General features: G+C 42.3%; 1 protein-coding gene across 1 annotated transcript; it reads left to right on the forward strand.

The window, feature by feature from the left end:
• The first annotated feature begins 15,123 nt into the window (after positions 1–15,123).
• Positions 15,124–96,535, forward strand: LOC147608525 (uncharacterized). The gene is made up of 4 exons (XM_086789239.1): positions 15,124–15,824; positions 15,967–16,055; positions 70,489–70,624; positions 96,275–96,535. The coding sequence occupies exons 1-4, from the start codon at positions 15,629–15,631 to the stop codon at positions 96,361–96,363; spliced, it is 510 nt and encodes a 169-aa protein (XP_086645365.1). The 5' UTR covers positions 15,124–15,628; the 3' UTR covers positions 96,364–96,535.
• Positions 96,536–144,179: the final 47,644 nt, after the last annotated feature.

The following is a 144,179-nucleotide window of genomic DNA, read 5'->3' on the forward strand; positions in this document are numbered from 1 at the left end:
TCAAGAATTCTGCACCATCTCCAGGGTTAGGAAGACTACGCAACCAAAGAGTCCAAAGAATTCTGCACCATCTCTAGGGTTAGGAAGACTACGCAACCAAAGAGTCCAAAGACGTAAGAATTCTTGCTTATAACTCAAGTAGTCCTCTAGATCCTTTTCCTTATGTGAGCAACTATTTCTTGCCATAGCTTTTGTGTGTTCAAAGGAGTGAAGTAATTGTCTCTAAAAAGTTGCATGACCCCCTTGTAATCTACTCGTGCAGGTGCAGGTAGAGATTGAAACCAAGTGGAAGCATCTCTTCATAGGACCAACTCAAACATGTCTAAGCATTCTTGGTCTCCTACCACTCTCTTTATGTGGAGTGCCATTCTAAAGTTTAATAAGAACAACTCGGCATCCTCACCGGGCTCTCCAAAGAATAAGGGGTAGCCACTCATTTGCCTAGTTATATCCATGCTTAAGAAGAAGAAGCACAAATATTATTGCACAAAGGTCTTCCTTCACTGTCTTTCTCTCTCACTCCTTTTTTTCTTTTTTCCTTTTTTCTTTTTTTTTTTCTTTTTCAAAGTAGAATGAAAATGTAGACGTCAAAGCTTATGTCATAACGAATCAAAGGCAAAATAAATGGATTAACTGAGGCATTAATGGCTGCTACTTGCCTAGTTCCAAACATACGACGAATGACACGCTGAAATTGTAACTTACTACCAACAACTATGTGTATTTCTTGCCTAGCATAAGAGATTGGCCTACGGTATAAGTCTTCTTGATTCATAAAACTAAGCTAAAACAAGATGAAAATATGCACATCAAAGGACATGGTGTAATCTACAATGGGAAGTATGACAGGATTAGGTGATGCTAAAATCTCACTTAGTCTTTCTGGACCAAAAAGAAGAACCATGCGTTGTTGGTAGAAAATTTTTCTATCAATGCAAACATTCACTCTAATGGAGTGCACCCAATGAAACTGGTTGAATTGAATCCCAAGAGGATTAGGAGGAGGTGGATTGTTCATGAAAGATCATACAAATGTACCACTTTCCTTCTTAAAATATGATACCCAACAAGCAAACAAGGGAATTTATGTGTTAGAGAGATCGATGTACCTTAAATACCCATTCAAAAACTGCTCGTTCCTCAGTGGGGGGACCAAAATTGATGCAGTCCGGGGTGGGCAACAAGAAGAGCGGCCTCTAAGCACTCCTCAAGGATCCCGTGTTGCTCAATGGGCTTGGGGCACAACGCAACACAAACATAAGAACCCCAAAACTACACACCCAACAAGAAAAGGGGCACCACCTAGTTATGTGTGTGAACTAGGACACCAAACATCTTTCCTTGTAGCAAATCAATACAAGCTAACCATAACATCAATCAAAAGGCACACACCCCCTCAACAAACACTCATAACATATGATATTGTGTGTGGAGGAGACTAGCATAACACAAATAGATGCACACCAAACTTGGAGAAGATCTTAGAGAGACAATATAAACTTGATTTTGTTGTCGATATACACATGGTCTTAAGATTACGGGAGCCCTCTCACCATACAACCCTCTTACCATGGAATGAAAGGCAACAAATCAAAAATAGGCCCTCAAGCCGCCAAGCATAAGATCACACCACAAAATACAAGGATCGAATTTACCTTAAATCAAATATCGGACCGCTTTGCTAAATCAACTTTAGAGATGTAGGAGTCCAAGATTTTGTACACAATTGCACCCAAACTACTAATCTTATTTATGCACAAAGGCAAGATACAATTATGATAGGGAGTATGGCATCACTCAAGCCCTCACAATGACATAACTAGCTTCAAGCTTCAAGCTTCTCTATGCAATCAAAGGTATTGATGTATAGAGAGAGCTCACAAGTTCACTATCTCCTTACACACTAGAGTTAGGAGTGGTGTACAATGTGTGTAATCTCCTCCTTTTCAAGGAATGGAGGGGGCTCTATTTATAGGTTTGAGAAGCCCCAATTAGGATTAAGCCTAATTAATCTTATTATGGAAAATCATAAATTATGGATTTTTTATTTTGAAATGAGAGTGGGCCTCTTCTTATCCCTTGAGTCACATGGATGTGGGCTCAAGGTGAGAGAATTATTGAAGATGAGAGGAGAGTGTGATGTAGAGGTTTGAGCAAATAACTTGTAGTAATGCCTACTCCAAAAGTAGTAGAGTGGGTGCTTATTTACAAATGTTAGTGGTTAGTAGTTAGTAATCACTATAAAAGGTTAGTAATACAATGTACAAAATGGGTGAGAAGGGCTGAGAGATTGAGTGAGAGGAGTAAAGACTTGGAAAGATCCTTTGTGTGGTTGAAAGCTCGAAGAAGCTTGGATTCTCCCATGTGTAGATATTTAAGTTAACCGCCGATCTCCTTCTTGATGCCACAAAAGTTGATTGAGATGAAGAACATGGGGGTTTTTGTAGATGAAAATCCCATATTTGTAGAGGTTAATATGATACATTCATGCTGAATTTTTATGTATTTTTTGAGATTGGGAATATAATTTAGTAATATGGGAGTAGTAGGGAGAGAAATGAAGATGAGGTATGGGTGTAGAGTAGATATGAGAGCAAATGGAGATGGAAGGAGAGGGAAAAGGTGGAGATGGTGAGAGAGGACATGAAGTTTGCAGGTTTGATGGAGTGAGAAAGGAATGAGTAAGTGTGTAGGTGATGAATGTGTAAGGGAGGTGAGAAGAGACTAGGTGTGCCTTGCCAAAAAGTGGGCAAACAGGGGTCCAATAAAAAATTCATATCTCACCGCCATTAGCTCCAAAAATTCTCAAAAAAATTGAGCATATTTTTGAGCTCCCAAGATAACTTTTGTCTTTTGATAACCAGTCCAAATTCAGAGTGGAGGCGGGCGCAAAAAATTCAGCAGAATCATGTATTTTCTGAATTTTTAAAATCTTTGTGTGGGACCCCATTGGTGGAATTTCTTGATAGCTCCAAGAGTGAGCCCCCCAATACATCATACCTTGACCTTAGAGACTCAAGTGTATGTGGACACTTGCATGGAGGAGATTTTTTCCATTTTATAAAGGATTTACATAATAAGAAAAAACAAGCTAGTATTTAACTAGTCAACATATCATGATAATATGGTTATTATGATAGGAAAATAAAAATAAACAAAGAGATCTAATTGTGAATAAAATATATAAAAATAATTGATATATAAAAATATATAAAATATTTAATAGTAAAAATATATACAAAAATACTAAACTATGGAAGTCAAAAGGGAGGGAGACCCTCATTATTTTAGGGTAGATGAGAGAATAAAAGATGAAATAGTCTAAGGGAAAAAGTGATTTGGGTAGTAGGCTTTCTACCTGGTGTGGGTAGAAATGTGAGGGCATAGGATTTACTTATGCATGGTGAAGTTGAAGCATATGTACAATGATGGTCCAAAAGTATTATGAAGAAATAATAATAATAATAATAATAAATAAATAAAATATACTTAGGTTTTGTAATACACACGCCTAACAAAGTATTTACATATTTGAGAAAATAGAGACCCCCCATATTTAGGCCCTTATATAAAATGAAATATTTACACAAAATGGGCCGTAATAATTTTATTTATTTTTGATGAGTAGCTAGCAAAAACTTTTTTTTAATTAAAAAAATATATATAGAAGATATGGATAAAGTCCCTAACGCACACACGCCTATTTACAGTGAAAAGGTATTTATGACAAAGAGTTTATGTGATTTTCCTTGGCCGAGGTAGCTCCTTGTGGTAATGTGAAAATGGCTATCAGTATGTTTCATTACTTTCGTTTACAAGCACTTACTCATACCTTTACAATGTGGTTGAAGAAGTAGACATCACTGATAGCCGAAAAAAATGGCTATCAGTATGTTTCATTAATTTCGTTTACAAGCACTTACTTATACCTTTACAATGTGGTTGAAGAAGTAGACATCACTTTATTATGTCACCACAATGAGAATTTATAGTCTTTCCTCTTTTTCAAGGACTTAGACTTTTAGTTATAGATAGATCGGCTGCTTTTACCAGGCATTAACTATCTTTACTGTCTTGAATCAACATTGGTAACATGTTTTGTTCATGACCCAAAGTGGTACTTTTTGATGAGTTATACTTTTAAACTACATTTGAGGCACGGTGACCATCCATTAAGGTTAAACTTTGTAAATGAAGTTAACTAGTAATAGATGTGAATTGTACTTCATTATGATCCAACTAGTAATAGATGTGAATTGCACTTCATTATGATCCAACTCACATAAATCGAGATCAAACGCTACAGTTACTACTAATCTTTAAGTGCTTGTACAGAACATAAACACTAAAAGAATTCAACCGTAAAGCACTTGTATGTGCAATACATAAATATCAACATTTATCTTTACATAACCTTTTGAACTCAATGAAAAAAATCAATGATCAAAGGAATATCCCCTTAAGTAACAAACTTCTTCGGAAAGGTAAGACTTCATTGGAATATGTTCATACTGAACACATGACACATAACTTTTGATATTGAAGTCTTTTACTAACTTTTAATAACAACAAAGACAAATGTATTCGCTTAATAGATTAGCTACATAACATTGTGAAAGACCCTAGACCATAAATTTCCAAAGGATTATGATCAACATAATAGGATCTTATGATACAAATTCACAAACCAACGTATTTGATGTGAACTCAACATAACACAAACATACACATGATATGCATAAAAATAGTTAAACTTTAGGGCCAACAACTCTATCACCCTTTGCATCTACATGGAGCTAAAACTTACGAGAAAAACCCAATTACTTTGGTTTCTCAACCATGCAAAAGCTTGTATACTGTGCAAGCAAGGGTATTTCACTAAGACATGTAGACTATGACTCAAATGAGTTTCTTGGACATAAACCAAAGACTTGAAAAACAAGTCCTCAACTAAACTCTCAACAAATAGTTTGAAATTTGTCGACATAATACATAACGAGAGTAGGGGGAACTTTCTTATCCATAACTTTCCAGTCATGCATCAGTACTTAACTCCATAAAAAACATTAACTATTGATTATCACTAGCACTTCACTAGTAATCAACAAACTTAATTGGTGTTCTTGCACCCACTAGTCAACTATATTGAAACATGTGACCAATCATCCATACACTTGATGCAAGCATTCAAAAATTAAACATATCTATACTTCTAATCGCATGCTAAAAGCACATGATATTAAACTTCAATCTCATGCATGACCCATACATGGATGCTTATGTAGATTACTTGCAAAACTCAAATGTCCACACGAGGCCAATACCAAAATAACTAAAGCAAGAAGCTCAAATAATCAAGCGTGAAGCACACTAGACCCATACATCCCAAGCCCATCATACTCAAACACATATCACAAGTGTGAAATATGTACAAGATCTTTTGCATGTAATGGTTCTTGGTGCTGTACCAAACTTATAAATATTAAGATGACACAAGTTATATGAACAAACTCGTTTTATGGCCCCATACACAAGAATTTGCAAAAAAAAAAGAGCACCAACCTTTACTCCACGCTCTCGATGAAGCCTTTGATGTGAAAAGATTCTCCCTGTGCCCATCAAGCATATAGCATAAAATGCATTGCATGTGACTATGCACACAAATCATCCCGACTCTCTCAACTTGGTCATCGTCGTCGCTCGTGAGCTATGCCACAACCACCTTAAAATAGGCAATTGGAACTATGCTTTGCAAGAAACCAATGCCTGGGTGTACATCTTCGACCCTGTGAATCAAAAATATATTCCTTCATTGTTCCTTCCAAACCCAAACAATTAAGTTGTTGTATTGTGTCGCCTATCCCGAGTTGGAATCATAATATCTCGGCTTTTACTCTCTATAGCTTCCTCTTAGGTCTTATCTTTTCCCGGCTTTGGCCTTTCTATCCTTATGTTAGGTATGCATCCAATGAGATTTTGTTCAACATTCATCTGGTTGAGGAGATACTTCACCCGTTTTTCTATTCTAGACACGTCATTCTGATATGGCTCGTCTGCTCTGCTCTTCTGCTTGCGCTACCGTTTTTTGGTCTCTCTTGTTGGCTTTACCCTCTTGGGTTGCAAATTATTGGAGAGCTTCAACTGTGTCTGCTGGGATCGCCAACAACCTTGCCACATGATTCACTAAGCTTCCTTTGTAGGCCTTTGAAGAGACTACCCATTTGTCCTTACCATGCCTTCCAGAATTGGGCTTAGGGCTCTTCTTTGAAAACTTTGAGAGCTCTTGCAAAGGTCCAAGTTGAGAGGTCCTTGTCACCACCTTTTTGGAGAATTTCCTAGGTGTCTATGGAACCGCATATGTTGAAGGGAAGCTTTCAGCTGACCGTAAATTTGATTTTGTAGTTGTGTCCTCCTTTCTTGAGTGATGTCTTGTAAGAATAGAGGCAATTACTTGAGCCTAAGAATGATCCATAGCCTTCCATCCCTTAGCATTCTCAACCCTCATATAGGTGTACCTTTGGAAGTCTGATTTGATGTTGACCTCTTTGCAGCTTCGCCAGCAGAGCAATTTGATGCATTCTGGGATTTCTGAATCTTCTTTGGCTCTGCTGAGAACTTTGAGCCTTGAGCTTTCCACATTGCTTTGAAAATTACTGGTTATAAAGTTTCATGGCAAGTGAACAAATCATGCACATGCACCTCCTTCCATTCCATACCTTATCTCTTAATGATTTTTTCCTTTAAATGTCTTCTTCTCCTTGGCTCTTGTGTGTATATCAAAACACGCCCTATATTCTCAATTTGGAATGACTAAAAAGAGAGTCTACATAGACTCCTTTTATTAAAAAAATCTCTTGCTCTTGAAAAGCAAAATTTCTTCCATCTTTTGCCCAAGAGACTACACACGGATTGCAAAGTTTGATAAGTAAAACTTCAAACTTTCCTTTGTTTTTCCAAAGAGAAACCATACCATAATTGCCAAAAATATGGCTATGGCTATTCAAGCTTTCAATCAAAATAATATAGCAAAGATGAAACGAAAGCACCTTATCCTCTTACTAAAAAGAGAAAAAGATAACTAATCCATTCATTGTGTTCATCGCCGAGAAGCATGAAGAGTCCCCCGAGATTGAACACTAGCTTTGATACCAATGTAATGTTGCTTGTATTATAAGCTTGAGAACTTGTAAGACTATAAATTTGATTCTCCACCCAACCATATCCCAAATGGACCCTAAACTCTTGGTTATATAGGCCTAAGTGGTGCATGACCTTCGAACTTCATCCCCTTGACCTTCCATTGGTTAGACATTGCCTTTTCCTTGTCCAATGACTCTTCAACTACCCCTAGAAGGGGGTGCCTACTTCTGTGTCCCTTGGGCTTCCATTGTGCACCATCTACTTCCCTTTTTACTTTAACTTTAATGCCTATTAACCATTGCCTAGGTATTTCCTATTTGAAATCCCTTGAACCTTATTTATATGCAAACTTTTATATATAAATAATCTTTCCTAGTCTTACCTTTTAGTGTTACCTGTCACTCTTATAACAGGAAGTCTCAAGTGTTGATTGTGCCATGCCTTGTGCCAAAGTTGCTCCACCTCTGTGGCCCTCCAAGTGAGCAAGGCACCATGACCCACTAGGAAGTGGCACTTGAAGAGACCCGATACCTTGCACTTCATGAGCACTAGAGTGAGTTGAGGCACCATGACCCACTAGGAAGTGGCACTTGAAGAGACCCGATACCTTGCACTTCATGAGCACTAGAGTGAGTTGAGGCACGTGTTCCTCTATAACCACCACCCTTGGCATGCCCTTTTTCCCACTGAAGTTAGAGGTCATCCAAAAAGATGCACGAGAAATCATTCAAATACTCCTGGAAAATCTTGGTGGCGGTCCTCTAGAAGGAGGCTGGGGAATTGCAAAGACCAAAGGGCATCATCATGTAGGCATATGTTTCCCACTGTGTGACAAATGCTGTCTTGAGTTGATCCTTCTCATCGATCACTAACTAGTTGTAGTCACTGAACCCATCCATGAAGAAATAGAGCACATGGCCGACCATATCTTCCAAAACCCGCTCTATTAATGGCAAGGGAAACCCATCTTTGATTGTGCACTGATTGAGGGGTCTCAAGTCTACACATCAAGATGCCACTAAGATGGGGCATGGCTCCTCTATTATGCCTAGGCTCAGCTCTCTCACCTCTATTATGCCCAGGTTCAGCTCTCTCACCTCTATTATGCCCAGGTTCAGCTCTCTCACCTCTTCATGGTAAGTGGTGGTTGGAAGACGAGCTGTGCCTAGTGCTACTTGATGGAGAGATAAGGGGTCATGGGCTGGGGTAATGTCCAAAGAAATCACCAATGTGTTCCTCTGTCCAACCAGCGGTGCCTCTGGTGACTCCTCTTGAGAGACCTTCTTGATAGGTGCCTTTGGTGACTCCTCTTGAGAGACCTTCTTTCTAGGTTGTCTAGAAAACTCTGGTTCCCCTAGACCTATGACCTCTATTGTTTCTTGTTGAGACACTAGTGAAGAGGAGGATGCCAGAGTGAGCAAGGATTCTATCCAATCCCGTACTACTGCTTGTTCTGAGAGCTCTTCTTCTTGGGACACCTCTTGAACTGGGTCCAACTCCAGTATGTCCACCATATTGCACTGGAACCCCTCATAGCATTGTAACCAATTCCATAGAGGTTTTGCCACCTCTCCTTCTGAGCCAAATAGATTCCATGCCTCTTCTAATGGTAATCCTTGGCACTCCTCTTGCTCTTCCTCATCACTGGTTCCTCCCTCCCAAATGGGAATCAAGTCAGGCGAATAGATCCCAAGCCTCCTCCAATGGTAGTCATTGCCACTCCTCTTTCTCTTCCTCGTCCCTGGTTCCTCCCTCCCAAATGGGAATCATGTCATGTAGGGTAGTGTCCCTTGCACTCTCCTCAGGGCCTTTTTCCAAGGGCAAGTTCACTGTCCCCTCCGGGTTAGGGATATGCAAGTTGTCCAGGCCGCCCCAATCATGGATTACCCGAGTTGCCCTCAACCAAGGCCTTCTAATGAGCAAGGTATAGGCCCCTCTAACTGGTGGGAGGTCTAACACCACAAAATTCATTTCAAATACTAATCCCTCAAAAGTGATCAAAACTTGCCTGACTAGTCCCAAGGGCATCACTTCCCTCTAGTTTGCCACTTTGATGGGCTCTGTAATTTGAGTTCCTCCTACAAAGACTATGACCCTCGTGCTTTGGTGATCAGCCACTCTGATGGGCTCTGTAACTTGAGTTCCTCCTACAAAGACTATGACCCTCGTGCTTTGGTGATCAGCCACTCCTGGGACGGTGAGGCATACCCTTGCTTGCTACATGGGCCATCACCCACCACTGCTACTAGATGTGGCTTCACCCCCAGTTGCCTTCGAATCCACCCAGTGTTGGACTAAGCCTAGCAGTTGCTCTCCTATTTCTTGGCTCAAACCACATAATTGAGAAAGGGTTATTTCCCCTGCTAACACTGCCTCCCAACTTAAATTACTAACCTTGGGTTAGGTAGACCCCTCACCCACCTTTGAAGGTATGGTGGTTGGGGGAATGACCAAGGTAGAGGCCACTTCCTCTCCATGGGTGGTGTATGAGTGAATTCCTCCATGGCCTCCTTATAAGCTTATTCCACAATGAATGGGTGGACTGCACCATCAGGGGAGGAGTTGGTATCTTTGGGGCTCCTTGGGACCAAGTGATGACTGCCACTATTGGAGTGTGACCTTGGGAGATGGCACCACTGCTTCCACCATGTTAATCGATGGAGTTTTAGGACAATCCCAGCTATAGTGGTATTGGCTCTCCGGACAATGTAGGCATGGGGGAAAGCCCTTTGGTAAAGTGCATTGAGCTTGCATGTGGCCACTCCCCCCATAATGGTAGCATATAAGAGGTCGAGTGGGGTTGTTTGGGAGGGCCGTGATTGGGGAACCTTTGGTTAGGCTGGGCCCCATACGTGTTGTCAGCAGCCAGATGTACTGGAGGAGCTACTACATAGACCGCTGGGGGTGGGTTTTGATAGGCTTGGGGTGTTTGTGGGACTACCACGAGTGGGAGGTATGACTAATAGGTTGGGAGAGTGCATGCTTGATATGGGATTTACATAGGTAGGGGGTTTTATGTTAGTGTTGCTCCGGGATGAGTGGTATTGGTGTATGCTACCGTGGCTACTTAAGCTCCCTTTGCTAAGGCGATGTGGCCTGTGGTGGCGGTTGAGGGATTGGTACATAAGTAGCCATGGGGGAGGGAAGGGTATGTGGGGAAGCTAAGTAGGAGGGGCCAGTGGAGACAAGGTTAATATAAGCTTGGGATTGGGAGGTAGCTGTTCCTGCCAATTGATGGTTCAAGAAGGGTGTTGGTGGTTAGGGACCTGGGCGGAAGTTGAAGCACTACTGGTTGGGGTCACCATGTAGTCTTTGACGAAGGGATTAAGTGGGGTGCCTTCTAACTACTTTGTTGGTGGAGAGGGCACGTGAATCAAGGGCGCAACCAGTGCTCTCTCCACTTCTGCTTAAACTTTGGGGGTGGAATTAGAGGCATGGGGCTTTAGGTCTCCACGCCCACTTGGATTTGATGTTCAAGGGTGTGTTTTAGAGACTCCGAGCATGGTTTTCTTTGACATTGGATCCCCAATGTAGGGGTGCCCTTCGTAGAAACCTTGAGCTAAATTTATTGGGATCCATTGAAGTGTTATGTGCTGGGGTGGCATTGGGTACTGGAGTTGTTGCTTGGATCTTTTTGGCCTATGAGGTTATGGTGCAAATGGTGAGGTTTTTGTGGCCCAAATAGATGAGTTTCCTTTGTAGAGTTTCTAGCTTGAATGGGGATCTAATGGGGCTCGGGTTGTGAGAGTACCACACCTTTGCTTAAGGGTCATCTCACTTGAAAGATTTTTGCTCAAAAGTGGACTACTTCGAACCAAATGGTGGCCGCTTGGTGTTCGTCATTGTGGCATTGTACATGCCTTGGCTAGCTTCATAAATGTAACTATGGTACTTAAATAATATTGTTGTTACCATCACTTGTAAATTAGTTCTAAGCAAGAATAATAAGACCTAGATTAAGAGAACATAATCTTTTTACTCATGCAAAACCCTTGCTTCTCTCATAGTACAAGATAGGGAAACCATAGCTTGTGTTATGCCCAATATACACAAATAATTCATTCTCTCTTAATCCCAATTTACAAACTTTGTCTACTTAAAGATTGACAAAATTATAACCCTAATTTACCATATAAATCCACAAATTTAGCATTACAAAAACAATAACTACAACATAGATTACTCTACTCTTTTTGAGAGATTAGGAGAAGCTGGATTCTCTAACCTTCTTATAAAGCATAAAAGAGATGCTTAAACTAATTGAATATTAAGAAAATATAAAGAAAGGGGATACTCTCTACAAGAGAAATTCTCACAAAAAGCCTAACTTTAGCAGGGAATTGATTAGAGTATAGCTTAATGACACAATTTCACACCTCTGCTTACCCTAATCATTAAGTATAATTACTAATCTTAAATAATTGATTTCTTTTACTTAGTTTAAGAGAAAGAGCTCTCTAATTTCAAAATTGAGAGAGAGAGAGAGAGAGAGAGAGAGAGAGAGAGAGAGAGAGAGAGAGAGAGAGAGAGAGAGAGAGAGAGAAGAGTAGGAAGCCCGAAGAAATTGCCTCCCAAGGTACTATACAACACTTCATAGCACATTAGCAACATAATTGAACTCTAGGAAATTCATAGAAAAGGTAGAAATTTACTTACAATACATATAGCTTGACTTTGGGAGAGTGGGAGCTTTGGACGTGTTTAGGTTGCTATTATTTTGAAGCTTGTTTGCATTAGGTTAGGTCATTTTATTTGAATACATTGGAAGGGAAAAACCCTAATTTCATTAGCCTTTTTGCATTAGGTTAGGTCATTCTATTTGCATAGATTGGAAAGAAAAAACCTTAATTTCAATAGCCTTTTACATAATTTTAAAGCCCACATGGCTTTGATCTTATTTCATTAAGCCAAGGAATAATGTGGTAATCCACTCAAAAACATAAGCTTTGAGCTCCATTAGGTGTGGATTGGAGTGGGAAAGGAGAATTGATAGCCTTGCTCAAAGAATTTATGATGTTTTTGCCTCAAAATACACTGACATGAAGGGAATTCCTTTGGAAGAGGTAAAACACACCATTTCTCTCAATGAAGGCACAAAACCATCTAAACAAGCCTATGACAATGGTCAAAGAAGATCCAAGCAAGCTTATCAATGTGAGGTTTGTGTATAAAATTGAGCGCATTGAGCAGTTATCACCAATAATGATGAAATTGAGCACACTGAGTGATTGATCATTGTTGAAAGTGGTAAAACACACCATCCCTCTCCATGAAAGTGGAAAGTGGAAAACCAATCCAAACAAAGAGCCTATCATATGAATCCCCAGTACAGACAAATGGTCAAAGAAGAGTTACACAAAGCACATTGACACAAGATTTATGTATAAAATTGAACATACTAGGTGGTTATCATTGATAGTGATCATTTCCAAAAAGAACAAAAATCTTAGAGTGTGCGTTAACCTCAAAAAGGTTAATGTTGCCATAATTCGCCATCACTATCCCTTCCCTTACATCAACCACATGTTAGAAAGTATCACCGGAGATAGAAGCTCACAACATTTTAGATGTGGCTACTCAAATGAGGATTGACTCAACCGATCAATATAATATAGCATTTGTTACAAAGTGGGTAATATATGCTTATCGCGTCACACCATTTAACTAGTGACCAATGCCTTTGCCACCTTCCAACACTTGATATGTATAGTCTTCAAGGAGATCCTAAAGAATTAATGACCTATATGCATGTATTCAAAGTGAAAGGAGCATCTCTCACTCATCATAGGCTAGTCTTTTGAGAGATGCAGACTCTACGACATCTTGATGAACCCGTTCAAATGTCAATCGATGTCATCCTTGGAAACAATTGTTGAACTCCCACCTTCCAACACTTGATATGTATAATCTTCAATGATCTCCTTTAGACGATCCTAGAGAATTAATGACCTATATGCATGCACTCAAAGTGAAAGGAGCATCTCTTGCTCATCATAGGCTAGTCTTTTGAGAGATGCAAACTCTACCCGCATCTTGTTGAACCCGATCAAATTTAAATTGGTGTCATCCTTGGAGACATTATCTCCAAGAATAGAACCTCCATAGATGAGAACAAGATTCATGTGATCTTAGAATTGCCAACCACCCCATCAACTAAAAGGGGGTGCCTTCATGGGGTATGCATGGCATTATAGAATATTCAACTATTCATCTATCATATATGCAGGACCCTAGACCCTTGTATAAGATATTGATTATCTTCAAATGGATAGATGAATGCCAATGGGCATGTACAAAAGTGTAGAAGGCACTAGCAAGTGTACCCCCATCTTGAGGGCCCTTAACTGGGATCTAATTTTCCATGTGCATGTTAGTGTATGTTGGCATAACACCCACATCGAAGAATACATGCTAGCAAACATTTAGCAAAGGAGCATAACATGGACTTCCCATGACCTTTGCTAGCCATCAACTCAATGATGCTCAGAATGTGATAACACAACCACCAAGAGAGAGGGGTTATAGCTATAGTATATAATGTAAAGAAGCATAGTCATGTATAGAGGTATAGACATTACCTCTTAGACAAAAAGTTTGTTTTCTTTGTGTTAACCACCATCAAGCATTGCTTTATTTGGTGAACAAACCTTGTATAATGGGGCGCATCACCAAGGTTACTCATTCTTTTAGCACTATCATCATGTGAAAGAGATCCGTGCATGTTGCATGTCTATGCTGATCACCTTTCTAGAAATCCAAATGAAGAACAATGGAAGATGATCTTCCTAATGCTCCATTTTTCCACATTGACCATGTACCAAAATAGAGTAAAGACATTGCCCAATGGATTTCTGATTGTCTATTCCATCAAGAAGGGTAGAGCTAGTGCCTCATTAGGAAGGCGGTTCTTATTAATTGACAGCAATGGGAATGCTCTACAAGGAGGTTCAAGATGGCACCATGAGGAAATGCATACATGAAGATGACTTTGTCACCGTTCTTGAGCAAGCCCATTTTGGCATATATGATGACTTCATGAAGATGATTTTATCGTTATTCTTGAGCAAGCCCATTTTGGTGTATGTGGAGGACACTTTGTCGGGGACCTATGGTGACCTATGTGTAGGCCACCATAGTCTGACCTACGCTCTTTATGCTAAAGGCTTACCATGGTCCAAGAAAATTATCATATGCCCTTTTAACTCGCTATAATTCTAGAATAACAATTTGTTAAATATGGCTTAGACTTCGCGTGTCCCATTAGCTAGGTAGAAGCAAATAGCTTCTTAGGCTAGACAATTGACCCAACCGATCAATATAAGACAACATTTGCTATGGATTGTGTCATGCCATTGTGCTCGACTAATGACCTACCTTTCAATGCTATGTGTGTCTTCAAGGATCTATTTTGGAAGATCCTTTAAGGTATTCATTTTGATGACCTATGCGTGCACTTGGAGTGGAAGGAGCATTCATCTTATGCTAGTCTTTGAGAGATGCAGACTCTATTGTAAAAATAAGATCTGTGTGTTTTTTGAGTTACCACCACCACCCATCAACTACAAGGGGGTGCATAGATTCGTGGATTCCATCCTTCTTCTTTTAGGAAAGTATGACATACTCCCCATGGCGATACACTCGGTTAAACAAAGCCTTGCTCCAAAAGTTACCTCAATTGTTCCTTGAGTTTAAGCGAGTTCTAGTTTTGCCTTCATTGAACACGATCATGAAATTTTTGTATTCCATGCTACTAAATAGTCACAAGAGCTAAAATTGAAAGTGCCTCACTATCTATGTCTATTCTTCATTTTCACTATTCCAATGCCAAGGAGCTTTGGCATAGAAGACAGGGAGGGAACTTTACGTGTAGAGATTGAAAACTTACACGGTCAACAAAATTGACTTTGCCCTAGTTCACACTATTTGCGAAAGCGTCTCGTCACGTCCCGCCCAAAACCGGCCGCCTGTCTTGCAGATTGCCGTCCGAGCTGGCGAGTGGATGCTGATAGGAAATTGTGCCAAACTTCAGCTCACGTGGTTGCGTTCCGCACGCAAGAGCTCAGAAACACAGCAGGGAAGGCCGAGACCAAGGAAAATCGCTAGGGTTTGTGAAGGAGAAGGCTAGGGTTTTCAGACCCATACTTTCGCATAGCTAGGGTTTGCCGCCCTATTTATATGTACAGCTAGGGTTTTCAAGCCCATCCGTATGTACAGAAAGGGTTTTCAAACCCATCCGTATGTACAGAAAGGGTTTGCAGCCATCCCTCGGGTTTACAACGGTTTGCAGGGTAGCTAAGAATGCGAAGAAGAAGTACAGCTGATCTGCAGTGATCCATCTATACACTCTGAAGAGCAAGCTCCTGAAGAATAAGCACATCACTATGTATGCTAGTGATGCCCATCTACACCATCCCCTTCCGTGATAGGGTTTGCAGAGTGTCAGGGTTTGAAGAAGCAATGAGCTTGTAATCTTGATTTTCCTGCAGATATGGTGCCAGACCTTTACATCTGCCCTCCCCGACTACGCTGCTCTTACAGAATCGCCACCATTGTCGTCTGCAGCTTTAACATCGTAGCTGCTCTCTATCTCTTACAATCCTTCATCAGTCCCCTCTTTTTCACTTCCTCTCCATCTGCTTTCACAGCTGGAGTCCTAGTTCAAACTCGCCGATCTCCTGTATTAGGTAGGAAAACTTGCCTTAGCACTTGCAATTTACTGTTCAATATAGAAGGCTCTCAGTTTAGATCCTCCTCAACTTATTTCATTCTTTGTAGTCAAATTAATCTCATTTCATGTCATTTTAATGATTTCTTTATTTCTTGCAGCTGTTAGATACACACAAGAACAACTAAACCGCATGAAGGAAGCGGTTGCTGTATGGAAAGCTGCTGAGCCATTGGAACTCATTAAAAGAGTAGGCTCTCTTTCTGTGTCAAGTGATAGACTTGAATTGATTTGTCAGTCTCTATAAGCTAAGTGTGTCATGAGTTTATCAAGGGGTAGCTTCCAAGAAGGCTATAAATTCTTCCATGCCATTAAGGCTAAGGCGACTGAGGAATTTGGATGAGTTTATGTTATAATGATTTTTTATATATGGTGAATTGCTGGGGTGTTTTTTTTTGTCCTCTTAGCTTGCGCACGTCCTCCTACTGCCTCTGGTCCACAGGTACCCGTTGGATCTTTTTTTCTCTCTCCAAGTAGATCTTGCTAATCAATGAATGATGTTTCTCCTCTTCAAGCTCTGCCCATAGCCTGCCCAAATCTCTTTTAGTTCTGGCTTGGCACAGTCAGCCTGCTCTCAACTCTGCTTCAGAGAGCTGTACCTCTTGTGCAGCAGGAGATGCTCAATGGCAGTGACTGCCTTAGCCTCAACATCGACTCGGCAAACCAAATGATGCAATCCAGCAGCCTTGCCTGCCTTCTGACCCGGTCAATTCATTGTTGCTGCGTGACATTGCCCTTGTGATTTTCAGCATTGGGGAGGATTCCTTTCCCTTTGTTGATGATGCAAAACCGCTTATGTGTGCTTAGGGACTTACGGTTTAAGGCGATGGATGAATGCCATGCACCGCCCTATGTAGGACATAGGGGAATTCTTGCGACTACGCAGGCTTTGGAGAGGTACTTTTTCTGGCCAAACATGCGTAAAGACATAGATGTTTATGTGCGCGAATGTATGGACTGCCAAAAAGTGAAGTTTGACAGGCATAAGGCACTTGGTTTGCTTCAACCGTTGCCTATTCCGGATCAGCCACGGAGTCCATAGCCATGGATTTTATCATGGATTTGCCTAAAACGCACTAGGGGAATGATGTCATATGGACCATCATTGACAGGTTTAGCAAGTAGGCTCATTTCATTGCTGTCCATAAGAATATTAAGCCTGAGCACATGGTGAGAATATTCGTGGCCCATATTTTCAAGCATCATGGTATGTCCAAGACTATTGTGCTGTCCGGAACCAAGGTGCGAACGGGGATTCTCCATAGAAGAAAGCTTGAGCATGTATTGGCAAAGTTATGCTTCCTATAAAGTGACTTAAAGGATTTATGAGTCAACGGACTCACACATCATCTAAGTGTGCCCGGGTTTATTATAATTTTGGGCATGTAAATATGGACAGAAGGAGGTGCCTATAGCAAAAATATGAACAGAAGGAGGTGTAAATATGGACAACGGGCTGCACAACTTCTCCTCTTCCCCTTGCGCTGGCCGTACAGTGGATAGCGGGCTGGGCAACTACTTTTGTGTCTTCACAACTCCCTCCTAGCCATCGGTTCAAGGGATTTTTTTGGAGGAATCTGGGACAGTGATTTGAGAGTTTTTTTGGGGATTATTTTTGGAGACATCAGGGACTGATTTGAGAGCTTCTCTGGGGTAGATTTGAGGCTTTGTTCTGGGGCTTTTTTGGCATAGATTTCGGGACTGGTTTGATACCTTATTGGGCTGTTGCTCGAGGCTGATTTGCACTGGTTTATGGTGCTGATTTGTAAGCCCAACCAGGCGTGCAGTGACAGACTCAACCACATGTCCAAGAGATAAAAATATAAAGAGAGAGGGGGGAGAGAGAAAAGGGAATGGGGATCTTGTATAGTACACCACATTGAGTGGGGAACAAGCCCTGCCCCGCCCCCTTTCAGGAATTTATTCAGGAACAATCCGGCGAGGATCAATACAATCAATGAATACAAAACAAACAAATATGCTGATGTAGGATATCCAAGTCGATGTTGATGTCGACGCACAAGATCTTTGATGTCGAGCACACCACGGGGATGACCCACGAGTATCTCTCACCGGGCTAGTACCAGCTCCAATATCCAAATCCAATGGATCCCAAGTCCAATGAATCCAAATCCAAGTCCAAGTCCAAATCCCAGTCCAAAAGATGGCTCTTGTTCCGGAACTACCTATTGTTCGAGGTGGAGACAGGCATTCTTTCAAGGAGGCAATGGCTCGGAAGGAGCACAATGAATAGAAGATGCAAGTTCCTCTAGTGGAAGATGGACCAACGGGTTGTTCCAAGCCCGATTGTTTTGGGAGCCAGTGTTCCTACCAAGAAAAGAACGAAGTTTTGGAGGAAACTTAGACACTATTTTGTGTGTTGTGGACTTTGGTTCTCTCCTCAATATTCATGGGATTTTGTCCCAAAAATTTTGATTGTACATATGGCGACAGACTTTTTATTGAGATAAGTATTTATGTTTAATGCTTTTCTTTTGCCGATATTTGGGATTTTGTACATGTTGAACTCCCTTGTTGATGCAAGTGGAGAGTGTTTCCTATATCTATTTTGAGATGTGTTTTAGGAAAATTTCTTTTTCTAAAAGGTGTTTTCGTCGGAAAACATTTTGATTCTGGAAAAGGCTTCTCTATGGTTTTGATGAATAGTTTATGGTTTTGGTCTTGTGTATTGGAGGCTCCTAGCAGTATGGGATGCTAGAATTGTCGCCTATACAAGGATCTCATATGGGGTGTATTCTAGTGGTATGGGACGCTAGAATATGTCGCACATGCAGTTACAAAACAATGAATTATTTATCAGTATCATGCATTGGTTGATTCTCAAGAACAACTTTGCCATGTGCTCTGGCTTGATGGTTTCCTCAGAGGAATAAAGTGTGTTTGTTTGCTAAAGCGATCAATGATAGTCCATATAGCATCATTATCATGTACCGATCTCGATAAATCCATAATGAAATCCATGGCAATGCTTTTCCATGGTTCTTGCGGAATGGGTAAGGGTTGTGAAACAAACCGGGTGTCTTGTGCTTGTCAAATTTGACTTTCTGACACACTAGGCACTCACGAACATAAGTTTCAATACCAGAATTTAGAAGCATCAGGGTGCAGATGAGGTAGTAGCCTCGACTTGGGCATGGATGATGCGCTGTTGGCTGAACCAGGTAGGAACACATGAGCTATCGGTTGCTTACAGAAAGTGGGCGGCTGGACCAAACAGTGGCGGCTCGACCAAATCAGAGGAGCGCTGCGTTTTATGGATTTTATGCCAAGACTGCTGGCCGATTGCTGGTCGGCGAGTTATCCATAAAGTCAAAAGAACTATAAATAGCACAAGAGGCTCCTTGAAAGATTCATTCAATCCTCTTAGGGATTGGGTCTTAGGGGTCCAAGTAGGGACCAGATGAAACCGATCCCGTCAAGTGGGAAAGACTCCGTTGGACACCCACACGCTTAATAGCACAACTTTAAAACCACAAATTTGAAATGGACAACTTAAAACAACTTGAAATTTTAAATGAAATGAAATGGAAAGATGGACACCAGCACTGGGGCCGGAACGGGCCGACCCCCCCCTCAATATATGATATATTTATTGGGAGTATTTAATGAATACAATGCTCCATGGGTTCCAAGAACCAGATAATGTCCATGTACATATGAAAACAGTACCAAACAAGTAGGCTCGAATTTCGATGTAGAAGCTCGAAGCAGAACGACCACTAGTGTGGTCCAATCTCTACGGTCCTGTGCTTTCACTGGACTCCGCGGAGAGCGCCCCACTGGTGTTCCGAGACCACGCACAAACAGGCGCTCTCGTACTAACGCCTGGCTCTCCCGATCTCAGCACCTTTGGACCGAGGTTCTCCAATAAAGCTTGGACAACCCGGCACCGAACGGGTGTGGCCGTAGAAGGATGAATCCCTTCTCAGATTTAAACATAAAATGCTTTACTCAAATCTGAAAATCACTTACTTGTAGTTGGTTGATGGAAGACCAAAACTTGTGGTGTTTGTGTAGACTTTGAAACCACCCAAGAGATGTGAAGACTTCTTGTAGCCGCCAATGGAAAAGAAGTACAACCTTTAACCAAAAAGAAGATGGAGCTGCCGCCTTAGGAGAGGTAAAGTTCTGTTGTAGGAACACAGCTACTAACGTCACACAGCTGGTTGCTGTAATATGCTGCTGAAGATGGCCTACGTTAGCTTGCAAAGGAACAAGGCAACGCAGCCAGTGGATAAACAGCCGCCAGATGAATGGTTTAGCCGCCTGTAAGAGGAAGGGCGCCTGGCTGCTGTACACAGGCGCCTGGCTGCAGCCTATGTAGGTATTCGCAGCCTATGGAGTGGCGACCAAACGCTTGTAGAGGTGCAGCATGGAAGATTCAGCAACCGCCTGGTAAAGTAAGCGCAGCCATACAGTAGAATATGGCAGCCACCTCTGCGTAGGAAGAGCAGTCTGTAGGAGAAGATAGAGCCGCCTGTAACTATACTCAGCCACCTGTAGAGAGGCAGGCGCAGCCAGCAACCAAGGGTACTGATGCAATCGCCTTCATGAAGAGCATGCGCCAGAGGGAGAGATGGCAACCGCCTGCTGCAAATTCAGTCGCCAGCAGAGAGGAGGCGCAGGTTGGTGAAATAAACGCCTGAAGGAAGCGATTGGTTTTTTTCCACGCTTGAAGGAGGGAGCTTTTAATAATATTCATGTGGAGTTAACCTTAGTGATACCCACGCATGCATGTGGGGGGATTAGTGGGAGTAGGTGACCATGCCCACCCCCACATTCACTTAAAAGTGGGGCTCCCCACCTTGGCCCCAAAGTGGGTGCCCAAAGGGGGTGCCCACTTTTAAATAAATGTGAACACCTAACCTTATAAAACAAAGGGGTTAGAATAAAATATTAAAACAACATGTGTAACATACTTACCACCTGTTCATATGCACTAAAACTCGTCAGAATACAGAGCAGACTTCACGACTCACTGGCAGGCGTCCCCGCTCAGTAAGTAACACGTCAAGCAGGCAAACACACAAATACATGTCATGCGAAAACAGTTTCAAACATGCAAAATATGTGTGCATGTGCAAATAGTAACATGGACATATCTCCCGTTCATGGAACATGTACAAAATATCTGTCGGCACAAAACTGGCACGACATAAAAATCTGGTCTTCCTATGGAGTGACAGTCCCATAGGTAAGACAGTTCCAGGCACGAGTTTCCCTATGGTGTGACAGTCCCATAGGCAAAACACGGCACGAATACTGGCTCTTCCATGGCGTGACAGTCCCATGGATCGAACACAGTCCAGGTCATACACGGGTGGCACTGATCTGGCTCCCGTCCATACGACACCATCCTGCTAACACACGGGTGGCACTATTCTGGCTCCCGTCCATGTCAGCAAAATACTGGCCTCTTCACACGAGACACCGGCCTGGCCTCGAGTGAACGAGACGCAAAAACTGGAGATGGACCAAATGGTCGGCCAATTGGTGACATCCCCCCGGGCTTCTAAAGAGTTGACCTCAACTGAAAAGCCTCAAGATATGCCTGCAACAACTGCGGATAATCTGCAAAATAATCCTCATTTACCCATTTGGCATCAATAGGCAAATAATTCTTAAACTTCACAAGGTATCTCCTGGAAAGCTTTCCTGCAGGTAGCTTTCTCTCCTTGTGAAAAACAATCTGTTCTGGCTGGAGGATCTCCTCAAGCTCTTCAATCTCTGGCGGATCTTCTGTGACAGGCTCATCAGGATCTGGCCCCACATATTTCCGAAATAGACTCACATGAAAAGCATTGTGAATCTTCCAATGACTAGGTAAAGCAAGCCTATATGACACTTCATTGATCTTGTGAATCACCTTGAAGGGTCCATAATAGCGAGGAGAAAGCTTAGGATATGATCCTTCTCGTCCTGGCCTCTTCCGAAGCCTAGCCTTCTCAAATTTCAGCAATACCCAATCACCTTCTTTGACTTCCATGTCCCTTCTATGCTTGGCAGCAGCCATTTTATGCTTATCCTGAGATCTTGCTATGGCTGTCCGCACCTGACCAAAGGCAACATCCAAGTCACGAACATATTCATCAGCTGCAAAAATCTCATCCTTAGTACGAAGGATGGGTGGCAAGACCACTCTGCCATAAATAATCTCAAACGGAGCCTTTCCTGTGGAAGCATGGATTGTATTGTTGTAGGCAAACTCAACAAGTGGAAGATACTTCTCCCAAGCATTCTTTTGATCTGCCACATAACACTTCAATAAATCCAACACAGCTGAATTTGCAGCTTCACTTTGGCCATCCGTTTGGGGATGATAAGCTGATGAAAACTCAAGCTTGGTACCCATATTATCAAACAAAGCCCTCCAAAATAGGCTTGTAGTCCTGGGATCTCTATCTCCAACAATGGATTTAGGCATACCATGATGCTTGAAAATATTAGCTTTACCATATGATCAGCTTTAATGGTTTTCTTGACGGGCAAGAAGTGAGCTTGCTTGCTAAACCTGTCCACAATAGTCCAAATAGCATCATTCCCATGCTGGGATCTAGGCAAATCCATAATAAAATCCATCGTGATACTTTCCCAAGGTTGCGAGGGAATAGGCAATGGCTGAAGCAAACCTGGAGGCTTTTGCCTGTCAAATTTCACCTTTTGGCAAGTAATACATGCACGCACATAAGCCTCAATGTCTTTACGCATGCTTGGCCAAAAGAAATACCTCTGAATCATGCGAGTAGTAGGCATAATACCTCTATGACCAGCATAAGGTGGAGCGTGACATTCGTCCATAACCTTTGGACGCAAATCCTTCACCACACATAGGCAATTATCCTTCATGAGATAACCCTCGTTGATAACATAAGAGGCATGTGAATGACCAGCCGTCAAATCAGTCCATATATGGCAAAAATCAGCATCCAAATGATACAAATCCCTCATAGCAGATAGATCTCCATGAGAGGCCACTGAGACTGCAGCAACATAAGGCCTCCTAGATAGTGCATCGGCCACCACATTTTTCTTTCCTGGAGTATGTACAATCTGAAAATGAAACATGGAAAGAAAATTTGCCATTCTCATCTGCTTCTCTGAAAGCTTGGTTTGAGATAGAAAGTATCTCAAGCTTTGATGATCTGTCTTGACTACAAATTCAGCCCCAAGAAGGTAGTGTTTCCAAATCTTTAAGGCGTGAATTACAGCCAAGAGCTCTTTCTCATAGATATCCATATGAAGCTCAGCATCATGCAAACGACGGCTCTCGTATGCAATTGCATGCCCTTCTTGATTTAGGACAGCTCCTATGCAATCACCACAAGCATCACATTCAACCACGAATGACTTGTGCAAGTCAGGAACAATCAATACTGGACCACATATGATCGCATGCTTGAGCTGCAAGAAAGCATCCTGTTCCTTTGAAGTCCATTTGAAAGCAGTTTTCTTCTTCGTGAGATCATGTAGAGGAGTGGCAATCATAGCAAAATGCCTTATGAAACGCCTGTAGTACGAACATAATCCCAGAAAACTACGTACTTGATGTACGTTTTGCAATTCGGGCCAATTCCGAATAGTCTCTATCTTTGCAGGATCCATTGTAACTCCATCCTTGGATACAATATGTCCCAGATAATGAATCTCTGAAAGGAAAAACTCACTTTTCTTGGCATTGACGAAAAGTTTATGCTTTCGCAACTCTTCGAACATTGTGACCAAATGAGTTCTGTGTTCCTGCTCATTCTTGGAGAAAACCAAGATATCATCAAAGAAGACTCCTGTAAACTTGCCATGGGGTCGGAATATCCTATCCATCATACGATTAAAAGTAGCAGGAGCATTGGTGAGACCAAAAGGCATTACCAAGAATTCCTATAATCCGAAGGCTGTCCTGAATGCAGTCTTATGGACATCTTGTGGCACCACGCGTATCTGGTGATAACCACTCTTCAAATCAAGTCTGCTAAAGCAAGCTGAGCCATCAAGCTTATCCAAGATATCATCAATACGTGGAATTGGGAATCTGTTCTTGATGGTAAGCTTGTTCAAAGCTCTATAGTCCACACACATACGGAATGATCCGTCCTTCTTTTGAACAAGAAGCACAGGAGAGCAGTAAGGTGAGGAACTGGGCTGAACCAAACCTTTCTCTAAAAGCTCGTTTACCTGCTTCATAATTTCTTCTTGTTGTGCAGCACTCACTCGGTATGCGGGTTTGTTAGGTGGAGAACTACCTGGCACAAGATCTATACGGTGATCTTCGGGCCTTTGGGGAGGTAATTCACCTGGCAATGAGTCAGCAAAACAGTCGTTGAATGCATTAAGAAAATTCAGCCTATCATTAGACATAGCATCCACATTTTGATGATTTGGCACAAGACTATCACGCACAAAAACCAAGTACGCTGAAAGACTCTTTTTCATTGCTTTATTAATTTGGATGTGTGATACAACTGGGATGGAATCCCCTTCTTTGCCAGCATCAATAAAGTGCATGCGGCCTTTATGCATAAAAGAAATCATATTGGACTTGTAGTCTTTGCGGGGCTCAAGCCTATGGTGCCACGGCGTGCCCAACAATACATCACATCCATTCAGTGGAGCAACTAGGAAATGCTCATTATCAAGATAGCCCTGAATATGGATACGCAATTTCCCAATCAAAGGGGTAACCTGCACCTCTTTACCAATAAATGCAGCTTCGGCTTCAATCTGAGGTCCCATGTTTTCAACCTCAATACCCAATGCAGCTGCCATTTGCATAGAGATGAAATTGTCAGTTGCACAGTCATCAAACATAAATAATGCGGGCTGATCCTTGATTTGCCCCCAAGCCTTGCAAACCATACGCTCTTTTGCATCATGACCTGTATTACCTTGCACATCAGGAACTGCATGAACATTTGCTTTGGTGTGCTTGACCTCGTGCTTTGATTTGCGATCTGGGCATTGCCGAAACATGTGGTCTTTGCTACCACAAGAAAAGCATTTTCCATCCTTGGCATATTGCTCTCTTTGCTCCGGGGTTAATCCAAATTTGTTCTTCCTTGGGCCCTGTTCTTTAGATGTGTTATTTTCAGCTTTACCACCCTTGTAAGGTTCCCGGAAGTTCTTTTTAGGTGGCTGTCCACCCTTTTGCTGATTTGGGACAGCCTTGTCCTTCCCCTTGGAACCTCCTTGATCTTGCTTAATCTTGAGCACCAATTGCTCTGTAGCAAGAGCAGAAGCTGTGAGTTGTTGCAACGTATGTTTCGGGTGCAATTCAATACCCGATCTATATGCTGGTTGCAATCCAGAACGAAACTTCCTCTTTCTTTCATCTTCTGAGATTTGCATGAAGGGAGTCACTTCCAGCAACACTTTCCAAAATTTGTTAACATACTGTTGCACACTCTCATTGTCTTTTTGTTCCAGCCTATCCCACTTTTGAGTGAGAGTTTGCTCTGCATTGGGTGGCAAGAACTGAGCATAAAATCTGTCTTTGAATTCCTTCCAAGTAGAGATGGGATCCTTGGTGATCTTTTCGGTGATCCACCAATGAGCAGCACTCCCTTTCAGAAACATGCTAGCATGGCGCACTTTTGATTTTTCTGTAAAGTCCTCATCGCTAAAAGCAATGTCGAACTGTGCCACAAACGCTAACACCTTAGAAGCATCATGTTCACCATGAAAGACATCAAATTTGACAGATTTATCACCTGCTTTGAACTCCTTGAGCTTCCTGGCATGAGGCTCATGGTCTTCTCTTTTTCTTTTCCCCTTATCCAACGGGGTAGCCCTGTCTGCATGGGCTCCATGGGCCGTCATAGAAGCTTCATGGGGCACGGTGGCATGTGCTCCACGAACTCGAAGCTCAGATGCATGTGACTTACCTGCATATGGCATGGTCTCTCCATGAGACAACTCAGAAGGCAAAATTTTTCTGGAAGTAGACCTGTCACCATGAGATACATATCTTGCATGCATGTGACTTTCGTGCCCTCCATGAGCACTGGCATACATATATCTATCGGGCTTAGTGCCTTGGGGAGAGGATGCATGTCGAGAGGTGACAGTCACCTCTTCCTTTTGCATAAAAGATTTCAGCCTCTGGGATGCGGGATCTCCATGCTTCAAACGAGGTGGATTTCTGAATTTCAGCTCTCCGTCATCCCCCTCTTTGATATCACCTTTGCGAAGGAGATAGGCAAGTGCCAACTCCCTTGGTTTCTTACCCACTTCACGAGCCATTGATTCAAAGGTTACATCAACCATAGCATCAGCCTTCCTGGCTTCAATAGCACTTTGTAGGTGGGGATCTTCATGCAAGAACTTTAACTCTTGCTCTTGAGCCTGCAAAAGTTTTCTCATATGTTCCATTTCAGCCCTCATAGCATCAGGCTCTTGTTCAAGCATAACTGTCTTTCCTGGAGACAGTTGACCCTTGGATTCACTATCAAGAACCCTTTCAAGGGGCTTGTGCCTACCACGCAGGGCATCAGACCCACGAGAAGCACTAGATGGACCCCTCGAATTAGGCACTTCCAAAGGGTTGCCTTGGCTGTCCATTGTGTTTTAAGTTTGCTAAAAGCGGGATGTCCAGTACACAGGTTCGTTTCCCCACTAGGAAGAGGGAAACAACCGTGCTCTGATACCAATGAAACCGATCCCGTCAAGTGGGAAAGACTCCGTTGGACACCCACACGCTTAATAGCACAACTTTAAAACCACAAATTTGAAATGGACAACTTAAAACAACTTGAAATTTTAAATGAAATGAAATGGAAAGATGGACACCAGCACTGGGGCCGGAACGGGCCGACCCCCCCCTCAATATATGATATATTTATTGGGAGTATTTAATGAATACAATGCTCCATGGGTTCCAAGAACCAGATAATGTCCATGTACATATGAAAACAGTACCAAACAAGTAGGCTCGAATTTCGATGTAGAAGCTCGAAGCAGAACGACCACTAGTGTGGTCCAATCTCTACGGTCCTGTGCTTTCACTGGACTCCGCGGAGAGCGCCCCACTGGTGTTCCGAGACCACGCACAAACAGGCGCTCTCGTACTAACGCCTGGCTCTCCCGATCTCAGCACCTTTGGACCGAGGTTCTCCAATAAAGCTTGGACAACCCGGCACCGAACGGGTGTGGCCGTAGAAGGATGAATCCCTTCTCAGATTTAAACATAAAATGCTTTACTCAAATCTGAAAATCACTTACTTGTAGTTGGTTGATGGAAGACCAAAACTTGTGGTGTTTGTGTAGACTTTGAAACCACCCAAGAGATGTGAAGACTTCTTGTAGCCGCCAATGGAAAAGAAGTACAACCTTTAACCAAAAAGAAGATGGAGCTGCCGCCTTAGGAGAGGTAAAGTTCTCTTGTAGGAACACAGCTACTAACGTCACACAGCTGGTTGCTGTAATATGCTGCTGAAGATGGCCTACGTTAGCTTGCAAAGGAACAAGGCAACGCAGCCAGTGGATAAACAGCCGCCAGATGAATGGTTTAGCCGCCTGTAAGAGGAAGGGCGCCTGGCTGCTGTACACAGGCGCCTGGCTGCAGCCTATGTAGGTATTCGCAGCCTATGGAGTGGCGACCAAACGCTTGTAGAGGTGCAGCATGGAAGATTCAGCAACCGCCTGGTAAAGTAAGCGCAGCCATACAGTAGAATATGGCAGCCACCTCTGCGTAGGAAGAGCAGTCTGTAGGAGAAGATAGAGCCGCCTGTAACTATACTCAGCCACCTGTAGAGAGGCAGGCGCAGCCAGCAACCAAGGGTACTGATGCAATCGCCTTCATGAAGAGCATGCGCCAGAGGGAGAGATGGCAACCGCCTGCTGCAAATTCAGTCGCCAGCAGAGAGGAGGCGCAGGTTGGTGAAATAAACGCCTGAAGGAAGCGATTGGTTTTTTTCCACGCTTGAAGGAGGGAGCTTTTAATAATATTCATGTGGAGTTAACCTTAGTGATACCCACGCATGCATGTGGGGGGATTAGTGGGAGTAGGTGACCATGCCCACCCCCACATTCACTTAAAAGTGGGGCTCCCCACCTTGGCCCCAAAGTGGGTGCCCAAAGGGGGTGCCCACTTTTAAATAAATGTGAACACCTAACCTTATAAAACAAAGGGGTTAGAATAAAATATTAAAACAACATGTGTAACATACTTACCACCTGTTCACATGCACTAAAACTCGTCAGAATACAGAGCAGACTTCACGACTCACTGGCAGGCGTCCCCGCTCAGTAAGTAACACGTCAAGCAGGCAAACACACAAATACATGTCATGCGAAAACAGTTTCAAACATGCAAAATATGTGTGCATGTGCAAATAGTAACATGGACATATCTCCCGTTCATGGAACATGTACAAAATATCTGTCGGCACAAAACTGGCACGACATAAAAATCTGGTCTTCCTATGGAGTGACAGTCCCATAGGTAAGACAGTTCCAGGCACGAGTTTCCCTATGGTGTGACAGTCCCATAGGCAAAACACGGCACGAATACTGGCTCTTCCATGGCGTGACAGTCCCATGGATCGAACACAGTCCAGGTCATACACGGGTGGCACTGATCTGGCTCCCGTCCATACGACACCATCCTGCTAACACACGGGTGGCACTATTCTGGCTCCCGTCCATGTCAGCAAAATACTGGCCTCTTCACACGAGACACCGGCCTGGCCTCGAGTGAACGAGACGCAAAAACTGGAGATGGACCAAATGGTCGGCCAATTGGTGACATCCCCCCGGGCTTCTAAAGAGTTGACCTCAACTGAAAAGCCTCAAGATATGCCTGCAACAACTGCGGATAATCTGCAAAATAATCCTCATTTACCCATTTGGCATCAATAGGCAAATAATTCTTAAACTTCACAAGGTATCTCCTGGAAAGCTTTCCTGCAGGTAGCTTTCTCTCCTTGTGAAAAACAATCTGTTCTGGCTGGAGGATCTCCTCAAGCTCTTCAATCTCTGGCGGATCTTCTGTGACAGGCTCATCAGGATCTGGCCCCACATATTTCCGAAATAGACTCACATGAAAAGCATTGTGAATCTTCCAATGACTAGGTAAAGCAAGCCTATATGACACTTCATTGATCTTGTGAATCACCTTGAAGGGTCCATAATAGCGAGGAGAAAGCTTAGGATATGATCCTTCTCGTCCTGGCCTCTTCCGAAGCCTAGCCTTCTCAAATTTCAGCAATATCCAATCACCTTCTTTGACTTCCATGTCCCTTCTATGCTTGGCAGCAGCCATTTTATGCTTATCCTGAGATCTTGCTATGGCTGTCCGCACCTGACCAAAGGCAACATCCAAGTCACGAACATATTCATCAGCTGCAAAAATCTCATCCTTAGTACGAAGGATGGGTGGCAAGACCACTCTGCCATAAATAATCTCAAACGGAGCCTTTCCTGTGGAAGCATGGATTGTATTGTTGTAGGCAAACTCAACAAGTGGAAGATACTTCTCCCAAGCATTCTTTTGATCTGCCACATAACACTTCAATAAATCCAACACAGCTGAATTTGCAGCTTCACTTTGGCCATCCGTTTGGGGATGATAAGCTGATGAAAACTCAAGCTTGGTACCCATATTATCAAACAAAGCCCTCCAAAATAGGCTTGTAGTCCTGGGATCTCTATCTCCAACAATGGATTTAGGCATACCATGATGCTTGAAAATATTAGCAAGAAAAAGCTTTACCATATGATCAGCTTTAATGGTTTTCTTGACGGGCAAGAAGTGAGCTTGCTTGCTAAACCTGTCCACAATAGTCCAAATAGCATCATTCCCATGCTGGGATCTAGGCAAATCCATAATAAAATCCATCGTGATACTTTCCCAAGGTTGCGAGGGAATAGGCAATGGCTGAAGCAAACCTGGAGGCTTTTGCCTGTCAAATTTCACCTTTTGGCAAGTAATACATGCACGCACATAAGCCTCAATGTCTTTACGCATGCTTGGCCAAAAGAAATACCTCTGAATCATGCGAGTAGTAGGCATAATACCTCTATGACCAGCATAAGGTGGAGCGTGACATTCGTCCATAACCTTTGGACGCAAATCCTTCACCACACATAGGCAATTATCCTTCATGAGATAACCCTCGTTGATAACATAAGAGGCATGTGAATGACCAGCCATCAAATCAGTCCATATATGGCAAAAATCAGCATCCAAATGATACAAATCCCTCATAGCAGATAGATCTCCATGAGAGGCCACTGAGACTGCAGCAACATAAGGCCTCCTAGATAGTGCATCGGCCACCACATTTTTCTTTCCTGGAGTATGTACAATCTGAAAATGAAACATGGAAAGAAAATTTGCCATTCTCATCTGCTTCTCTGAAAGCTTGGTTTGAGATAGAAAGTATCTCAAGCTTTGATGATCTGTCTTGACTACAAATTCAGCCCCAAGAAGGTAGTGTTTCCAAATCTTTAAGGCGTGAATTACAGCCAAGAGCTCTTTCTCATAGATATCCATATGAAGCTCAGCATCATGCAAACGACGGCTCTCGTATGCAATTGCATGCCCTTCTTGATTTAGGACAGCTCCTATGCAATCACCACAAGCATCACATTCAACCACGAATGACTTGTGCAAGTCAGGAACAATCAATACTGGACCACATATGATCGCATGCTTGAGCTGCAAGAAAGCATCCTGTTCCTTTGAAGTCCATTTGAAAGCAGTTTTCTTCTTCGTGAGATCATGTAGAGGAGTGGCAATCATAGCAAAATGCCTTATGAAACGCCTGTAGTACGAACATAATCCCAGAAAACTACGTACTTGATGTACGTTTTGCAATTCGGGCCAATTCCGAATAGTCTCTATCTTTGCAGGATCCATTGTAACTCCATCCTTGGATACAATATGTCCCAGATAATGAATCTCTGAAAGGAAAAACTCACTTTTCTTGGCATTGACGAAAAGTTTATGCTTTCGCAACTCTTCGAACATTGTGACCAAATGAGTTCTGTGTTCCTGCTCATTCTTGGAGAAAACCAAGATATCATCAAAGAAGACTCCTGGAAACTTGCCATGGGGTCGGAATATCCTATCCATCATACGATTAAAAGTAGCAGGAGCATTGGTGAGACCAAAAGGCATTACCAAGAATTCATATAATCCGAAGGCTGTCCTGAATGCAGTCTTATGGACATCTTGTGGCACCACGCGTATCTGGTGATAACCACTCTTCAAATCAAGTCTGCTAAAGCAAGCTGAGCCATCAAGCTTATCCAAGATATCATCAATACGTGGAATTGGGAATCTGTTCTTGATGGTAAGCTTGTTCAAAGCTCTATAGTCCACACACATACGGAATGATCCGTCCTTCTTTTGAACAAGAAGCACAGGAGAGCAGTAAGGTGAGGAACTGGGCTGAACCAAACCTTTCTCTAAAAGCTCGTTTACCTGCTTCATAATTTCTTCTTGTTGTGCAGCACTCACTCGGTATGCGGGTTTGTTAGGTGGAGAACTACCTGGCACAAGATCTATACGGTGATCTTCGGGCCTTTGGGGAGGTAATTCACCTGGCAATGAGTCAGCAAAACAGTCGTTGAATGCATTAAGAAAATTCAGCCTATCATTAGACATAGCATCCACATTTTGATGATTTGGCACAAGACTATCACGCACAAAAACCAAGTACGCTGAAAGACTCTTTTTCATTGCTTTATTAATTTGGATGTGTGATACAACTGGGATGGAATCCCCTTCTTTGCCATCATCAATAAAGTGCATGCGGCCTTTATGCATAAAAGAAATCATATTGGACTTGTAGTCTTTGCGGGGCTCAAGCCTATGGTGCCACGGCTTGCCCAACAATACATCACATCCATTCAGTGGAGCAACTAGGAAATGCTCATTATCAAGATAGCCCTGAATATGGATACGCAATTTCCCAATCAAAGGGGTAACCTGCACCTCTTTACCAATAAATGCAGCTTCGGCTTCAATCTGAGGTCCCATGTTTTCAACCTCAATACCCAATGCAGCTGCCATTTGCATAGAGATGAAATTGTCAGTTGCACAGTCATCAAACATAAATAATGCGGGCTGATCCTTGATTTGCCCCCAAGCCTTGCAAACCATACGCTCTTTTGCATCATGACCTGTATTACCTTGCACATCAGGAACTGCATGAACATTTGCTTTGGTGTGCTTGACCTCGTGCTTTGATTTGCGATCTGGGCATTGCCGAAACATGTGGTCTTTGCTACCACAAGAAAAGCATTTTCCATCCTTGGCATATTGCTCTCTTTGCTCCGGGGTTAATCCAAATTTGTTCTTCCTTGGGCCCTGTTCTTTAGATGTGTTATTTTCAGCTTTACCACCCTTGTAAGGTTCCCGGAAGTTCTTTTTAGGTGGCTGTCCACCCTTTTGCTGATTTGGGACAGCCTTGTCCTTCCCCTTGGAACCTCCTTGATCTTGCTTAATCTTGAGCACCAATTGCTCTGTAGCAAGAGCAGAAGCTGTGAGTTGTTGCAACGTATGTTTCGGGTGCAATTCAATACCCGATCTATATGCTGGTTGCAATCCAGAACGAAACTTCCTCTTTCTTTCATCTTCTGAGATTTGCATGAAGGGAGTCACTTCCAGCAACACTTTCCAAAATTTGTTAACATACTGTTGCACACTCTCATTGTCTTTTTGTTCCAGCCTATCCCACTTTTGAGTGAGAGTTTGCTCTGCATTGGGTGGCAAGAACTGAGCATAAAATCTGTCTTTGAATTCCTTCCAAGTAGAGATGGGATCCTTGGTGATCTTTTCGGTGATCCACCAATGAGCAGCACTCCCTTTCAGAAACATGCTAGCATGGCGCACTTTTGATTTTTCTGTAAAGTCCTCATCGCTAAAAGCAATGTCGAACTGTGCCACAAACGCTAACACCTTAGAAGCATCATGTTCACCATGAAAGACATCAAATTTGACAGATTTATCACCTGCTTTGAACTCCTTGAGCTTCCTGGCATGAGGCTCATGGTCTTCTCTTTTTCTTTTCCCCTTATCCAACGGGGTAGCCCTGTCTGCATGGGCTCCATGGGCCGTCATAGAAGCTTCATGGGGCACGGTGGCATGTGCTCCACGAACTCGAAGCTCAGATGCATGTGACTTACCTGCATATGGCATGGTCTCTCCATGAGACAACTCAGAAGGCAAAATTTTTCTGGAAGTAGACCTGTCACCATGAGATACATATCTTGCATGCATGTGACTTTCGTGCCCTCCATGAGCACTGGCATACATATATCTATCGGGCTTAGTGCCTTGGGGAGAGGATGCATGTCGAGAGGTGACAGTCACCTCTTCCTTTTGCATAAAAGATTTCAGCCTCTGGGATGCGGGATCTCCATGCTTCAAACGAGGTGGATTTCTGAATTTCAGCTCTCCGTCATCCCCCTCTTTGATATCACCTTTGCGAAGGAGATAGGCAAGTGCCAACTCCCTTGGTTTCTTACCCACTTCACGAGCCATTGATTCAAAGGTTACATCAACCATAGCATCAGCCTTCCTGGCTTCAATAGCACTTTGTAGGTGGGGATCTTCATGCAAGAACTTTAACTCTTGCTCTTGAGCCTGCAAAAGTTTTCTCATATGTTCCATTTCAGCCCTCATAGCATCAGGCTCTTGTTCAAGCATAACTGTCTTTCCTGGAGACAGTTGACCCTTGGATTCACTATCAAGAACCCTTTCAAGGGGCTTGTGCCTACCACGCAGGGCATCAGACCCACGAGAAGCACTAGATGGACCCCTCGAATTAGGCACTTCCAAAGGGTTGCCTTGGCTGTCCATTGTGTTTTAAGTTAGCTAAAAGCGGGATGTCCAGTACACAGGTTCGTTTCCCCACTAGGAAGAGGGAAACAACCGTGCTCTGATACCAATGAAACCGATCCCGTCAAGTGGGAAAGACTCCGTTGGACACCCACACGCTTAATAGCACAACTTTAAAACCACAAATTTGAAATGGACAACTTAAAACAACTTGAAATTTTAAATGAAATGAAATGGAAAGATGGACACCAGCACTGGGGCCGGAACGGGCCGACCCCCCCCTCAATATATGATATATTTATTGGGAGTATTTAATGAATACAATGCTCCATGGGTTCCAAGAACCAGATAATGTCCATGTACATATGAAAACAGTACCAAACAAGTAGGCTCGAATTTCGATGTAGAAGCTCGAAGCAGAACGACCACTAGTGTGGTCCAATCTCTACGGTCCTGTGCTTTCACTGGACTCCGCGGAGAGCGCCCCACTGGTGTTCCGAGACCACGCACAAACAGGCGCTCTCGTACTAACGCCTGGCTCTCCCGATCTCAGCACCTTTGGACCGAGGTTCTCCAATAAAGCTTGGACAACCCGGCACCGAACGGGTGTGGCCGTAGAAGGATGAATCCCTTCTCAGATTTAAACATAAAATGCTTTACTCAAATCTGAAAATCACTTACTTGTAGTTGGTTGATGGAAGACCAAAACTTGTGGTGTTTGTGTAGACTTTGAAACCACCCAAGAGATGTGAAGACTTCTTGTAGCCGCCAATGGAAAAGAAGTACAACCTTTAACCAAAAAGAAGATGGAGCTGCCGCCTTAGGAGAGGTAAAGTTCTGTTGTAGGAACACAGCTACTAACGTCACACAGCTGGTTGCTGTAATATGCTGCTGAAGATGGCCTACGTTAGCTTGCAAAGGAACAAGGCAACGCAGCCAGTGGATAAACAGCCGCCAGATGAATGGTTTAGCCGCCTGTAAGAGGAAGGGCGCCTGGCTGCTGTACACAGGCGCCTGGCTGCAGCCTATGTAGGTATTCGCAGCCTATGGAGTGGCGACCAAACGCTTGTAGAGGTGCAGCATGGAAGATTCAGCAACCGCCTGGTAAAGTAAGCGCAGCCATACAGTAGAATATGGCAGCCACCTCTGCGTAGGAAGAGCAGTCTGTAGGAGAAGATAGAGCCGCCTGTAACTATGCTCAGCCACCTGTAGAGAGGCAGGCGCAGCCAGCAACCAAGGGTACTGATGCAATCGCCTTCATGAAGAGCATGCGCCAGAGGGAGAGATGGCAACCGCCTGCTGCAAATTCAGTCGCCAGCAGAGAGGAGGCGCAGGTTGGTGAAATAAACGCCTGAAGGAAGCGATTGGTTTTTTTCCACGCTTGAAGGAGGGAGCTTTTAATAATATTCATGTGGAGTTAACCTTAGTGATACCCACGCATGCATGTGGGGGGATTAGTGGGAGTAGGTGACCATGCCCACCCCCACATTCACTTAAAAGTGGGGCTCCCCACCTTGGCCCCAAAGTGGGTGCCCAAAGGGGGTGCCCACTTTTAAATAAATGTGAACACCTAACCTTATAAAACAAAGGGGTTAGAATAAAATATTAAAACAACATGTGTAACATACTTACCACCTGTTCATATGCACTAAAACTCGTCAGAATACAGAGCAGACTTCACGACTCACTGGCAGGCGTCCCCGCTCAGTAAGTAACACGTCAAGCAGGCAAACACACAAATACATGTCATGCGAAAACAGTTTCAAACATGCAAAATATGTGTGCATGTGCAAATAGTAACATGGACATATCTCCCGTTCATGGAACATGTACAAAATATCTGTCGGCACAAAACTGGCACGACATAAAAATCTGGTCTTCCTATGGAGTGACAGTCCCATAGGTAAGACAGTTCCAGGCACGAGTTTCCCTATGGTGTGACAGTCCCATAGGCAAAACACGGCACGAATACTGGCTCTTCCATGGCGTGACAGTCCCATGGATCGAACACAGTCCAGGTCATACACGGGTGGCACTGATCTGGCTCCCGTCCATACGACACCATCCTGCTAACACACGGGTGGCACTATTCTGGCTCCCGTCCATGTCAGCAAAATACTGGCCTCTTCACACGAGACACCGGCCTGGCCTCGAGTGAACGAGACGCAAAAACTGGAGATGGACCAAATGGTCGGCCAATTGGTGACATCCCCCCGGGCTTCTAAAGAGTTGACCTCAACTGAAAAGCCTCAAGATATGCCTGCAACAACTGCGGATAATCTGCAAAATAATCCTCATTTACCCATTTGGCATCAATAGGCAAATAATTCTTAAACTTCACAAGGTATCTCCTGGAAAGCTTTCCTGCAGGTAGCTTTCTCTCCTTGTGAAAAACAATCTGTTCTGGCTGGAGGATCTCCTCAAGCTCTTCAATCTCTGGCGGATCTTCTGTGACAGGCTCATCAGGATCTGGCCCCACATATTTCCGAAATAGACTCACATGAAAAGCATTGTGAATCTTCCAATGACTAGGTAAAGCAAGCCTATATGACACTTCATTGATCTTGTGAATCACCTTGAAGGGTCCATAATAGCGAGGAGAAAGCTTAGGATATGATCCTTCTCGTCCTGGCCTCTTCCGAAGCCTAGCCTTCTCAAATTTCAGCAATACCCAATCACCTTCTTTGACTTCCATGTCCCTTCTATGCTTGGCAGCAGCCATTTTATGCTTATCCTGAGATCTTGCTATGGCTGTCCGCACCTGACCAAAGGCAACATCCAAGTCACGAACATATTCATCAGCTGCAAAAATCTCATCCTTAGTACGAAGGATGGGTGGCAAGACCACTCTGCCATAAATAATCTCAAACGGAGCCTTTCCTGTGGAAACATGGATTGTATTGTTGTAGGCAAACTCAACAAGTGGAAGATACTTCTCCCAAGCATTCTTTTGATCTGCCACATAACACTTCAATAAATCCAACACAGCTGAATTTGCAGCTTCACTTTGGCCATCCGTTTGGGGATGATAAGCTGATGAAAACTCAAGCTTGGTACCCATATTATCAAACAAAGCCCTCCAAAATAGGCTTGTAGTCCTGGGATCTCTATCTCCAACAATGGATTTAGGCATACCATGATGCTTGAAAATATTAGCTTTACCATATGATCAGCTTTAATGGTTTTCTTGACGGGCAAGAAGTGAGCTTGCTTGCTAAACCTGTCCACAATAGTCCAAATAGCATCATTCCCATGCTGGGATCTAGGCAAATCCATAATAAAATCCATCGTGATACTTTCCCAAGGTTGCGAGGGAATAGGCATGTCTTTACGCATGCTTGGCCAAAAGAAATACCTCTGAATCATGCGAGTAGTAGGCATAATACCTCTATGACCAGCATAAGGTGGAGCGTGACATTCGTCCATAACCTTTGGACGCAAATCCTTCACCACACATAGGCAATTATCCTTCATGAGATAACCCTCGTTGATAACATAAGAGGCATGTGAATGACCAGCCATCAAATCAGTCCATATATGGCAAAAATCAGCATCCAAATGATACAAATCCCTCATAGCAGATAGATCTCCATGAGAGGCCACTGAGACTGCAGCAACATAAGGCCTCCTAGATAGTGCATCGGCCACCACATTTTTCTTTCCTGGAGTATGTACAATCTGAAAATGAAACATGGAAAGAAAATTTGCCATTCTCATCTGCTTCTCTGAAAGCTTGGTTTGAGATAGAAAGTATCTCAAGCTTTGATGATCTGTCTTGACTACAAATTCAGCCCCAAGAAGGTAGTGTTTCCAAATCTTTAAGGCGTGAATTACAGCCAAGAGCTCTTTCTCATAGATATCCATATGAAGCTCAGCATCATGCAAACGACGGCTCTCGTATGCAATTGCATGCCCTTCTTGATTTAGGACAGCTCCTATGCAATCACCACAAGCATCACATTCAACCACGAATGACTTGTGCAAGTCAGGAACAATCAATACTGGACCACATATGATCGCATGCTTGAGCTGCAAGAAAGCATCCTGTTCCTTTGAAGTCCATTTGAAAGCAGTTTTCTTCTTCGTGAGATCATGTAGAGGAGTGGCAATCATAGCAAAATGCCTTATGAAACGCCTGTAGTACGAACATAATCCCAGAAAACTACGTACTTGATGTACGTTTTGCAATTCGGGCCAATTCCGAATAGTCTCTATCTTTGCAGGATCCATTGTAACTCCATCCTTGGATACAATATGTCCCAGATAATGAATCTCTGAAAGGAAAAACTCACTTTTCTTGGCATTGACGAAAAGTTTATGCTTTCGCAACTCTTCGAACATTGTGACCAAATGAGTTCTGTGTTCCTGCTCATTCTTGGAGAAAACCAAGATATCATCAAAGAAGACTCCTGTAAACTTGCCATGGGGTCGGAATATCCTATCCATCATACGATTAAAAGTAGCAGGAGCATTGGTGAGACCAAAAGGCATTACCAAGAATTCATATAATCCGAAGGCTGTCCTGAATGCAGTCTTATGGACATCTTGTGGCACCACGCGTATCTGGTGATAACCACTCTTCAAATCAAGTCTGCTAAAGCAAGCTGAGCCATCAAGCTTATCCAAGATATCATCAATACGTGGAATTGGGAATCTGTTCTTGATGGTAAGCTTGTTCAAAGCTCTATAGTCCACACACATACGGAATGATCCGTCCTTCTTTTGAACAAGAAGCACAGGAGAGCAGTAAGGTGAGGAACTGGGCTGAACCAAACCTTTCTCTAAAAGCTCGTTTACCTGCTTCATAATTTCTTCTTGTTGTGCAGCACTCACTCGGTATGCGGGTTTGTTAGGTGGAGAACTACCTGGCACAAGATCTATACGGTGATCTTCGGGCCTTTGGGGAGGTAATTCACCTGGCAATGAGTCAGCAAAACAGTCGTTGAATGCATTAAGAAAATTCAGCCTATCATTAGACATAGCATCCACATTTTGATGATTTGGCACAAGACTATCACGCACAAAAACCAAGTACGCTGAAAGACTCTTTTTCATTGCTTTATTAATTTGGATGTGTGATACAACTGGGATGGAATCCCCTTCTTTGCCAGCATCAATAAAGTGCATGCGGCCTTTATGCATAAAAGAAATCATATTGGACTTGTAGTCTTTGCGGGGCTCAAGCCTATGGTGCCACGGCTTGCCCAACAATACATCACATCCATTCAGTGGAGCAACTAGGAAATGCTCATTATCAAGATAGCCCTGAATATGGATACGCAATTTCCCAATCAAAGGGGTAACCTGCACCTCTTTACCAATAAATGCAGCTTCGGCTTCAATCTGAGGTCCCATGTTTTCAACCTCAATACCCAATGCAGCTGCCATTTGCATAGAGATGAAATTGTCAGTTGCACAGTCATCAAACATAAATAATGCGGGCTGATCCTTGATTTGCCCCCAAGCCTTGCAAACCATACGCTCTTTTGCATCATGACCTGTATTACCTTGCACATCAGGAACTGCATGAACATTTGCTTTGGTGTGCTTGACCTCGTGCTTTGATTTGCGATCTGGGCATTGCCGAAACATGTGGTCTTTGCTACCACAAGAAAAGCATTTTCCATCCTTGGCATATTGCTCTCTTTGCTCCGGGGTTAATCCAAATTTGTTCTTCCTTGGGCCCTGTTCTTTAGATGTGTTATTTTCAGCTTTACCACCCTTGTAAGGTTCCCGGAAGTTCTTTTTAGGTGGCTGTCCACCCTTTTGCTGATTTGGGACAGCCTTGTCCTTCCCCTTGGAACCTCCTTGATCTTGCTTAATCTTGAGCACCAATTGCTCTGTAGCAAGAGCAGAAGCTGTGAGTTGTTGCAACGTATGTTTCGGGTGCAATTCAATACCCGATCTATATGCTGGTTGCAATCCAGAACGAAACTTCCTCTTTCTTTCATCTTCTGAGATTTGCATGAAGGGAGTCACTTCCAGCAACACTTTCCAAAATTTGTTAACATACTGTTGCACACTCTCATTGTCTTTTTGTTCCAGCCTATCCCACTTTTGAGTGAGAGTTTGCTCTGCATTGGGTGGCAAGAACTGAGCATAAAATCTGTCTTTGAATTCCTTCCAAGTAGAGATGGGATCCTTGGTGATCTTTTCGGTGATCCACCAATGAGCAGCACTCCCTTTCAGAAACATGCTAGCATGGCGCACTTTTGATTTTTCTGTAAAGTCCTCATCGCTAAAAGCAATGTCGAACTGTGCCACAAACGCTAACACCTTAGAAGCATCATGTTCACCATGAAAGACATCAAATTTGACAGATTTATCACCTGCTTTGAACTCCTTGAGCTTCCTGGCATGAGGCTCATGGTCTTCTCTTTTTCTTTTCCCCTTATCCAACGGGGTAGCCCTGTCTGCATGGGCTCCATGGGCCGTCATAGAAGCTTCATGGGGCACGGTGGCATGTGCTCCACGAACTCGAAGCTCAGATGCATGTGACTTACCTGCATATGGCATGGTCTCTCCATGAGACAACTCAGAAGGCAAAATTTTTCTGGAAGTAGACCTGTCACCATGAGATACATATCTTGCATGCATGTGACTTTCGTGCCCTCCATGAGCACTGGCATACATATATCTATCGGGCTTAGTGCCTTGGGGAGAGGATGCATGTCGAGAGGTGACAGTCACCTCTTCCTTTTGCATAAAAGATTTCAGCCTCTGGGATGCGGGATCTCCATGCTTCAAACGAGGTGGATTTCTGAATTTCAGCTCTCCGTCATCCCCCTCTTTGATATCACCTTTGCGAAGGAGATAGGCAAGTGCCAACTCCCTTGGTTTCTTACCCACTTCACGAGCCATTGATTCAAAGGTTACATCAACCATAGCATCAGCCTTCCTGGCTTCAATAGCACTTTGTAGATGGGGATCTTCATGCAAGAACTTTAACTCTTGCTCTTGAGCCTGCAAAAGTTTTCTCATATGTTCCATTTCAGCCCTCATAGCATCAGGCTCTTGTTCAAGCATAACTGTCTTTCCTGGAGACAGTTGACCCTTGGATTCACTATCAAGAACCCTTTCAAGGGGCTTGTGCCTACCACGCAGGGCATCAGACCCACGAGAAGCACTAGATGGACCCCTCGAATTAGGCACTTCCAAAGGGTTGCCTTGGCTGTCCATTGTGTTTTAAGTTTGCTAAAAGCGGGATGTCCAGTACACAGGTTCGTTTCCCCACTAGGAAGAGGGAAACAACCGTGCTCTGATACCAATGAAACCGATCCCGTCAAGTGGGAAAGACTCCGTTGGACACCCACACGCTTAATAGCACAACTTTAAAACCACAAATTTGAAATGGACAACTTAAAACAACTTGAAATTTTAAATGAAATGAAATGGAAAGATGGACACCAGCACTGGGGCCGGAACGGGCCGACCCCCCCCTCAATATATGATATATTTATTGGGAGTATTTAATGAATACAATGCTCCATGGGTTCCAAGAACCAGATAATGTCCATGTACATATGAAAACAGTACCAAACAAGTAGGCTCGAATTTCGATGTAGAAGCTCGAAGCAGAACGACCACTAGTGTGGTCCAATCTCTACGGTCCTGTGCTTTCACTGGACTCCACGGAGAGCGCCCCACTGGTGTTCCGAGACCACGCACAAACAGGCGCTCTCGTACTAACGCCTGGCTCTCCCGATCTCAGCACCTTTGGACCGAGGTTCTCCAATAAAGCTTGGACAACCCGGCACCGAACGGGTGTGGCCGTAGAAGGATGAATCCCTTCTCAGATTTAAACATAAAATGCTTTACTCAAATCTGAAAATCACTTACTTGTAGTTGGTTGATGGAAGACCAAAACTTGTGGTGTTTGTGTAGACTTTGAAACCACCCAAGAGATGTGAAGACTTCTTGTAGCCGCCAATGGAAAAGAAGTACAACCTTTAACCAAAAAGAAGATGGAGCTGCCGCCTTAGGAGAGGTAAAGTTCTCTTGTAGGAACACAGCTACTAACGTCACACAGCTGGTTGCTGTAATATGCTGCTGAAGATGGCCTACGTTAGCTTGCAAAGGAACAAGGCAACGCAGCCAGTGGATAAACAGCCGCCAGATGAATGGTTTAGCCGCCTGTAAGAGGAAGGGCGCCTGGCTGCTGTACACAGGCGCCTGGCTGCAGCCTATGTAGGTATTCGCAGCCTATGGAGTGGCGACCAAACGCTTGTAGAGGTGCAGCATGGAAGATTCAGCAACCGCCTGGTAAAGTAAGCGCAGCCATACAGTAGAATATGGCAGCCACCTCTGCGTAGGAAGAGCAGTCTGTAGGAGAAGATAGAGCCGCCTGTAACTATACTCAGCCACCTGTAGAGAGGCAGGCGCAGCCAGCAACCAAGGGTACTGATGCAATCGCCTTCATGAAGAGCATGCGCCAGAGGGAGAGATGGCAACCGCCTGCTGCAAATTCAGTCGCCAGCAGAGAGGAGGCGCAGGTTGGTGAAATAAACGCCTGAAGGAAGCGATTGGTTTTTTTCCACGCTTGAAGGAGGGAGCTTTTAATAATATTCATGTGGAGTTAACCTTAGTGATACCCACGCATGCATGTGGGGGGATTAGTGGGAGTAGGTGACCATGCCCACCCCCACATTCACTTAAAAGTGGGGCTCCCCACCTTGGCCCCAAAGTGGGTGCCCAAAGGGGGTGCCCACTTTTAAATAAATGTGAACACCTAACCTTATAAAACAAAGGGGTTAGAATAAAATATTAAAACAACATGTGTAACATACTTACCACCTGTTCACATGCACTAAAACTCGTCAGAATACAGAGCAGACTTCACGACTCACTGGCAGGCGTCCCCGCTCAGTAAGTAACACGTCAAGCAGGCAAACACACAAATACATGTCATGCGAAAACAGTTTCAAACATGCAAAATATGTGTGCATGTGCAAATAGTAACATGGACATATCTCCCGTTCATGGAACATGTACAAAATATCTGTCGGCACAAAACTGGCACGACATAAAAATCTGGTCTTCCTATGGAGTGACAGTCCCATAGGTAAGACAGTTCCAGGCACGAGTTTCCCTATGGTGTGACAGTCCCATAGGCAAAACACGGCACGAATACTGGCTCTTCCATGGCGTGACAGTCCCATGGATCGAACACAGTCCAGGTCATACACGGGTGGCACTGATCTGGCTCCCGTCCATACGACACCATCCTGCTAACACACGGGTGGCACTATTCTGGTTCCCGTCCATGTCAGCAAAATACTGGCCTCTTCACACGAGACACCGGCCTGGCCTCGAGTGAACGAGACGCAAAAACTGGAGATGGACCAAATGGTCGGCCAATTGGTGACATCCCCCCGGGCTTCTAAAGAGTTGACCTCAACTGAAAAGCCTCAAGATATGCCTGCAACAACTGCGGATAATCTGCAAAATAATCCTCATTTACCCATTTGGCATCAATAGGCAAATAATTCTTAAACTTCACAAGGTATCTCCTGGAAAGCTTTCCTGCAGGTAGCTTTCTCTCCTTGTGAAAAACAATCTGTTCTGGCTGGAGGATCTCCTCAAGCTCTTCAATCTCTGGCGGATCTTCTGTGACAGGCTCATCAGGATCTGGCCCCACATATTTCCGAAATAGACTCACATGAAAAGCATTGTGAATCTTCCAATGACTAGGTAAAGCAAGCCTATATGACACTTCATTGATCTTGTGAATCACCTTGAAGGGTCCATAATAGCGAGGAGAAAGCTTAGGATATGATCCTTCTCGTCCTGGCCTCTTCCGAAGCCTAGCCTTCTCAAATTTCAGCAATATCCAATCACCTTCTTTGACTTCCATGTCCCTTCTATGCTTGGCAGCAGCCATTTTATGCTTATCCTGAGATCTTGCTATGGCTGTCCGCACCTGACCAAAGGCAACATCCAAGTCACGAACATATTCATCAGCTGCAAAAATCTCATCCTTAGTACGAAGGATGGGTGGCAAGACCACTCTGCCATAAATAATCTCAAACGGAGCCTTTCCTGTGGAAGCATGGATTGTATTGTTGTAGGCAAACTCAACAAGTGGAAGATACTTCTCCCAAGCATTCTTTTGATCTGCCACATAACACTTCAATAAATCCAACACAGCTGAATTTGCAGCTTCACTTTGGCCATCCGTTTGGGGATGATAAGCTGATGAAAACTCAAGCTTGGTACCCATATTATCAAACAAAGCCCTCCAAAATAGGCTTGTAGTCCTGGGATCTCTATCTCCAACAATGGATTTAGGCATACCATGATGCTTGAAAATATTAGCTTTACCATATGATCAGCTTTAATGGTTTTCTTGACGGGCAAGAAGTGAGCTTGCTTGCTAAACCTGTCCACAATAGTCCAAATAGCATCATTCCCATGCTGGGATCTAGGCAAATCCATAATAAAATCCATCGTGATACTTTCCCAAGGTTGCGAGGGAATAGGCAATGGCTGAAGCAAACCTGGAGGCTTTTGCCTGTCAAATTTCACCTTTTGGCAAGTAATACATGCACGCACATAAGCCTCAATGTCTTTACGCATGCTTGGCCAAAAGAAATACCTCTGAATCATGCGAGTAGTAGGCATAATACCTCTATGACCAGCATAAGGTGGAGCGTGACATTCGTCCATAACCTTTGGACGCAAATCCTTCACCACACATAGGCAATTATCCTTCATGAGATAACCCTCGTTGATAACATAAGAGGCATGTGAATGACCAGCCATCAAATCAGTCCATATATGGCAAAAATCAGCATCCAAATGATACAAATCCCTCATAGCAGATAGATCTCCATGAGAGGCCACTGAGACTGCAGCAACATAAGGCCTCCTAGATAGTGCATCGGCCACCACATTTTTCTTTCCTGGAGTATGTACAATCTGAAAATGAAACATGGAAAGAAAATTTGCCATTCTCATCTGCTTCTCTGAAAGCTTGGTTTGAGATAGAAAGTATCTCAAGCTTTGATGATCTGTCTTGACTACAAATTCAGCCCCAAGAAGGTAGTGTTTCCAAATCTTTAAGGCGTGAATTACAGCCAAGAGCTCTTTCTCATAGATATCCATATGAAGCTCAGCATCATGCAAACGACGGCTCTCGTATGCAATTGCATGCCCTTCTTGATTTAGGACAGCTCCTATGCAATCACCACAAGCATCACATTCAACCACGAATGACTTGTGCAAGTCAGGAACAATCAATACTGGACCACATATGATCGCATGCTTGAGCTGCAAGAAAGCATCCTGTTCCTTTGAAGTCCATTTGAAAGCAGTTTTCTTCTTCGTGAGATCATGTAGAGGAGTGGCAATCATAGCAAAATGCCTTATGAAACGCCTGTAGTACGAACATAATCCCAGAAAACTACGTACTTGATGTACGTTTTGCAATTCGGGCCAATTCCGAATAGTCTCTATCTTTGCAGGATCCATTGTAACTCCATCCTTGGATACAATATGTCCCAGATAATGAATCTCTGAAAGGAAAAACTCACTTTTCTTGGCATTGACGAAAAGTTTATGCTTTCGCAACTCTTCGAACATTGTGACCAAATGAGTTCTGTGTTCCTGCTCATTCTTGGAGAAAACCAAGATATCATCAAAGAAGACTCCTGTAAACTTGCCATGGGGTCGGAATATCCTATCCATCATACGATTAAAAGTAGCAGGAGCATTGGTGAGACCAAAAGGCATTACCAAGAATTCATATAATCCGAAGGCTGTCCTGAATGCAGTCTTATGGACATCTTGTGGCACCACGCGTATCTGGTGATAACCACTCTTCAAATCAAGTCTGCTAAAGCAAGCTGAGCCATCAAGCTTATCCAAGATATCATCAATACGTGGAATTGGGAATCTGTTCTTGATGGTAAGCTTGTTCAAAGCTCTATAGTCCACACACATACGGAATGATCCGTCCTTCTTTTGAACAAGAAGCACAGGAGAGCAGTAAGGTGAGGAACTGGGCTGAACCAAACCTTTCTCTAAAAGCTCGTTTACCTGCTTCATAATTTCTTCTTGTTGTGCAGCACTCACTCGGTATGCGGGTTTGTTAGGTGGAGAACTACCTGGCACAAGATCTATACGGTGATCTTCGGGCCTTTGGGGAGGTAATTCACCTGGCAATGAGTCAGCAAAACAGTCGTTGAATGCATTAAGAAAATTCAGCCTATCATTAGACATAGCATCCACATTTTGATGATTTGGCACAAGACTATCACGCACAAAAACCAAGTACGCTGAAAGACTCTTTTTCATTGCTTTATTAATTTGGATGTGTGATACAACTGGGATGGAATCCCCTTCTTTGCCAGCATCAATAAAGTGCATGCGGCCTTTATGCATAAAAGAAATCATATTGGACTTGTAGTCTTTGCGGGGCTCAAGCCTATGGTGCCACGGCTTGCCCAACAATACATCACATCCATTCAGTGGAGCAACTAGGAAATGCTCATTATCAAGATAGCCCTGAATATGGATACGCAATTTCCCAATCAAAGGGGTAACCTGCACCTCTTTACCAATAAATGCAGCTTCGGCTTCAATCTGAGGTCCCATGTTTTCAACCTCAATACCCAATGCAGCTGCCATTTGCATAGAGATGAAATTGTCAGTTGCACAGTCATCAAACATAAATAATGCGGGCTGATCCTTGATTTGCCCCCAAGCCTTGCAAACCATACGCTCTTTTGCATCATGACCTGTATTACCTTGCACATCAGGAACTGCATGAACATTTGCTTTGGTGTGCTTGACCTCGTGCTTTGATTTGCGATCTGGGCATTGCCGAAACATGTGGTCTTTGCTACCACAAGAAAAGCATTTTCCATCCTTGGCATATTGCTCTCTTTGCTCCGGGGTTAATCCAAATTTGTTCTTCCTTGGGCCCTGTTCTTTAGATGTGTTATTTTCAGCTTTACCACCCTTGTAAGGTTCCCGGAAGTTCTTTTTAGGTGGCTGTCCACCCTTTTGCTGATTTGGGACAGCCTTGTCCTTCCCCTTGGAACCTCCTTGATCTTGCTTAATCTTGAGCACCAATTGCTCTGTAGCAAGAGCAGAAGCTGTGAGTTGTTGCAACGTATGTTTCGGGTGCAATTCAATACCCGATCTATATGCTGGTTGCAATCCAGAACGAAACTTCCTCTTTCTTTCATCTTCTGAGATTTGCATGAAGGGAGTCACTTCCAGCAACACTTTCCAAAATTTGTTAACATACTGTTGCACACTCTCATTGTCTTTTTGTTCCAGCCTATCCCACTTTTGAGTGAGAGTTTGCTCTGCATTGGGTGGCAAGAACTGAGCATAAAATCTGTCTTTGAATTCCTTCCAAGTAGAGATGGGATCCTTGGTGATCTTTTCGGTGATCCACCAATGAGCAGCACTCCCTTTCAGAAACATGCTAGCATGGCGCACTTTTGATTTTTCTGTAAAGTCCTCATCGCTAAAAGCAATGTCGAACTGTGCCACAAACGCTAACACCTTAGAAGCATCATGTTCACCATGAAAGACATCAAATTTGACAGATTTATCACCTGCTTTGAACTCCTTGAGCTTCCTGGCATGAGGCTCATGGTCTTCTCTTTTTCTTTTCCCCTTATCCAACGGGGTAGCCCTGTCTGCATGGGCTCCATGGGCCGTCATAGAAGCTTCATGGGGCACGGTGGCATGTGCTCCACGAACTCGAAGCTCAGATGCATGTGACTTACCTGCATATGGCATGGTCTCTCCATGAGACAACTCAGAAGGCAAAATTTTTCTGGAAGTAGACCTGTCACCATGAGATACATATCTTGCATGCATGTGACTTTCGTGCCCTCCATGAGCACTGGCATACATATATCTATCGGGCTTAGTGCCTTGGGGAGAGGATGCATGTCGAGAGGTGACAGTCACCTCTTCCTTTTGCATAAAAGATTTCAGCCTCTGGGATGCGGGATCTCCATGCTTCAAACGAGGTGGATTTCTGAATTTCAGCTCTCCGTCATCCCCCTCTTTGATATCACCTTTGCGAAGGAGATAGGCAAGTGCCAACTCCCTTGGTTTCTTACCCACTTCACGAGCCATTGATTCAAAGGTTACATCAACCATAGCATCAGCCTTCCTGGCTTCAATAGCACTTTGTAGGTGGGGATCTTCATGCAAGAACTTTAACTCTTGCTCTTGAGCCTGCAAAAGTTTTCTCATATGTTCCATTTCAGCCCTCATAGCATCAGGCTCTTGTTCAAGCATAACTGTCTTTCCTGGAGACAGTTGACCCTTGGATTCACTATCAAGAACCCTTTCAAGGGGCTTGTGCCTACCACGCAGGGCATCAGACCCACGAGAAGCACTAGATGGACCCCTCGAATTAGGCACTTCCAAAGGGTTGCCTTGGCTGTCCATTGTGTTTTAAGTTTGCTAAAAGCGGGATGTCCAGTACACAGGTTCGTTTCCCCACTAGGAAGAGGGAAACAACCGTGCTCTGATACCAATGAAACCGATCCCGTCAAGTGGGAAAGACTCCGTTGGACACCCACACGCTTAATAGCACAACTTTAAAACCACAAATTTGAAATGGACAACTTAAAACAACTTGAAATTTTAAATGAAATGAAATGGAAAGATGGACACCAGCACTGGGGCCGGAACGGGCCGACCCCCCCCTCAATATATGATATATTTATTGGGAGTATTTAATGAATACAATGCTCCATGGGTTCCAAGAACCAGATAATGTCCATGTACATATGAAAACAGTACCAAACAAGTAGGCTCGAATTTCGATGTAGAAGCTCGAAGCAGAACGACCACTAGTGTGGTCCAATCTCTACGGTCCTGTGCTTTCACTGGACTCCGCGGAGAGCGCCCCACTGGTGTTCCGAGACCACGCACAAACAGGCGCTCTCGTACTAACGCCTGGCTCTCCCGATCTCAGCACCTTTGGACCGAGGTTCTCCAATAAAGCTTGGACAACCCGGCACCGAACGGGTGTGGCCGTAGAAGGATGAATCCCTTCTCAGATTTAAACATAAAATGCTTTACTCAAATCTGAAAATCACTTACTTGTAGTTGGTTGATGGAAGACCAAAACTTGTGGTGTTTGTGTAGACTTTGAAACCACCCAAGAGATGTGAAGACTTCTTGTAGCCGCCAATGGAAAAGAAGTACAACCTTTAACCAAAAAGAAGATGGAGCTGCCGCCTTAGGAGAGGTAAAGTTCTCTTGTAGGAACACAGCTACTAACGTCACACAGCTGGTTGCTGTAATATGCTGCTGAAGATGGCCTACGTTAGCTTGCAAAGGAACAAGGCAACGCAGCCAGTGGATAAACAGCCGCCAGATGAATGGTTTAGCCGCCTGTAAGAGGAAGGGCGCCTGGCTGCTGTACACAGGCGCCTGGCTGCAGCCTATGTAGGTATTCGCAGCCTATGGAGTGGCGACCAAACGCTTGTAGAGGTGCAGCATGGAAGATTCAGCAACCGCCTGGTAAAGTAAGCGCAGCCATACAGTAGAATATGGCAGCCACCTCTGCGTAGGAAGAGCAGTCTGTAGGAGAAGATAGAGCCGCCTGTAACTATACTCAGCCACCTGTAGAGAGGCAGGCGCAGCCAGCAACCAAGGGTACTGATGCAATCGCCTTCATGAAGAGCATGCGCCAGAGGGAGAGATGGCAACCGCCTGCTGCAAATTCAGTCGCCAGCAGAGAGGAGGCGCAGGTTGGTGAAATAAACGCCTGAAGGAAGCGATTGGTTTTTTTCCACGCTTGAAGGAGGGAGCTTTTAATAATATTCATGTGGAGTTAACCTTAGTGATACCCACGCATGCATGCGGGGGGATTAGTGGGAGTAGGTGACCATGCCCACCCCCACATTCACTTAAAAGTGGGGCTCCCCACCTTGGCCCCAAAGTGGGTGCCCAAAGGGGGTGCCCACTTTTAAATAAATGTGAACACCTAACCTTATAAAACAAAGGGGTTAGAATAAAATATTAAAACAACATGTGTAACATACTTACCACCTGTTCATATGCACTAAAACTCGTCAGAATACAGATCAGACTTCACGACTCACTGGCAGGCGTCCCCGCTCAGTAAGTAACACGTCAAGCAGGCAAACACACAAATACATGTCATGCGAAAACAGTTTCAAACATGCAAAATATGTGTGCATGTGCAAATAGTAACATGGACATATCTCCCGTTCATGGAACATGTACAAAATATCTGTCGGCACAAAACTGGCACGACATAAAAATCTGGTCTTCCTATGGAGTGACAGTCCCATAGGTAAGACAGTTCCAGGCACGAGTTTCCCTATGGTGTGACAGTCCCATAGGCAAAACACGGCACGAATACTGGCTCTTCCATGGCGTGACAGTCCCATGGATCGAACACAGTCCAGGTCATACACGGGTGGCACTGATCTGGCTCCCGTCCATACGACACCATCCTGCTAACACACGGGTGGCACTATTCTGGCTCCCGTCCATGTCAGCAAAATACTGGCCTCTTCACACGAGACACCGGCCTGGCCTCGAGTGAACGAGACGCAAAAACTGGAGATGGACCAAATGGTCGGCCAATTGGTGACATCCCCCCGGGCTTCTAAAGAGTTGACCTCAACTGAAAAGCCTCAAGATATGCCTGCAACAACTGCGGATAATCTGCAAAATAATCCTCATTTACCCATTTGGCATCAATAGGCAAATAATTCTTAAACTTCACAAGGTATCTCCTGGAAAGCTTTCCTGCAGGTAGCTTTCTCTCCTTGTGAAAAACAATCTGTTCTGGCTGGAGGATCTCCTCAAGCTCTTCAATCTCTGGCGGATCTTCTGTGACAGGCTCATCAGGATCTGGCCCCACATATTTCCGAAATAGACTCACATGAAAAGCATTGTGAATCTTCCAATGACTAGGTAAAGCAAGCCTATATGACACTTCATTGATCTTGTGAATCACCTTGAAGGGTCCATAATAGCGAGGAGAAAGCTTAGGATATGATCCTTCTCGTCCTGGCCTCTTCCGAAGCCTAGCCTTCTCAAATTTCAGCAATACCCAATCACCTTCTTTGACTTCCATGTCCCTTCTATGCTTGGCAGCAGCCATTTTATGCTTATCCTGAGATCTTGCTATGGCTGTCCGCACCTGACCAAAGGCAACATCCAAGTCACGAACATATTCATCAGCTGCAAAAATCTCATCCTTAGTACGAAGGATGGGTGGCAAGACCACTCTGCCATAAATAATCTCAAACGGAGCCTTTCCTGTGGAAGCATGGATTGTATTGTTGTAGGCAAACTCAACAAGTGGAAGATACTTCTCCCAAGCATTCTTTTGATCTGCCACATAACACTTCAATAAATCCAACACAGCTGAATTTGCAGCTTCACTTTGGCCATCCGTTTGGGGATGATAAGCTGATGAAAACTCAAGCTTGGTACCCATATTATCAAACAAAGCCCTCCAAAATAGGCTTGTAGTCCTGGGATCTCTATCTCCAACAATGGATTTAGGCATACCATGATGCTTGAAAATATTAGCTTTACCATATGATCAGCTTTAATGGTTTTCTTGACGGGCAAGAAGTGAGCTTGCTTGCTAAACCTGTCCACAATAGTCCAAATAGCATCATTCCCATGCTGGGATCTAGGCAAATCCATAATAAAATCCATCGTGATACTTTCCCAAGGTTGCGAGGGAATAGGCAATGGCTGAAGCAAACCTGGAGGCTTTTGCCTGTCAAATTTCACCTTTTGGCAAGTAATACATGCACGCACATAAGCCTCAATGTCTTTACGCATGCTTGGCCAAAAGAAATACCTCTGAATCATGCGAGTAGTAGGCATAATACCTCTATGACCAGCATAAGGTGGAGCGTGACATTCGTCCATAACCTTTGGACGCAAATCCTTCACCACACATAGGCAATTATCCTTCATGAGATAACCCTCGTTGATAACATAAGAGGCATGTGAATGACCAGCCATCAAATCAGTCCATATATGGCAAAAATCAGCATCCAAATGATACAAATCCCTCATAGCAGATAGATCTCCATGAGAGGCCACTGAGACTGCAGCAACATAAGGCCTCCTAGATAGTGCATCGGCCACCACATTTTTCTTTCCTGGAGTATGTACAATCTGAAAATGAAACATGGAAAGAAAATTTGCCATTCTCATCTGCTTCTCTGAAAGCTTGGTTTGAGATAGAAAGTATCTCAAGCTTTGATGATCTGTCTTGACTACAAATTCAGCCCCAAGAAGGTAGTGTTTCCAAATCTTTAAGGCGTGAATTACAGCCAAGAGCTCTTTCTCATAGATATCCATATGAAGCTCAGCATCATGCAAACGACGGCTCTCGTATGCAATTGCATGCCCTTCTTGATTTAGGACAGCTCCTATGCAATCACCACAAGCATCACATTCAACCACGAATGACTTGTGCAAGTCAGGAACAATCAATACTGGACCACATATGATCGCATGCTTGAGCTGCAAGAAAGCATCCTGTTCCTTTGAAGTCCATTTGAAAGCAGTTTTCTTCTTCGTGAGATCATGTAGAGGAGTGGCAATCATAGCAAAATGCCTTATGAAACGCCTGTAGTACGAACATAATCCCAGAAAACTACGTACTTGATGTACGTTTTGCAATTCGGGCCAATTCCGAATAGTCTCTATCTTTGCAGGATCCATTGTAACTCCATCCTTGGATACAATATGTCCCAGATAATGAATCTCTGAAAGGAAAAACTCACTTTTCTTGGCATTGACGAAAAGTTTATGCTTTCGCAACTCTTCGAACATTGTGACCAAATGAGTTCTGTGTTCCTGCTCATTCTTGGAGAAAACCAAGATATCATCAAAGAAGACTCCTGTAAACTTGCCATGGGGTCGGAATATCCTATCCATCATACGATTAAAAGTAGCAGGAGCATTGGTGAGACCAAAAGGCATTACCAAGAATTCCTATAATCCGAAGGCTGTCCTGAATGCAGTCTTATGGACATCTTGTGGCACCACGCGTATCTGGTGATAACCACTCTTCAAATCAAGTCTGCTAAAGCAAGCTGAGCCATCAAGCTTATCCAAGATATCATCAATACGTGGAATTGGGAATCTGTTCTTGATGGTAAGCTTGTTCAAAGCTCTATAGTCCACACACATACGGAATGATCCGTCCTTCTTTTGAACAAGAAGCACAGGAGAGCAGTAAGGTGAGGAACTGGGCTGAACCAAACCTTTCTCTAAAAGCTCGTTTACCTGCTTCATAATTTCTTCTTGTTGTGCAGCACTCACTCGGTATGCGGGTTTGTTAGGTGGAGAACTACCTGGCACAAGATCTATACGGTGATCTTCGGGCCTTTGGGGAGGTAATTCACCTGGCAATGAGTCAGCAAAACAGTCGTTGAATGCATTAAGAAAATTCAGCCTATCATTAGACATAGCATCCACATTTTGATGATTTGGCACAAGACTATCACGCACAAAAACCAAGTACGCTGAAAGACTCTTTTTCATTGCTTTATTAATTTGGATGTGTGATACAACTGGGATGGAATCCCCTTCTTTGCCAGCATCAATAAAGTGCATGCGGCCTTTATGCATAAAAGAAATCATATTGGACTTGTAGTCTTTGCGGGGCTCAAGCCTATGGTGCCACGGCTTGCCCAACAATACATCACATCCATTCAGTGGAGCAACTAGGAAATGCTCATTATCAAGATAGCCCTGAATATGGATACGCAATTTCCCAATCAAAGGGGTAACCTGCACCTCTTTACCAATAAATGCAGCTTCGGCTTCAATCTGAGGTCCCATGTTTTCAACCTCAATACCCAATGCAGCTGCCATTTGCATAGAGATGAAATTGTCAGTTGCACAGTCATCAAACATAAATAATGCGGGCTGATCCTTGATTTGCCCCCAAGCCTTGCAAACCATACGCTCTTTTGCATCATGACCTGTATTACCTTGCACATCAGGAACTGCATGAACATTTGCTTTGGTGTGCTTGACCTCGTGCTTTGATTTGCGATCTGGGCATTGCCGAAACATGTGGTCTTTGCTACCACAAGAAAAGCATTTTCCATCCTTGGCATATTGCTCTCTTTGCTCCGGGGTTAATCCAAATTTGTTCTTCCTTGGGCCCTGTTCTTTAGATGTGTTATTTTCAGCTTTACCACCCTTGTAAGGTTCCCGGAAGTTCTTTTTAGGTGGCTGTCCACCCTTTTGCTGATTTGGGACAGCCTTGTCCTTCCCCTTGGAACCTCCTTGATCTTGCTTAATCTTGAGCACCAATTGCTCTGTAGCAAGAGCAGAAGCTGTGAGTTGTTGCAACGTATGTTTCGGGTGCAATTCAATACCCGATCTATATGCTGGTTGCAATCCAGAACGAAACTTCCTCTTTCTTTCATCTTCTGAGATTTGCATGAAGGGAGTCACTTCCAGCAACACTTTCCAAAATTTGTTAACATACTGTTGCACACTCTCATTGTCTTTTTGTTCCAGCCTATCCCACTTTTGAGTGAGAGTTTGCTCTGCATTGGGTGGCAAGAACTGAGCATAAAATCTGTCTTTGAATTCCTTCCAAGTAGAGATGGGATCCTTGGTGATCTTTTCGGTGATCCACCAATGAGCAGCACTCCCTTTCAGAAACATGCTAGCATGGCGCACTTTTGATTTTTCTGTAAAGTCCTCATCGCTAAAAGCAATGTCGAACTGTGCCACAAACGCTAACACCTTAGAAGCATCATGTTCACCATGAAAGACATCAAATTTGACAGATTTATCACCTGCTTTGAACTCCTTGAGCTTCCTGGCATGAGGCTCATGGTCTTCTCTTTTTCTTTTCCCCTTATCCAACGGGGTAGCCCTGTCTGCATGGGCTCCATGGGCCGTCATAGAAGCTTCATGGGGCACGGTGGCATGTGCTCCACGAACTCGAAGCTCAGATGCATGTGACTTACCTGCATATGGCATGGTCTCTCCATGAGACAACTCAGAAGGCAAAATTTTTCTGGAAGTAGACCTGTCACCATGAGATACATATCTTGCATGCATGTGACTTTCGTGCCCTCCATGAGCACTGGCATACATATATCTATCGGGCTTAGTGCCTTGGGGAGAGGATGCATGTCGAGAGGTGACAGTCACCTCTTCCTTTTGCATAAAAGATTTCAGCCTCTGGGATGCGGGATCTCCATGCTTCAAACGAGGTGGATTTCTGAATTTCAGCTCTCCGTCATCCCCCTCTTTGATATCACCTTTGCGAAGGAGATAGGCAAGTGCCAACTCCCTTGGTTTCTTACCCACTTCACGAGCCATTGATTCAAAGGTTACATCAACCATAGCATCAGCCTTCCTGGCTTCAATAGCACTTTGTAGGTGGGGATCTTCATGCAAGAACTTTAACTCTTGCTCTTGAGCCTGCAAAAGTTTTCTCATATGTTCCATTTCAGCCCTCATAGCATCAGGCTCTTGTTCAAGCATAACTGTCTTTCCTGGAGACAGTTGACCCTTGGATTCACTATCAAGAACCCTTTCAAGGGGCTTGTGCCTACCACGCAGGGCATCAGACCCACGAGAAGCACTAGATGGACCCCTCGAATTAGGCACTTCCAAAGGGTTGCCTTGGCTGTCCATTGTGTTTTAAGTTTGCTAAAAGCGGGATGTCCAGTACACAGGTTCGTTTCCCCACTAGGAAGAGGGAAACAACCGTGCTCTGATACCAATGAAACCGATCCCGTCAAGTGGGAAAGACTCCGTTGGACACCCACACGCTTAATAGCACAACTTTAAAACCACAAATTTGAAATGGACAACTTAAAACAACTTGAAATTTTAAATGAAATGAAATGGAAAGATGGACACCAGCACTGGGGCCGGAACGGGCCGACCCCCCCCTCAATATATGATATATTTATTGGGAGTATTTAATGAATACAATGCTCCATGGGTTCCAAGAACCAGATAATGTCCATGTACATATGAAAACAGTACCAAACAAGTAGGCTCGAATTTCGATGTAGAAGCTCGAAGCAGAACGACCACTAGTGTGGTCCAATCTCTACGGTCCTGTGCTTTCACTGGACTCCACGGAGAGCGCCCCACTGGTGTTCCGAGACCACGCACAAACAGGCGCTCTCGTACTAACGCCTGGCTCTCCCGATCTCAGCACCTTTGGACCGAGGTTCTCCAATAAAGCTTGGACAACCCGGCACCGAACGGGTGTGGCCGTAGAAGGATGAATCCCTTCTCAGATTTAAACATAAAATGCTTTACTCAAATCTGAAAATCACTTACTTGTAGTTGGTTGATGGAAGACCAAAACTTGTGGTGTTTGTGTAGACTTTGAAACCACCCAAGAGATGTGAAGACTTCTTGTAGCCGCCAATGGAAAAGAAGTACAACCTTTAACCAAAAAGAAGATGGAGCTGCCGCCTTAGGAGAGGTAAAGTTCTCTTGTAGGAACACAGCTACTAACGTCACACAGCTGGTTGCTGTAATATGCTGCTGAAGATGGCCTACGTTAGCTTGCAAAGGAACAAGGCAACGCAGCCAGTGGATAAACAGCCACCAGATGAATGGTTTAGCCGCCTGTAAGAGGAAGGGCGCCTGGCTGCTGTACACAGGCGCCTGGCTGCAGCCTATGTAGGTATTCGCAGCCTATGGAGTGGCGACCAAACGCTTGTAGAGGTGCAGCATGGAAGATTCAGCAACCGCCTGGTAAAGTAAGCGCAGCCATACAGTAGAATATGGCAGCCACCTCTGCGTAGGAAGAGCAGTCTGTAGGAGAAGATAGAGCCGCCTGTAACTATACTCAGCCACCTGTAGAGAGGCAGGCGCAGCCAGCAACCAAGGGTACTGATGCAATCGCCTTCATGAAGAGCATGCGCCAGAGGGAGAGATGGCAACCGCCTGCTGCAAATTCAGTCGCCAGCAGAGAGGAGGCGCAGGTTGGTGAAATAAACGCCTGAAGGAAGCGATTGGTTTTTTTCCACGCTTGAAGGAGGGAGCTTTTAATAATATTCATGTGGAGTTAACCTTAGTGATACCCACGCATGCATGTGGGGGGATTAGTGGGAGTAGGTGACCATGCCCACCCCCACATTCACTTAAAAGTGGGGCTCCCCACCTTGGCCCCAAAGTGGGTGCCCAAAGGGGGTGCCCACTTTTAAATAAATGTGAACACCTAACCTTATAAAACAAAGGGGTTAGAATAAAATATTAAAACAACATGTGTAACATACTTACCACCTGTTCATATGCACTAAAACTCGTCAGAATACAGAGCAGACTTCACGACTCACTGGCAGGCGTCCCCGCTCAGTAAGTAACACGTCAAGCAGGCAAACACACAAATACATGTCATGCGAAAACAGTTTCAAACATGCAAAATATGTGTGCATGTGCAAATAGTAACATGGACATATCTCCCGTTCATGGAACATGTACAAAATATCTGTCGGCACAAAACTGGCACGACATAAAAATCTGGTCTTCCTATGGAGTGACAGTCCCATAGGTAAGACAGTTCCAGGCACGAGTTTCCCTATGGTGTGACAGTCCCATAGGCAAAACACGGCACGAATACTGGCTCTTCCATGGCGTGACAGTCCCATGGATCGAACACAGTCCAGGTCATACACGGGTGGCACTGATCTGGCCCCCGTCCATACGACACCATCCTGCTAACACACGGGTGGCACTATTCTGGCTCCCGTCCATGTCAGCAAAATACTGGCCTCTTCACACGAGACACCGGCCTGGCCTCGAGTGAACGAGACGCAAAAACTGGAGATGGACCAAATGGTCGGCCAATTGGTGACATCCCCCCGGGCTTCTAAAGAGTTGACCTCAACTGAAAAGCCTCAAGATATGCCTGCAACAACTGCGGATAATCTGCAAAATAATCCTCATTTACCCATTTGGCATCAATAGGCAAATAATTCTTAAACTTCACAAGGTATCTCCTGGAAAGCTTTCCTGCAGGTAGCTTTCTCTCCTTGTGAAAAACAATCTGTTCTGGCTGGAGGATCTCCTCAAGCTCTTCAATCTCTGGCGGATCTTCTGTGACAGGCTCATCAGGATCTGGCCCCACATATTTCCGAAATAGACTCACATGAAAAGCATTGTGAATCTTCCAATGACTAGGTAAAGCAAGCCTATATGACACTTCATTGATCTTGTGAATCACCTTGAAGGGTCCATAATAGCGAGGAGAAAGCTTAGGATATGATCCTTCTCGTCCTGGCCTCTTCCGAAGCCTAGCCTTCTCAAATTTCAGCAATACCCAATCACCTTCTTTGACTTCCATGTCCCTTCTATGCTTGGCAGCAGCCATTTTATGCTTATCCTGAGATCTTGCTATGGCTGTCCGCACCTGACCAAAGGCAACATCCAAGTCACGAACATATTCATCAGCTGCAAAAATCTCATCCTTAGTACGAAGGATGGGTGGCAAGACCACTCTGCCATAAATAATCTCAAACGGAGCCTTTCCTGTGGAAGCATGGATTGTATTGTTGTAGGCAAACTCAACAAGTGGAAGATACTTCTCCCAAGCATTCTTTTGATCTGCCACATAACACTTCAATAAATCCAACACAGCTGAATTTGCAGCTTCACTTTGGCCATCCGTTTGGGGATGATAAGCTGATGAAAACTCAAGCTTGGTACCCATATTATCAAACAAAGCCCTCCAAAATAGGCTTGTAGTCCTGGGATCTCTATCTCCAACAATGGATTTAGGCATACCATGATGCTTGAAAATATTAGCTTTACCATATGATCAGCTTTAATGGTTTTCTTGACGGGCAAGAAGTGAGCTTGCTTGCTAAACCTGTCCACAATAGTCCAAATAGCATCATTCCCATGCTGGGATCTAGGCAAATCCATAATAAAATCCATCGTGATACTTTCCCAAGGTTGCGAGGGAATAGGCAATGGCTGAAGCAAACCTGGAGGCTTTTGCCTGTCAAATTTCACCTTTTGGCAAGTAATACATGCACGCACATAAGCCTCAATGTCTTTACGCATGCTTGGCCAAAAGAAATACCTCTGAATCATGCGAGTAGTAGGCATAATACCTCTATGACCAGCATAAGGTGGAGCGTGACATTCGTCCATAACCTTTGGACGCAAATCCTTCACCACACATAGGCAATTATCCTTCATGAGATAACCCTCGTTGATAACATAAGAGGCATGTGAATGACCAGCCATCAAATCAGTCCATATATGGCAAAAATCAGCATCCAAATGATACAAATCCCTCATAGCAGATAGATCTCCATGAGAGGCCACTGAGACTGCAGCAACATAAGGCCTCCTAGATAGTGCATCGGCCACCACATTTTTCTTTCCTGGAGTATGTACAATCTGAAAATGAAACATGGAAAGAAAATTTGCCATTCTCATCTGCTTCTCTGAAAGCTTGGTTTGAGATAGAAAGTATCTCAAGCTTTGATGATCTGTCTTGACTACAAATTCAGCCCCAAGAAGGTAGTGTTTCCAAATCTTTAAGGCGTGAATTACAGCCAAGAGCTCTTTCTCATAGATATCCATATGAAGCTCAGCATCATGCAAACGACGGCTCTCGTATGCAATTGCATGCCCTTCTTGATTTAGGACAGCTCCTATGCAATCACCACAAGCATCACATTCAACCACGAATGACTTGTGCAAGTCAGGAACAATCAATACTGGACCACATATGATCGCATGCTTGAGCTGCAAGAAAGCATCCTGTTCCTTTGAAGTCCATTTGAAAGCAGTTTTCTTCTTCGTGAGATCATGTAGAGGAGTGGCAATCATAGCAAAATGCCTTATGAAACGCCTGTAGTACGAACATAATCCCAGAAAACTACGTACTTGATGTACGTTTTGCAATTCGGGCCAATTCCGAATAGTCTCTATCTTTGCAGGATCCATTGTAACTCCATCCTTGGATACAATATGTCCCAGATAATGAATCTCTGAAAGGAAAAACTCACTTTTCTTGGCATTGACGAAAAGTTTATGCTTTCGCAACTCTTCGAACATTGTGACCAAATGAGTTCTGTGTTCCTGCTCATTCTTGGAGAAAACCAAGATATCATCAAAGAAGACTCCTGTAAACTTGCCATGGGGTCGGAATATCCTATCCATCATACGATTAAAAGTAGCAGGAGCATTGGTGAGACCAAAAGGCATTACCAAGAATTCATATAATCCGAAGGCTGTCCTGAATGCAGTCTTATGGACATCTTGTGGCACCACGCGTATCTGGTGATAACCACTCTTCAAATCAAGTCTGCTAAAGCAAGCTGAGCCATCAAGCTTATCCAAGATATCATCAATACGTGGAATTGGGAATCTGTTCTTGATGGTAAGCTTGTTCAAAGCTCTATAGTCCACACACATACGGAATGATCCGTCCTTCTTTTGAACAAGAAGCACAGGAGAGCAGTAAGGTGAGGAACTGGGCTGAACCAAACCTTTCTCTAAAAGCTCGTTTACCTGCTTCATAATTTCTTCTTGTTGTGCAGCACTCACTCGGTATGCGGGTTTGTTAGGTGGAGAACTACCTGGCACAAGATCTATACGGTGATCTTCGGGCCTTTGGGGAGGTAATTCACCTGGCAATGAGTCAGCAAAACAGTCGTTGAATGCATTAAGAAAATTCAGCCTATCATTAGACATAGCATCCACATTTTGATGATTTGGCACAAGACTATCACGCACAAAAACCAAGTACGCTGAAAGACTCTTTTTCATTGCTTTATTAATTTGGATGTGTGATACAACTGGGATGGAATCCCCTTCTTTGCCAGCATCAATAAAGTGCATGCGGCCTTTATGCATAAAAGAAATCATATTGGACTTGTAGTCTTTGCGGGGCTCAAGCCTATGGTGCCACGGCTTGCCCAACAATACATCACATCCATTCAGTGGAGCAACTAGGAAATGCTCATTATCAAGATAGCCCTGAATATGGATACGCAATTTCCCAATCAAAGGGGTAACCTGCACCTCTTTACCAATAAATGCAGCTTCGGCTTCAATCTGAGGTCCCATGTTTTCAACCTCAATACCCAATGCAGCTGCCATTTGCATAGAGATGAAATTGTCAGTTGCACAGTCATCAAACATAAATAATGCGGGCTGATCCTTGATTTGCCCCCAAGCCTTGCAAACCATACGCTCTTTTGCATCATGACCTGTATTACCTTGCACATCAGGAACTGCATGAACATTTGCTTTGGTGTGCTTGACCTCGTGCTTTGATTTGCGATCTGGGCATTGCCGAAACATGTGGTCTTTGCTACCACAAGAAAAGCATTTTCCATCCTTGGCATATTGCTCTCTTTGCTCCGGGGTTAATCCAAATTTGTTCTTCCTTGGGCCCTGTTCTTTAGATGTGTTATTTTCAGCTTTACCACCCTTGTAAGGTTCCCGGAAGTTCTTTTTAGGTGGCTGTCCACCCTTTTGCTGATTTGGGACAGCCTTGTCCTTCCCCTTGGAACCTCCTTGATCTTGCTTAATCTTGAGCACCAATTGCTCTGTAGCAAGAGCAGAAGCTGTGAGTTGTTGCAACGTATGTTTCGGGTGCAATTCAATACCCGATCTATATGCTGGTTGCAATCCAGAACGAAACTTCCTCTTTCTTTCATCTTCTGAGATTTGCATGAAGGGAGTCACTTCCAGCAACACTTTCCAAAATTTGTTAACATACTGTTGCACACTCTCATTGTCTTTTTGTTCCAGCCTATCCCACTTTTGAGTGAGAGTTTGCTCTGCATTGGGTGGCAAGAACTGAGCATAAAATCTGTCTTTGAATTCCTTCCAAGTAGAGATGGGATCCTTGGTGATCTTTTCGGTGATCCACCAATGAGCAGCACTCCCTTTCAGAAACATGCTAGCATGGCGCACTTTTGATTTTTCTGTAAAGTCCTCATCGCTAAAAGCAATGTCGAACTGTGCCACAAACGCTAACACCTTAGAAGCATCATGTTCACCATGAAAGACATCAAATTTGACAGATTTATCACCTGCTTTGAACTCCTTGAGCTTCCTGGCATGAGGCTCATGGTCTTCTCTTTTTCTTTTCCCCTTATCCAACGGGGTAGCCCTGTCTGCATGGGCTCCATGGGCCGTCATAGAAGAAGCTTCATGGGGCACGGTGGCATGTGCTCCACGAACTCGAAGCTCAGATGCATGTGACTTACCTGCATATGGCATGGTCTCTCCATGAGACAACTCAGAAGGCAAAATTTTTCTGGAAGTAGACCTGTCACCATGAGATACATATCTTGCATGCATGTGACTTTCGTGCCCTCCATGAGCACTGGCATACATATATCTATCGGGCTTAGTGCCTTGGGGAGAGGATGCATGTCGAGAGGTGACAGTCACCTCTTCCTTTTGCATAAAAGATTTCAGCCTCTGGGATGCGGGATCTCCATGCTTCAAACGAGGTGGATTTCTGAATTTCAGCTCTCCGTCATCCCCCTCTTTGATATCACCTTTGCGAAGGAGATAGGCAAGTGCCAACTCCCTTGGTTTCTTACCCACTTCACGAGCCATTGATTCAAAGGTTACATCAACCATAGCATCAGCCTTCCTGGCTTCAATAGCACTTTGTAGGTGGGGATCTTCATGCAAGAACTTTAACTCTTGCTCTTGAGCCTGCAAAAGTTTTCTCATATGTTCCATTTCAGCCCTCATAGCATCAGGCTCTTGTTCAAGCATAACTGTCTTTCCTGGAGACAGTTGACCCTTGGATTCACTATCAAGAACCCTTTCAAGGGGCTTGTGCCTACCACGCAGGGCATCAGACCCACGAGAAGCACTAGATGGACCCCTCGAATTAGGCACTTCCAAAGGGTTGCCTTGGCTGTCCATTGTGTTTTAAGTTTGCTAAAAGCGGGATGTCCAGTACACAGGTTCGTTTCCCCACTAGGAAGAGGGAAACAACCGTGCTCTGATACCAATGAAACCGATCCCGTCAAGTGGGAAAGACTCCGTTGGACACCCACACGCTTAATAGCACAACTTTAAAACCACAAATTTGAAATGGACAACTTAAAACAACTTGAAATTTTAAATGAAATGAAATGGAAAGATGGACACCAGCACTGGGGCCGGAACGGGCCGACCCCCCCCTCAATATATGATATATTTATTGGGAGTATTTAATGAATACAATGCTCCATGGGTTCCAAGAACCAGATAATGTCCATGTACATATGAAAACAGTACCAAACAAGTAGGCTCGAATTTCGATGTAGAAGCTCGAAGCAGAACGACCACTAGTGTGGTCCAATCTCTACGGTCCTGTGCTTTCACTGGACTCCGCGGAGAGCGCCCCACTGGTGTTCCGAGACCACGCACAAACAGGCGCTCTCGTACTAACGCCTGGCTCTCCCGATCTCAGCACCTTTGGACCGAGGTTCTCCAATAAAGCTTGGACAACCCGGCACCGAACGGGTGTGGCCGTAGAAGGATGAATCCCTTCTCAGATTTAAACATAAAATGCTTTACTCAAATCTGAAAATCACTTACTTGTAGTTGGTTGATGGAAGACCAAAACTTGTGGTGTTTGTGTAGACTTTGAAACCACCCAAGAGATGTGAAGACTTCTTGTAGCCGCCAATGGAAAAGAAGTACAACCTTTAACCAAAAAGAAGATGGAGCTGCCGCCTTAGGAGAGGTAAAGTTCTCTTGTAGGAACACAGCTACTAACGTCACACAGCTGGTTGCTGTAATATGCTGCTGAAGATGGCCTACGTTAGCTTGCAAAGGAACAAGGCAACGCAGCCAGTGGATAAACAGCCGCCAGATGAATGGTTTAGCCGCCTGTAAGAGGAAGGGCGCCTGGCTGCTGTACACAGGCGCCTGGCTGCAGCCTATGTAGGTATTCGCAGCCTATGGAGTGGCGACCAAACGCTTGTAGAGGTGCAGCATGGAAGATTCAGCAACCGCCTGGTAAAGTAAGCGCAGCCATACAGTAGAATATGGCAGCCACCTCTGCGTAGGAAGAGCAGTCTGTAGGAGAAGATAGAGCCGCCTGTAACTATACTCAGCCACCTGTAGAGAGGCAGGCGCAGCCAGCAACCAAGGGTACTGATGCAATCGCCTTCATGAAGAGCATGCGCCAGAGGGAGAGATGGCAACCGCCTGCTGCAAATTCAGTCGCCAGCAGAGAGGAGGCGCAGGTTGGTGAAATAAACGCCTGAAGGAAGCGATTGGTTTTTTTCCACGCTTGAAGGAGGGAGCTTTTAATAATATTCATGTGGAGTTAACCTTAGTGATACCCACGCATGCATGTGGGGGGATTAGTGGGAGTAGGTGACCATGCCCACCCCCACATTCACTTAAAAGTGGGGCTCCCCACCTTGGCCCCAAAGTGGGTGCCCAAAGGGGGTGCCCACTTTTAAATAAATGTGAACACCTAACCTTATAAAACAAAGGGGTTAGAATAAAATATTAAAACAACATGTGTAACATACTTACCACCTGTTCACATGCACTAAAACTCGTCAGAATACAGAGCAGACTTCACGACTCACTGGCAGGCGTCCCCGCTCAGTAAGTAACACGTCAAGCAGGCAAACACACAAATACATGTCATGCGAAAACAGTTTCAAACATGCAAAATATGTGTGCATGTGCAAATAGTAACATGGACATATCTCCCGTTCATGGAACATGTACAAAATATCTGTCGGCACAAAACTGGCACGACATAAAAATCTGGTCTTCCTATGGAGTGACAGTCCCATAGGTAAGACACAGTTCCAGGCACGAGTTTCCCTATGGTGTGACAGTCCCATAGGCAAAACACGGCACGAATACTGGCTCTTCCATGGCGTGACAGTCCCATGGATCGAACACAGTCCAGGTCATACACGGGTGGCACTGATCTGGCTCCCGTCCATACGACACCATCCTGCTAACACACGGGTGGCACTATTCTGGCTCCCGTCCATGTCAGCAAAATACTGGCCTCTTCACACGAGACACCGGCCTGGCCTCAAGTGAACGAGACGCAAAAATTGGAGATGGACCAAATGGTCGCCCAATTGGTGACACCAGATTTAGGGTGTTTACCACCTTTTATGAAGGCAGCCTAGGGCTGTAGCAAAGTACCCTTTTTGTACCATATGAAATATACTGAATTTCCAGCACATCTCTCTCTCTCTCTACTCTCTCTCTATATCTGCGTTTTGCATCAGCATGTTGCAAGTAGTGTTTAGGGCTGAAAGAAGACTCCCAGAGCTTCTGCGCGTTACATGATCCTTGTGAGCCAGTTGATGCCTCTTTGTACCGGAAGCTAGTTAGTTCATTGATCTGGTTGCTGAACACCAGATTGGACTTGAGCTTTCCTGTGGGGCTGTTGAGCTCGTTTATGCAGACGTCGTTGAAGTCTCATTGGGATGCAGGATTGCGGATCTTGCGGTAGGGTACGAAGGATCTTGGACTCTTCTACACCACGTGAGGTGAAACGAAGGAACGAGTTTGACTCCAAGGTTGGAGTGACTCACATTGGGGAGGGGATCCAGACACGAGGAGATCTACATCAGGCTACAGTTTTACCCTCGGCTCAGGAGCTGTTTCATGGAGCAGCAAGTGGCAGCCAACTATTGCCTTGTCGTTGACAGAGGTAGAGTACCGATCTGCTTGTGGTGTTGCTTGCGAGGTTGTGTGGCTGTGGAGGTTGCTTGGCGAGATTGGGTTTGCACAGAAGGAGCTCATGGTCATCCAATGCGATAACCAAAGCTGTATCGCTATTACTCGGAACCCGGTCTTCCATGCTCGGACCAAGCACATAGAGATACAATATCACTTTCTTCGTGCGAAGATCTTGGCTGGTGACATCTTGCTTCTTTATTGTTCGACGGAGGACAATACGGCGGACCTCTTCACGAAGTCTCTACCTCAGGCTATGCTCCGACGGCACTCCAGCTCACTGGGGTTGGTTTCACATCCAGGAGCTGAGAGGGGGTGTTAGCAGTCATCTCCTGTCTGTACACTATGTCAGGGCCTGTGTTGTGGGTGTGCCCGCCCGTATTTAGTGTCTTCCCAGTTTTCCTCACTCTCCGTATTTTTTCCCTATTTTTCTGGAGCTATGTATGGGCTGTCGGCTGCCCCAGATGTTGGCCGACTGTGTCTTCTCTACCTGACTTGTGTCCTGTAGTCTTGGCCGATTGCATGTACCTGGCCGACCAGGTATTTGTTGGTCTAGGTGGCAGTCGTGAGTAGCTAGGCTGCTGTCGGCTTGTTTATGGGCTGGCCGACCAGCAGCCAGGGGCCATATAAAATGGCCCCTTGCCCCCACACTCCATCATGTATATTTTTTGAGATTTATTGGTATATATAGTATAGTTACATAGCTTCTCTCTCTCTCTTTCATCTGTATATTGCTCTCCACAGCAATTGTCTTCATTTCTGCTATGCATTCTGACAGTTCGATCCTTTAACTTGCCCCAAACCTTGCATAAAATGATGCTCTTTGGCTCATGTGCAGTATTAATTACCCTGTACATCGGATATAACATTTTTTGCATCCTACACGTTATTCCTTTTGGCATTCTGGGGGCATTGAGATTTCATGTGATCCTTGCTCCCACTTAAGAAGCACTTCCCCTCTTTCATGCAGTCAAAAATGTGATGTTTGGACAGCTTAGGATCATCCTTTTTACCCCCCGGCTTCTTTTCAGAGCCCCCCTTTTGCATCCTTGGACTCATCGGGCATAAACTTAGGTGGTTGTTCACTCCTTTTCTGCACATTTCCAGCTCTGAATTTTTCCTTGTATGAGCTAAATTCTTGTCTTTTTGATGCTCCCTTGCCATGTAGTTCCTTAGAAATAGTAGCTGAATATATCAACTCGTGTAAAGTGGTGTGGGGATACACTGCAAGGCTCTTCTGGATGATTCGTTGCAGCCCTGACTCAAATTTTCTTTTCTTCTCATCCTCACTAATCGTCATGAAAGGTGTGACCTTGAGAAGATTCTGCCAAAACTTTGAGACATATGAGGAAACGGACTCACCTTCATCCTGTGTTAGCCAATTCCATTCCTTTCGTACATCTTTTTCGAAGTCCTTTCGTACATCTTTTTCGAAGTGAGGAGGAATGAACTGATCATAGAGTTGCTCCTTGAAAGTACTCCACGTACGAGCAACGGTTCTATCCAAGAGCTTTGCCATCCACCAATCACTTGCAGTCTATTTAAGATGCATTTCCACATGCCTGAGCATAGATTTCTCTGTGAAGTCCTTAGTGCAAAAGGCTATTTCAAATTGCCTTATGAATGCAAGTGCCTTGGTGGTATCCAGCTGTCCATTATAGCTCTCGAATTTTATGTCCTTGTCCCTCGACTTGAACTCTTTGGTCTTCTTGCCGAGCCGAGCATCCCGTCTCTCTTGTTCATCATCCCTATCGACATGTCTACGATGGCGGCGATGTCCAGCCCTAGGGCTGTTTTCCCGTGCAAAACCCCTCCACTTGGGATGGAACTCTAGGAGCATGAACATACCTAGATGGTGGAGATATCACTGACAATGCATTAAGATCTTCCGCATCTCTCATATGGGCTGAAAACCCTTCATCATCTGCCCGGGCTGCATGTCGATATACATCATTCCCTCGGGCTGCATGCCCTCTCATAACAATTGCGTGGGCTACATGCCCTCTCATAACATTTGTTCTGGCTGCATGCCCACTCACATCACTTGCTTGGGTTGCATGCCCTCTCACATCACTGTTTTGGGCTGCATGTCCTCTCACATCATCAGAATTCCCTTCACGGGATTGCTTGCGAGGTTGCCGTGTGAAGACCCACTTGCCCTCATCATCGGAAACAACATTGCCACGGCTTTTCAAATAAGCAACAGCCATCTCACAAGGTTTCTCAATCCCCATCTGTGACAATTGCATTAAAAGTGACCACATTTGCCTTAACTTGAGACTTGGACTCAATAACCCTCTATACATCCGGGTCCCTTTGCAAGGCACGGAGCTCTTCAAGCTCATTCATCAAAGCATCAAGATCCTGCTGATCTTCAGCCCTCTAGCAGATAACGGTGGATCATTATCCCCCCTTTTATGGTTAGATTACCAAAAAGGAGTCTCCTTTAGATACAACCTTGTGGGTGCCCAGGGATTCTCCACTGGCTAGCACTTGATTCTTCCAGTACAATATGAAAACAAAAGCAAAACATATGCTGAATTTGATGCTCATCCTTAGAATAAGAGAGCTTTCCCGGCTTGGAGCACATGCAGGACAACCATGGACAGCCCATAGCATTCCCACATCAGCCTGGGACAGCCCTGTAACTCCATCTTCCATGTGCTTGGCTCACATAGCAAATCAACCAGCCTTGAGGGGCTGTTTTCAGCAGTCGACCAGCTCTCAGTAGCCACAGGAAAAGTAGACCAGCAGAAGTTTACATGCCGGAAGGTCAGCAGAGGATGTCTCCCACACAAATCAACCAGCTCTTATCCTCTTCCAGATTTCCTGGCCAGCAGCTTTTCAGGGCTGTAAACAGCCGGCTAGTAGCAGAGAAATCTCCAGAAGAAGTCGACCAGCTTTCTCCTCACACTTGGTTGATATCTGTCGTGGTGGATGGCGGTAGAAGGCTCCAGATCTGGTCAACCAGCTCTCTTGTGCACCAGAAAAGCATGCGCATGTCCAAACTCGAGCTTCTCCGCCAATAATAACTCAAGCGTGTGCTTTTTAGGTCCAGGAGGGGGCGCCTACATGCAGATGACTCAAATCAGGTCCAATGCCCACCTTTTGGCTGCCACATGCAGTAAAAAAGTCCTGCCCAGTGTGAATGACTTATAAGTTGTCTGGTCACTTATAAGTGAGTGTGGACTTGCACTAATAAATATTAGTATGTGAAATCATAAAGCTGTAAATTGGGTTTTTAGGGACACTTACCACTTGCAAAACACATGTAGACCACCTGTCAATTCCAAATAGGTGTGCACATACATGTCCATAGGATGCTTAGACGACCCCGGCCCCATGAACAACACAGGTAGTAATCTCAGGCACTGTATAGGCAAACAAGACAAGTCATCCAAATATAAAATCAAAGTCATGTACACACATGAGTGCAGCTAGACTGGAAGAAACACCCATCTGCTCAGTTGTATCAAGTAAAGTGTTCAGGGCTTCAGGATCCTTCCGGAATCTTCCCAAAACATAAATACAGAAGATCACGAGGATAGCTAGTCCCGGAAAATCACATGATGTCAGGCTCCATGAGCCATACATGTACTGTCATGTCATGTCAGGCTTCTTGAGCCATACAAACACACCATGTTAGGCTCCATATGCCATACAAACACACCATGTCAGGCTCCACAAGCCATACATGTATGTCATGGTAGGCTCCATATGCCACACATGAACAACAGAAATTAGAAGCAATGAGGAATTTTGTGACAGTCTCTTGTAGTGATGCCCTATCAACTACTTATTTGCTGTACTAATTCTGTCTATTTGCTACTTCCCTTAGTGCTAGGCTTCATTATGGTTGAGTCAGCCTTGCATCTCCGGAGGTTTGATAGAAACTTAGTACGAGGGGCTTTGTGTGAATATATGCTCTTTATGTGTGTGTGTGTGTATGTGTGTGGAGTGCGTGTGTGAGAGCATATCTTGATACATTGTTCTACACCCACTATTGGGCACTGATGATGTTAGTGGGCATGTCGTAGTATCTAGTCCATACTATGCATAGTGGAGTTGATAGTTATGTAGTCTTGTGGGTGGATTACCATGAGTATATAACATGACGTTCCTATAAGGTGAATTTGGGCATGTTCCTAGATTCATCGAGGTATATGATAGTGCCTTGGAGACCAACTCCTTTTCAAGAATGACCTCATCAGTGTCAAGCAACTGCTCGCCAAGATCTTGGATCTTCATAAGATGATCAGCCATGCTGTCCCCTTCTTCCATGGACACAGTTTCCAACTCCCGTTTAAGAAAGGTACCTCTGGCCTCGTTCTTAGCCTAGTACATGGTCTCCAATACATCCCAAGCTCGCCGTGAGGTCCTGCAAGAGCAGCTGGTGGGTAGAGTAGGGGTCCGGGTAGGTATAGGTGACAGCAGCTGTCAGGGCTAGCAAGCGCACGACGACGGGATAGTGATGACTGTAGCTGTGGTGGTGACTGGGACGGAGGTACAACAGGTGCATGACGATGGCGATGGGCAGCTTAATCAATGGAATGTCCTATGACGAAGGACGACGGCGCTTGCAGACCATCCTGTCGCATGACAATCCATAATTCATTATGTAGGCTCACCCCACATATATTGTCACTTATCAATTATACATACCTATAAATTTGTGGGATTATTAACTTGATGAGCCTTAGCCACCATAATAGGCTTGCTTACTAGTCTTTTGGCCCCCTACCCCATAGATTAATCAATTCAATCTTGAGATTAGCCTTAGGTACAGAACATTTATGCATAACCCATTCCACAGCTCTCATATTCAACAATTGTTTGCAAAGTTCTGGCAACTTTTAGGTGTCTGTTATTATCAATGGAATTTTCAGCTACTTTTAGTTAGTGCTACTCAACATCTTCATCAAAATATAAACAATTGAAGGGATTTTAGAATTATATGCTGAGCCATATGCTTGTATGATCTTCATATAGTCTGGAACAGTTGTATTAAAGTCTCGGCCACTTATGTTGGGCTTGTGGAGTTGATTTTACTAGTGTTTGAAGGGCGTGTTGAATTTCAGAGAGTTTTGTGTGGCCTTGCATGCATTCATGCATTCATGGTTAAGGTATTAATTTACAGGTAAAGGAGATTCGAGAAGAATCAGCTGGAGTATATGGATCCAAACAGGATGGGGTTGTAAAAGGAGGTGGAGCTTCTGGATTGGCTCAAAGATTGAAGGAGTTACGAGATTCTAGCAGTAAAACTGATCAAGAAGGTTTGTTTTCACTCATTTCCTGTATGTGCATACACTCAATTTTACTCATATATAGTTGATTATCAACCAAGAAATTCACCATGAGTTTTTAAATTCTACTTCACACTACATTCAAATTCTATAAGAGAAAGGACACAAGATGTGATGAAAAACAGGTAGTCCTAGTTGTATCACGAAGCTCCTCATTGGAAACTCATGTCATAAAATCTTCACAAGGATCAATATTAGAAAATATTTATAGATATGGGAGCCTTCTCATGAACAACGTCAGTTAAAATCTTTGCAGGGTCGTGGTCTTATATGTCAAGCAAAAGGAAGACTCAATTCGTTGTACTCTCAAACACCTTGTATTGAAGGGAAGAGACTTGGTCAAGGCATTAAACATTGTCATCACCTTACACTTGCTCTCTCTCTAAACACGTTGAAACCACACATGATAAGTGAGATGGAGGTCGTTTCATTTCTTATATTGAAGGGAAGAGACTTGGTCAAGGCATTAAACATTGTCATCACCTTACACTTGCTCTCTCTCTCTCTCTCTCTCTAAACACATTGAAACCACACATGATAAGTGAGATGGAGGTCATTTCATTTCTTATGTTATCTAGAAAAGGATCCCAACTATAGGATAGGTGTCACGTGCATGCCCGTGCCATGGCTAATCTTCAGCATGAGCATGCTTAATCCTTGCTTAGTCAAGTAGCATCAGAAGTATCTTCATCAGAGTCAGTGTCAATATCTTCATCAGAGTCAGTGTCAGAAGAAGCATCATCCTCAGCATTATAGCATCAGTATTATCCTCGTTATCATTAGTAGCTGCTACATCAACAAATTATCGTCGTCGTCGTCATCATCATCATCATCATCAGGAGCATTAGCAGCATTACATCATAATGAGCATCATCCACCTCATGGGAGGTCGCAAGGGCCTGTCGGCTGGCAGCAAACAGCCTGTCGGCTGACAGCAGACCTTGTGCAGCAGCCGGCCAGGGGCCTACAGGAAGGGCAGTTGGTGTGGGCAGAACCAAAAGGCCAAACAGCTTTTAAATCAGTATTTGTTACAAGGGTTTTGTCCATGCTACAGGCCGACAGCCTTAATGCTGGCCGACTGGCATCCCACACCCATATATAAGCATAAATCAGCATTCAGCCAAGGACATTCAGTCATTCAGTTCATAATCCATCAGTTAGTCATACCCTCAGTAGAGCATATGTAGAAGGGGCCCCAGGTCACCCCTATGGGGCTGACCAAAGCCCTAAATCATGTTTGCAGTCATTCAGTTCATAATCCATCAGTTAGTAGTCATACCCTCAGTAGAGCATATGTTTACATGATTTAGGGCTGACCAAAGCCCTAAATCATGTTTGCAGTCATTCAGTTCATAATCCATCAGTTAGTAGTCATACCCTCAGTAGAGCATATGTTTACATGATTTAGGGCTTTGGTCAGCCCCATAGGGGTGACCTGGGGCCTCTTCTACATATGCTCTACTGAGGGTATGACTAACTGATGGATTATGAACTGAATGACTGAATGTCCTTGGCTGAATGCTGATTTATGCTTATATATGGGAGTGGGATGCCAGTCGGCTAGCACTAATACATGATTTAGGGCTTTGGTCAGCCCCATAGGGGTGACCTGGGCCCCCTTCTACATATGCTCTACTGAGGGTATGACTAACTGATGGATTATGAACTGAATGACTGATTGTCCATGGCTGAATACAGATTTATGCTTATATATGGGAGTGGGATGCCAGTCGGCCAGCACTAAGGCTGTCGGCCTGTAGCATGGACAAAACTCCTGTAACAAATACTGATTTAAATGCTGTTTGGCCTTTTGGTTCTGCCCACACCAACTGCCCTTCCTGTAGCCCCCGGTCGGTTGCTGCACAAGGTCTGCTGCTGTCAGCCGACAGGCCCTTGTGACCTCCCATGAGGTGGATGATGTAAACAGAAGGGCAACTGCACACGGAAAATCTTATCAATCATGAAAACTGAAAATACACATAAGCATGCTAGACAAAAGAACCTGACAAATCTGCACAGTACAGCACATTAGGGGCCAGAAGATGGATTGACCCTCGACCCCCCCCCCCCCCCTTATGGTTAGATTACCAAAAAGGACTCTACTTCCAAATACAACTTCATGGGTCCCCAGGGATTTTCCATTGGCTAGCACCTGTCTCTTCCAGTACATTATGAAAGAAAAACAAATACATATGCAGAATTTTATTGACAATCCTCATCACAAGAAGGCACTTCCGGCATCAAGCACATGCAGGACAACTATGGATATCCCATAGCACTCCCGCATCAGTCGATTGCGTAAAGCAAGTGCACGTCTGCACTAGATCCAAGCTCCAGACCATAGAGCTCTCACAAATCATGCGAGACTCTATATGACTAATGACTAACCTTGGCCACCCTTTTATAGGCTCTTGGCCGGTCATCGGGCGTCCACACTTGGATGCCCGCCCGTCTATACTTGGGTGCCCGCCCGTAAGTCTATCCCTAACTCAGCTCGCTAATCAGCCTGCCTAGCTCCAAGCTTCCCCAAACCTCGAAGCTAGTCTTGTGTGCGTATAGCACACGGTAGATACTCTGTGCACATGACATACTCCCCTTCCTCTAAGAGCTCACTCCTGAGCTCACTAAAAAGCCAAGGTAATCTCTCTGAAGAGTAGTCAATGTCTCCCATGTAGCGTCGTTTTCAACACGATCCTTCTACTTGATCTTGTATTCCGTGATAAGCGTATTACGTAATCTTCTTTCATGAAATCCAAGAATCTTTTCAGGTTCGTGTGTGGAACAAATGTCATGTCCTCGACATCTATGATTTCTTGAGGAGTAACTAATTGGTCTGTTCCACCCAATACTTCCTTAAGTCTACTGACATGAAATACAGGATGAACTTTCACATGAGAAGGCAAATCCAGTTCATATGCAACTAAACCAATCCTTCGCGTAATACGAAATGGTCCACAGTATCTAGGGGATAATTTCGGAGATCGACTTGTCCGTAAAGTCTCGGAATCTTTCGGAACTCGCAAATACACCATCGTTCCTTCAGAGAACTCTCTGGGTGAACGATGTCTATTAGAATAAAATCTGTCTCGGTCTTAAGCACTTCTAATAGATTTCTTCGTAACTTGTAACATTTCTTGCATATCTTGCAAAAAATTACGTGCTGCATCATCCTGAAGTCCTGAGAATCCTACTGTAACAGGTGATCTAGATTGAAAACCATACATAAGCATGAAAGGACAAACTTGTACTCGTATGCTTAGTACTGTTATATGCAAATTCTAACATAGGAAGATAATCCCTCCATGACCTCTGTCTTTTGGATACATATGCTCGAAGCATATCCTCCAAAATTTGATTCACTCTTTTTGTCTGGCCATCAGATTGAGGATGACCTGAGGAACTCAAATTCAAAGTTGTTTCCAACTTCTCAAAAACAAGTTTCCAAAAATCACTCGTAAACTTAGAGTCCCTATCACTGACTATGTCTTGCGGTAATCCGTACAGTCTAAACAATTGCTCGATAAACTGCCGTGCTGATTACGTAGCTGTAATAGTCTTCCGGGTTGGTAAAAATCTAGCCATTTTTGTCAAGCGATCTGCCACAACCCAAATAGAATCACAGCCTTGATGTGTTCTTGGCAATCCGATAATAAAATCCATGGAAATACTTTCCCATTTATTACCTGGGATTTACAAAGGATGCAACAACCCAGCCTGTCTAAAGCGTTCAGCTTTATTTGCCTGACAAATTTGACACTTGAGAACATAATCTTCTACATACCCTTTCATCTTTGGCCAATAAAAAGTGTGTTTCACTAATGATAGCATCCTGTGTATCCCAGGGTGGCCAGTAGAAGGGGCGTCGTGACACTCCTTAAGAATCTTGGACCTAATGTCCGGGATCTGTGGTACACAAATTTTGTCATTACGGAATAGTAAACCATTCCGAATCATCCACTAACCTCCTACAGCCTGAATGGTAGGCTGTTCAGTCATCGAGTCTTGGTCAATCAATGAGCTCCCGTCCTGGATCTTCTGCCAAAATGGACCAAAATAACTATCAGTCTTGCAAAGCCCTCTCAATGACTGAAATAAGTCAGTAGAAGTCTCGGTGAACGACAAAGTATTCACCTCTCTAATTCGACTAAGCGCATCTGCAACACTATTCATGGACCCTTTTCGATAACGAAACTCAAAATCAAAATCTTGCATTAACTCAGCCCAACGAGCTTTCCTTCCTCTCAAATCATCCGCATCCCACACATACTTGATTGACTGATGATCAGTCAATACGACAAACTTGGAGCCATATAAATAATGTCTCCAAACCTTGAGAGCGTGAATAAAGCTCCTTCTCAAGGATTGGCCAACGAGATTGAGTGTCGTCTAGCTTTTTACTTCAAAGGCAACCGGTCTACCATCTTGAAATAGAGCAATTTCGATGGCATAGTCACTGGCATTAGTTTCAAGAACATAAGGCCGACTAGGATCGGGTAATGCTAAGATAGGTGCTTCCTTGACTTTATCTTTCAAAAAACTGAAGGCCATACCCAAATCGTTATTTCAAGTGATAGGCTGATTTGACTTACGTCCACGACCTTTCAACAAGTCGGTCATCGGTAGTGTGAGCTGAGAGTACTTCCGCGCAGATTTTCAAAGAAAAACAACAAAACCGAGAAAAGAACGAAGTTGTTTCACTATTCGCGGTATAGGCCAGTCCAGAATCTTCTGAACTCGGTCATAGTCAATGCTCAATCCATCTCTAGTGATCTTGTGTCCCAAGTAAATGATTTCTGTCATAAAAAACTCACATTTACTTAATTTAGCATATAATCGATTCTGTCGTAAAATAGATAAGACAATCGTGAGGTGTCTAACATGATCCACTATATATCAAAATATCATCCAAGAACACCACCACAAATTTTCTCAAATGTTCACAAAAAAGATCGTTCATCATTTGCTGGAAAGTGGCTGGAGCATTGGTTAACCCAAAAGGTAATACGAGAAACTCGTAATGGCCATACCTAGTCCAAAAGGCGGTTCTTTCGACATGCCTTTCATGAATACGTATCTGGTAATAGCCAGTACGTAAATCTATCTTCGTGAAATATTTTGCTCTTGCTAACTGGTCAATCAGGTTATCTGATCTAGGGAGAGGATAACGGTTCTTAATTGTCAGCTTGTTCAATCTCTTGTAATCTATACACATTCTCTAGGTGTTGTTCTTCTTTCTCCTAAGCAACACAGGTGCACCCCAAGGTGATTTACTTGGACGGATCTGGCCCATCCTCAAATAGTCTTCGAGTTGTTTTGCCAACTCATCTTTCTCAGCTTGGCTCATCCTGTAAGGTGGAATATTGACAGGATGAGCACCAGGGATCAAGTCAATACAATGATCTACTGCCTTTTCAGGTGGTAAACCCGATGGCAGTTCCTTAGGAAATACATCTTGAAATGAATCAAGTATCTTTTGTAATTCTTTGCTTTCAAATACATGTAATTCATTGACATCCATGGAAGGTATGAGAAATGAAGAAAGTGGAATCAATACATAATGGAAAGCGGTATACAATGAAGAATCCATTATATTTCCAAAATCAACTGTATTTACAAAGGTCCTTGAGAGGGATGTATACAATCACCTAAAATACTATACTGGGTGTTCTTATGCTGAAAAGAAAAAATATGACTAGACCAATCTATCTAGACTTGAAGAGTCTTAAACCACTCAATCCCTAATAACAAGTCTACATGTTCTAGGTGCATAATATAGCATTCTAGAGTATCTTTGTAGTCCTGAATCTGGATTGGAAGCATCTCCACCTTTCGATCCCATACTTGCCTTCCCGCAGGTAGGCGTACCTCATAGGTATGATCGCTGGGTGTCGTATCAAGACTCAATTTCTGCACAAGTTTGTAGTTAACAAAATTGTGTGAGCTGCCAGGGTCTAGAAGAATGTGGATTCTATGGCCATTCACTTCTCCATAAACTCGAAGAAGATCATGCAAGCCAAAAACTTTAGAGTTGAACAAACAATCAGAACATGTACTAGGGCGAGAAAGTACAGTAACTGACGTACCTGTCAAAGACAACTGGTTAGTTGCCTTTGGCTTGGGTCTTGCATTGGTCTTTGCACCTTTTTGCTTCGGGCACTCGTTACGCATGTGTCCTTTTTCTTCGCAGATAAAACAACGGTCCTCCTTCTTGAGCTTCAAAGCCTTAAGGAGTTGTTTCTTCTTCGCTGGAGTCGAACTTGGATTCTTCGAAGGTTGGTCCGAAGACTTTCCTTCTGTCGTGTTAGCCATAGGTGCGGAGAACTTTCTTTTATGCTTGTTCCCCTGCTTGGTAACGGGTTTAGACTTGGAAGAGACCATTGTATCGTCATAGATACGAGCTGAATGAATGGCCTCGTCCAATGTTTTGTATTTGTTATTTTTAACCTGTAAACGGTATGAGTTTGGTAAACCAGCTACGAAGAACTCCAAAAGAGTAGTGGGATCCATCTTTGTAGCTTTCATCTGCAAGTCTCTAAACTTCTGGAGATAGACCTCATAAGTGAGGTGCTGCGAGGTCATGGTCAAAGCGGTAAACCGGGCAACAACATCATAATCATCCTCTTTCTTGAGGAATTCCTTCTTGAAGACGTCTTCAAATTGTGTCCAAGTTGTTGGCTTAGGGTTGACTTCCTTCCACCAAAGCAAAGCTTTGCCTAAGAGGAAACCTGCTGCTAACTGGATCTTTTTTCCATCATCATATGGATGAAACTGAAAATGGACCTGCCACTTATGTAGCCAAGTGTCCATGATCTCCTTGGTACGCTGCTTTTGCTCGCCCTTGAATGGTTCCGGAGTAATGTTGGGGCCTAAAGTAGAGGCCAAGGTATCTATACTCGAAAGAGTAGATAAGATAGTGGTCAAGAGAGAGATGGAGTTCTGCAAAGCTTGCATCTGGGCGGCGATTTGTGCCTGACGTTCCGAAGAAGAAGCTTTGAGAGCTACTTTGAACTCTTGGAAATCAGATTTGGACACATAATCGTCAAAAAGATTGGCATCGGTATCTTCCGTAGCCGGCAAGCCTTCGTGTTCGACAAGGGGCTCCAACTCCGATTCTTGGGTCGACATCGTGAAGAGGGCAAGTGGAGAGAAAATTCGATCTTGCACAAGAAAAGTGCTAGAGAACTTGAGAGCTTGAAAACTTGAGAGATGTGTGGCAAGAAGCCCACTTAAGGGGTTTATATAACCTTCCCCAAAAGCAACTTGAGCTTTTGCTTTTGTGTTTTTATATATATATATATATATATATATATATATATATTCTGTTTTCTTAAAAAAAAACACACCTTTAAACCTTAGAGGGGGCCTTTAAACTCCTTAAAAAAAGTTTAATCTAAAAAAAAAACGAAACAACCCAAATCGGCGTTTCAATGCTTTTCTGGTTTTTTTTTCTCTTCCCTCTTGGATTTATCGCTGTCGGCGCTTGTGTTGCTGTCGTCGGCCACCTGGCTGCGGTCCATGCTTTCCTGCCAGCCGGTTTACTCTCCTACTGTCGCCCTGCACGACAGAAGCTTCAGCGTTGCACTGCAGATTGCAGATTTCCAGCGAGCGTTGAATGGAAGAACACTAGCAGCACCATCATCAGCAACAGCAGCCATGGCTAGCGCGCCCCCTCAGCCTGATGTCGATAAGGTGAAAATACTGGAGGGATCATCGTAGGCGTAGGTGTAAGCGTGGGGGCAGGCGCGCTTGAAGAGGCGAGAAAAGGGGGACGCGCGGCAAGTCATCGGCGTGGCATAGGCGCCCGTGCAGCAGAACTGTGGCTGCGAGAAGGCCGTTGCACGCGCTGCGACACGCCACCACAGAGCGTCCGTCGCTCCCGCCGCCCACACGCAGTCCCTTCGGACAAAGCAAAAATTGGGGCACGTTTACGTGTCCCCGTGGAGGTCCCGTCGCCCACTACCTTGCCTGCACCTGTGGCCGCTGTGCCCACCATCGTCAGCTGTGACTGTCGCTGCCTCCTGTGGCTCTTGCAGCAATCCACCTGTGCCGTGTTGCACTGACTGTAGAAGCCCGACCAGCAAGCCATCTGATGCCTCTGGACCCGACGTCTTCTGCACCAGTTTTGAGACAACAGTACACAGCATTTTTTCAGAGGTATTTGCTTCAATTTTTTGGGATTTGCATGTCCATTATCATCAATTGAGCAGGTACAGGTTCTAATGGCTCAGATTTGAGCACAATTGGCAACATTGGGTGACATTGGTCACATTCCGGGTCAATTGGCAAGAAATTGGGTGTTAACATTTTGGGCTTTTGATGTAATTGTGCCATTGGGCATTCATACATGCTGTATGATGTGAGCAATCTCACATTCGGGGCTAAATTGCAGGAAATTGGAGTACAAATCAAAGGGCTTTTGTGCCAATTGGGTTGATTTGCATGCACGCACTGGCATTTGATGCTTTGGGCAATGTGTTGATGCTTGTCAAGCACTCAATGTGCCAGTAAATCAAGGGGCTTTTATGTATTGGATGTATATGTGGCCAGGGGGAAGCATATTGACTCTGGATGCCTTCATGTGCATTAATGTACCATTCATGATCAAAAATTGATCTTGAATCAAGGGGCTTTTCAAGATTTTGTGCTTGTTGAGCTTGGCAAAGCAGCAGGGAAGACTTTTATGCCTTGAACCCTCAGAAATCCACTTGCAGTCAAGGGGCTTTTGCCCAATTTCTGTCCAGGACTGTTGTATGCAGTGGTGGGGACTGTCAAGGTCTGATTTTCACTCATTTGGACAGCCAGGAGAGCATTTATTGCTACTGTACTTGCTGGTACAGATTTGGTACAACTTTGTACAAGTTTTGGCATGGCTGTACATTGATTTGAGTGAGGAAAAGGCTCATTTTCAGCTGCTGTACTTGCCGGTACAGATTTGGTACATCATTGGTGAGCACTTCGTACTGTTGTATAGCATTTTGGAAGGGGAACAGAGCACATCTAAGGTGCTGTCATAAATCTGCAGCAACCAGATTTTGGTGATTTTATCACATTCAGTGGGAGGAGAGTTGCATTCGTGCTTCCGCAGTGGGAGATAAACTTTGGGAGAACAACTGTGAGCACTTTGTGTGCTTTGGTGCAGTGTTTGCACATCTTGCAGGGAGTCAGGCATTGACTTTGTCAAAGGTTGCATATTGCTATGGCAACCGCAGGTGAGAGCTCTTCATTGCTTCGCATCAAAAAGCTTGAAGGCTCACATAATTATGACATTTGGCAAACCCAGTGCTATAATGTGTTGCTCTAGAAGAAGCAGCACAAGCCCATTAAAGAAAGGGGTGTAATGCCCGCTTCTCTTACTGCTGAAGAATGGGAAGATATGGATGAGCTGGCAAGATCCACCATCATGTTGTCTGTGTCAGACTCTTTACTTTTCAGCATACGTGAAGAGAAGACAGCTTGGGGAATGTGGCAAAGATTGCAGGACTTGTATGCCCAGCAAAGTGCCTCAAGCAAAGTGTATTGGTTGAAGAAACTGATAGGTCTTCAAATGAAGGAAGGGGCGTCTATGACAGCCCATCTAAATGAGTTTAATGGTGTTGTCAGTCAGGTCATTAATCAAAAGTTGGCAATGGATGATGAGTTCAAAGCCACCTTTCTCTTATGCACTTTGCCAGAGAGTTGGGACACATTCAGGACAGTCACTAGCAATTCAAATGCTATGCTGTCATATGCAGATGTGGAGGGTGCTCTCCTTCAAGAGGAGATAAACAGGAAGAACAACTCTGTTGGAAAGTCCAATGCAATGAATGCACGTGGGAGATCCCAGCAAAGGGGTAAAAGCCAAGAACGGGGAAGGAGCAAGTCCCGCTTCAAAAAGAACTTGGAATGCCATTATTGTGGCAAGAAGGGACATTTCAAAAAGCAATGCTACAAATGGAAGAATGATCAAAAGGAAAAGGGCAAAGGAAAAGACAAAGACAAAGATGAAGCCAAAGATGCAAAGCCAAAGGGCAAAAGTGGAGTCAAGATTGAAGAAGTCAATGTGTCACATGCAGGTGACAGTGAGGATGAAGTCCTATTCATGTCTTCACTTGATGCCCATTCACTCCATGCAGGAGATGGTCATGGTATGCACTCATGGATCATTGATTAAGGTGCCTCCTTTCATGTCACAAGTTACAGAGACTTGTTTGTCAGGTATACTGCTGGCAATGAAGGAGTAGTTTATTTGGGTAACAACCATGCATGCCAGATTCTTGGCAGAGGTGATGTGAGGCTTGTGTTTTCAGATGGCTCACAGCTTATGCTCCATGATGTCAGGCATGTGTCTGAGATCAAGAAGAACCTGTTTTCTACTGGACAGCTTGATGATGCTGGTTATGTTACCACATTTGGTGGTGGAAAGTGGAAGATTAGTAAGGGCTCACTGGTTGTTGCCAGAGGCTCTAAGGTGGACACTCTTTACTTCATGCATGCTAATGCTTGTCACCATGCTAATGTAAATGCAACCGAGCTGCTGGAAATCTCTATGTGGCATAGCCGGTTGGGACACATGAGTGTCAAAGGAATGGAGCAATTGTCTCGTTTTGGTTACTTGCCTTCTCTAAAGTTCTCAAGTTTTCAGTTTTGTGAGCATTGTATATATGGCAGGCAACTCCAGTGCCCCCACAAGAAAGCTCTTGGATAGAAAGATGCTTAGTTAGAGCTTGTGCATACAGATGTATGTGAGATGCCTCAGCTTTCTTTGGGAGGGGCAAAATATTTTGTGTCTTTTATTGATGATGCCACACGCAAGGTGTGGGTTTATCCTCTTTGTTGAAGAGTGATACATTCTCAGTGTTTGAGAAGTTTGTTGCTCATGTTGAGAATCAAACTGGCAAAACACTGAAGGCTTTGCGTTCCGACAATAGTGGAGAGTATATGTCCAAACAGTTTTAGGACTTTTGTGATGCTAAAGACATCAAGAGGGAGCTCTCTTCTCCTTATGATTCTCCACAAAACGGGACAGTAGAGAGGATGAACAGGACCATTCACGAGAAGGTCCGTTCTATGTTGTCACATGCTGCGTTACCTTATGGTTTTCGGGCTGAAGCTGTAATGACAGCCGTTCATCTTATAAACATGTCACCTAACACAAGGCTTGGTGGGAAAGTGCCAGAGGAAGTTTGGACAGGAAAGCCTCCGTCCTACAAGCACTTGAGAGTGTTTGGTTGCGTTGCGTACGTGCACATACGCAGGGAAATACGCACCAAACTTGATCCTAAGTCTCGCAAATGCATATTCCTAGGATATGGTTACAGAGGTGAAATGGGGTATAGACTTTGGGATCCAGTGAATAGAAAGATTATACGCAGCAATGATGTCATTTTTGATGAAACATGCATGTATAAGGAGCCTGCAAGGCAACAGGAGCCTGACAGAGTCATCTTTGATGATGATGGACATCATGGACAACAACCAAGGGCTGTAAATCAGCCATTACCGCAACAAAACCAGTCCTTAAATGGTGCTGGAAATGGTCCAAATGGACAGCCAGAGATGGCAGAAGATATCCCTATGGATATCCCACAGCTAGAGGAGATACCGGGCATGATCTTTCAACCTTATGGCATGGAACAGGAGCCACCAATAGGTGATATGCAGGCTGGACAGCAACCTGCAAATGATGATCATTGGGTACGAAGGTCCACAAGACCCTCCAGACCCCCTGACAGGTTTGTTCCAGGGGTTGACTACTTGATGCTCACTGACTGTGAGGAGCCCTCTTGTTATAAGGAGGCTTTACAGAGGGCAGACAAGGCTCTTTGGGAGCGTGCTATGAAGTCAGAGATGGATTCTCTGCACAAAAATGGAACATGGAAGTTGGTACATTTGCCTACAGGCAAGAAGGTTTTGCCATGCAAGTGGGTTTACAGGCTCAAAGTTGCACCTGATGCAAAGCCAAGATACAAAGCCAAGTTAGTGGCTAAGGGCTTCAAGCAGGAATATGGTGTGGACTTTGATGAGATCTTCTCTCCAGTGGTCAAAATGACCACACTTAGCTGTATTAGCTTTGGTTGCTCTTGATGATCTGGATTTGATTCAGATGGATGTGAAGACTACTTTTCTTCATGGTGATCTCCATGAGGAGATATATATGCAATAGCTAGAGGGTTATGTAGTGAATGGAAAGGAGAAGCTTGTATGCAAGCTGAAAAAGAGTCTTTATGGGCTCAAACAGGCACCAAGGGAATGGTATCATAAATTTGATACATTCATGAAATCCCAGGATTTCAGGAGGAGTGACATAGATCTCTGCTTATACACCAAGAAAGCTTTGGATGGCAGTCTATTGATCCTCATCTTGTATGTTGATGATATGTTGATTGCCGGGAAATCTCGTAAAGAGATGGATGCCTTGAAGAAGAGGCTGCATCAGACCTTTGATATGAAGGATTTGGGTGATGCAAATCACATCTTGGATATGCGGATACTTCGGGACAGAAATCAGCATGTGTTGTATTTGTCTCAGAAGGAATACATTGGCAAAGTTTTTCAGAGGTTCAATATGGAAGGGGGGAAGAAGACTAGTACTCCTCTGCCTCCATATGTGAAACTCAGTGCTATGGACAGCCCACAGTCGGATAGTGACAGGGCTGATATGGCCAAAATTCCGTATGCTTCAGCTTGTGGCAGTCTCATGTATGCCATGGTTGCTACTAGGCCGGACATTGCATTTGCAGTGGGAGTGGTTACTAGATACATGGCCACCCCTGGCAAGAAGCATTGGGAAGCAGTGAAAGGTGTCATGAGATACCTGAAGGGCACACAAGATATGTGCATCTGCTTTGGCAAACAGGATGCATTAGTGCATGGTTACACGGATTCGGATTATGCCGGTCATCCAGATAACCGGAAGTCTACTACCGGTTATGTGTTTACATTCACAGGAGGTGCTGTGTCATGGATATCTTGGATGCAGAAGTGCACTGCCTTATCTACTACAGAGGCCGAGTATATTGCAGCCACAGAGGCTTGCAAGGAGGCATTATGGCTATCTCGGTTAGTGGTTGATTTGGGTTATACAGGGGATATTCCATTGTTGCATTGTGACAGTCAGAGTGCCATCCAGTTGGCCAAGAATCCTGTCTTTCATGCAAAGACGAAGCATGTGGATGTGAAGTATCACTTCATCAGAGAGGTGATAGAGAACAAGCTGATTCAGCTTGTCAAGATTCATACGGATGACAACCCGGCTGATCTGTTGACAAAGAGTTTGCCTCTAGAGCGATTTGCTCATTGCAGACACTTGATGGGCATTGAATGAGGCCAGTTTCAGCCTTGATATGGCCTTGTATATTATAATGTACATGCTGATTTTTTTCTTTTCCTTCATTTAAGGACACTTTGCCTCTAAGTGGGAGGTTGTTGGGGTAAAGGCATTATGCCCACCCTTGTAGTGTGTACAAGCCCTTAAGTTTTATAGTACATAGTACACTTAGTACATTTAATGTACTAAGTGCACACTGTGTACTAGAGCAAATATACATGTGTGATAGGGGAGTCACACACTCATACTGTGAGTTGACTTATCCCCACATGTCTCTCTCTCCCTCCCTTTCTTCTCTGTGTGTGTCTCCCACATGAAACCCTAACTCTCTACAGCTGGTCTCCCACATGAAACCCTAACTCTCTACAGCTGAGCTTCTTTAGCTCATTCACACATACATGTCCACAGGGTGCCCATGCGTCCCCGGCCCCATGGACAACGCAGGTAGAAATCTTAGGCATTGTCTAGGCAAACAAAATAAGTCATCCAAAGGTAAAATCAAAGTCATGCACACACATGAGTGCAACTAGACTGGAAGAAACACCCATCTGCTTAGTTGTATTAGCTAAACTGTCCAGGGCTCATGATCCTTCCGGAACCTTCCCATAACATAAATACAGAAAATCTCCAGGATAGCCAGTCCCAGAGAATCACATCATGTCAGGCTCCATGAGCCATACATGTATACCATGTCAGGCTCCATGAACCACACATGTACTATCATGTCAGGCTCCATATGCCACACAGACGCACCATGTCAGGCTCTACCAGCCATACATGTATGTCATGTCAGGTTCCACATGCCACACATGAACAGTAGAAAAACAGAAATTGTGAGGAATTTTGTGACATTCCCCCGGCTTCTAAGCGGTTGACCGCAATTGAAAAGCTTCCAAGTAGGCCTTAAGAAGCTCCGGATAATCGGCAAAATAAGCTTCGTCCATCCATTTTGCATCCATAGCCGAATAGTTTTTAAACTTCACAAGATACTTGCGCACTAGCTTGCCACCTGCAAGCTTGTGCTCTTTATGAAAATCTATCAGCTCAGGTTGCAATATCTCCTCAAGTTCATTCACTTTTGGTGGATCTTCCAAAACTGGTTTCATAGGAGGTGGTCCCACATAGGGCCTTAGCAAGCTGACATGAAACACATTATGTATTTTCCAGTGATTGGGCAATACCAATCTATAAGCCACCAAGATTTTTGTAAATCGTTTGGTTTCAAGTGCAACCTTGCTTTGCCTATTTTGTATATAGTTTGGAAGTTTCATAAGAATCCTATAAAGCCCAGGTTCATAGCTGCTTCTTGCAATACATCTCTGACGGATGTTTCTAAATGGCTAAAATTGCTTTAAAGCCATTTTACCTAGTGTCCATGACCTTCGGAAAAATCTTCTTAAAGATGCTGACGTGCCTACAGACACGAGTTGGGTCTTAAAAGTCTCTGTAGGAGTAGTTCCCGTCTTGAAATTCTTAAACTCCTCTTGGAGCTTGGCTGAAAAGTCGTCTCCTTTATGCATTCAAACCTTCGACTTCACGACCTTATACACCAAACTAGACTTAGAAGACTTACGTGTAAGGATTAGATCCCTTATGACGAAAGTTTTTGCCTATAGATTAGAAAAGGATAGATGCAAGGCTTTATTAGTAGAAAAGTCAGCTTTGCATTTTGATTTTTCTTGGTTAAAAAGTAAAAATCAAGGTGTAGATAAGAGAAAGAAAAGATTCACCAAAATTGTAGACAAAGTAGAGCAAAGACGACAGAATCTAAAAAGTTGAAAGTAGATAATAGCTATATCAAAAATATTGGAAGAAAAGTGTGGCATCCGAATGATCTTTAAGTTATCATATTCAAATTGTAAGCGTTTATCATAAATATCTACTATGAAGCCTAAAGATGATTGAGTGATCTTAAGGTCTAAAAAAGCACAACTATTGCTATTCGAGGTGCGATTAAGTTCGCAAAATTCCTTGCGATAGATCCCTCCACCTAAGAAATTTGGACTAATATACAAAAACTCTTGAAAGGAAGGAATGTCGGAAATGAAGAGGTCGTCTACAAAACGTCTCACATTACAGAGTTTATGAAGAAAGACAGGACAAGTATTAGCAGAAATAAGGCGTTCCATAAAATCAAACTCATAAGTAAAAAGATAAAAATTAGCAAGAAAGACGGCACAATTGGTACCCATGGGAATACCAATTGCTTGCTTAAATAAAGAGTCGCCTAAGGATATATAAAGGTTATCTAGGAGAAAATCTAACCAAGTACCAATTATCATGCTATGGGCATCAAATGAGAATCCATAATCATTAGTCGCATCGTACTCAAAGGTACACTTGGTCTAGTGCACCACAAAATGTATTAGTCCACTTCCTCCTCATTACCCTCCTCATCAAAGGAGGCAAAAATATCACCCCCTGTTAAAATATATGTCAAAAAATCATGATTTACTCCATCAAGAATAGTGGGGGGTAATGCTCCTCACTCTAGCCTCAACACCTACTCCAAGCTCACTCTTGCATCTCGCATAGTGAGTAGTCACCATTGATGCATGGCCCACAAAAGCATGAATGGCATTGTTTTGCTACTTATCGAAAAAGGTTATAGTTTCAATAAGATTTTGAAAAAGGTTCGTTCTTTCATGAATCGTAGTAAGTTTATCTTTGGTAATTCAGCTTTTGGAATGTTTAAAGGGTTTGTTGTTTTAACTTAGAGTAGGCCTTGTTTAGTCTTTTCTTTCTTGCTCTAGCTTAATATAGACTTAGTTTGGTTCTTTCCTATGTTTTGTAATTGTTTGTTTATATACCTTAGAGCAGACTTTGAGTGCAAGTCTCTATCATGGCTGAGTATGCCCATCACCTTCGGAGAGTGATAGAAACTCAGTTCACTGGTTTTATAAAGCATGTTCTTTTGGACTAACCTTATACAAACCTGCACCTACTCTTGGGCATTGATGACGTGAGTAGGGATGTCATAGCTTATTGTCCACACTATGCATGATAGAGTTGATGAACCTACACTTCATGTTCGGACAGACATTGGAGTTAATGGTTGCACTTTTGAGTCGAAGTCTTTTTTAAAGTTTAGCTTAATGTTTGGTTCTAGTTCTTAGTGCTTTAGGTCTAGAGTTTACAGTTCTTTGTTTTGCTATTTTGTTTTTTGTTTTGTTTTGTTTTGTTTTGTTTGTTTGTTTGTTTTTTTGTTTTTTTGTTTTTGGTTAATGTCTTAATTAAAAGTCTTCGTTTGATATTATCTTTTGATTTCCTCTCCTTAATAGCTAGGTTTGTTAGTTTATTTATTTTTGATCTTTCAAATGCTTTGTTTTTGTCTTTGTCCTTCTTTACTATTATTTCTTTCTCAAATCTCTCAATTCGTAAGTTCAGATTTTTCTGACCTTATGAAGGTATATATATAAGCCACTTCGTTTATCTTCTGCAATACGTGGAATGGCCCATAATACCTGTTTGAAAGCTTAGGAAACTTGCCTTCCTTGCCTGGCCGCTTCCGAAGACGTGCTTTCTCGAACTTAAGTAATATCCAATCACCTTCCTTGAAAATAACTTCTTGCCTATGCTTGTTAGCTACCTTTTTCTGCTTAGTTGGAGACCTTTCTATGGCTGTCCAAACTTGTGCAAATGCAGTATCCAGATCTCGGACATACTCATGTGCTGCAAAGATTTCATCTTTTGTTCGTAAGGTAGGTGGAAGGACCACCTTGCCATAGACTATCTCAAACGGAGCCTTATTAGTTGAAGAATGCACTATATTATTGTATGTAGACTCAACCAATGGCAAATACTTTTCCCAATCTGACTTCTGCTCAGATATGTAACACTTGAGCAAATCAAGTACATTTGAATTTGCAATTTAACTCTGACCATCCTTTTGAGGATGATAAGCTGATGAAAAACTCAGCTTTGTGTCCATGTTATCAAACAATGCCTGCTAAAATAAACTGGTTGTCCGAGGATCTCTATCTCCCATAGTAGACTTGGATGTTTGAAAATCTGAGCCAAGAACAACTTTGCCATGTGCTCTGGCTTGATTGTTTTCCGCACAGGAATAAAATGTGCCTATTTACTAAAGTGATCTATGATAGTCCATATAGCATCATTACTATGTGTTGATCTCGGCAAATCTGTTGGGTAGGAGGGCAGCTCGCTTGCACACACACACACACACACACTCTAGCACACCAAGAAATGTGAGGGAGTTGGAAATATGTACTCGTTGAATAAATGAAATGAAAGTACAAATGAGTACTAAAAAGCCTAGGGCTAAGTGCCCAACACACAAGAGTGTGTTCACACGGGAAAAAACCTGTGTCCAGCCACAGGGAAAAAGTGCTCGTGAGTAAGTTGGGTTCACACTTGAACTAGACGGGAGTGGCCAGGTGGACATGACCAACAAACCCCCCTTAAGTGAACGGTGTGTGTCCATTAGAAAAAGCTCTTTTTATACAACTTTTGGACCCATTCACACCCCTCCGCATATGGGATAACTCACACACACTACAACCTGCTTTCACACAACCAACTTCGTTACAATGGGCATCCCACCCCTCTACAAGTACCCCGGGTTTTAAGAGTTCAACGTCCCGGTGAACAAACATGAATATGAGCCACATAATTTCCATACATGTGTATCACCATGAACCACCACAATCCAAGAACAAGGATTCACCATCACGGGGAATCACCATGTATACAAAGCATCAATTGCTTACACACGTGCATACCACCTAAGCTTCCACTAACCCAATTAGAAAGATAACCATCAGCAACCAGAACATATGAGAGAAGAGTGTGGTTGTTGGGCGACCATAGTCGTTGTATATTACACAATGAGGCATGGGGCAAGAAAATGATGCATGAGGGGGAAACAAAACACACTAAGAAGAGAAAAAGAGAGGAAAATCCACCACAAGATATAGAAAGGGAGATAGAGAGAGAAAGGAAGAGGAAAATAGCCACCACACGATACACACACACACAGAGAGAGAGAGAGAGAGAGAGAGAGAGAGAGAGAGAGAGAGAGAGAGAGAGAGAGAGAGAGAGAGAACTATCCACCATAGGATGTAGAAGTAGAGAGAGAAGGGAAGAGAAACATCCACCACAGGATAGAGAGGGAGAAAAAGAGAAGAAGGAAAATCCACCACAGGATTTAAAGAGAGAGAGGGAGAATTTCCCACGAGTTGGAGAGAGAGAGAAAGAAAGAAAGAAAGAAAGAAAGATATATTAACGTCTGCAAAAGGCCAAAATTGGCCTATGAGACAAACAAGTAGTACAATGATGTTCCTCCAGTCATCAAGAGGAAAATGTGGAGTGAGAATAAGATGTACAAGTATGACAACACGACCATAGGGGACTCAATGGTGGTGTACAAACGAGAGGGTGTGGATGGAGTACTAGGGCTACTAATGCATCTCTATATGCTGAAGGGGTGATACAAGTATGATATGTTATCTACTCCTAACTCCATCCAATCCCATAGTCTGGGTACAATATGTCATACATCCGATCTGAGGATGCCGTAAATGTCTGGAACATGCGTCCTAGATCAGAGCGAAAATGTGCCAGCTGCTGCTTGACCTCCTGCTGGTGTCGAGACCAGATGGCCGCGATCTCTCTGTGGTGTAGCCGTGGTGTCTGGTAGCCAGCTAGTTTGGGTCGTCGCCTAGCTCGAATCTCCTCCACTCGCTGAGATGTCACTCCCAATGTGTGTGGCTGGGCTACTGGTGCCAATCTCTGGAAGAAGTCCGTCAACTGGGACTGTCTTCCTCCGCTATGATGTGTGGGTGTCTGAAGTAAGATCTCCCTATGTCTCTGTAGTGCTAGTAGTAGTTTGCCTAGCTGTCTCTGGTCCGATCTCTCCCAGATCTGTCTAAGTGATGTGGTCCCTCTAAAAACCTCAGGATAGCATGCCCTGATCTCCTGCAAAGCACCACACTGGCAAACAAAATGCTCCTCTGTCTCTACCCCCGTTTGGCATAATCTGCAAATGCGCTCTGCTCGAGGGATGCGTGCTGCTCTCCTAGTCTCGATCTCTAGTTGGTGTGATGAGACCCTTAGTCGCCCAATGGCTACTCTGGCTCCATGTGATAAGTGGACCTCCAAGTATCGTGGTCGGTGGATGAAGCCGTCTGTGGAGGTGCTCAAGAAGTGGTCTCTGTAGTAGAGTATCTTCGTCGGGAGTGGCTGACTAGGAGATAGCCAAGTCTCCTGTATGTGGCCCTGCCAAATGTCATGTCTCATGACTCTGTTCCTCTCTGTCTGAGAGAGGCATCTGTGTGGTGCAGCTAGGTCATACTGTAAGGGTGGTAATCTGTCAATATCAATCCTGTGTGATGATATCCACTGTACCACCTGGGAGTACCATGACCAGGTATGTACCTCCTCAGCAAGCTGTCTGGATGCCTCAAAAGCAGCCCGAGATACCCGATTTAGTGGGAGCTCCCGCATCCTGTGTATAAAAGATATAGTATGGAACATGGCCTCTACTAACATAGGTGGTACCGCAAACTCCGCTCGAAGGATATCATGTGGTACTGAAGGTTTGCTGCGGATCATCCGTGAGAGCATCAAAATTTGAGGGCGCTCTATCTGTGTCCATGAGGATGTAGCCAAACCTGGTGCCCATACTGCTGCTGCATACATCAATGCTGGAGTAACTAGTATATCAAATAGCCACCCCTTAGTACGGGGCTCCTGGAAGTGTGCCTGGTGACACTGGCGTTCCAAAATTTCTAGTGCTGCGTACCCTCGTGTCACTCTGTCTCTGGCTGCCTGTGCCATAGAGAATCTCCCTGATGAGCTGGTAAATGTGACCCCAAGGTATAAATATGAGCCCACCACCTCTACCTGTCCCTGGGCTAGTGTAAGGATAGGCTGGCATCTGACTGTTGCTGATGTATGAAAGACCATAACCTTGGTTTTCCCAAGGTTCACTGTGAGTCCTCGCTCCGCACAGAAAGTATCCAGGGCCTGTAGATGCCTTTGTAGCCCTGTCCGAGTATCCGACACAAGAATGATATCATCAGCATATAATAGAATGTGTACAGTCGTACCTGAGATGTCAATCCCAGAGCCTCCTCCGTGTATGATGTAGTCTGCTACCTCGTCGATGTATAAGCCAAAGAGTGTCGGGGAGAGAGGGCAGCCTTGCTTCACACCAATGGTGCTGGCAATCATATCTGATAGTTCCCCTGTGAAGGGAGATTAGAGTTAGGGTTTCATGTGGGAGACATACACAGAGAAGAAGGGAGAGAGAGAGAGAGAGAGACATGTGGGGATAAGTCAACTCAATGGAATGAGTGTGAGTGTGTGACTCCCCTATCACACATGTATATTTGCACTAGTACACATAGTGCACTTAGTACATTAAAAGTACTAAGTGTACTATGTACTATAACTTATGGGCTTGTACACACTACAAGGGTGGGCATAATGCCTTTACCCCAACAACCTCCCACTTAAAGGCAAGGTCCCCTTAAATGAAGGAAAAGAAAAAAAACAGCATGTACATGATAATATACAAGGCCATATCAAGGCTGAAACTGGTCTCATCCAATGCCCATCAAGTGTCTGCAATGAGCAAATTGCTTTGGAGGCAAACTCTTTGTCAACAGATCAGCCGGGTTGTCATCCGTATGAATCTTGACAAGCTGAATTTGCTTGTTCTCTATCACCTCTCTGATGAAGTGATACTTCACATCCACATGCTTCGTCTTTGCATGAAAGACAGGGTTCTTTGCCAACTGGATGGCACTCTGACTGTCACAATGCAACAATGGAATATCCCCTGTATAACCCAAATCAACCACTAACCGAGATAGCCATAATGTCTCCTTGCAAGCCTCTGTGCCTGCAATATACTCGGCCTCTGTAGTAGATAAGGCAGTGCACTTCTGCATCCTGGATATCCATGACACAGCACCTCCTGTGAATGTAAACACATAACCGGTAGTAGACTTCCGGTTATCTGGATGACCAGCATAATCCGAATCCGTGTAACCATGCACTAATGCATCCTGTTTGCCAAAGCAAATGCACATATCTTGTGTGCCCTTCAGGTATCTCATGACACCTTTCACTGCTTCCCAATGCTTCTTGCCAGGGGTGGCCATGTATCTAGTAACCACTCCCACTGCAAATGCAATGTCCGGCCTGGTAGCAACCATGGCATACATGAGACTGCCACAAGCTGAAGCATACGGAATCTTGGCCATATCAGCCCTGCCACTATCTGACTGTGGGCTGTCCATAGCACTGAGTTTCACATATGGAGGCAAAGGAGTACTAGTCATCTTCCCCCCATCCATATTGAACCTCTGCAAAACTTTGCCAATGTATTCCTTCTGAGACAAATACAACACATGCTGATTTCTGTCCCGAAGTATCCGCATACCCAAAATGTGATTTGCATCACCCAAATCCTTCATATCAAAGGTCTGATGCAGTCTCTTCTTCAAGGCATCCATCTCTTTACGAGATTTCCCGGCAATCAACATATCATCAACATACAAGATGAGGATCAATAGACTGCCATCCAAAGCTTTCTTGGTGTATAAGCAGTGATCTATGTCACTTCTCCTGAAATTCTGGGATTTCATGAATGTATCAAATTTATGATACCATTCCCTTGGTGCTTGTTTGAGCCCATAAAGACTCTTTTTCAGCTTGCATACAAGCTTCTCCTTTCCATTCACTGCATAACCCTTTGGCTGTTGCATATATATCTCCTCATGGAGATCACCGTGAAGAAAAGCAGTCTTCACGTCCATCTAAATCAAATCCAGATCATCATGAGCAACCAAAGCTAATACAGCTCTAAGTGTGGTAATTTTGACCACTGGAGAGAAGATCTCATCAAAGTCCACACCATATTCTTGCTTGATGCCCTTAGCCACTAACCTGGCTTTGTATCTTGGCTTTGCATCAGGTGCAACTTTGAGCGTGTAAACCCACTTGCATGGCAAAACCTTCTTGCCTGTAGGCAAATGCACCAACTTCCATGTTCCATTTTTGTGCAGAGAATCCATCTCTGACTTCATAGCACGCTCCCAAAGAGCCTTGTCTGTCCTCTGTAAAGCCTCCTTATAACATGAGGGCTCCTCACAGTCAGTAAGCATCAAGTAGTCAACCCCTGGAACAAACCTGTCAGGGGCTCTGGAGGGTCTTGTGGACCTCTATACCCAATGACCATCATTTGCAGGTTGCTGTCCAGCCTGCATATCACCTATGGGTGGCTCCTGTTCCATGCCATAAGGTTGAAAGATCATGCCTGGTATCTCCTCTAACTGTGGGATATCCATAGGGATATCTTCTGCCATCTCTGGCTGTCCATTTGGACCATTTTCAGCACCATTTAAGGGCTGGTTTTGATGCTGTAATGGCTGATTTACAGCCCTTGGTTGTTGTCCATGATGTCCATCAGCATCAAAGATGACTCTGCCAGGCTCCTGTTGCCTCGTAGGCTCCTTATACATGTTTCATCAAAAATGACATCATTGCTGCGTATAATCTTTCTAGAGAGAGAGAGAGAGAGATGCACGAGTGTTGGGCACAAACTCGTTACTTACATAATGCTTGATTGATGTAAAATGAAAGTACACGACATTTTTGTAGGTGCAAGACCGAATCTTTTGACTCACACTAATCACGAGTACTAATGGGCACATGACACACAGTACATACTTACCTTATCCAGATAAGAGGGCATTCACACCTAAGCAGGTGTTCACACACTCATAAATGAACAACGTGGACATACACACATTTAGCCCTTTTAGAGGCTGTACACACGGACACACGCAGGCACACAAACACAGTTGCACAAGCACACGGTGAACACACATGTGAAGCTCTGAATATCCCAACAGTCCGGGCACCAAGAGGGTTCTTAGGGACCATCCATAGCACTATCGGGGTCAAACATGGCTGCCCGCTCTCTCCCACATTGTTGGGGCTGGACAATTGGAGGGACAGCCTCACAGAATGAGAAACGGAGTTTCCACAACTTTTGGCTAGGAAATGGCCGTTTCTTGTTACTATGGCAGGTAATGATGCTTTCACGCATGATCTGAAGTAAGCCATCAAGGTGGCATGAGATTATCATGGCTAAGTCTCCTTGGTCATAGATGCACTTTTTGAGACCATAACCTACATACATATGTGCACACACTAGATGCGTACTGCCTTCCATGGTTGGTCCTCTGAGTTCTCCATTACGCGAGAGGGACATTGTCATGTGCATAGGGTGTATCTACCATGTGCAACATGCACACAAGACTAGCTTTGAGGCTTGGGGAAGCTTGGAGCTAGGTAGGCTGATTGACGAGCTGGGCTAGGAATAGACTGACGGGCGGGCGCCCAAGTGTGGACGCTCGGTGACCGGCCAAGAGCCTATAAAAGGGTGGCCAAGGTCAGTCAGTAGTTCATAGAGTCTCGCGAGTCTTTGTGAGAGCTCTATGGTGAGGAGCTTGGATCTAGTGCAAATGTGCACATGCTTCATGCAGCCGAGGCCGGCAGTAGTCTCAAGGCTCGCGAGGGTAGCTCCGTGGCGGTATGGGACGTCACGGGGTAGAGACAAGTCGGTACGTCTTGCTAGTTAGCTCAGCTCGTGGCTTGGTGGGGACAGCCGTGGGCAAAACTTTGAGTTAGGCCTGCACCCCCTTCACGTTATTTGGCTTTGTTTTGTAGGTTTCGAGTCATAATTCAGGAGCACTTTACGAGGAGATCTGTGGGGATTTGATAGACATAGTAGGTCTTGGTACACTCATGGGTTGTCGGCTGGTTTGAACAACATGGCCTTCAGATGGATTGCCTCCCATCCCCTTTTCAGTATGGACTTGACTCACCGTTCTTGGATCTCTCAGAGCAAGTGTCAACCGCCTTGTCTGCCTCGACTTGACGAGGGTCCACACGAACCTGCACATGGATGGCCCACTCCAGCTCCCCATGAAACTCTTGTTCTACAGTGAGCACTTCCTGCGAGTTTCTAGTGATGGATTCATCACGAGCCCTAGATACCTTCATTGGCACGTTGCATGCGGTGCATATCACCATTGACGAGCTGAGGGTATCTACTACCAGCTGAGGGTATCTACTATCATCACACCGCCTACAGGTTGAGTCTGGTAGAGCAGAGGGCATCCCCCAGGAAGCATGATGCACAGGGTAAGCATGACCAGGAAAGTGCAGAAAAAGGAGCACTATTTGTGTAGATGCCTATCCTATCATGAGATTCACGGGAGATTCCATTGCCTTATGTATTTGTCCCTCTCTCATGGGTTATGCAGTATAGGGATCAGTGATGCTTACATATGTACCTACTGGAGCTCCATCATCATTGGGATGTCATGCTCGGATAGTGCCGTGGGGGTGGCAGCCAGCGGCATGCCTCTCAGACCACCATTACAGACTTCTTTAGACTGCCTCAGCCTGTAACACAGGGGCAGCCACTCAGACCCCACAAGGACAGAGGGATCACACATGCCGTTGACTTACCAGAGCACGAGATCCTCTTGTCCCACGCACCCGTGGGATCACTAGAGAGATAGCCTGATCCCTTCTGAGAGCTAGACATCCCTCCCCCCAAAGATCTGGATCTTCCATCAGTTGTAGATCCAAGACATACATGGATCATAGGGGCCCAGGTCCATGTGATCCTTACACGTCACCAACGCACGATGGAGGCCTCTTCTTCTCAGCCTCTCTTCACTATTTCAGATCTTATGGGCACCCTCTCCTGCCAGATGATGGATCTCTTCCATAGGCCCCTCCCTTCCATAGATTCGGGAGTCCATTATGATCATTCTTGTGACCTCCGAGTTGTTCTGTGCATTTACCTAGCACTTAGCTCCGGTTACTAGGTTTCCAGTTTCAGTTTCAGTTTTCCATGACGATGATATTCCATGGATACTTGTAATCATCTTTTGTCTCATAGGCCCATAACTCTCTTTCTCTCTCTTTCTCTCTCTCTCTCTCTCATACAACAAAAAACCCACCAACCCACGGCGTTTCTCTCAAAATAATTGCAAGAAGGATGAAGTTGAAAGAACAGTTGTAATTTGAAAATTGGCTTGTGAATTTGTGATAGTTACACTTTCTGAATTTTACTTGAAAATTTTTGATCATTTTTCTAACCAAAGATACGACTTTCTAAAGGTGGCTCTGATACCACTGTTGGAAGCTTCAAAGAACCCAAGCATGCATAGAAATTCAACGTGAAACACAATAGCCCTCATCTATTCTCATGAGAAGTTTCGATGAAATAAACTGATCCAATCCCTTTGTGCGGACTCTTGCAGCTCTTGAAGAATGGCGGAAAAAGAAGTTGGAAGAAGCAAGGAAACGTTCAGAGGCTATGAAAGCTAAGCAAGAAGAGTATCTGACGTAACAAGGCTGTACCTAGGTGTCTTCTTAAAGTAGGACTAGAGTGGCCTCTCAAGAAGCGGTGCTCATTGTACGAGCAGTCTCTCTCATACGTGTAGAATTGTACTGTAAATGGTTATGCATACACGTTTCTGGATTTCGTTTAATTAAGGTATAATTAGGTCATTATTATGCTATTGCTAGGTTGCAAAGAAGATGTGCATGATGTGGCTGTGTTTGAGAGTCTCTAGCACAATGATGCGTGGACTGTGAGAGGGCCTTCATGCTCTTTAGAGTTGAGTCCATGTATTAGTAGATAGTAGTACTACAAATGAGTGTATGTAATCTCTCTCTCTCTCTCTCTCTCTCTCTCTCTCTCTCATAATTTAGTTTCTAAATCTTGTAGACAACAGTTTTTAGCCCATCCATTTGACACTATCTTTACCAAATTGTGTCTCATTATTGTTACAAACAATTTGCACTTTTGTTGCTCGTTGGTCATCTGCCATGTCAATGTAGTTTTTTTTTTCACTATTCACAATAAAAAATATGTTTAGAGAACATTTATATGCATTGAAATTGTTTTCCACTGATACAAATTTGGGAATATGTGCCATTCATGAGGAAGAAAATAATTAGGTACAATCAGAACTGCGTGATTTTGCTCGAGTGGTTAGGAGGAAAGTCCATCGGTCTTATTAGACAGCCCAGGAAGGGCACCATATCTGGACTATTCCCTGTTTTATCCACATAAGTCAACACTTCACTAAGTGGGATCAGTTCCTACGATGAACGATTTCCTCCTCCCTGCATGCAAGGTTCCACCTCCAACATGGAATGCACTATGGGTGGTATAATGGTTTAAACCATAAAAAAGGAGGGAATATTCTTACACTCTAAAAGTAAGGTGCATAGGCTAAAAAAGAAGGTTCACAATGCATTTCTAGAGAGCACACATCTATTTTTAACTTCTAATGTAGTTAATTATAAAACTATTTTAACTTTTTCTTTTACGATAACCGAAGCAACAAATTAAGACAACAATTATGTTAAAATGTTGAACCACGACCAGGGTAACAATTTTGTTCCTCAATGAATAGATTATTAGGGTTTTTGGGGGGAGTCTTTTAGAGCCCTTTCATGTGTAGAGAGAGATGGTATTCTTCCTAGCGTACAAACATATCTTTTTACTATAGTAGAGGTCATTTTTTTTGGGCACCTTGAGCAAATAGACTTTTTCTTAAATGATCGGAGAGAAGTGTTTTGACATTTAACTTTTTTAAAAAGGCCGTCTTCTCTAGAGTTGTGCCATGTAATGATGGAAAGCATATATAATATTCTGTTTAATTATATATATATATATTATTTTTGGAACATTGAAGAGTGAAAAGCTTGAGACATTCGCGGTATGAATTACGTTGGTTTTTTGCATCACATTGATCTTTTGAATTCTTTTGAGGTAAGTTTATGGTTCACTTGATTAATGTGAAGGGCTAAGCATGATTCTTCTTGTGTTTGGAATGTTTTTTTTGGGGCATGAAAAACCTGAGTTTCTCATAATGTGACTTTCATTGGTTCTTTATGCCAATTGAACTTTTGAATTTCGTGCTTTTGAGGTGATATTGTTGCTCACCTGATCAATGTGAAGGGTTAAGCATGAATCTTTCTTCCTTTGGAGTAACTTTTGTAGACATGAAAACTTGACATAATCACGGTGTGGCTGTCTGGGGTTTTTCACACGTGAATATTCGAAGGTCCTCTAGCTTCTTTTTTCAGCATTGTAGGTTCTTATGCCTGTTGCTAAGCTTTGACGGTATCCCATTGCAATGACTTCCAAAGTGAGTTGACAAACAGTTTAAGTTGTCATTTATAAGTGTTCAGATGACGCTGTTGTAGTAGTAGTAGTAGTAAATGTTGATGTTGAAGCTTCGATTGTTGCTTATCCTTATTGTTCATAGTGCAAGCATGTTCTTGTGGCTTCTCCATTTTTGGGAGAGGTTTCTTGTGGTTTGCTTGTTCTTACTTTGGTCCACACCATTCAAGACGTAGGCATGCTTCTTCTTGACACAACAATGGAGAGTGAGGCGATTCTTTCTTTGATGGCTTTGGACACCCAGATGGGGGAATTACCATCATAATACCCTTGAAGGGCAATGAGTAGGCATGTAAGCATCTATTTTTGGTGGACTCTACGATGTGGGGATTGGTGCCTTTGTTGTGGAGTTTACTTTCTTTGTGCAAGCTAAGGGGATATCGTGGATTTTTTTGGGGATCCACACTTTCATTACCCTCGTAGAATTCATCTTATAATATATTCTTGGAAACCCAATACTGATGAGTTGGAAGAAGGTTCTTTCGGACTCTTTTGGGTTTTTATGGAAGAGGTTGATGAGTACTCTGTTTTCCAAGCTCTTGAGATTAACGTTCTAAGCATTGCCTAGGTTGGTGAGGTAGCCAAATTGGATTGCCACCCTATAAGTAGCTTTGAGCTACTAATAATTGCTTTTCTATACCTAGCTTTTGATATCATAAAGATATCTTGACATTGACATTTTGGTGAGGTAGACAAATTAGATTGCCACTCTATTAGTGGCCTTGAGCTACTAATAATTGATTTTTTGTCCACCTTTTAATCCCATAAACATATATTGACATTGAAAAAAACCATGTAGAGATTTGTGTTACGAAATTCTACCCTAGTTTAGCTCATATTTTGTAAGATTCCTCTCCTGTATCTAGAAGGTTAAGACATCACTATACACCTTTTCCTTGACTTTAATCTTTGAAATAGTTCATTTTCTCCTAAATTGACTTAGAGCGAAAATATTTTCGAGAGAGGTAATACAGTTTTGAGATATTTTTGGATACAAAGTTACCCTTTAATTTTAAGATGAAGTTTAAAAAGAGCTTTCCAATGTGCATTAGAAATTAATTGAATATGTGCACTGGATATCTTAACCTAGGGGTACCTATTTTTAGAACAATTTGGATTAAGGTTCAAAGAGTGTTCTAATGGGCCTATGGGATTAATCCAAGTGTTTGAATAAGAAAAATGCAAGAAGAAAAGAAAATCCACAAAAAATGAGTAAATTTTCACATAAGATGAAGAGTTGACTAGTACTGGTACTTAATCTTTAAAAATGTGAATTTTGACACCTCAGGGGAGTGGGAAGAGATCTTCAAGGAGGCACCTAGAAATCACATCAAATTGGTCATTTTTTATTCAAAAAATACATGAGGTGGCTAGATATTTCATCTCTCATCTCTCCTCTTTCAAACTAGATCAAAAAGTGGGCATAACTAGTCTAAATCTTGTCCAAATTGGCCTAAACTGAAGCTGGAAGCCTCTAGATCCCAGTTGGGCTTGGTTGGTGGCCTCCCTCACTTATAAATAGAACCCCATTCTTTTGTATTTTCATCTTAGAATATTTTCATGCTAGTGTAATTTTTATTTTAGTGTAATTCCTTCATCCCTCTTCCTTGCCTCTCCATTGTGAAGCTTTGGTGCTTCACTAAACCTCTTCTTCTCTTGAAGACTATCCTCTTATCTTGGTGGTGGCCAAGCATCTTCCTTGAAGGCTACACATCTCCTTGCAAGATAAAGAATCAAGCCCAAATCAAGGGTAAGCAAAACAATGATGTTTATATTATCTTCTTCTCCTCCACATGCTTGGGAACCATTTTATCTCATGGTTTCTTCTTAAAACCATGCCCTTCTTGATTTATGTTGTTGTTTAGATAAAGTAATCTTAATCACCTATGCTCAAGTGTATTGTTTATGATTTATATTCACTGTTTATGAAGAAATACTCACTTCTTATGGTTAAATCCTTCTTGCAAGGTTAAACCTTAATTCTAATCTCATTTTTTAATCTTAAACTCTAAGCTTATCAATCTATTTTTATGTTTATTAACCTACTTAGAATGAGGTTAATTCATTTAAGATTGTTTTTATGATAAGAAATCTTATATTTATTCATTTTATGAAAGAGAGCTTATGATAACATTCATATATCTATTTTCATATGGAAGTTATATTTGAATATTTTTATTAAATAAACAAGATGTTTAGATGCATTTATGTTTATGTTTATGCTTAGATTTTTGCATAAATTAATTTTTGTATTAAAAGTGAAGTTTTGAGCATTATTCATTTGCTAGAAAAATAAAGAAGGTTATGCATAAATTTTTTTAAATTCATTCAATTTATAGGAATTATGAAAAGATTCACATAAACTTTTTCTTTCATCAAAAGTGGACTTTTGAGTATATTATAGTTTAGAAATTACGAGAAGGTTATGTATAATTCTTCTTTAATTTTCAAATGAGGATTATTATGAATATAATTCATTTAGATTAAAAATAAATTAGTATGTGTGTATAAATATTTTATGCTGAAAGAGGAATTATGGGTATAATTAATTTTGTAAATCTCATAAGGATGTATGCATAAATCTTTTATTCAAAAAGTGGAATATTGAGCATATTTTATTTTAAAAAAATTGAGAAAAGAATGTGAAAATATTCATATAAGAATGCATCGGAGAACATGGATAATTTTTTAATCAGAAAGAGGAATTACGAACATATTTTACTTTTGGAATTATGAAGTTTACCTCTAGATTCTCAAAAAAAAGAATCTTAAGTACGTTTTTAATAGGAAAAAGGTGAGTGGAAACTCTTACTTGAATTATTGGTTAAATAAGGAATTTCATTATAATTAGATTTAATGATTTATGGACAAGGGAATTACATAAAGGCTTTCTATGATGATTTAAGATATGGTTGAGAAATGATGAGGAATGATGTGTAAAGTTGACTATCTTCTAGAAAGAGGTCGTGGACCTAGGTTGAGAATGTTGCAATATAGCCAGATGGAGAGTCAAAGAAAGACGTTCCGTGTGGCAAGGTCGGCGGAGGTCTTGACTAGCCTCGGTTCGGTTAAAATGGTGAGCTTCCTGTATGGTGGATGAGGGGCCAAGGAAGCGCCCTCTATGAGTGAAGCGCTAGGTCACCTGCTGCTGCGAAGGATCCTAGAGAGTGCTGACCATACGGTGCTCGGGCTTTGGGTCGCCTAAGATACCCACACGTGCGTCGAGGAAGAATGGAACACTGAGTTAGAGTTATTTTCTGAATACAGGCCTGGATCTGGTTGACCTTGCTAGTCTTCAATGGATGAGTCCATGGCTCCTTTTTGGTAAACTAGATCTTGGTTGATCTAGCTGATCTTCAATGGAGAGTCCACATGGATTTTATGAATAAAAGAGATCATACTCTTGGGTACTATAAGTTAGGAACCATGAAACGGCCCCTAATAAGTGAAGTACTAGAGGTGAACCTAGAGGGATTGACCAGGTGGTGGACGCTCTAGTTGCCGATGATACCATAGGTATGTTGAGGAAGGTATGAATGGAATTTGGATTTTATGGATGGAAATTGGAAAAGTTGGAACTTGGACCCTAGAACTGGAATACTGAGGATTTTGATGGAAACACTGATTTTATTGTAATTCTGTCTTGATGAAAATAGTTGAATCTGAGAAAAGGTAATTTCATATTGAGTACCTAAGTGGTGTGTCTATTTAATATTTTTGTATGAGTGCCGGCGGCGGCTAGGGAGCCTGGGAACTTTTTTGCTAGGTACCCGGGACAAAACACAACCAAATTTTTATAAAGAGGGATCTCACCAATACAGTGGTTGGACGGTTGGCTAACCCATGGGCCGGTTAAGCTGAATTGGTGGATTCCTACAATAAAGTTCAATTATGTTCAAAGTTACGATAGTTGAAGTAAGTCACATGATAATTCTTGTTCTATGGGAAAGAATCAACGGCTGTGTCTCACTTGAGGGAAAAAAAGCGTTGATCTCTATGAACCAAGGCAAGTCTCTCCTTGATTCGACCATGTGATCCACGGGTTCGGTCGGAATACAAAGGATAGTTAAGGCTTTTGATCCCGTTAGATAAATTTTCGTTAGAAGATTTTCCTAGAGGAATTGCCTATGCTTTCTGGGCGAGGAAAGTTTTTTTCGGGTACGGTTTTGGAAGAGCCACCGGAGTAGTCCCTTGCCCGGACATTCGTGGGTGAGGCCCGGAGTGGGAAGCTCTGCCCTACATAGTCGTTATTCCACTGCCCGTCTTTTAGTTAAACTACAGGGTAGGGGTCTCACAGGTCGTATGAGAGCGTTTGGTTGAAGTTGATAAACCAAGAAGCAAGAAATGTTAAAAATTACCAGCAGTGAAAGATTGCAATTGTATGTTGAAATTTGTACGAGTTGATATTCAGAATGGAAATTCGTAAATTAGAAATTGGGTTTTTAGATGGAAGTACCACATTTGTGTGGAATCCCTGACTTTGCTTGAGGCCTAGATATGATGGCATTTGCCTTATAGCATAAATGGCCGTGAAAACCCGTATATATCGTGGATATAATTGCAGCTCTATACTGACAATATATGCGAGTGAATCTAAGACCTCGAAGTTATGAGCAGAAATGCTCTGTTGGATTTTTTTTCCCAAATGATGATTTCATTTTTGAATGCTGGTTGATATGATTTTAGAATTCTGGTTGAAAATTGATGAATTGATTTGGATTCTGATTGAAGGATGATGATTTTTGAATTCCAGTTGAAAGTAGGTGTGTTGAATAAGTCATGATGATGATGATGAATGGAGAGAATTCTAGTGATGATATTAGTAACTTGGAAGACGATCAAGACTTTCAGCAGATCACTATGAGATTAGTGGATCGTGCTGATAGATTGTTCGCAACTTGACCTTTGGCCCAGTGGACCCAATTGTGGAATGATGAATCAAGAACCTGTATAATTGAAATTTCCGTGGGGAATATTTAGATGTTAATTGGAAATTACTGGTCTGATGGACCATTATTGTGTTAAGGATATGAATGATCTATTTTCTGATAATGAGTTATGTTTCTTCCTATAGAAAGGATCTTTTTCCAGGATTCTGAGAGGGTTGACCAAACTTTAAGGAACCCTAGAATTAGTTGGATCTATAGTAGAATGATTACCTTGTTTGAAGGAATTATTTTTGAACTTCTTAAGTCTTAGAATCTTGGAATGAAGTCAAATAGAAAATTTAATGATGTATCATTTTGGCAGAATTATGAGACGAGCGCATTGTGTGTGGTGGATAGCCAGATCCTCACATGGATGAGGATGAGCTTAACCCTGATGTTTGTAAAGCTCTACACAGATCTTAACCAGGTCCCTTCAAGGGTAAAGGGGAACACTTATGTGAGGCCATAAGAAAAGTGGATCGAAGCTATGGAGGAGTACTTCGATGTCATAGGTTACAAACGATAAAGGGGAACACTTATGTGAGGTCCCTTCAAGGGTAAAGGGGAACACTTATGTGAGGTCCCTTCAAGGGTAAAGGGGAACACTTATGTGAGGCCATAAGAAAAGTGGATCGAAGCTATGGAGGAGTACTTCGATGTCATAGGTTACAAACGATAAAAGTAAGGTGGCTCTTGCCAAGCTGAAGATCGTAGAGACAGCTAGAGTAGCGTGGAGGAACCACTGCAAGACAAACCACTTGGATCAGAACACCCAGATGTGGGATGATCTCAAGACTTACCTCAGAAAGAGATTTTATCCTCTAGGCTTCTCGGAAACAAAGATGAATGAGTTTCTTGAGCTAACCTAGGGGAGCCGAACCACGGAGGAATATCACCAGGCATTCGCTCTCCTCCTCAAATACTTGCCACCGCTGGATGAATGGCCAGGTTCATTCGGGGAATGAACGAACCCTTGGATACCTTGGTGAAGAATGCTAAGCCAGTTTCTATGGCCGAAGCAATATGGATGGCGAAGGATTTCTCCAAGACCTTTGTTTTCCAGGTGCTACCGAAGCGAGCACCCTCGTCTTTCAAAAGATTCCAAACCCCGGGAAGTGCTTCCAACTTTCCGTCTCCTAAGAGACAGCAAGGTCCTAATCAAGTCCAGGATACGTGAAGTTTCAGAATGGAAGGAAGGCCTTTTCCTCGGAACACATTCTCTGGAACTTTGGAAGAGCTTAGAAGTGAGAACACAAGTTTTGGCTGTCAAGGTTTTGGGCACCAGCTCAAGGATTGCCCAACTCCTTCTATGTCAGTGGGCCAGGGAAGCCAAGGTCCTAGAGTGCCGAGATCAACCCGTCTTTGTATCAGTCTAATCAAGGTCCCTCTCTCGCCAAAGTCAGGGCAACCCTAGAAGAATGCCAGCTCAGCCTGCAACCTCAGTGCAGAGTAGTCTCAGGTCCCCCTCCCAGAATTGGGGAAGCCAGAGAGAGAGAGAGTTTCACACCCCAGATAGCAACAGCCAGAGCCGCCACAGTAGCTAATGTAGTGGAGGAAGAAAGAGGACGGATAGATTTATGTCACCATTGATGATCAAGTTTAAAATCTTCATTTCTCTGTCATGAAATTGATCTTTGGAATTAAGTACCGCCCTGGGAGTAAGAAAATGATTTTTACCGAGATTACCCCAGTTTTGCGAGATGAGGGCATCTCGCGTTTTTCAAGTGGTGGGAGAGGATGTAAGATTTCTCCTTTTCTATATCTAGAAGGTTAAGACATCACTGTACACCTTTCCCTTGACTTTAATCTTTGAAATAGTTCATTTTCTCTTAAATTGACTTAGAGAGAGAAAATATTCTAGAGAGAGATAATACAGTTTTGATATATTTTCGGATACAAAGTTACCCTTTAATTTTAAGAAAAATTTCCTTGAAATAAAAGTTTAATAGAGTTTTCCAATGTGCATTAGAAATTAATTGAATAATGTGGACACCTTAACCTAGGGATACTTATTTTCAGAAAAAAATGGATTAAGGTTCAAAGAGTGTTCTAATGGGCCTATGGGATTAATCCAAGTGTTTGAATAAGAAAAATGCAAGAAGAAAAGAAAATCCACAAACAAATGAGTAAATTTTCACATATGATGATAGTACTGGTACTTAATCTTTAAAAATGTAAATTTTGACACCTTAGGGGAGTGGGAAGAGAGCTTCAAGGAGGTGCTTGGAAATCACATCAAAGGGGTCTTTTTTTTTTCAAAAAATACATGAGGTGGCTAGATATTTCATCTCTCATCTCTTCTCTTCCAAACTAGATCAAAAAGTGGGCATAACTAGTCTAAATCTTGTCGAAATTGGCCCAAACTGAAGCTGGAAGCCTCCAGATCCCAGTTGGGCTTGGTTGGTGGCCTCTCACCTATAACTAGAACTCCATTTCTTTGTATTTTCATCTTAGAGTACTTCCATGCTAGTGTAATTTTTATTTTAGTGTAATTCCTTCATCCCTCATCCTTGCCTCTCCATTGTGAAGCTTTGGTGCTTCACTAAACCTCTTCTTCTCTTGAAGAAGACTACCCTCTTCTCTTGGTGGCCAAGCCTCTTCGTTGGGCTACACATCTCCTTGCAAGATAAAGAATCAAGCCCAAATCAAGGGTAAGCAAAACAATGATGTTTATGCTATCTTCTTCTCCTCTACATGCTTGGGAAGCATTCTATCTCATGGTTTATTCTTAAAACCATGCTCTTCTTGATTTATGTTTAGATAAACTAATGTTAATCTCCTATGCTTAAGTGTATTGTTTATGATTTATATTCACTCTTTATGAAGGAATACTCACTTCTTATGGTGGTTAAATCCTTCTTGCAAGGTTAAACCTTAATTCTAATCTCATTTTTTAATCCTAAACTCTTAAGCTTATCAAGCTAGAGATGAAGGTTAAACATTTTTATGTTTATTAACCTACTTAAAATGAGGTTAATTCATTTAAGATTGTTTTTATGATAAGAAATCTTATATTTGTTCATTTTATGATGAAAGAGAGCTTATGATAACATTCATATATCTATTTTCATATGGAAGTTATATTTGAATATTTTTATTAAATAAACAAGATGTTTAGATGATTTATGTTTATGTTTATGCTTAGGTTTATGCATAAATTAATTTTTATATTAAAAGTGGAGTTTTGAGCATTATTCATTTGCTAGAAAAATAAAGAAGGTTATGCACAAATTTTTCTAGATTCATTCAATTTATAGGAATTATGGAAAGATTCACATAAATTTTTCCTTTCATCAAAAGTGGACTTTTGAGTATATTATAGTTTAGAAATTACGAGAAGGTTATGTACAATTCTTCTCTAATTTTCAAATGAGGATTATGAATATAATTCATTTAGATAAAAATAAATTAGTATGTGTGCATAAATATTTTATGCTGAAAGAGGAATTATGGGTATAATTAATTTTGTAAATCCCATAAAGATGTATGCATAAATCTTTTATTCAAAAAGAGGAACATTGAGCATATTTGATTTTGGAAAAATTGAGAAAAGAATGTGAAAATATTCATAGGAATGCATCGAGAAAACATGGATAAATTTTTAATTAGAAAGAGGAATTACGAACATATTTAACTTTTGGAATTATGAACTATACGTCTAGATTCTCAAAAAAAAGAATCTTAAGTACGTTCTGAATGGGAAAAAGGTGAGTGGAAACTCTTACAAGAATTATTGGTTAAATCAAGAATTCTACCATAATCAAATTTAATGATTTATGGACAAGGAAATTACATAAAGGCTTTCTACGATGATTAAAGAATTGGTTGAGACTGACTGATTAACCTGATAAAGAATCCAATCTAACCCGTATTCCATCTCTTGGTTAGGTCTTTGACAGTGTGAGGTGAAAAAAAGAAAAAAAGACCACTGCCTCTATAGCCCTTCACCTCCCAAACTTGGATACAACAACACGAACGGGGGCACCACCAGCCACCGACTGGAACACTTCTCTCAGTTCACCACACCACCCACGCCAGAAAGACCGCACAAAACAGGGGCACATAGACCAAGATAAACACCCAGCAATATATTTCCAATCACAACACTTATACAAGCTTCTCCCGACACAGAAGCCTTACTCACACAAACTTACAAACACTTAGACCTGGATTTGCCAAGGGAATTCCACCACGGCCTCACCACCTCAGGAATTACGACCTTGCGTCTGACGACCAAGCCTTTGCAACCACAACACATCAACACTCTGACCTGTCACACTGCCGAGGATACACCACATCCTCAATCACCACGAACCTCTCGCCTTCAATTCAGTCAATCACACCAGAAAGAACCCGGCCACTCACTCTTCAGAGGGCACCCCACCAGCTAACCCTCTACTCTCTGCAGCCCATCACTTCTGTGTGTGTCGCCACCAGCAGCAGCTACCCAAACACCTCTCTCTCTCTCTCTTTGTGCTGATCTCTGCCAGCCTCAACAAACCCAAGCACCACTTGCCCTTTAAACCCCTTCTCTTTGTTGACGTGCTATATCAGCCCCTTCAGCCTCTCCACGGCCCTTCTTTACACTTCTATCTCCTAGGCGACCTCCTCACAGTTGCCAGCCATGCTGTCCACCAGCCACCAAGGCTCTTCACTCAAGCGGCTCCCTAGCCCGTCCTCTCTCCTGTCGGTAGCGTCTACGCTCCACCTTCACAGCTCTGCCTGCTCACAAGAGCGCCATCCATTTCATCACAAGGTGGCCATCTCCCGGCCTCGCCTACGCCAGTCTCTTCTCTGCTGCAGCACCTTCAGCCCCTTGCCAGCTGCTCTACGCCAACCACTGCCAATGCTTGACTTTAGCACCCGCCTTCTCCTCTCGCCCAGCAGCTACCTAACATGCCCAGGAAACCTTCACGGCCCTCTGTGCTCGCTAGCACAGCAGCAGGTCCCTCGTTGCTGGTCTCAGCTCTCCGCTTCTGTCGCCAGCCCGTCGCCTTCAGCCCTTCTGTTGCCAGCTGCTAGCTCGTTTGCCTGCGTTTTTCTCTCTCTTATTGTATCCCAAAGGCTCTCTAGCCAGTTGTTGCCAGCAGCCACCGCTAGCACCTGCAGGCTGCCTCCAAGTTCCTCGCACAAGGCGGCTACCTGGCCTCTTCGAACAGCCCCCCCCGGCCAAGGCGGCAACTCCACAGCTCCTTAGCCTCTGCAGCGTCCTATCGAGGCGACCCTTCATCCACCGGGCGCGGCAACTCTCCCAAACGACCCGACCCACCTTGCGCTTCTTCGCCAGCTTCCAGAACGTCACGCTGGCAGCAATGCTGGCCGTTGAACAAGCTGCCAAGTGGATTTTCAATAGTTAGCCACGTTGATTATTTTTCTTTTATTTTTTGTAAGGCCTAGAAGATGGCCATATCACCCTTATGCTTTCCATTTCACACCAAATTAAAGGAAACCTTGGCCCTTTAATCTTTAATTGCCCATGCTTTCCACACACCTTCGAGATGCAACTTTCCAATACCCACTTATACTTGGGACGCGTACACATTCAAGCTACCAAGCAGCTGATACCACATCCAACGGACCTCCAGTAGACCACGTTCCGGACAAGCCTATAACAAGCCCAAAGCCAAACCGTCCACCCTGTACATCTGCCAATGCATTCCAGGGCAAAGCCTTTATCCACACCATGCATCTATATATACACAAGCCCAAAACACCTTTCAGAAAAACGCCTGACATACTTTGCCAATCCCCCCATCTGCTAGAGCATTCATGCTCAGCAGAGCAAAAGATAAATTCCAATAGCTATCCACCAAGATCAAAAGGAAACATCTGTAATTCACCATCCCGTTCCCCAATATCCATAAAACACAATGGATGCATCACTGCATACCAAGCATCAACCATATGCATCACAAAATCATTTACGTCCACTTCACCCACAACAAACCTTCTCGTCTTCAAAACCTGTGGCATTCCAGCATTTAGCACCCAATCCATCAACACCAGTGAAGGCCAGGTTCCAACATTTTGACCTTTTTGCACACAAAAATCTAGATCCTTTCCATCAGCAGTGTCTACTACAAGCACTTCCAGCTCTTGTACTTTAGGCATCTCCTCACAATTATACAGCTCAACTGGTTCAGAACCCTTGTCATCCATGCACTTTGTCTTCAACATTTCAGCAACACGCATAGAAGCCTTAGTTACACTCTCAACCATATCTGCATCCATGTCTACCTCTGGCTCTTGTTCATCAAGGCTAGCAACTTCCCAAATATCATCCTCAAGCACAATACTCACATCACAACGCTCTTCATCAGCCAAATCTACATGCATACCTTCTTGAGTGTTGCCAACCCCCCTGGTATCATCGTCCAAAGATTCCCCAGCACATAATGCATCAAATGGAAAAACATCCATACCATTCATTGCAGGTACCATACAAGAAAATCCATAATAATAGGATCTTCCTCCATGCTCTCCGCATCCGCATCACAAACCATCTTCACTTCACCACAAGTCTCTATCCCATCCTCCTCCCTTGTAGAATCTGGCAAAAAATCATCCTCAAAGCATCGTGTATCCAGCTCCTCTTCCTTCATCATCAACCAAACCCAAGGCATCATCCTCTTTGCTTCCATGTGCATGTCATCCAGATCCAAAGAAGAATCCACTGGTAACTCCTCATCTGCAAAAGTCTCACACGTTGACCTAGATTCCTCATCCTGCTTTTCATCCACCTTCACCTGCTTTAAAGACTTTGGAAAAAAATCAGAAGGCACATAAAACATCCCCCTTTGCACCTGTATAGGCCTTTGAGGCTCCTGTTTAATCAAACTTTGCATAGAACTCTTATCCACCTCAACCAAATTCACATGCATATCCCTTGCAGACACAACACCTTCATACGGATAAATACCCATCTCCATCTGCTTCAAAATCTTGCCTTTCTTTTCCCTAGCAACCCTAACTGCATCATCAAATGACTTAGGATTCTTCAACTCAACCCTGACCTTTAAATGGGGTAGTAAACCATCAATAAACAAGCTCTTCTTCAGAAACATAGGAGGAACTTCCTGCTTTAATGTCATACAGCACTTACCCCACAAACATGTAAATACCTTCACAAAATCATCCACACAAAATCATCCATGGACTTGCTTCAAGATGCTCAACTCTTGCCAAAGCACACTAGAATCCTCCGCTTGCTGAAAACGCTCCAAAAGGCCTTCTTTCAACTTGTCTAAGGTCAAAACACCAGCATCCTATGCTTCAAAATCCTTAAGCCAGCTTCGGGCATCTCCCTTCAAGAAAATCTTTATCAGCTTCAAAACCTGCTTTTCATCTGTCACATGATTGCTAATGCATGCCAACTCCATTTGCTCCAAAAAGTCACACACATCTTCACCCTTCCTGCCATGAAATTCAGGATAAGACCACATCCTGAAAACTTGTAACAATCCCAGAGCTCTCCTCAGTGGAACATACACCCTTCTAGGCAAAGAACAACACCAAAGCTCTTCCTCAGTGGGGGCACCAGAAGAATGTGAGGTGAAAAAAAGAAAAAAAGACCACTGTCTCTATAGCCCTTCACCTCCCAAACTTGGATACAACAACACGAACGGGGGCACCACCAGCCACCGGCTGGAACACTTCTCTCAGTTCACCACACCACCCACGCCAGAAAGACCGCACAAAACAGGGGCACATAGACCAAGATAAACACCCAGCAATATATTTCCAATCACAACACTTTATACAAGCTTCTCCCGACACAGAAGCCTTACTCACACAAACTTACAAACACTCAGACCTGGATTTACTGCCAAGGGAATTCCACCACGGCCTCATCACCTCAGGAATTACGACCTTGCGTTTGACGACCAAGCCTTTGCAACCACAACACATCAACACTCTGACCTGTCACTGCCGAGGATACACCACATCCTCAAAATCACCGCGAATCTCTCGCCTGCAGCTCAGTCAATCACACTAGAAAGAACCCGGCCACTCACTCTTCAGAGGGTGCCCCACCAGCTAACCCTCTACTCTCTGTAGCCCATCACTTCTGTGTGTGTCGCCAGCAGCAGCTACCCAAACACCTCTCTCTCTCTCTCTCTGTGCTGATCCTCTGCCAGCCTCACAACAAACCCAAGCACCACTTGCCCTTTGAACCCCTTCTCTTTGACGTGCTATGAGCCCCACCAGCCTCTGCACGGCCCTTCTTTACACTTCTGTCTCCTAGGTGACCTCCTCACAGTCGCCAGCCACGCTGTCCACCAGCCACCAAGGCTCTTCACTCAAGCGGCTCCCTAGCCCGTCCTCTCTGCTGTCGGTAGCGTCTATGCTCCACCTTCACAGCTCTGCCTGTTCACAAGAGTGCCATCCATTTTATCACAAGGTGGCCATCTCCCGGCCTCGCCTACGCCAGCCTCGTCTCTGCTGCAGCACCTTCAGCCCCTTGCCAGCTGCTCTGCGCTTGACTTCAGCACCCGCCTTCTCCTCTCGCTGCGCCCAGCAGCTACCTAACATGCCCAGGCAACCTTCACGGCCCTCTGTGCTCGCCACCAGGCAGGTCGCTCTTTGCTGGTCTCACCTCTCCGCTTCTGTCGCCAGCCCGTCGCCTTCAGCACTTCTGTTGCCAGCTGCCAGCTCATTCGCCTGCATTTTTCTCTCTCTTATTGCATCCCAAAGGCTCTCTAGCCAGTTGCCAGCCACCGCTAGCACCTGCAGAGCAGCTGCCTCCAAGTTCCTCGCACAAGGCGGCTACCTGGCCTCTTCGAACAGCCCCCCCGCCAAGGCGGCAACTCCACAGCTCCTTAGCCTCTGCAGTGTCCTATTGAGGCGACCCTTCATCCACCAGGTGGCAACTCTCCCAAACGACCCGACCCACCATTCGCTTCTTCGCCAGCTTCTAGAACGTCACGCTGGCAGCAATGCTGGCCGTTGAACAAGCTGCCAAGTGGCTTTTCAATAGTTAGCCACGTTGATTATTTTTCTTTTATTTTTTGTAAGGCATAGAAGATGGCCATATCACCCTTATGCTTTCCATTTCACACCAAATTAAAGGTAACCTTGACCCTTTAATCGCCCATGCTTTCCACAAACCTTCGAGATGCAACTTTCCAATACCCACTTATACTTGGGACGTGTACACATTCAAACTACCAAGCAGCTGATACCACATCCAACGGACCTCCAGTAGACCACGTTCCGGACAAGCCTGTAAACAAGCCCAAAGCCAAACCGTCCACCCTGTACATCTGCCAATGCATTCCAGGGCAAAGCCTTTATTCACACCTTGCATCCATATATACACAAGCCCAAAACACCTTTTTAGAAAAACGCCTGACAACGAAAAAAAGGAATTCTCAGAAAAAGACCAGAAACATGCTTAGTTGAATGAATGTAAAGACTTGAGATTAACTTATTCCAAGATTCCCTGGGAAAGAATTCTGGAATTCTTGAAAGGATCGAGGATCCAAAAGTGAACGAAAATTTAAAATTAATTGAATTAAGTCAAGAATAAAGTTGTCTTTATCTAAGCCAAGTAATGACTGAGACTTAGAAAGTTCTGTCAGTATGAAAAGTAGAGTAACTATATTCTTAACCTGGTTGATTGTGGGACAAAAATTCTGATAACTAGATCAAGGAAAGTTGATAATCAAACCTGATTCGCTCAAAGAAAAAAGAGACCATCTTGTTTATGGAAATCCGAATAAGATGTGAAATAATGTGGAATGATGTGAAATAATGTGAAATGATGTTGAATGATGTGAAATAATGTGGAATGATGTGAGATAATGTGAAATAATGTGGAATGATGAGAAATGAGGTGGAATGATATGGAATGATTAGAAATGATGTGGAATGATGAGGAATGATGTGTAAAGATGGGAATCTTACTTGAAAAACGTATTTGCATATGAAATCTATTTTTAAAGATTGTTTTATGTCAAGAATGTTGGAGGAAGCATTTTGACTATCTTCTAAAAAGAGGTCATGGACCTAGGTTGAGAATGTTGCAAACAGCCAGACACGGAGAGTCAAAGGACGTCTCGTGTGGCAAGGTCGGCCGAGGTCTTGACTATCCTTGGTTAGGTTAAAATGGTGCGGTGGATGAGGGGCCAAGGAAGCGCCCTATGAGTGAAGCGCTAGGTCACCTGCGAAGGATCCTAGAGGGTGCTGACCATACGGTGCTCGCGCTCTGGGTCGCCTAAGATACCCACGCGTGTGTCAAGGAAGAATGGAACATTGAGTTGGAGTTATTTTCTAAACACAGGCCTGGATCTGGTTGGTTGATCTTGCTGGTCCATGGCTCTTTTTTGGTAAGCTGGATCTCGTTGGTTGATCTAGCTGATCTTCAACAACGGAGAATCCATATAGATTTTATGAATTAAAGAGATCATACTCCTAGGTACTATGAGTTAGGAACCATGAAACGGCCCTTGAGTGAAGTACTAGGTGAACCTAACCCGGGACAAAACCTAACCAAATTCCTAATTGGATCCCATCACTACAGTGGTTGGGCGGGCGGTTGGCTAACCCATGGGACTGGATAGGGTTAGGATGGACTGATGGATCCGTAAAATGAGACTCAATTTTGTTATAGTACGATAGATAAAGTAAATCTCGGATAGTAATTGTTCTATGGAAAAAGAATCAACGGTTGTGCCTCTCGATGGGAAAAAAAGCATTGGTTTCTATGATCCAAGTGCAAGTATCTTCCTTGATCTGACCAAGTGACTCAGAGGTTCGGTTGGATTAGTTTGGTCAGTAATGACCCTGACTACGTTAGAGAACAATTATTTTGGAGGAATCGCCCGTGCTTTATGGTAGGGGGAGGTTTTTTCGGGTTCGGTTTTTGAAGAACCGAGGGATTAGTCTCTTGTCCGGATATCCACGGGCGAGGCCTCGAGTGAGGGATCCTGCCCCGTGCAAGGAGTGCTACTTCCATTGCTAGCACACCCGAATCCATTGCGCGGAGGGGGCAGGGATCTTTCAGCTGGTATCAGAGCGAATTGACTAAAGTGAATCAACTAAGAAGCCAAAAATGTCCAAAATTTATGAAGTATCAGTAAAAGGTTGGAATTGTGTGATGAAATTCATACAAATTGTTATTCAGACTGAAATTCATAAATTGGTAATTGGGTCTTCAGATGGAAGTTCTGCAATTGTATGGAATCCCTAACTTGCTTGAGGCCTAGACATGATGGTATTTACCTTATAATTCCAAGGACCGTGACTACCCATATATACCGAGGGTATAACTACAGCTCTTTACTGGCAGTATATACGAGTAAATCTAAGACTTAAAATTATAAGTAAAAATGCTATCCAGATGATGAATTCGAATGTGGTTGATATGATTTTAAGATTTTGGTTGAGAATTGGTGAGTTGATCTGGATTCTGATTGAGATGATTCCTGAATTTTGGTTGAAAAGCAATCGGTTGAACAAAGCCACAATGAGGATAAATGGGGCGAGTTCCTGTGATGATGTTCGTAACTAGAATGATGATAAAGGACTTTAGCAAATCACTACTACGAGATTAGTGGATTGTGCTGACAGATTGCTACTGTTAACACTGAACCTAGTGGATCCAATTAAGGGATGACAAATTAAAAACCTGCATAACTGAAACTTCCATGGAGGAATGTTCAGATAGAATTTTTGGTCTGATGGACCATTATTGTGTTAAGAATATGAATGACATATTTTGAATGAATTGTTATCTGATAATGAGTTCTGTATAAGGGATCTTTATCCCATGATTTTGTGGAGGGCTGACCAATCTAAAGAACCCCAGAATCAGTTGGATCTAAAGTCGGATTTGAATTGTAAATAAAAGGACTTAACAAGAATTTTTGTATTGATAGGATCATGGATCGAGGTCGTCATGGTAGGAATGATAACCCCCAAATGAGGAAGAGCTCGACTTGGATGTCCGTAAAACTCTTCATAGATCGCAGCCTGGACCTTTCAAGGGTGAAGGAAAAAACTTGGGCGAGACTGTGGAGAAGTGGATCGAAGCAATGGAAGATTACTTCGATGTCACCGGGTACAATGAGAAGAGAAAAATGGCTCTTTCAAGGCTGAAGATAGTAGAAACAGCCAGAGTAGCATGGAGAAACCACTGTGAGACAAACCACGTGGATCGAAACACTCAGTCATGGAATGATCTCGAAATTTATCCAAGGAAGAGATTCTGTCCTCCCGGCTTTTTAGAAACAAAGATGAACGAATTCGTAGAGTTAACCCAGGGGAGCAGAACTATTGAAGTATTTCACCAAGCATTCACTCTCCTCCTCAAATACTCACCACCGCTAGATGAAGAACAGCTAAAGGTGGGCCAGGTTCATTCGGGGACTGAACGAACCTTTGAATATCCTAGTGAAGAATGCCAAGCCAGTTTCCATGGACGAAGCAGTGTGAATGGCGAAGGACTTCGCCAAGGCCTTTGATGTCAAGGCCCCGCGCCAGCACCATCACCTTTCAAAAGGTTTTTAGCTACAGAAGGTGATTCCAACCTTCCACCATCTAAGAGATATGAGGGTCAAGCCCAAGATATGGGAAGTTCCAGAATGGAAGAAATGTCCTTTTCCCGGAACTCAATCCCTTGGAATTCAACTTCAGAAGTTCCACCCTTGAACAAGGGAGTGAAATGTTATAACTGTCAAGGATTTGGACATCGCAGTATGGATTGCCTAACTCCTTTTGGAACAAGGTTTTTAGGGTGGAAAAATCAGAGATCAAGATTCCAAACTCCAGCTCCTTTCTTCCAGAGTAATTAGGTTTCTTTCTACCAAAATTAGAGAAATCCCAAAATAGCCCCTCAACCAACCTGCAGTTTCAATCCAAAGTAATGCAAGACCTCTGCCTCAGAATAGGGGAAGTCAAAGAGTGATGTTCCCAAATCGGCCATCCACTTCCAAGGCAGTAACGCTGGAAGTGATTGAAGAAGAAGAAGAAGATAAAAGAGATCATACTCCACCTACGAGATGAGGACATCTTGTGTTTTTTAAGTGGGGTAGGATGTAATATTCCTCCCTCTAGCTTTTGAGGCGTATAGGTGTAAGAACCTCCCCTCTTCTGATCTTGTAATTATTCCCCTCTTTGAAATAAAAGAAAGATTCTGTTTTACCCTGTTTTGATCTAGAGAGAGAAAATGTCTAGAGAGAGGCAATCCAAAATTGAGATATTTTTGGATATAAAAATCCTCCTAGTGTCTAAAATGGTTTCCCCTAAAACAGAAATTCAAAAAGAACTTTCCATGTGCAATTGGAATTAATTGAAAATAGGTAAAAAAGACCTTAGTCTAAGGGTCCAGATTTTCAGAATTTTTTGAATTATGCTCCAATTAAGGTTCCAATGGCCAATAGGATCAATCCAAGTGTGGGGAGAGGAGATAAATCTAATTTATAAAAGAAAAACCCCAAAAATGAGTAAATTCTCACATAAGATGAGTTGACTAAGGACAAGGTTTATTAGTAAAAAAACAATGAGTATTACTAAAAAAATAAGATATTTTGGGTATAATGATTCAATTTTGACACCTTGGTAAGGAGAAGGGGACTCTTCAAGGAGGTGCCTATTTGACATGTGTGGTGGAGTTTTAAACTCAAAAATATTGTGATATTTTTATCTCTCCTCTCTCCTAGATCAAACCAAATCAAAAGAAGGGAGCCAAACTAGGTCGAAATCTTGTCCAAATTCAGCCAAACTGAACCTAGAAAATTCTAGAAACTAGTTGGACTTGGTTAGAGGCCTCCCTCAGTCCTTTGTAAAAAAATATGAGAACTATACCATGCCAGTATTATATTGAAATAATGATAATTTCTATTATTCTCTAAAAATTCTCTACAAATTGAAGAGATTGGAGCTTCTCTCTCTCTTCAATCTTCCTTGGAGACTTCATCAACATACCAAACCAATTGATTGGTTGGGGGCCTCTACTCTGATCAAAGAATCAAGTAATCTAGGAGGTAAAGTGTGGATTACTGTCTTCTTTTTCTTAAATCTCCAAATGTTTCTCTTCTCAACCCCTCTCAAGCTTGAGAAGCATTAATTTGAATGGCTTTTGAATACTTTTGAAGTTCTTTAATGTATTGTAATGAAGAAACACATAAATTTTCATTTATGCTTAATTTATATGGTTTTTAAGCATTTCTCTCTCTCCCCCCCAAAGAATGGTCATTCCTATGACCTATTCTCAATTCGAATGAAGCTTCTCATCATGAAGCATTTCTCTAATCTAAAAGTAATTTCTATGCTTGTCTAATTGGAGGCCAAAATAATGGCTTTTTAATACTTTTATGCTATTTAATTTATGGTAAAATTAAGAATCAATCCATAATTGGATAATGATTCAATTAGTGGTTATTCTAATCACATGAATAATACTAAACTTTATTCTTTCAAATTTATTGAGAATTATCAGTAATAGCAGAAGCGGAGCTATGGTAAAATTTTTGAAAAATAAACACATAAATCATTTTCATTTATATTATGAAAAGGGGACTTCCTACCATATTCTAGGATTAATCATCCTAGATTAATTGAATGATTCTCATTATAATCATGGAAAAATTAATTTTTAGGTTTATACATAAATAGTTAAATACAAAAAAGAGAAATTTCTAGTAATCCATTTTTATGTTAAAAGAGTAATCCCCATGACAATGGAAATCCATGTATTCCAATGAACTAAGAGAAAAATTGTGATGCTAAAATAATGTATATTTTATTAAAAAAATTAAAGAAGGATTCTAGTTAAATTTATCTTTTTGTATAGATAAGTTTAAATGATGAAAGAGGAATTCCCACCATATTGGAATTCAAATATTTAAATGAGGAAAGTGTAATTCCTAGTGTAAAGAAATTAATTGCGATTTTTATTTAAATTTAAGAGAAAATTTAGTTAAATTTATCTTTTTACTTAGATAAGTTTAAATGGTAAAAGAGGAATTCCTATGACATTTGGAATTCCATCATTTAATGGGAAAAGTGAAATTCCTAGCATATTGGAATTAATGAGTATTGTATTTAAATTCAAAGATGAATTTTAGATAAATTTATTTTATTTATGAGAAATATTTAAATGTTAAAAGAGGAATTCCTATGACATTTGGAATTCCATCATTTAGATGGGAAAAGAGAAATTCCAAGCATATTGAATTAATGGGTATTTTATTTTAGATGAAATTACTTTATGAGAAATATTTGATGATAAAAGAGGAATGCCTATGACATTGGAATGCAATTAATTAAATGCAAAAATAGGAATTCCCATGGTATTTGAGATCCAAGAAATTAAATGAGAAGAAGAGGAATTTTTAGTATAATTCAATTTATGATTATTTATCATAAGTGAAAATATGGGTAGAATTGATTTTTGTAAATCCCATGAATTCTTTTATTCAAAAGAGGAATATTGAATATAATTCATTTGAGAAATTGTGAATGAATATGGAAATAGTCATCAAGAAAAAGAACCTTTAATTAGGCCAAGCAATTGGCAAAAATTTAGAAAAAGTCCCATTATCGGGATCAACCTAGAAAAAGCTATTAAATGGGAATAGCATGTGAATGGATGAGATAAGGTGAAAATAGGATGCGATAAGATGATAGGATGTGATAAGATGTAAATGGGATGCGATAGGATGAGAATGGATATGATAAGATGTGTATGGGATGCGATAGAATGTGAATGTATGTGATAAGATGTAAACGGGATGCGCGATAGGATGAGAATGAATGTTGATGTGTATGTGGAAGAATGGATGTGGATGTGTATGTGGAAGAATGAATGTGGAAGAATGGATGTGGAAGAATGGATGTGGATGTGTATGTGAAAGAATGGATGTGGATGTGTATGTGAAAGAATGGATGTGGATGTGTATGTGTGGAAGAATGAATGTGGATGTGTATGTGGAAGAATGGATGTGGATGTGTATGTGAAAGAATGAATGCGGATGTGTATGTGTATGTGGAAGAATCGATGTGGTTGTGTATGTGGATATATATGTGGAAGAATCGATGTGGTTGTGTATGTGGATATATATGTGAAAGAATGTGATATCGATGTGACCGAGAATGAATGAACTGTGATGTGAAGTGATGTGAATTGAGATAAGAATGAATGAGATGAGATGTGAAATGAATGAGATGAGATGTGATGTAAATTGAGATAGATGTGAAATGAATGAGGTGTGATGGGATGTGAGTATGGATTGATGCGAGTGGATGAGATGTGATGAGAATAAATGAGGAAAGATGTGATGAGATGGAAAATGATGTGAGTGGATGAGAATGGGTATACATATGAATTGGATATGATTAAGTAATGTGGACGGATGTGGAACAATGTGAAAGACGAGAGTTCATTATAGGAACTGTATTTATGACCTGTTTTTAAATGAGTGTTTTATGTCAAAAATACTGGGGAAGCATTTTTGACCGTCTTGTGAATGAGGTCGTGGTGACCTAACTGATAAAGTTGCAAGAGCTGATTGGAGAGTCAATGGAGGACGTCTCGTGTAGCAAGGTTGGCCGAGGTCTTGACTAGCCTCAGTTCGATTTGAATGGTGAGCTTCCGGTACGGTGGATGAGGGACCAAGGAAGCGGCCTATGAGTGAAGCGCTAGGTGACCTGCGAAGGATCCTAGAGGGTGCTGACCATACGGTGCTTGGGCTCTGGGTCGCCGAAGATACCCACATGTGTGTCGTGGAAGATATTGGAGTAAGAGTTGTTTTTTGAAACCGGATATGGATCTAGTTGATTGACCTTGCTGGTCCTCAACAGATGAGTCCATGGCTCTTTTATATGGAGCTGTTGGTTGATCTGATCTTCAACGGAGATTCCATCTTGATTTTTTATAAGTGAATATATTGTTAGGTACTATGAGCTAGGAACTATCGAAAAGGCCCCTAAGAAACAGGTGGTAAGCATTCTGGTTGCCAATGATGCCATAGGTGCACCGATGAAGGAATGATTGAAAATTAGGATTCAATCGGATATTTTGGAGGATTATAATCAGTGACACTATGATTTCATTGAATGATTATTTTAAAGATAGTTGACTTTGTGAAAAAGGCAATTTCATATTGGGTGTGTAAGTGGTGTGACTGGCATTAAATTTGCATGAATATTCAATTAGGGGGCCTGGGAACTCTTTTCCCTGGTACTCGGGACAAAACCTAACCAAATTCCTAATTGGATCCCATCACTACAGTGGTTGACCCATGGGACTGGATGGGGTTAGGCTGGACTGATGGATCTATAAAATGAGACTCAATTCTGTTATAGTATGATAGATGAAGTAAATCCCAGATAGTAATTGTTCTATGGAAAAAGAATCAACGGCTGTGCCTCTCGATGGGGAAAAAAGCGTTGGTTTCTATGATCCAAGTGCAAGTATCTTCCTTGATCTAACCAAGTGACTCACAGGTTTAGTCGGATCAGTTTGGTCAGTAATGACCCTAACTATGTTAGAGAACAATTATTTTGGAGGAATCGCTCGTGCTTTCCGGTAGGGGGAAGTTTTTTTGGGTTCGGTTTTTGAAGAACCGAGGGATTAGTCTCTTGTCCGGATATCCGTGGTGGGCGAGGCCCCGAGTGAGGGATCTTGCCTCGCACAAGGAGTGCTACTTGCACCTAGCACCCCCGAATCCGCCGTTGCACGGAGGGGGCAGGAATCTTTCATCTTGGAGCTAACCTAGGAGGAGAGCCGAACGAGGAATATCACTAGGCATTTGCTCTCGTCCTCAAATACTCACACATCGCTGGATGAAGAATAGTTGATGGCCAGATTCATTCGGGGAATGAACGAACCCTTGAATACCTTGGTGAAAAATGCTAAGCTAGTCTCTATGGCTAAAGTAGTGCAGACGGCAAAGGATTTTGCCAAGGCCTTTATTGTCAAGGTTCCGCCGAAGCCAACACCATCATTTTTCAAAATATTCCTAATCCCCGAAAGGTGATTTCAACTTTTCACCTCCTAAGAGACAACAAGGTCCTAGTCAAACCCAGGATACGAGAAGTTTCAGAATGGAAGAAAGGCCTTTTTCTCGGAACATAATCCCCTGGAACTCAACTTCAGAGGTTCCACCCTTGAACAAAGGAATTAGATGCTTTAACTGCCAAGGATATGGTCATCGTAGTATGGAATGCCCAACTCCTTTTGGATCAAGGTTTTTAGGACAAGGAAGTCAAGGACAAGGAAGTCAAGGACCAAGATTTCAGATGCCAACTCCTTCTAGAGTAATCAAGGTCCCTCCTCAAAATCAGGGAAGCTCCTTCCTTCTAGAGTAATCAAGGTCCCTCCTCAAAATCAGGGAAACCCCAGAGGAAGATTTCCTAACCAACCCTAAGCTTTGATGCAAAGTAATGTAAGACCTCAGCCTCAGAATAGGGAAAGTCAAAGAGAGAGATTCCCAAACCAGCCATCTACTTCCAAGGCAATAACGCTGGAAGTAATAGAAGAAGAAAGAGATTATCCTCCAGCTCTGCGAGATGAGGACATCTCACGTTTTTTAGGTGGGGTAGGATGTAAGATTACTCCCTCCAGCTTTTGAGATATAAAGATGTAAGAACCTCCCCTTCAGTCTCCATAATCATCCCCTATTTTAGAATGCAAGAAAACATTGTTTTCCTTTGTTTTTGGTCTAGAGAGAGAAAATATTCTAGAGAGAGATAATACAATTTTTAGATATTTTTGGATATAAAGTTATCCCTTTAATTTAGGAGGAATTCCCCTGAAACAGAAGTTTAAAAAGAGTTTTCTAATATGCATTAGAAATTAATTGAATATGTGCATTAGATACCATCGCCTAAGGGTCCACATTTTCAAAAAATTATGGATTAAGGTCCAAAGAGTGTTATGAAGGGCCAATGGGGTTAATCCAAGTGTTGGAATAAGAAAAATGCAAGAATAAAATTTTTTTTCCCAAAAAGGAGTAAATTCTCACATAAGATGAAGAGTTGACTACTAGTACAGGCACTTAATAGTAAAAGTTGGGATTTTATTAGTAAAAAAATAGAATTTTGACACCTTAGGAGGGTGAGTGGAGCTCATGAAGGAGGCACCTAGAATTCTCAAGGCCCCTGAGTGGACAGATGATGAGCGTTCTGGTTGCTAATGATGCCATAGGTACACCGATGAAAGGAATGAATGGAAACTAGAATTCAACCTGGATATTTGGGAGGATTATGATCAGTGATACTATGGTTTCATTAAAAGCTTGTTTTAAAGATAGCTGAATTTGTGAAACAGGCAATTTCATATTGGCTGTGTAAGTGGTGTGACTATCTTGAAGTTTGCTTGAAGCGCCGACTAGGGGGCCTGGGAACTCTTTTCCCTGGTATCCAGAACAAAACATACCAATTTCCTAAATGGATCCTATCAGTACAGTGGTTGGCTAACCCATGGGATTGGATGGCTGGACTGATGGATCCCTAAAATTAGACTCAATTCTGTCATAGTATGATAGATGAAGTAAATCTCGGATAGTCTTTGTTCTATGGAAAAGAATCAATGGCTGTGTCTCTCGATGAGGAAAAAAGCGTTGGTCTCTATGATCCAAGTGCAAGTCTCTTCCTTGATCTGACCATGTGACTTACGGGTTCGGTCGGATCAGTTTGGTTAGTTAAGGCTCTTCACTACGTTAGAATAAAATTATCCTAGAGGAATCGCCTATGCTTTCTGGGCGAGGGAAGTTTTTTCGGGTTCGGTTTTGGAAGAACCGAGGGATTAGTCTCTTGTCCGGATATCCATGGGCGAGGCTCTGAGTGAGAGGCTCTACCCTATGCAAGAAGTGCTACTTCGGCTGCTAGCACCCCCGAATTCGTTACACAGAGGGGGCAGGGATCTTTCAATGGATCATTTTCGTTTCTCTCATAAAGGAACATCCCAGGATGCAATCATATGAAATAGATTGTTGCCAAAATTCATCACCACAAAGGTGTGGCGGAAGTTGGTCCAAGGATCTTGATCTTTAAGTCCCTTAGGAGGCCTATGGGCCTTGTGGTGGCTCCATCAGCAAGTTTCACCAATAAAGTTGTCTCTTCAATGGTGGGTGCTCCCCATTTTTTCTAGAATTGTTTAGTGACAATGCTTAGTCCAACCCCTCCATCCAGGATGGCGGTAACCTTGTAAGATTCCTCCCCAGCCTCTCAGGATGTCCAGTATCTTCCCCTCTAATCAATCTCCTCTTCTTTCAGAAATATAAAAGATATTGTTTCTGCCTGTTTTGGCCTAGAGAGAGAAAATATTCTAGAGAGAGATTATTCAGATTTTGAATATTTTTGGATAGAAAATTTTCTCATCTTATTAATATAAGTTCCCCTGAAACAGAAGTTCAAAAAGATTTCTAAAAGGTGCATCAGAAATCAAGTATAATCTACTCAAGAGGCCTTATCATGAGGGTCAAGATTTTTTCGAAATTTTAAATTAAGGTTCCTATGGGCCAATAGGATCAATCCATGTGTGGGGAGGATATAAATCCAATTTGTAATAGAAAATAACCAAAAATGAGTAAATGCCCACATAAGATGAAGAGTTGACCATGTACAAGGTTTATTAGTAAAAAACTATGAGTATTATAAAAAAAAGAGAGATATTTTGGATATAATGATTCCATTTTGACACATGTGTAAGGAAGGGGAGTCCCTTCAAAGAGGCGCCTACTTCACATGCTTGAATGAGTTTTAAACTAAAAAATAATGTGATATTTTTATCTCTCCTCTCTCTTGGATCAAACCGAATCAAAAAGGAACCAAACTAGGTCCAAATCTGGTCCAAATTTAACCAAACTGAATCTGAAAAATACTAGAAATCAGTTGGTCTTGGTTAGAGCCTCCCTATCCTATAAATAGAACCTGAGCCCTTTGTAAAAAAAGAGAAGAATTATACTATGCCAGAATTATGCTGAAATAATGATAATTTTTACTATTCTCTAAAATTCTCTCCAAATTGAAGAAATTGGAGCTTTCCTCCTTCTTCAATCTCCATTGGTGGCTCCATCAACACACCAAACCAATTGATTGGTTGGGGGCCTCTACCGTGATCAAAGAATCAAGCAATTTGTAAGGTAAAGTGAGAATTTTGATCTTTTTTCATAATTTCTCAATGTTTCTCTCTTCTCAACCCCTCTCAAGCTTGAGAAGCTTAATTGGAATGGCTTTTTAATGCTATTGAAGTTAATTAATGAATGGTAGTAAAAGAAAATACATAAATTCCCATTTATGCTTAATTTTAATGGTTTTTATGATTTTTGTCTTCTCTAAAATGGAAATGATGTTATGCCTCATTGAAAAAGGCATTCCCCTCTCTTCTTTAGTAAATCCAACCATTCTTTATCCTAGATGAATTATTAATGGATAAAATCAAGTTTTTCATAATGTTTCTCTTAAATAAGTAGAAATTGCTTACATTAGAATGAATTAAATACTCTTGGTGAAATTCTAGTTGATTTTAGAAAGTTAAAAATTAAAAAATGGTCAACCATACAAAGGAGGTTATGGCAAAATTTTCCAAAATTGTGTAGAATAAGTTTTACTTTTTATTCTAAAAGTGTAATTCCTACTAAATTGGATTTATGCATGGATAGATGCATAAAGAATTTAAATTAATCCAAAAAGTGTTATTTTCATCAATTTTTATTTTATGCATAGAAAGATGCATAAAGAATTTAAATTAATCCAAAAAGTATTAATTTTTATTTTATGCATAGAAAGATGCATAAAGAATTTTATTTTTAAATAAAAAGAGTGATTTTCATCATAAATGATTTTATGCATAAATTAGACGCATAAAAGAAATTCTTTTATATTAAAAGAGTGATTTTCATCATAAATGATTTGTATGCATAAACATATGCATAAAAGATAATTTTTTATATTAAAAGTGTGATTTTCATCATAAATGATTTTATGCATAAATTGGATGCATTGAGCGTTCTGGTTGCCAATGATTTTATAAGTGATTATATTACCGGGTACTATGAGCTAGGAACTATTGAAAAGGCCCCTGAGTGGATAGGTGGTGAGCGTTCTGGTTGCCAATGATGCCATAGATACTCCGATGAAGAAATGATTGGAAATTAAGATTCAACCGGATATTTTGGAGGATTGTGATCAGTGATACAATGGTTTCATTAAAGGATTGTTTTAAAGATAGCTGATGCTGAGAAAAAAGGCAATTTCATATTGGGTGTGTAAGTGGTGTGACTAGTTTTATGTTTGCATGAACATCTGGCTAGGGGGCCTAGGAACTCTTTTCCCTGGTACCTGGGACAAAACCTAACCAAATTCCTAATTGGATCCCATCACTACAGTGGTTGGGCGGTCGGCTAACCCATGGGACTAGATGGGGTTAGGCTGGACTGATGGATCCGTAAATCAAGACTCAATTTCTGTTTAGTTCGATAGATGAAGTAAATCCCGAACAAAAATTGTTCTATGGAAAAGAATTAACGGTTGTGCCGCCTCTCAATGAGGAAAAAAGCGTTGGTCTCTATGATCCAAGTACAGTCTTTTTCCCTGATCTGACTATGGGACTTACGGGTTTGGTCAGATAAGCTTAGTTAGTTAAGGCTTTTGACTACGTTAGGGAAAAGTTATCCTGGCGGAATCGCCCACCCGTGCTTTCCGGGCAAAGGAAGTTTTTTCGGGTTCGATTTTGGAAAAACCGATGGATTAGTCTCTTGTTCGGATATCCGTGGTGGTGGACGAGGCCCCGAGTGTGGGACCCTGTCCCGCGCAAGAAGTGCTACTTCTACTGCTAGCACCCCTGAAATTGTTACGCGGTGGGGACAGGGATCTCACAGGCTCAAAGATATTAGCCATTGGGTTCAGTTTGGGTGTGAGCCTGAGTAATCCCTCTATCGTTGTTGTCATATCTTTATGTTGTCAATTGCTCCTTAATGAGCAAGCACGTGTTTTTTTTTTTGCTTTTTAGGTTTTCTTACAGCCTGTTATAGCCTCAAGAGGCCTAGCATATCCTTCGTTGGGTCAAACGAGTTTACCTTAATTAGATTAGGCACTACACGCATGTGAACCTCTTAGAGATATTTTTCCGGGAAAAGTGCATGCCATTAGCATCCCAGATAGAAGAGAAGGTCTCAAAACCTATCATCACTATCTCAAGGTGAAATTTTTTTCCCCATAAAGATTTTCCCTGTTTTGCAGCCCATTTTTTAATGTGTTCCAAAAGGAATTCGAAAAAACTCTCTACGAGAGTTGTAGTATTTTTGGAGTACTATAACTTTGTCTCTCTAATTTTTCGTGATTTTGTCATTTAGATACTCAAAAGTAGCCCGAATATGGTTCGCAATCTTTTTAGGGCTGTTTTGGGCGATTTTTAGTGCTTTAAGGGCTGCTTTAAGGGTCATTTTTGGCCTCGATTTTTGGGTTGAATTTTTGAGGCTACTGGTCGGAGGCCAAAATGATGGATTTTTCCCTCGGATGTTTAAGACCAATTTTGAAGAGCTCGATGCCGGATTTCCAATGAGCACTAGAGTGCATTCATCGAATTTACAGTTTAAGAGATATGAGCCGCCAAACAGGGTTGTTTTCCAAACTTTTTTTTAGCCAAAACGGACCCCTTTCACGATGTGAAATAGATTTCATAAAAAAATTTATTTTTATTTTTATTTTTTTGGGGGCGTGAACCACTAATCTGTGAAACACTAATCTATGAAACAGTAGGTCGTGCGCAGTTCACGATGTGAAACACATGTTTCACGGTTTTTTTTTTGGTGTGAAATGCTTAAGACGTGAACCGCTTCGGAGACTGTTTCACGCTGTGAGACAGCAGGGTTTCACGCCGTGAACCCTTAACCCATGAAACGTCAAAAAAATATATTTTTGGGCCGGGGACTATTTCACGCCATGAAATAACAGGGTTTCACATTGTGAACCCTTAACCTATGAAATGTTGTTTTTTATTTTATTATTTTTTAAGTCTAGTGGAAAATTCAAATTTCCTTGTGTGGAGGGAATATTTTTTGAATTTCAAATTAGGGAGATATGGGCATATTCCCAAAAAGACAAGTGGGAATCAAAAAAGTCAACACTTTTATGACACCCCCTTACACCCTTCACTCATAAATAACCCCCAAAATGGATAATTTAACAACTCATTGGCATCTTTTCATTCAATGCTAGCCTTAATGAGTTATGAAAAAAGGTGCTTAAGAATTAACCAAAGATTACTCCTTCCACTAATCTTTCTCCCTTTTGGACTAATCAAGGACTTTAATTAATTAATTCACACCATTGAGTACATCATTGGATAGAGCACAAAATTGCTAAGCTATGTGCATTAACTAATGTGTAAATTAATCTATAATTAGAGATTAATTAAACTCTTAATTCTAGTCTCTTCTCTTTATGCAAAATTAAGTAAAAGAGGGAGAAATTCCTCCAATTGATCAAGAAATCAATGTAATTAGGTGTTTTGATGCATCTCAATGCTCTTAAAACACTCAAAAACACTAATTTCGACATCTTACATGATTAATTTTGACCCCAAAAAATACATTTCCTAATCTTTTGGCCTTTTGAATTGGATTAATCACCCTTAATGACAAAAACCAGTCAATTAAGAAAGATTAGTCAATTTCAAGAGTTTTTAATATTTTTGAGAAATTTTTTCATTTATTAAGCTACTTGTAATGCTTGCTAACACTCTAATGCATACAAATAAAACAAAAAGCATACAAATCAACAAAAATTAATGATTTTAGCTCCATGTCTAACTCTAAAGAGAGCTAAAAATCACTAAAAATTGTATTCTATAGCATTTTTTGATGCAATGGAAGTAAACAAAGACTAATACACTCTATGTGCAAGCCCTAGGAACATTAAAAACCACATTAACAACAACAAAAACAACAATTTAAGCTAAAAATTAAGCAAAAAGCATTCTTTATAAAATAAAAAAGAGAGCTATTTCTTACAAAATCACACACAAATCTCCATCAAAACCACTTCTTTTTCATGGGAAACCATTAATCAAGACAATGGGCAATGGGTAATGTGTAGATTGGAGGAAAACGATGAAAAAAGCCAAGGGATGATTCCTTGGCAATGGCGTTAAAATTTTTTTGGCTCACCCTAACCCCCCTTACCAACGTGAGCCTACTGAAAAAGTATGTGCTCGACCTGGGGCATATCTTAGATGATGAGAGTAATATATCTAGCCAATTCAAGGGAAATTGTATTTAGAACCTATACAATGCTTGCTACTAGAGATGTCTCTGAGAAATAGGGTCTTGAGAGAGTACTTGGTCAAGTGGAAATTTTACCTAGTGAAAGACACCACTAGGAAAAAGAAGAAGATTTACTAAGGGACTGCCCCCAGTTTATGAGATGAGGGCATCTCAATTTTTGAATTGGGGGAGGATGTAAGATCCCTCCATTGAACTCCTTAACATGTATGATTACATTCCTTTATTTTACTAGGTAAGAATCTAGAGAGACAAGATCAACTTATTAGAGAGATAAATTTGAAAAATTATATGAATAGAAAGCTTCCTTTTGGTCTCACAAACTTTGAAAGGCAAGTAGATCATGGAGTGGGTGCCAAACAAGTGAAATTTTGAGAGTTTAAGTTTGTAGCAGGAGTTCCGCTGATGCGAGCCTCTAAATAGACCACTTGAAATTATTTTGAGTCATGTAAGATATTTAATATTTTACATTTAGTGAAAAAAATGAAAATGAGAAAATCATTTCATTATATCGTATAAAAAGTTAGAGAGAGAATAGTCTAGAGTATAGTGGAAAGTTTATGAGCGCCCATAAAGGAGGATCCTCATCATAAGGAAATGGTATTGTCACCCATAAGTGCATCCTCAAGAGGACTGTTTTCTATCGAGGTCAAAACCTTTCTTCCTCCTCAAAGAGATCCGAGGAGGCGATAAAATGTGATGATGAATGATGGAGAGGAGGATGAAAAAGATGCTTCCCATCAAGGAAGCTTTGAACACCTCTTTGAGAATTGTAAAAAGGGCATGGATCTTACCTTGTGTAAAGTTTCAACTCAAGACAACATGGTGGCCTAATGTGTAAATAAGGAAACTAGATTTCACCTTAGATGATAAAAACTTATCACTTGAGGGGGAGTGTTGAAAAACAAGTGATGAAGAATGCAACCATGTGGGCATTAAGGGGGGAGGGTATGTAACCATATGAAATTATGTGAAGGGTGTTGAATAAAATGTCACATGAGTAGATGGGCTAAATCGGTCATAAGCCATGATGTATGTGGGTAAGAATTAGCCCAAAATAGAATCGAAATAAGGAGATTAGAACAAGTGGGCTATCAGAGCCTTGAATAAAGGGAGGTGGAAGCTATAATCAAGGGATGCCGAAGATACAATTAAGCGAGCTATATTAGGGCTAGATTAGACAATGGATTAAACAAATCAAGATGCTAATGATGATTGCACTCCAACCTATTTAAAGGCACCCAATCTCATGTAAATATTATATTTAACCTCTTGCATTATTATCTTGTCATTAATTTAATCACTTTTTCTTATGCAAGTAAAGGTAGATTAATGCACATCTATCCACCTTAATGAGCTCCTAACTTATTTTTTAAAGTGAATCTTTATAGAGATGGTTCACTCCACAATCTTCACACATGCGCACACATACGTTATTATGTTTGGACAGTCCACCTACCATATGATTTTCATTGCACCCAGAATATTCCATTGTCTTCTTAGTGCATAAGGAACAACTACATATACAAGAAAACAACTAATAGCTTTACATGCTTTCTATGTGGGGTGCTCTAGTATGGTTGACTATTTGATCGGATGTCTTTCTTTTATGTTTGGACAGTCCACCTACCATACGTTATTATGTTTGGATAGTCCACCTACCATATGACTTTCATTGCACCCAGAATACTCCATTGTCTTCTTAGTGCATAAGGAACAACTACATATACAAGGAAACAACTAATAGCTTTACATGCTTTCTATGTGGGGTGCTCTAGTATGGTTGACTATTTGATCGGGTGTCTTTCTTTTATGTCTTTTATTTGGGATTCATTATACCACCTCCATCCACATGAACAAACCATATTTATGTTGCTTTCACCATTTCCTGCCCCTCTATCACCCACTTGAAATCTTTTCCATTTTCCATTTTACCTAAATTCATTTCCATCAAGGTCTTGACTCCATCTATGAATAATCACTTTTCATGTTTCACTTCAACAGTTGATCTTACTTTGCCCATGTCAACACTTATAACACAACTTTCCTCTATGATCCATGAATCTGTTTATGCTAGCTTCCCTTATAAGACTTGCTCCACTACCAATCCCCCCACATGATTAGAGGAGAACAAAGCACAGATCATGGCTTAGCATAATGTGGAGATGCAAAACAAGCTTGCCATGGCGGAAAAGGCCTTGGTCGAGCAAAAAGAGTTGAGTGAAGGGAAGATCAGAACCCTCGCAGCAGCGAGAAAAACATGCTCCAGGCTCAGGTGGAAAGACTCATGGCATAATTAGTAGAAGCCCAAAAGCAAGCCAAGGTCTGAGGTGACACTATCCAAGGGCTAAAAGGAGAAGTTTTGGAGAGCACTACTACTACAGAGTTGACAGTCGCCCGGAGGTCCAAACCTTGAAGAACCAGGAGGAAGAAGAGATATTGTGCCTTCTGCTTGATGCTAAAACAACAATTATAAAAACAACAAAGGCTAGACTCACCAAGGGGTGGGACCAAGCCTGGAAGCATTGATTGAAATATAGGATCAAATGTCTTGTAAAGCTCAAGAGGTCATTCATGACCTAGATGAATATGATGACGCACTAGGCTACAAGCAGAAATCGCTAAGGTGAAGGTTGATGCAGAACTAGCCTCAGAAAGCACAAAGATGCTGCCGGGCCGATGTGCCAAGAAAAGAGAATGGAGATTGGTTGAGGCCCGGAAGTTGCAGGACTCCAACCAAGCCCTTCAAGACAGATTAGTCAACATCTCAACTACTCCATAGGCTAGCACAGATAACCCATTTTTTGAAGCCTCTTATGTGATGTTCTCAGAGCTACTGAAGGCCAACAAGGAGCTACCACAATACTTAAAAATGCAAATAGAATAAGGTCCATATTGATCAGGAAACCCATCCCTTTGGAACATCCATGCTCTCAATTCTTGTTCTCTCAGACTCTGGAGGGGAGGAAATTTCTCCCACACTAAGGATGCAATCACCAAGCTATATCGATGTCTGGAAGTGGGACACTGGAGACCCAAATGCAAAAAAAAAACACAAAGCCCACTTCAAGAACATCCGGAAGAGTACGAAGAAGCTGTACAGGTCTAGTGGAAGCCAATACCAATGTGACAGAAAAGAAGATCCTAGGGAAAACCCCACTCCAACCAGTGATGAGAGTGTTCGACCTGCAGACTCTGCAGACCAACAACATGGGTCTTGGGTGTTCAAGAGAGCAGGTGAAAGACACATATTGGCCAATGCATTGAGAGTTATATCTTTTGAACATAAATGCAACTTTAGTATATTCTACTTGAACCATGTGTCAAGATCTATGCTTTTAGTAGCTTTTAAGTTGAAAAAAATGTGAAAACATTTGAGTTTATATTCTTAAGCTACCTTTGTTCAAAACATTTTATCTTTCTTGTCATTTCCATGCTCGTAGGTTCCTTTGATTATTGTTTTGAACTCCAAACTTGTCAAACACTTGCTATCCTTGTAAAACATATCCATATTTGAATGTTTCATCAACAAAAATCTCTTTTCTATTGCTTTATAGCAATATCATCACAAATATTTTACCCTATTTGCATTTATTTTTTGCTTAGTACAAGCCTAATATAAGTCACACTAAGATTGGCAAAATCGGTCTCTTATTTTTTCGTATAAGATGAGAGAATATCCGTACATTTTTTTTAAAACGTAAGTTGTATTGAGATGTGTGTGTGTGTGTGTGTGTGTGTGTGTGTGTGTGAGAGAGAGAGAGAGAGAGAGAGAGAGAGAGAGAGAGAGAGAGAGAGAGAGAGAGAGAGAGAGAGAGAGAGAGAGAGAGTCCTAATTTAAGTACTTCAGCTTGTAATAATATTGATTCATAAATATTAAGTATATAAGTTATTAATGTAAATTATTTTTCATGTCTAATTAATCATTTATGGATCTCTCCACATAGGCAATCCATTCTCTACATAAGAAATTGAACGTTTAATTAGTTTTGCAACTTTATCCCTACAGAAGAAGTTTCTAGATATCTAGATAATGGTCCATATTTTGTAGATATAGATGATTGAGTAAATGGGGAATAAGATTGTCTAGTTATCTATATAATGGACCATATTTCCTAGATATAGAGGATTGAGTAACTGAGGAATAAGACTATCTAGTTATATATGGGAGCTTTTTCCATCTACATAACTAGGAAATCGCTCAAAATTCCCTATATATGATGAAGTTTACTATGTAACAAATCCTCAAAAAATTCATTGCGCCTATGCTACTACCATGCATGTACCTGCCCATGATGGTGGTCAATCAAGCACAAATTTTCATCCTCACTAGCCACCCACACACCTTGCTTCCATGCTAGTGTTTTGTTTAACCACACACCCTGCTTACATGCTAGTGTTTTGATTAGCTGCACACCCTGCTTGCATGCTAGTGTTTTGATTAGCCACACACCCTATTTGCACACCGATAGTGTATTGGTAGGCACCTCAAATCCCATTGTGTCCAACCATTATCACACATATTGTCACCCATCATCATGCCCATCCACTAGCTGCTCATTGAGCCACAAACAATGCCCATTCACACCAGCTTTGCACTAGCACCATACCTCTTGAGGCCCCCCATGTGTGTCTGTCTCTGTAAGCACCAACCACCCGAAAAGAACAAGAGAGTCTCTCTGACTCTCTAAGGGGAGAGAAAGCATCCTCTCCCCATGAAACAAGAGCAAGAGATCCTCTCCCCACCATGACCCTTAGGTAGAGAGAGAAAACGAATTCTCCTTTGTGTATGCCAAAGAAAGAAAATGGGAAGGAGAGAGATTCTTTTCAAAAAATTACAATAAGAGCAAGAGATCATCACAAGATATGCAGGAGGCAATTTTCCATGCAAAGAAAGGATAATTGATGGTGTCAATAGCCATATTTGGGCTTCATTATTGTAACCAAAATGCACTTATTATCATTCACTTGATTTATTCTTAGATCCAATTGGATAGCACTCTTAACCAAAGATTTTGTAGAGCTCCCAAATGCAATAATCTAGTGGGTGGATCTCATTCTTCCTTGGACTTGACCTTATATTTCATGCATAAACTTATCTCTAGACGGTTTTGGTGGTATCATCTACATGTGCATGTTTTTGCATTTTTCATTAGCTAAAGGTCTTCAAATTTATTCTTTTAGCATATGAGGTGAATTTCACACATTTAATAAGTAAGCATCACATGTGCCTCTTAAATTGTAACGTAAGGAGGCAACTTTAATATGGAAGTATGGTAAAATTGGGACCTCTATAAAAGCCTCAGAGAAAGTTTTACAATTGTAATAAAGGTCACCTAAGGGCTTGGGGTGTACAACAATGTCCAATTGATCGGTGTACAACAATGTCCAATTGATCAACAATAGAGGGATTGGAGTACCTGCAAGTTTGACTTAATGGGCCACCATGAGGATTAGAGAATGACATCAACATAATGCATGCAGGCACACTCCTTCAATCACTAGTAAGTCATGTTAGTACCACTTATCAAGAAGCTTATTTGACATATATATCAATTTATGTTTCATCTCTCTTGCAAATGCACACTTGTCTTTGTACCCTTTTCTCTCCTTTTGCTAGATTGGTTGCTTTGACCTTTGATTTCCTATGATGTTCAACCTATGCTTCCATTTGTCCCATTTACTATCTACAAGCTCTAAATCATAAAGTCTCAACCTCTTGCCCTCATAGAAGGTCTAAAAACCATTAAATGTTGATCACTATGTATTGCCATACACACCTTCATTAGCATTGGTGTGGATATTTATAACCTTGTGAAGGTTCCCTTATTACTTCTAGTGCCTTGAATTCCATCCCCTTGTGCTAACAAGAATGATTGATTGGAAGCTTTCAAAATCATTACATGATCCATTGATTTTGATTGTTTATGTTGCACATTGTTATCTAAAGACTTCTTCATGTGGACCACTAACAAATCCAAATTCAAATGCTTGATATGGTCAATAGCCAACCCATGAGAGTCCTTAGGCTCCATGACATGGTGTTTGATTATATTAATGTATCGAGGCATCACTCTTGTAGATTAATACACATCAATCTCCACATTATTGTATATCAAGGCGTCACTCTTGTCAGTCTCCACATTGTATATCAAGTTTCTTTGCTAATAATCACAATGACTAGGTTGCATGAACATCCGGCTAGGGGGCCTGGGAACTCTTTTCCCTGGTACGCGGGACAAAACCTAACCAAATTCCTAATTGGATCCCATCACTACAGTGGTTGGGCAGTTGGCTAACCCATGGGATTGGATGGGGTTAGGTTGGACTGATGGATCCGTAAATCGAGACTCAATTTCTGTTTAATTTGATAGATGAAGTAAATCTAGGACAAAAATTGTTCTATGGAAAAAGAATCAACGTCTGTGCCTCTCGATGAGGAAAAAAGCGTTGGTCTCTATGATCCAAGTGCAATCTCTACCTTGATCTGACTATGGAACTTACGAGTTCGGTCAGATCAGTTCAGTTAGTTAAGGCTTTTGACTACGTTAGGGAAACGTTATCCTGGTGGAATCGCCCGTGCTTTTCGGGCAAAGGAAGTTTTTCTCGGGTTCGGTTTTGGAAAAACCGATGGATTAGTCTCTTGTCCGGATATCCGTGGGCGAGGCCCCGAGTGTGGGACCCTGCTCCGTGCAAGAAGTGCTACTTCCGCTGTTGCTAGCACCCCAGAATTCATTGCGCAATGGGGTCAGGGATCTTACGGTTGGTATAAGAGCTATTTGGGTAATGAGGATCAACCGAGAAGCCAAATATGTCAAAAATTTATCAAGAAACAGTAAAAGGTTATAATTGTGTGATAAAATTCATACGATTTGATGCTCAAATTGAAATTCGTAATTTGGTAATTGGGTCTCAGATGGAAGTACCACAATTGTATAGAACCCCTGACTTGCTTGAGGCCTAGACATGATAGTATTTACCTTATAGTTCCAAGGACCGTGACTACCCGTATATACCGAGGGTATAACTGCAGCTCTTTACTGGCAGTATATATAAGTAAATCTAAGACTTAAAATTATAAGCATTATTACTATCTAGATAATGAATTTGAATGTGGTTGATATGATTTTAAATTCTAATTGAGAAATGATGAGTTGATTTGGATTCTGATTGAAAAATGAAGATTTTTGAATTTTGGCTGAATTGTAATAACTAAACAAAACCTCAATGAGGATGAAAATGTTCGTGGTAGTTAGAATGACGTTAATGACTCCAGCAAATCACTATGAGATTAGTGGATTGTGTTGGCAGATTACTGCTATTAACACTTGACCCAGTGGATCAAGCTAAAGGAGGTCAAATTAAAAATCTGCATAAATGAAAAATTTCCATGAAGGACTGTTTAGATAGAAATTCAGATAGAAAATTCGGTCTAATGGACCATTATTGTGATAAGGAATTGAATGTTATGATCTGAGTGAATTGTTATTTAATAATGAGTTTTATATAAGGGATCTTTATCCCAGGATTCTGTTTGGGTTCACCAAAATATAAGGAACCCATAATGAGTTGGATCTTAAGAAAAAGAATTCTCCTCTAGTTTTGCGAGATGAGGACATCTCGCGTTGTTTAAGTGGGGTAGAATGTAAGATTCCTCCCCAGCCTCTCAAGATGTCCAGTATCTTCCCCTGTAGTCAAATCCCTCTTCAAAAATATCAAAGATCTTGTTTCTACCAGTTTTGGTCTAGAGAGAGAAAATCTTCTAGAGAGTGGTAATTCAGTTTTAAAATATTCTTGGATGGAAAAATATCTCTTCTTATTTAAATAAGTTCCCTCGAAATAGATCAAAAATATTTTCAGAAGGTGCATTAGAAATCAAGTATAATCTGTTCAAGAGGCCTTATCCTGAGGGTCAAGATTTTTTTGAAATTTTAAATTAAGGTTCCTATGGGCCAATAAGATCAATCCATGTGTGGGGAGGAGATAAATCCAATTTGTAAAAGAAAAATACCCAAAAAATAAAGTTGCAACAGCTGACGGAGAGTCAACGGAGGATGTTTCGCGTAGCAAGGGTGGCCGAGGTCTTGACCAACCTCGATTCGATTTAAATGGTGAGCTTTCGGTACGGTGGATGAGAGGGACCAAGGAAGCGGCCTATGAGTGAAGCGCTAGGTGACCTGCGAAGGATCCTAGAGGGTGCTAATTATACGGTGCTCGGGCTCTGGGGGGTCGCCGAAGATACCCACACGTGCGTCATGGCAGATATTGGAACAAGGAGGGAGTAAGAGTTGTTTTCTGAAACCGAGTATGGATCTGGTTGATTGACCTTGCTGGTCCTCAACTGATGAGTCCATAGCTCTCTTATATGGATCTGTTGGTTGATCTTGCTGATCTTCAACAAGGATTCCATCTTGATTTTTATATGTGAATATATTGCTGGTTACTATGAGCTAGGAACTATCGAAAAGGCCCCTGTGTGAACAGGTGGTAAGCGTTCTAGTTGCCAATGATGCCATAAGTACACCGATGAAGGAATGATTGGAAATAAGGATTCAACCAGATATTTTGAGGATTGTGATCAGTGACACAATGATTTCATTAAAGGATTGTTTTAAAGATAGCTGATGCTGAGAAAAAGGCAATTTCATATTGGGTGTGTAAGTGGTGTGATTAGTTTTATGTTTGCATGAACATCTGGCTAGGGGGCCTGGGAACTCTTTTCCCTGGTACCCGGGACAAAACCTAACCAAATTCCTAATTGGATCCCATCACTACAGTGGTTGGGCAGTTGGCTAACCCATGGGATTGGATGGGGTTAGGTTGGACTGATGGATCCGTAAATCGAGACTCAATTTTTGTTTAATTTGATAGATGAAGTAAATCTAGGACAAAAATTGTTCTATGGAAAAAGAATCAACGGCTGTGCCTCTCGATGAGGAAAAAAGCGTTGGTCTCTATGATCCAAGTGCAATCTCTACCTTGATCTGACTATGGAACTTACGAGTTCGGTCAGATCAGTTCAGTTAGTTAAGGCTTTTGACTACGTTAGGGAAACGTTATCCTGGTGGAATCGCCCGTGCTTTTCGGGCAAAGGAAGTTTTTTTCGGGTTCGGTTTTGGAAAAACCGATGGATTAGTCTCTTGTCCGGATATCCGTGGGCGAGGCCCCGAGTGTGGGACCCTGCTCCGCGCAAGAAGTGCTACTTCCGCTGCTGCTAGCACCCCAGAATTCATTGCGCAATGGGGTCAGGGATCTTACGGTTGGTATAAGAGCTATTTGGGTAATGAGGATCAACCGAGAAGCCAAATATGTCAAAAATTTATCAAGAAGCAGTAAAAGGTTATAATTGTGTGATAAAATTCATACGATTTGATGCTCAAATTGAAATTCGTAATTTGGTAATTGGGTCTCAGATGGAAGTACCACAATTGTATAGAACCCCTGACTTGCTTGAGGCCTAGACATGATAGTATTTACCTTATAGTTCCAAGGACCGTGACTACCCGTATATATGATTTTAAATTCTGATTGAGAAATGATGAGTTGATTTGGATTCTGATTGAAAAATGAAGATTTCTGAATTTTGGTTGAATTGTAATAACTAAACAAAACCTCAATGAGGATGAAAATGTCCGTAGTAGTTAGAATGACGTTAATGACTCCAGCAAATCACTATGAGATTAGTGGATTGTGTTGGCAGATTGCTGCTATTAACACTTGATCCAGTGGATCAAGCTAAAGGAGGTCAAATTAAAAATCTGCATAAATGAAAAATTTCCATGAAGGACTGTTCAGATAGAAATTCAGATAGAAAATTCGGTCTAATGGACCATTATTGTGATAAGGAATTTGTTGAGATTCAAGCTCGATGTCAGTGTGAGCCAGCTATGCTCTGTGATGGCATGTTAGGTAGAAGCATGTGTGAGACATAAATGACCGCGTGTCCAGCTGGTCATAGTGTGTGGACGTTAGCTTGGGTTAGATGTGTGTGGACACAACTCATAGTGTGTTGTGTGTATTATGGATTATGGCTTTATGCATTGTGTGAGAAGGGAGATGGCTTCCCTCGATGGTTAGGGTTTGCAATATACATTAGGGTTTGCTCATGTGTGTGTGTGTCTCCTCCCCCTCTACCGATCTTTCAACATGGTACGATCTTTCAACATGGTATCAGAGCCTTGTGTTGTCTATTAGGGTTTATGAGTGAGTGAGAGAAGAGGGAGAAGAAGCTGTGAAGCTTGCCATTGAAGCTGTGAAGCTTGGAGCACACCGATTACTATCAGATTTGAGAGCTTGGCCTACCGGGTAAGGTCTTCTAAACATCCTTGAGCGGATTGCAGGTGATTCAAGCAAAAACAAAGCAAACTAGGACAACTCAAAGAAAAGAGAAATTCTGGTTTTTGAAAGCTTTCCATTAAAGCTTGGAAGCACTAATTTTTGGTGGAAATACATGTAGATCTGGCAAAAACACATGTATCTGACAAGGAGGAATGTATTGCCAACTCATATGTAAGCCCTACTGTGATTTTGGAGCAATTTACATGCATTTGAATGAGTGAAAAATTTTGGTTTTTGAGCTCTCACAAAACAGAGAAAAGCAACTCAAAATTTGATGCATTTGGAGTATGTTTTTGGCAAAAATCAAGGCATTGACTGGTTGCACACATACCTAAGTGTGTTGGGCACTTATTTAACTCATCAATTAGCAACTCAAGCACTCCCAAATCCCTGTAGAGCAGGCGACGTAGACTGCACAGAGAAACAGGGTAGTTTTTAGATATTTTTGGTACGAGGAGATCGATTATCACTTGGTTTCTTGATTACTTCCACAATTGCTTTAGCAATTGGTTGCTACACATACTTAAGAAGAGGGCTACATGATTGGATTGATAAATTATGCCTAATTGAGCTGGGAATGAGCTGATTAAAAAGCTTGTCTAGAGAAACAGAGTGAGTTTAATCGAGCAATTAATCTTTGGTCTTAAAAAATTGGACAAATTCCTCTTACATGGAGTTAGTGGACATCATCGCTAAGCTAATGAATGCTTGGTTGCTCAATTTGGACAAATATTGAAGAAATTAGAGCAAAATTACTACTGGTTTTTCTGGTTTTTCCTAAAACAGAGAAAGGGGTTTTCAAAAATTGATCTGTACACATGTCAGATGGTGTTGATATTCAACATTGAGGTTATTTAGGTGTCAATGCAAGTTACCCATACTTGATTGAACCACTACATTGTGATTTGGAGCCGTGGGGAAGCGCATCAAAGCAGGGTATCTCGGGCTGCATGAGCCAGTTCATTTTTGGGATGCATACAAGTTGATTTTCTACATCAAATTTGAAGATTGGTGGTTACTTTGGAGTATCTGGAACACTCATTGGAGTGTGGTTGAGCTGAGGAGGGCTCATTTACAGATTTGGAAGTGTACGCAAGGTGTTTTTGCATTGAGCAATATGTCGGATAACCTAGTACAGATTGTTGGTGAAAAGCTGGATAGGAAGAACTTCCAGGCATGGAAGTACAAGATCAAAAGTTTCTTGAAGGGAAAAGGTTTTTGGAATCTCATTCCAGGTGCTGAGCTAGAGCCGGAGCTACCTCGACAACCTACACAGCAGCAGGTTATAGCTCATAAAGCAATGGTCTGACAGAGCATTCAAAGTGTTGCATTATCTGTCTATATGTATTTCAAATGCTATGCTCATACACATACAGGATGTTGAGAATCCCAAAGATGCATGGGATACATTGGTAAAGATGTTTGATACAGACACGAGTGCTCGCAAGTCTCAGTTGCAATAGATACATAATGTGAAGTGGAATAGAAGGAGCATACATGATTATGTGCAAGAAATAAAGAAGTTTGCAGATGCATTGGCAACAATTAATGCCCCCATGCCTGATGATGATTTGGTGGACATTACCTTGCGTGGTCTTGGCAAGGAATATAAATCATTTGATACATCTATCTCGGTTCGGAGTACAGGTTTACCAGACTTTGATGAGTTGGTTTCACTCTTGCTTGTTGCTTTGTCAGAGAGAAGGTGCTGGATGGTATAGTTGATCTACAGTATGTGAAGACTGATGAGCAGGTGGCTGACATCTTTACCAAGCCACTTAGCAGGGAGAAGTTTGAGTACTTCTGTACTATGTTGGGAGTACATGGGATGAGCTTGAGGGGGAGTGTTGAGAGTCTTCATATCCCAAGCTCATCTACATCTTCTATGCAGTACATCATGAGCTTGAGAGGAGCTGTTGAGATTCAAGCTGCTCGATGTCAGTGTGAGCTAGCTATGCTATGTGCTGGCATGTTAGGTAGGAACATGTGTGAGACGTAAATGACCACGTGTCTAGCTCGTCATAGTGTGTGGACATTAGCTAGGGTTAGATGTGTGTGGACACAACTCATAGTGTGTTGTGTGTATTATGGATTATGGCTTTATGCATTATGTGAGAAGGGAGATGGCTTCCCTCGATGGTTAGGGTTTGCAATATACATTAGGGTTTGCTCTTGTGTGTGTATCTCCTCCCCCTCTACCGATCTTTCAACAGAATTGAATGTTATGACCTGAGTGAATTGTTATTTAATAATGAGTTTTATATAAGGGATCTTTATCCCAAGATTCTGTTTGGGTTCACCAAAATATAAGAAACCCATAATCAGTTGGATCTTAAGAAAAAGAATTCCCCTCTAGTTTTGCGAGATGAGGACATCTCGCGTTGTTTAAGTGGGGTAGAATGTAAGATTCCTCCCCAGCCTCTCAAGATGTCTAGTATCTTCCCCTATAGTCAAATCCCTCTTCAGAAATATCAAAGATCTTGTTTCTACCAGTTTTGGCCTAGAGAGAGAAAATCTTCTAGAGAGTGGTAATTCAATTTTTAAATATTCTTGGATGGAAAAATATCTCTTCTTATTTAAATAAGTTCCCCTGAAACAGAAGATCAAAAAGATTTTCAGAAGGTGCATTAGAAATCAAGTATAATCTGTTCAAGAGGCCTTATCCTGAGGGTCAAGATTTTTTTGAAATTTTAAATTAAGGTTCCTAGGGGCCAATAAGATCAATCCATGTGTGGGGAGGAGATAAATCCAATTTGTAAAAGAAAAATACCCAAAAATGAGTAAATGCTTACATAAGATGAAGAGTTGACTATGTACAAGGGTTATTAGTAAAAAACTATGAGTATTACAAAAAAAAAAGAGATATTTTGGGTATAATGATTCCATTTTGACACATGTGTAAGGAAGGGGAGTCCCTTCAAGGAGGTGCCTACTTCACATGCTTGAATGAGTTTTAAACTCAAAAATAATGTGATATTTTTATCTCTCCTCTCTCTTGGATCAAACCGAATCAAAAAGGAACCAAACTAGGTCCAAATGCGGTCCAAATCTGGTCCAAATTCAACCAACCTGAATCTGGAAAATTCTAGAAATCAGTTGGTCTTGGTTAGAGCCTCCCTCTCCTATAAATAGAACCTGAGCCCTTTGTAAAAAAATAGGAGAATTATACTATGCCAGAATTATGCTGATATAATAATAATTTTTACTGTTCTCTAAAATTCTCTCCAAATTGAAGAAATTGGAGCTTCCCTCCTTCTTCAATCTCCATTGGTGGCTCCATCAGCATACCAAACCAATTGATTGGTTGGGGGCCTCTACCGTGATCAAAGAATCAAGCAATTTGTAAGGTAAAGTGTGAATTTTGTTCTTTTTCCATAATTTCTCAATGTTTCTCTCTTCTCAACCCCTCTCAAGCTTGAGAAGCTTAATTGGAATGGCTTTTTAATGCTATTGAAGTTAATTGATAAATGGAGGTAAGGAAATACATAAAATCCCATGTATGCTTAATTTTTATGGTTTTTTTATGATTTTTGTCTTCTCTAAAACGAATATGATGTTATGCCTCATTGAAAAAAGGCATTCCCCTCTCTTCTTTAGTAAATCCAACCATTCTTTATCCTAGATGAATGATTAATGGATAAAATCAAGTTTTTCATAGTGTTTCTCTTAAATAACTAGAAAATGTTTACACTAGAACGATTTAAATACTCTTGGTGAAATTCTAATTAATTTTAGAAAGTTAAAAATTGAAAAATGGTCAGCTATACAAAGGACGCTATGGCAAAATGTTTCTTAAATTGTGTAAAATAAGTTTTATTGTTTTATTCAAAAAAGAGTAATTCCCATCGTATATGTATTCTTAAAGTGTTATTTTTCATCCTAGGTATAGAAAACTGCATACGAAAAATACTTTATTAAAAAAGTGTTACCTTCTTTAGAATTAAATTCTATGCATAGAAGGAAGCATATTAAAAGTTTGATTTTCATCATAAATGATTTGTATGCATAAAAGATATTTTTTTATATTAAAAGTGTGATTTTCATCATAAATGATTCGTATGCATAAAAGATATTTTTTATATTAAAAGTGTGATTTTCATCATAAATGATTTGTATGCATAAACATGCATAAAAGATAATTTTTATATTAAAAGTGTTTATTTTATGAATAAATAAATGCATAAAGAATTTTATTCAAAAGAGTTATTTTCATCAATTTTGATTTTATGCATAGAAAGATGCATAAAAGAATTATTTTTATTTCGAAAGTATTATTGTCATTGAAATTGAATTTATGCATAGATATATGCATAAAAGATTTATTTTTATTTTGAAAGTGTTATTCTCATAAAAATGGAATTTATGCATAGTAAAATGCATAAAAGGTTTATTTTTAATTCGAAAGTGCTATTTTCCTTAAAATTGAATTTATGCCTAAATAAATGCATAAAAGGATTTTTAGAAAAGTGTTATTCCTACTAAAGTTGTCTTTATGCCTAATTAGATGCGTAAAGAATCTTTATATCAAAAAAATTAGAATTCTCTTACATTCTATAAATAGATGTGATGAGATGTGATAGGAATCAGATAGATGTAAATGGATGGATGGAAGTTATATGAATTAGATAAATAAAATTGGATGAATGGATATGACGTCCTGTGAATTAGGATATGAATGAATGGTATAGGATGTGAAGGAATGTGATGGCATATGAATCGTGATATGAATGAATGATAAGGGATGTGAATGAATGACGGCATGTGAATCGGATGTGAATGGATGATGTGGTCTGATGTGTGAATGATGTAGATTAATGTGGATGGATATATGGATGATGTGGTTTGATGTGTGAATGATGTAGATTAATGTAGATGGATGAATGGATGATGTGGATGTATGAATGTGGATGTGAAAATGGATGTATGGATGTGGATGTGGATGTGGATGTGATGTATGGATGTATGGATGTATGGATGTAGATGTGAATGTGGATGTATGGATGTGGATGTGGATGTATGAATGTGGATGTGGTTGTGGATGTATGGATGTATGGATGTGGATGTGGATGTATGGATGTATGGATGTGGATGTATGGATGTATGGATGTGGATGTATGAACGTGGATGTGGATGTGGATGTATGAATGTGGATGTGAAAATGGATGTATGGATGTAGATATGGATGTGGATGAATAGATGTGGATGTGGATGTGGATGTATGAATGTGGATGTGGATGTGGATGTGGATGAATAGATGTGGATGTGGATGTGGATGTGGATGTGGATGAATAGATGTGGATGTGGATGTGGATGTGGATGTATGAATGTGGATGTGAAAATGGATGTATGAATGTAGATATGGATGTGGAAGTATGGATGTGGATGAATGGATGTGGATGTATGAATGTGGATGTGGATGTGGATGTGGATGTATGAATGTGGATGTGAAAATGGATGTATGGATGTAGATATG

This window comes from Cibotium barometz, chromosome 53 (genome assembly GCF_041138505.1).
Source record: "Cibotium barometz isolate CiBa-2024 chromosome 53, ASM4113850v1, whole genome shotgun sequence".
Taxonomy (NCBI): domain Eukaryota; kingdom Viridiplantae; phylum Streptophyta; class Polypodiopsida; order Cyatheales; family Cibotiaceae; genus Cibotium; species Cibotium barometz.

Coding starts and splice junctions, on each gene's coding strand:
- LOC147608525 (XM_086789239.1), top strand. CDS start 15,629: ATGGTGCCAGACCTTTACATCTGCCCTCCCCGACTACGCTGCTCTTAC. Junction 15,825..15,966: donor TCGCCGATCTCCTGTATTAG/GTAGGAAAACTT, acceptor TATTTCTTGCAG/CTGTTAGATACACACAAGAA. Junction 16,056..70,488: donor CATTGGAACTCATTAAAAGA/GTAGGCTCTCTT, acceptor ATTAATTTACAG/GTAAAGGAGATTCGAGAAGA.